Here is a 141,823-nt window from a genome sequence, read left to right on the forward strand (position 1 = left end):
AAATTAACCTTCACGAAATGGACACGGGGTTTAAAAAGATTCCTGCAAAGGAGCTGCAGGTTAAAGATCACACTAATTCAGCAAAGCACTGCACTGGCACACAAGAAAGTGTCACCACTGGCGCTTGTCACACGAGCTCTTTGTCAGCCCCATCAGGAGGTTAACACGGGGACAACCCGATCAGGTCTGACACGATGACAGCCACAAAACTTTTTTTTGTAATTTGTAATTATCAAGGTCACTATTTGATATGTGAATTATACTTTCCACCATGGTTAAAAACAAACCTCACCCAAGTATATACTGTGCCCTGAGATATAAGGATATTAGGCTGTGTGTACACTTTGTAAGTAATTGAACTTATATGAAGGGCGCATGCTCGAATTTTATAATTGATGAGATGTAACTTCTCAGTATGAGAGTTAACATCTCACTCAGGATTTGATTTGGGGGAAACTTCTTAAGTCATAGGTTTCGGGTCCCAGGGCACGAACTGCTTTCCTACTTTATCAGTTCCACACATCTGAAGTGCTACGTATTGTATTTACCTCTTAGAACAAAGGATGCTTGTACTCAAAGTGTGGCCGCAATGGCTCACTTCTCTTTCATTGCCACGGTCCTTCTCTTCTTTCTGGGGATGAGGGAAAGATTAGTTGAGCTCCCTGGAGAAAAGCATTAAGTAAATACAAGGCGTTGCCGAAGTTATTCTTACTGTTATTAACAACACTAACAGGCAGCAGCAGGGAACACTGCTCCAAGGTGTTCTCATAGGATCCAGGTGAGAGGCTTCGAAACACATCCAACCTCTCATCTCTTAACAACACTTGAATCCAGGGGTCCTGCTGGCATATGAGTCCCACGGCACATGGAGGCTGATGGGGCTTAGAAAAACGGAAGCCCCCAAGGGATGGGATTGCCATTCTCTGAGGAAGGGAAGAGCTCACCTCCTGCTAGGCAGCGTCTAAGTTCAGACTGGACCAGCGACTGGTTGAGAAAAGCCTTCCGCATGTCGGTCCAATGCTAGGGAGCTAATACCTTCACCGGATACTTGGGTACCTGCGTTCCACTACCCCGAGGAAACTGGGGAGAACACACATGCGTACAATTTTATATTAAAATAATTACTTTTACTTTTTCAAAGCACATTTGTGTGGGGAAGTTAATAGGGTGGGGATGATTATTTGCCACAATTTATGCCCGACACTTATTTATTGAGCATGTGTCGTGTATGCAGGATGCTGTACTAGGCGCTATGAGGACACAGAGATGGAGACCTCAGCACACTGACGACCCCAGTGGGCAAGCTGAGATATGCACATAACCAGGGCAGAGGGTGGACCCAGGGACTTGAGGTTCAGACAAAGAAGAACCAGCATTCCAAGGTGGGAAGAGAGTCAGGCAGTCATGGAAGCAATGATCTCTGGCCTGGACCTCAAAGGCTAGGAAGGTCTGGCCAGGTAGAAATGAAGAAAATGACATTCCCAAAGAAGGATGGCAACCCCAGAATGGGAAAGCATGGGATATGCATGACCAACAGCAGGGAGTCACTTGTGGCTGGCATCTGGAGGGTGAAGAAGAGTGGGGTTGGAAAGGTGAATTAGAACCAGATCTTTGGGACTTCCCTGGTGGTCCAGTGGTTAAGACGCCACGCTTCCATTGGAGGGGGCCGTGGTTCGATCCCTGGTCAGGGAACTAAGATCCTGCAGGCTGCACGGCACGGCCAAGAAAACAAAGAACCGGATCTTCAACAGCCATATGCTGGACTACGGGATTCAGAATTTATCTTCAGTGAACAAGGGGGAACCTTGGAAGTTTTGGGGCACGTGAGACAGTGAACCCAAAGAAGTTAAAAACAAAACGAAACTTGCTCAAGGTCCTACCGCGAGTTAATGTGTGGCCCAGCCAGGACTTGAATTCTGATTTGTATTGACACAGGCAAAGCTCCTGGACCTCAAGCTGACCAGACAAAAATGGGTCTGTGGGAAAGCGCTCCAGGCCAGGGATGGCCAGAGTGCTTCTCTGGGAAACCCAGGAGCCCAAGCCTCCAGGGAGCCTGGCGTCCTACCCTCGACCCTCTAGTCGAGCTCACTCTTCCCATGGGGAACCTGGGGGCTGGATGAGCCAGGAGCTGGACTGCAGTCCTTGGGAACCCAAATGGATTGGGCTGGGAATGGCTAAGTGTGGGATCACTGCAGTAAAATCAAGGGAAAGGAGCCCTCGGAGTGTCTCGGGGTGTGGGGAGCGCAGGGCGTGGGCCTCGCATTCCTGGACGGTTAAGACGCCACAGCCGATGATTATCATTATTATTCCTGCTCTGGCGTCTCCGAGCTTTCATCCTGCAGGACCCTGCCTTGCTGGCCGGGCTTCACCAACTAGCAGTCCTCCTGGGGTGGGGCAGGGCAGGGCGGGCGGCTCCTGGCTGCAAGGGAACACAACACCATTGTGGGTTTCTTCCCCAGTGAGACCAGGGAACTTCCGAACCCTGGAAGCAGGGGCAGACTTTCTCAAGGGGGAAACTGAGGCACAGAGCCAGGGTATGATGTGACCGAGATCATGGGGGCCTCCCTCTCCTGCTGCTCCTCATTAGACCATACTACTTATCCTTCCCCAACTGGAGCAGATCTTGTCGGCCTGGAGGGGAGCCAGGGAAGGCGTGGATGCTGGAAGAGAGAATTGGGTCTGGGCCAGGACAGCAGAACTGGTACCTTCCTTGCCAGGTGCTGTGGGCATCACGAGGTCAGGCTCCCGGTTTCTTGTCTCTCTGGAAGTTCCTTCCTTATGGGTGGATCTTCCCCAAGCCCCTGAGGGAGGCCAACGCTGCAGACACGGATGTGCAAAGTGCCTGGCTCTCTCGCCTCAGATGCTGCCTTCAGCACCTGGAGAGGAAGAGCCCCGGCCTCATAAAGATGGGTCAGGCCGGGGCAGAGGCCCAGACGACGGCTCCGAGACAGGGAAAGGGTCGTGTGTGCCTGCACGCACACATCTGCTCATGCCAGGCTTCCAGCAGTGACACGTCCCTGCCTGCCCAGATGAGATCAAAGAGAGAAAGACTAGGAGGAAACAACACCTGATGACTGGGTGGGGGGCTGGGTGGGATCCTATCGGCAGTGGGAACCCCAAGGAGAAGGGAGGGAGTGACCTGACCAGCTGAGGCTGAGACCCAGTTGGCAGGTGCTAGGGTCACCTTTCCTACTCTCTGCTGTCCACCTAGAGAGCCGCGATCTTTGGGAACATCTTCTGGCTTAAAGCAGAGGTGGGACGACACAGAAGAGTGGGCTGAGGAGCTTGGAGGAGAGAAGACAGTAAACAGGGCTTCAGGGGCCCGCACAAGCTCTCACATCCTCAGTGCCTCCCAGAGCCAGCCAACCAGCATTCATTTATCTAGCATTTACTAAGCAGCTACTGTGTGCAAGGCGCTCACTCTGCTTGGAGCTGTGGGTGTAGATGCTTAAGACACGGCCTCTGCCCTCAGGAGAAAGACACATCTTCCTATTTGGTTTCACCCCCACTCCACACAGTGCAACGCCAGGATCCCGGGCTGGGTCCCAAGGCGTCTTCCTCTTTGGCCATTTTTGGCTATTACTGCACTGGCTCTTCTGTTTCCACCGTCAGCTCTGAGTTCACACAGCAGCAAGGCTCCCTAGAGCTCTTACCGCATTCTTGACACTCACCCGGCTGAAACATTCACCCTTCAGCCACAAAAGTCATCTCTGGAGCTCGCCACTGCGATTAGGTGGCTCCCAGAAGACGCACTGTTCTTCGGGTAACCCTACCCTCTTCCAGATCAAATACAGCCTGTAAAACCCGCGCCCGCTTGCCTTCTCCTGTCGGCGACCCGAAGAACCTGCAGGGGTTCCCTGTTACTCAGCAGATACAAATGGAACTTTGGGGCTATTTTCCAGAGCCCTTCCATGCATTTCTTACCCAATGGTGTCCCTACGCACCCCCAACACACCCATCTTGTAATGTAACTCAACATCAAGCAAGAGCGAAGAGCTCTTTAAGGGAATCACTTCCACATTTATAGTTGATTTATTCAACAAATATTTAATAACAGCCGCTCTGTACCCGGCACTATGATACACACTGAAATGGCTCTATTGGTGTCTAGGGCACACATGCCTCCTGTCCTGGGGGAGCCCATGGACTAGCAGTCAGGACAGACACTAATAATGAAAACAGAATGGTATGTGTGGTCAGACTGGATGACCATCCGGGGTTCCTGAGAGTCTGGGCATTTCCACTGTGGCCGCAGAGATCTCCTTTACTTCCTGCCTGGATTCTTCACAGAGCAGAGTGTGCCTTGCTGGGGAGGAGTGAAGAATGTTCCAACAGGATGTCCACATGGTAAGACCCCAAGGGCATCAGCCCCCATTCTGTTCTCTCCATGGGGGCGGGGGTGCCTAGGTCCCGCCCTTCATGAATTCAGTCTCCTAGGGAAGTGACACAGGAAGCAGGGACAGAATTAAGAGCTTAAGAATTCCACGTCCATATATGTATACATATAGCTGATTCACTTTGTTATAAAGCAGAAACTAACACACCATTGGAAAGCAATTATACTCCAATAAAGATGTTTAAAAAAAAGAAAAAAGAATTCCACGTCCAAACAAACCATTTGGGCCATGAAACTGACAAGGGCTGCAAAAGGCACTTCCCGATTTCACCATGCTGGGAAATACCAGGTCCCGCCACCTCTCCAGAAAGCAGCCACCTTGTTGAGGGTGAAATCCACTCTCCTCTGTTCTCTGACTACATCGCCCATGAGAGGTAGTACCCCTGTTTCATTTGGAAACTTGTCCATGAATGAAGGCTCTAACCTCTCATGCAGATGTTGGATGTTGAGTCAGTGTTTAACCACTGTAATTGGCAGAAAAAGTCCTCCAACTATCTAACCAAGAAGAGACACTGCAAATTCCACCCTCTTGCTCATCTGCTGCTCTCTGTGGGATGCAGAAAATAAGGAAAAGTTATAAAGCATTCCCTACTCCTGATGTTCCCAGAAAACTTCTGTAAAACTGACATACGGGGCTTCCCTGGTGGCGCAGTGGTTGCGAGTCCGCCTGCCGATGCAGGGGACACGGGTTCGTGCCCCGGTCCGGGAAGATCCCACATGCCGCGGAGCGGCTGGGCCCGTGAGCCATGGCCGCTGAGCCTGTGCGTCTGGAGCCTGTGCTCCGCAACGGGAGAGGCCACAACAGTGAGAGGGCCGCGTACCGCAAGAAAACAAAACAACACCTGACATATTTTAAAGGGCTTCAGATCTGATGACCCTCATTCTCTCTAAGTGTCAGCATCCCATATGGAAATTTTTTTAGAGGTAGTGACGGTGGGTGTAGGTGGGGGGGACACATTCTTGAATACAAGCCTCCTGGGTGCTTTCCTGGGCCCCTCTCCTGGTGGGGGTCTCTCCCTGTTTGGTGCCTCTGACACCTGGTTGTGAAACTGGAATGGGCCCCAAGAATGCTGTGGAGGTGGCAGGCGAGGCGTGGCTGGCATGTGCAGGGCAGCAGCAGAGCACTGCTTCTGAGGGGTGCCTGGTAGAAGTGAAAGGGGCTTGAGCTCTAAAACAAGAAAAGCGTCAGAGAAAGAAAATGTTCAAAGGCTGCTGCCCTACGTTTGTGGGAGTTTCCTGAATCAACGGGCAAATCCCTACATTAGAAAGAGTTTCTTTCCCTCCTTCCTCCCTCCCTCCCTCCCTCCCTTCTTTTCTTCCTTCCTTTCTTTTCTCTCTTTTTCAAGGGAAACACCTTTCTCCTCTCTTCCAGCCTCAATTCTACCATCCTTTCAGGTCAAGCTAACGGCCAACCTCTTTCATACAACTTTCCCATCTAGTCAGTCTCTGGTGGTCCGCTCCTTTCTCTGAATTCCCATTGAATTCTATTACACTCCGGGGTTTGGTATGACTCCACAGTGTCTCGTGTTCCCCAGCTGTTTTATGTACATGAGTCTTGTCTCCCCAACCAGGCTGTAGATGTCTAGAGGGCAGAGGCCATTCCTTACATTTGGGAGTCCCTCAGCCCAGGGCTGGGTATGTAATAGGCCTTTATTGAGACCTTCATTTGCCTTTTGCTTCTCATTAAACATCAGATAATTCACACAGGAAAAAAAATTCATAAATGTGAATAAGCCTTCATTTGGGGAGAGTCACCAACCGCCTTATACAACATCAGAGAATTCTTACTGGAGAGAAACCTGTATCTGCTGTGTCCGTGCGAGAGCCCTCGGGTGAGTCTGGAGGCTTGGACGGCACATCTGACTCAGTGTCCAGGAATTTAATTACATAGAATGTGATGTGCGGAAACCTTCGCTCAAGATGAGACCAACATCGGCGTGGACATTAGAGAGAAACCATGAATCCGAAGAATGTGGAAAAACCTCCCTCGAGATCTTCACCAACCAGCATCAGAGGATTCACCTGAGAATCAAGAGCAGTGTAGATGCAGGGGATACAATAGGCCGCGAAGTGGCCACAGCTCCTGTCTCCGTACAGCTCGTCTCTAGACCCATTTCCCAGCTGAAAAAATTGAGACTTGGAGAGGAAGCATTGTCTACCGTGGGTACAGCTGGAATATCACAAAACTTCGATTAGCACTTCTTCTTTTTTAACTTGAAACACTCCCGTGTCTCACTTTCTTTGTCATTATCTCTCACTAGGGAAGGGAAGGGATGATTTCCCCCCTAACGCTTGTTATCAACGGAGAAACGGGGCTGGAGGGGCTGCATCACTGGTCCAGTGCACAGGTCAGGATAAGAGCTCTATTCTCTGGGGACCTTAATTTGATGTGCTGGGGACCACGCTAGGTACTAAGGGAGACCAAAGGTGAGAAGAGAGGTCCTGTGCCCTCAAATAGCTTTTAACCCAGGGAGGGAAGTGACCGGTCCTTAATATCTGCTTTAACAGAAGTGCACATGAATTGCAGCAGAGGCATGAAATGCAGGAAAGGAGCCCTACGTTCCTTTGGGGGAAGTAGGAAAAGCCTCACAGAGGAGGTATTGTTTTAGCTGAGACATAAAGGATGAGGAGTTTGCCAGACAAACAAGGGAGGATAGGGTGTTCCAGGCAAAGGCGTTGACGTAAGAAAGGGCACGGCTGTCGAGGATCCTGAAGAAGTTCCGTATGTAAAGCATGGGGTGGGGGGCATAAGCTAGCCAGGCACTCAGACAGGGGGAAGATAACGTGAGGTCCTTGAACGCCTTGCAAAGCAGTTCAGATTTCCCTTTAAGCAATGGAAGCTGTATTAGTTTCCTACTGCTGCTGTAACACATCACCAAACACTGAGTGGCATGAAACAAGACAGACGTATTATCTGACAGTTCTGGAGGTCAGAAGCTTCACCTGGCCAGAATCAGGGCGGCAGCGGGCTGTGTTCCTCCTGGAGGCTTTAGGGAAGGGTCCGCTCTTTGCCTATCCCTGTTTCTAGAAGCTGCCCACATTCCTTGGTGCTTGTCCCTCTCCCATCTTAAAGCCAGCAATCACACCGTTCTGACCACCGCTTCCTGGTCACATCTCCTTCTCTGACTCGCATGTTCTTGCCTCCCTCGTCTAAGGACCTTTGTGATTAGATTGGACCCACTGGATAATCCAGGCTAAGGTCTGCATTTCAAGATCCTTAACTTTAATCCCATTTGCGAAGTCCCTCCCACCAATGTAAGGTAACATAGTCACAGGTTCCAGGTTTAGGGAGCCACTATTCTGCTTATCACAGGAGCCGTTCAAGAATTCTGAGCAGGAGAGTGGTGTGACTGAATTGGGGTGTCGGGCAGTACAGCATTGTGGTTCAAAGGAGTCTGACCCCCTGGGTTCAATCCTGAGGCTGTCACCTAAGGCTTGTGTGACCTTAAGTTATTTCCTACTTTACTTCCCTCTGCCTTGGTTTCCTCATCTGTGAAATGCGGATACCTACCTCAAAAGGAAGTTGGAAGGATTCTATGGGATAACAGAGGCGCAACATTTAGGACAGTGGAAAGCACTCAATAAGTTGGGGACATCTAGGTGCTTAGTAGGTGCTAAGAACAGCAACCTGGTCAGGAAAAAGACATGCACAGTCAATGCCACGCAGAGCAGAACCAAGCTTCCTATGGGGCCCATTTCCACAGGACCATCAACACGACAGGAAGGAGGTCTCCAAGCACCAGGGGATTCTTAGGCACAGAGGAAATACGCAGGTCCTCCGAATGGCAACACGTTGCTCGGGGGAACACGCACCTTCTTCGTCTCTGTTGGCAAAATGAAATGAGGGATGTAAGTTGCCCCTGTCTGTTCCCATTCTTAGGTGAGGCTCCGTCTGTGTTGGATAATATTAGAGAGTAGGTGATGTTTTGTCTTAAGCTCTTCCCTGAGATCTCTGAAACAACTGTTTGGTTTGACACAGGGCCAGTTAAAGACCTGGTGACATCTTATCTATGCACCCAGTGTGATGGTAAGTGTGCTTCTCAGTCGATGGGCACCTGGTTTAGGGCCTCTTGCTTCCCTATCTTCTCTGTCCCCATTTTTCTGTCACCAGTGAACCTGAAGCTATAAAAGAATATCTCTTTCCTGTTGCTTTTTTCTCTAAGGAACTCCAAAGGAGTGGCTTTGGATCTCCTAGAAGTTTACCTGCAAGTGGATAAAACACAGGACACCCAGTTAAATCTGAACTTTTGGATAAACAATGAATAATCTTAGTAGGTCCCAAATGTTACTATGTGTTTAGTACTACTTTAAAACCAGATTATTTGATTAACCAGAATACTCCGTTCCCTAAGTCCACCATATAACACTTTACTCTATGTTCTGTGATGTAATCTGCAAGGGAGATTGGTATTCAAGCCCTGAAAGTTCTAGTACCTTCTAGAAGGTGGCTTTCTCTGGACTAATACAGGGAAGGGAGGGAAGGCTGTGTTTCTAGAGGGATGGCAAGGGTCAGAATAGTAAGGACTGGTCCCTCTTATTTCCCTGATATGAATGGTGATAGCACTTCAGCTGTGACACACTTTCTTCTTCTGCCCAACTCTGAGATTCAGAGAAGCTCAGATCCTGCTCTGTATCTCACCTGCCCTCGCCATTAATGGGGAGCATCATTCCCACTGCTCCATGACCTAAGGATGACCAGGATACCCATTCTGTTAGGCATACTGAGATTTTTTTGTCTATATTGCTGTCTTTGATGTTGAATAGGTTAACGAGGATGACTCTCACCATCTATGGCATGTAAGTGAAAGTCTGTCTTCGGATTGAGTGTGTGTCATTGGTAGTCACTGTTACGTGAAACACATAAATAAAAGAACGGTTGAAATCTGCAAGGGTAGTCACTATTGGCACTAGGTTTGCTCAGGGTTTGGCTCCCAGGCTGCATCCCATATGACTCTGCAATCTCGAATGATCCTCCTTTTTTTACTCACCTCTAGCTCTCACTCTGAACTTCCGTCCTTGGTCTGTGGGGGGTAAACACCTGAAATCCTCCAATTTACCTTGTTTGCAGGCCAAGGCTCAGCCTTGCCACCAGTGAGGGCTTCAAGCAGATGGTCAGTTCCTGGTCACTCCCTGGTCATCTGCAGGCCACTCTCCACTGCAGCATATTTTCCAGCCTGGTGCCGTCAGGTGGGACTTGAGTTTTCGCATCAAAGGTGTTTAGACGTGTTGTGATGGCTGATTTCTACATTTCTATACTCACCCCATTTAAGTATCATTTCAGAGACCCTATAAGTAAACGCAAAAGATTATAACAGTTTATGAAATGGGAGGTGAAGCCTGGATTTTACCCCTCTGGATGTGAACGAACCCACCCAGCCCATGGCAGGAGGCTGGGCCCCACAGGATTAACTGTGTCCTCTAGCGCCTCCATCACTTCTAGAAAAAGGTGGCCCTGAGGGGCCAGGGGAATTAATGACTTAATGCCTACAAAGCTCTAGGAACAACTTGCTGCAGGTAAGGTCTCATTATCGTTAATTGTTGTTATTATTGTTGTTATTGTTGTTCTTAACCCAACTCCTGTGAAAAGCTGCCACAGCTTAGTTAACGCCCTCAGGTCAGGGGTTTAATGAATACCTCTGAATGCCAGAGGCCCCAGGCACTGGGTTCCCGCCCCCCACATCCAGGCTCCACCTCCTCTGAGCTCCGCCTTCAGGGTCCTCTCCACCCCCAGATCGTCCCAGGCGCTACCTGAGGGGCTCCATCATTCTTCAGTCCTGCTAACAACTCCAGGTCCCACTGCAGCCCCCAGTTTCAGACACCCTCATCCCCTTTGCCACCCCTCCCCCATAATCTCACACACCTCCTTTGGCCATGCCTTCCCTTCTCTGCAGTTTTCTGGCCCCCCCAACACGATTATTGGGGCTCCCAAACTGTTCTCCTGAGACGAGCCTTTTGAGGGTCACAAAAGCTAAGAGGGGGTTCCCTGAGCCCTGTCCTTCCCCCTTGCAGCCCCCATGTCCTGCACTGCATCCCAGGTCTCCCATCCCACCTCTGCGAGAATTTGGGGATTGTTCCTCAGGTAGCGAGGCCGGTTGGGTGGATTGCCAGGTTTAGGGTTGCGGAGTTTGGCATGAACTCACAGCCCCGTGCAGCCGCCTTCTTTAATTAATTAATTCCAATTTTTAAAAACCATGTCTTCCATTGGACCTCAGTGCATGCCTCTGGGGCATATGTCACATCAATTACTGACAACAATTAAGCATGCTGCCTAAAAGAATCCCAGAACCTCTTTAAAGACTCAAACACATTTCGGGCCTAACTGCCTTAGATCACTCCCCTGTAGATGGACCTTGAGGCAGAACCCCCCCAGGGGAGGAATTGGGCTGCAACAGTCCATTTAGAGATGGGAGATGTTCTCCTGCTGTGGGTCCCTGCCCTGGGCTGCCCACACTCCCTAACCCCAGGATTCCTCTTGGCCTTTGCTTAGATATCCAGGAAGCTAAGCTATTGCAGGTAGTGTGGTAGCCTGTTTTCTCTGGGGTAGTACCAGCGTCCCTCAGATCCCAAAGCCCACCTCTCTACTGTCCTAACTGGCCATCTTGCACGGATAAAGATGAATCTCAGACCCTCACACAACAGGACAGAGACTAAGTTAATCTGTCCTTCCATCCGTAGAGATGGTAGACGCAGGGTTAACTAATGCTTTCGCAAGTGGTTTGAATGAGGAAGATGGTTAGAGAGGCTGCTTGAGGGTAGAGATGATTTCTTCATGGTCCTTGATTCCCACCTTGCATGACAGACACTTAGTAGTTATTTCAGGAAGGTTGATAGAATGTTGAAGACAAGAAGGGGAAAGAGCAGCAGTGCAGCTACAAATAGTTTTTCCGCGTGCGAAGCAAGTAGGCAGAATGGGATTGGCCTAAAACCTTAGCCTCATTAACACTGTCCTTTCTACCCAACTGGAATTTAAAAAATCATTAATAGGCCAGCTAAACATGGCTTTCCTTATCTATTTAACTCATTTCTTTATTGGCGTATGTGAGTCGACCGTGAATCACTTTGTCCTTTTATGTTGGCCAGAATCGTGGCTGGCCATCTGAGTCCAAACTTCCAGACAGCAGAGACCACATCTGTTCCATGTGCTTTGTATGGTGTCCAGCAAAGGGCTGCAGTACCGTGTCACAGACAAGTCCTGGACTTGGACCCTGGAGACCCAGGATTTCATTCTGGCCATGTTACCCTTAAAATCCGGACGTTGTTTTTAATTTGCTGTGAAAAATAAAGAGCAGAAATGTTTTCTGCCCTTCCTACCTCCCAGGGTTGAGGGAAGGATTAAATGAAATACTGTAAAAGAAAGATTTGTAGAAATTGTCACATATGTGTTTTCTGTTTGTTTTTGGGGTTTTTTGTTCGGTTTTGGTTTGGGGTTTTTTTGGCTGCATTGGGTCTTTGTTGCTGCGCGTGGGCTTTCTCTAGTTGCAGTGAGCGGGGGCTACTCTTGGCTGTGGTGCGCGGGCTTCTCATTGCGGTGGCTGGTCTTTGCTGTGGAGCATGGGCTCTAGGCGCGCAGGCTTCCGTAGTTGTGGCACGTGGGCTCAGTAGTTGTGGCTCGTGGGCTCTAGAGCACAGGCTCAGTAGTTGTGGCACACGGGCTTAGTTGCCCCGCAGCATGTGGGATCTTCCCAGACTAGGGATCGAACCCGTGTCCCCCACATTAGCAGGCGGATTCTTAATCACTGCGCCAACAGGAAAGTCCCCATATGTGTGTTTTTTTTTAAATTATGAAATGCATTTTGATGATAAGGACACCAGAGGAATCATGATCCAAACTCTGAGATGTTTCAAATGGAGAAGCTGATGTATAGAGACCACAGCTGTAGGGAACTATGAACCAAATGATGGTCCCAGGCCATGCTACGGCTAAAACCAGCCGAGACTGAAGTGACACTGGCTATCTCAATGGCCTCCCTCATCTCCATCCCCAAAGCAAAACAGCTCCACTCACATACCTGGCCTTGTGGTGCATTCTGGCATTTGTTTTAACTTTTCTCTGGAATTTTAGTGGGGGTGGTGGGAGCTGAGGGGGCACAGAATGAAAGTGCCCATGGACCACATATACACATGTCCACAAGTGCACGCACACGTACAAGCCCCATGGCAGACAAGCCAAAAGTCCAGCTTTCTGAGCTGTCTTTAAACGTTATTGCTTAGAGATCTAAGAAAAAAGAAGTGAATACAAAAGGGGAGTCCAGGACAGCTTTATCCATTCTGTAAAAGGGGCAGTTTCCAATAGGAAGGGCTTAAAGATGAGAATTGGATAGTAACTCTTAGGAAAGGAATGGAATTCCAAGGTATTAACGAACACAGTCAACTTTCTAAAGCAGAATCCTAGGTATTGGATCTGGAAGGCACTAAGAGCCATATAATCCCCTCTTTTTACAAAGCCTCAAAGGTGGAGTGACTGTACAAAGGTCACAGCACTACAAGTATTAGGGCCTAGGAGACCACGACCAGGGCTCTGGCCCCAAGTCTGGTGCAGTAGGACGGGGTTACATTAGTTAATGGGTGGGCAGGGAGCCACAACCACTGCCCCTCTATAAGTACAGGTGGCAAGAACTATTATTGACTATAATTGACTGGGGGTACACCCCTGGAAACTTGGGGAACAAAGAAACGCAGTGAATAGGGAGCTTGTACCAGCCTGTCCAGCTCACCTTACAGACACAAGATAACTCTGCTGCTGTTTAAATTAAATTTGTGAAGGTTTCCAGAGCTGTCAAAATATAAAGAATTTTCACTAAAATTTTTAAATCAAAAAAAACAGTGGGCCTAGTGGTTAGGATTCCAGGCTTTCACTGCCATGGCCCAGGTTCATTCCCCGGTCAGGGAACTGAGATCCCGCAAGCCACGTGGCGTGACCAAAAGAAAAAGGCGGGGGGCAGGGGGTTCTGTTGGTTTCTGCCCACGGCCTTAATGAGAAAGTTAGTGAAGAACTATCCAGGGCCAGGAAACCAGGAAGACAGAAGCCTCGTCTTCCAATAAGGCCAGATGTGGGTGCTAAATGTTGCCTATAATGACTGCTAAGACGAAGAAGGGAGGCACTGGGACTAGCAAAGTGATGACAGCCCTTCTTCCTGTAGCTTCTCAAGGGGGAAGAGTTAAGGGAGAGCAGAGGGACTGGGCTCGCCTTGCCAGGCCCCGGGCCTTCCAGAGTACCAGTTGCCAAGGCTTCCGATACACAGGGCAAGTGCCAGGGTCCTGGAGAGAGCAAGGATGAAAAAAACCACGAACTAAAGGAGATGCAGATGTAGAACTGAATATTAGAATTATCGTCCCTCACATGGCCAGGCTACCTGTTTTAAAGCCAGAGGAATATGTAGCTGTTTTTCCGAGAAGGCCTGTTAAACCCTTTGACAGGACAGTACATTGGGAGTCCTGCTTTGCCTCCATTGTTGACTGGGCTGGGTGACATGGGCTGAGCCAGTAAACATACCTTGGCCTGGATTTCCTTCACTGGGAATAATACCTGTTCTGCCTGCTTCATGGGGTTGTTGCAAGATCTGATAATGGACATAACCTTTCTGCAAAAACCGTAAAGCATGCTTCAGATGGAAGGTGACAATATTACTATTCCAATGACTAGGAGCCCTTCAGAGGTTTGGCCTGTGGGTAGAAACTCCTAGAGACTTGGTTCTTTAGCCGTCACTCTGCATACCCCTCTTCCAAGCAGGATAGCCCTGACAGGCAGAGGGTGGGGGATGGATCAAATGTCCAAGAAGGCAAAGCTGGACACCTCAGTCAGATATTCTAGGCTCACCAGCCTCCACGGATGCCAAGTTATTTCTCACACTGAATCTAAGTCTTTTCTTTTACTACTTATGCTTGCTTCCTCCTGTTCTGCCTGAAGATTTTCTCTACTTGCTAAAATATGATATCATTTTTAGTGTTTACCTACTGAAGACATTCACTATTGAAGAACATGACCCAAAGTTGCTAAATTGCAATCCCTAGAGTATGGAGTCCAAGTGTAATAAAAACCAAGCATAGGTTTTTGGAAGTAGCTAAGGACGGAGTTAACCCTCAAACCCCTTTATAAAGTTTCCATCTCTTCCCTAACCTTTTCCCAGACTCAGGTCATTTTACTCTCCACAGGAATTTTTGGGGGGTGCTATTTTGGGGAGAAATACCTGCATGTGTCTTCAAAATGTTGAGAGCTCAGCCTCAGTGCAAGAACATTTGTTAAGTGTGCTTTTAATAATGGAAGGATAGGGCTTCCCTGGTGGCACAGAGGTTGAGAGTCTGCCTGCCGATGCAGGGGACACAGGTTCGTGCCCCAGTCCGGGAAGATCCCACATGCCTCGGAGCGGCTGGGCCCGTGAGCCATGGCCGCTGAGCCTGCACGTCCGGAGACTGTGCTCCGGAAGGATAATAAGGAATTCCAAGTAAGATAAAATTTGGAGGGACTTCCCTGGTAGTGCAGTGATACCGGTTCGCTACCTGGTCCGGGAAGATCCCACATGCCACAGAGCAACTAAGCCCATGCGCTACAACTACTGAGCCTGCTCTCTAGAGTCCACAAGCCACAACTACTGAAGCCTGCGCGCCTAGAGCCCGAGCTCCACAGCAAGAGAAGCAACCGCAATGAGAAGCCCCCGCAATAAGCCCATGCACCGTAACAGAGTAGCCCCTGCTCGCCGCAACTAGAGAAAAGCCCGTGAGCAGCAACGAAGACCCAACACAGACAAAAATGAAAAAATAAATTTATTTAAAAAAAAAAAGGGGGTTTCCCTGGTGGCGCAGTGGTTGAGAGTCCGCTTGCCGATGCAGGGGACACGGGTTCATGCCCCGGTCTGGGAAGATCCCACATGCCGCAGAGCGGCTGGGCCCGTGAGCCATGGCCGCTGAGCCTGCGCATCCGGAGCCTGTGCTCCGCAACGGGAGAGGCCACAACAGTGAGAGGCCCGCGTACCGCATTAAAAAAAAAAAAAAGTTAAACTTTGGAAATCATCAAGGAAGTTTGGTTTATGGTGGGAAAGGTCATGCCTTGGTTCTACTCCATCTAAGGCCTTTACCTTGCTGGGTTCATTTCCCCTCTCTGTACTCCAAGCACTTTCAATTATGGACTACTTCTCTTGGCTATGAACTTGGATAAATGCTACCTTGTTAGCTAATAGTACCCTTAATTATATTAATGATTAATAGCTAATTAGTCATAATGCTATAATACTTAAATGGAGGCTTCCTTTCTTTCAGCAGCTCCCTGTCTCAAGCGCACACGCGTGCGCGCAACACACACACATATCCCCTTCCCTATTTCTGGCCACAGAACAAGCACGGCTCTAAATATGTTCTTCTGACCACCCTGGGTGATCTCTAAATTTCTCGTTTTATTAGCTGTCCCATTACTCTAGCGAATGACCACTACTGCTTATATTTTGCCTCTTTTATTTCTGTCTTCTGTCACTCACACTGCTCTTCAGTAACAAGGAGGGCAGAGTCAAGTTGTTTGTTTTCTTACCTTATTTCATAAACCAAAGAAGTTCTTTTACTTCTAAATCTCACTCGGGCCTACTTTTCTTCACTTCACCTTTCCCTAATCTTAACCCGCCCCCCACTTGGTGGAATCCCACCCCCCAGAACCCAAAGCTCCCTCCCACTCTACATTTTGGCTTCCTTTCAGCAGCCACGCCCCCAAACCCAAGAAGAGCGGTGCGCACGCGCACTCCGCGCCTTTACCTGGGTGCCCGGGAGTGGGTGGAGTGGGGGAGGCGGGGGTGGAGCGGGAATCGGCAGTTTTGTGGGCGGCGGAGCGCTCACAATGTGAGCAGGAGGGAGAAAAGGTGCGCCGGGGCCGGCCCCGAGGGCTGCGCATGCGCGCCGCCGCGCCCAGCGGCCGGGATGCCAGGGGGGCGGGCGGAGGGAGGTGTCGGGCTCCCCGTAGGGCGGGGGGGCCGGAGAGGGAAGGGGCCGCGGGCGCGCGCGCGCTCTCGCCGGCGCTCGCCCTCCCTCCCTCCCTCCCTGCCCTCCTCTCCGCACACACAAGCACACACGCACACCCCCTCCCCTGCCTCCCTCCCCGCGCGCCGCCCGCCCCGCCGGCCCCGCTCGCCCTCGCGCGCTCGGAAGGGAGTCGCGAGACGTCGGAGCGGCGGCCACGTAGCGCTGCGGCGGCGGCGGCGGCGGCGGCGGCGGCGGCCGAGGCCGGGACTGCGGAGCGGCCCTGAGGACAGACGTTGGGCAGGGGGGAGGGGCCGGCCCAGCCGGCGGTTGTTACTCGAGCGCCGCGGCTACAGGCCCCCCGCCGCAGGGATGGACCGCCGAGGCGGTGGTCGGGGCGGCGGAGGCGGAGGCGGCCGGCCCGGGTGAGTAGGGGCCCCTGCCCCCAACGCACACGCCACAGTCGCGGCTGCGCCCCTGGCAGCAGCCCTTCCTCTCCGCCGCCCGCTGAGCCGACTGGGGCTCTGGGCGCCGGGTGAGCCCTTCGCCAAGGCAGCTGCGTCCAGTAGGCCGGAGCAGCCCCCATCCGGCGGGGAGGCCCGGGGCGCTGCGCTCTTCTGGCCCCGAGCCTGGGCCGGGGGCGCCCGCTTCTGCACCTTCGCCCCTTCCTTCCCGGACCCGGGCCGGACTCCAGTTTTGCAGAGTCCGCTCGCCCCGCGGCCCGAGGAGAGGCTGGTGTTGCACGGGTTAGCGGGCCGAGGGGGAGGTTTGCACCGGTCCTCCTCCGAGGATTCGCCTGCCCTGAAGCTGGTGGCTTGCACCCCCTTCCTCCCCTTCCCTGCGGCTGCGCCCAAACCCCCAACCCCCGGGAGTATTGTGCCGCCTGAGATAAAATGTATCTAGTGTACAACCGCCCAACACTCACCCGGAGGGTAATGCAGACCTTTCTCCACCCCCACCACCTCCTCCCCTCCAATCAGGCTCTGCTTGAGATTCTTAGATGGGAGCCACTAAAGGTAGTGACACCCGCGTTACATCTGCACAGAACATGTTCATTGTCGAGGAATGTCTCCTGTAGAAATGATAAATGCCCCTGCCTCACCCTCGAAGACTGTCTTCACGATTTAAGATCCCATATGCTCTTCTTGAAGAGAGCCAGTCTTTGATCACATCTAGCATATCCCTCCCCCACAAAACACACACGCACACTTCCTGATTGCGGAACAGTCCCTGTCATCGCGGATCCATTGTCAGGAATGGCTTGTGCCAATCAAAGGAATGTGCTTTGCCTTTGGAGAAGGGTGCCTTCCACAACCATGTTCTCAGGATGGTGCTGCGTGAGTCTGGCTTTGATTGTCCCGTGTTCAAGCATCATTATTACAGTGTTTCCCCTATATGCATCTCCCATGGACCCTCAGTAATACCTGAGTGATGCTTTTTTCCCAGTTAATTACATACATATGGTGTGTGGGAATTTCATTGTATTTTAAATTTCATTTATTTTTGTTGTAATTTTTAACATCTATGGTCAAGGCATAGTAAATATATAGGGTAATATTTTAGGAAGAACGTGTATTTTTTTCCCAGAGATGGTCAGATCCATATTGTTCTGGGAATGGCAACTAGCACATGCTTTGTTGACACATGTATATGCTTAGGGAATGAAGAGCTGCTGTGGCTGGCATGTGAGAGTGTGTGCAGGTGATGTTCCCATGTAGGGCTGATTTGAGAGTGGTGAGCTGTACTGTGATAGGGCTGGCAGGCATCTTGGATGTTTGTATCAGGACTGTGCACATGTATTCAGATAGATACTACCTTTAGTATAATTTTGTTTAAAATGTTCACTGCTGAGTTTTAGGGATTCTGGAAAAGTCTACTTCAGTGGTTCTTAACCTTTCTTTGGAGTCACGGAAGCCTTTAGGACCCTCTTCTCGGTGAAATAGACACACATAATTTTGTATGCAATTACAGTCATCTTGAGCCTGGTCCTGGGACCTCAGGTTAAGATCTATATTATGCAAAAGTGAAAGGAATTTGAGTTTTGTGTTTTGCTTTGTTTTGTTTGTCTCTGGAGGATTGGCATTACTTTGATCCTGAGCAGTAAGCAACAAAGATTAAATATGTATCCTTGCGTTCTGTTCTTTGATTACAGTGAGTTAGGTATTTGTAAGGTATCATTTGCCTGTCTTCCTGTAAAGAGATGTATGTGAGAGTTTAAGAAACAGTTAAAACTGAACTCAAAATAACTTGCCTAAATTTGACCAGTTGATAATGTATATCCCTTGCACTATCTTCTAAATGTAGTAAATTTCAACAACAGTCAGTGGTCTGTTTTGTGATGCGTATCTGGAATTGTTTTGTGTTCTTTGAGGTTGATCCCATCTCTTAAAAGAAGGCCTTATCATTCCCCTAATAGAGCACCTGCTCTGTGAAGGTTTTTCAACTTTATTAAATATGATTTCATGTCTTTTTTCAGGGTGATGTTGCCATCAGAATCATCCATTTTTAAATGTTTTAATGGAAGGATTTTCAATAAACGTGATTGAAGTGGCTTATATTACAGGTTATATATTTTTTTCATGTCATGCCTAAAGTTTTACTGTCAGAAATTATTTGCCTATCCTAAACTCAAAAGTATTTCAAAGTTGCAAATACGTTGCTTTTCTTTGTCAGTGTAGTATAGTGACAAATCATTAAAATCTCAGGGGACAGTGTGTGCTTCCTTGATTTAATATTGCAGAACCTCTTCTAACCAGTCACTTACTTAAACACCCACACACCACAAAGCAGCTGATCATGTAACTCATATGGCTGTGAGAACAGCATTCTCTCTGCCAGATTCAGAGCTTGGAAGCTGGAAAACAATTGCATAGCAGTGAAACACTTACGGAGTAGTGGTGCCAGCAGCTCACTCTCATTAATACGAACAGCTTTTGCTTTAGTTTTTTCAATGCTCTTTGTCAGACACCCTTCTTCAGACACCCTTCCCTTGGGAGGTTTCAGATCAGCAGCTCCTACTCAAGGGAAACAGCACCTACTTTCTGCAACTGTGGCCTCAAGATCTGATTCGTGACACCCAGAGCTGTTTCCATTTCTGCTCTAAGTATGGGAAGTAATCTTGTAGTGTGGTAAGAAGGTACTTTTCAAGTCTGTAGAAAAAAGTTGATTAGTAATGCTGCGGATGTGATTTTGTTTTGGAATGTCTGAAGCCTATCAAAGAAGTAAACTGTAAAAGTGAATTGCTTCAAGAAATCACCTTTTTCTCAAGAGTTTTAGAAAATTTCACCAAAAATGTGAATACACTCTTGAGTTTCATTTCCCTTGTTCCAAAAAGTCAGTTGATTTTGAATCATAGCCTTTGGAACTAGTTATTCTGAAGGAGGTGACTGACTTTCCTCGCTGGGAATTCCTGGGTCTTGTGCCATGGTTTTAGGTATGATATTTTTCTCATCTTTGTCATCATTTCAGACAGTTGGCCCTTGAATTTACTTTGATAAAGGACAGCTGCTGTTGGAGTTAGTGACTTTAGCTGAGGGAGGATCACAGAGGTGGCTCTTTGGAGCCAGGGAGAACGGAGTTTGAATAAAGCGCCACTGGCTTTATGGCATTAGACAAGTCACCTTGACCTCTCTAGCCTCAGTTTCCTCATCAGAACAGGATTTGTTATAGGTATTAGAGATAATGTATGCAAACTTCTAGAACAGTTCCTGGTACATATGCACATTAAGGACTCAATAAATGGTAGGACACAAGTGATGTGGGAGTGAAACTGCAGATCATTTTGGCTTCCAGGATTTCGAGGGCTGGTTCTGCGATCTGCATACTTTCATCTGTGCTGATTTGGGATGAAAAAATTGCAAATATTTGACTTGGAGCATACCTAAGACTTGCAGGTGCACTGTGCTTATTGGAACTTTGATTTGTTGCTCTATGGCTGGCTGAACTTCGTGGAGACAATAAAACTTGGCTCCAAATTCTACAGTGTTACCCACAGGCTGTGCTTGTTTTAAGCCTTTACAGAGCTTATGCGGTGAAAGGGGTGTTTTAGGACATTAATGTAGCTCAATAAGTTCTGTGTCCAGAGTTGAATCACGTGCAAAGCCTTGTGTAAATTTTCATGGTTAATGCAAGCCATAAAGTGCTTGGTAGAATCAGTGAAGACATCAGATGCTTTAGTTAATCTGTTTGTTTATATAGCAGTTACCTTTGATTTTTGAAGACGCTTATGAACATTTTTTCTTAAAGAATCCCCATTGCTCTTCTGAGGTTTTTAGTCAGAAAGGCAGTTTTATGGTAAAATATGACATTATCTTTTTCCTTTTTTAAATATAGTTTAAGAGACTGGTTACTCTGAAAAGTAGATGCAAGAGCATGTATACAGCTTTATTCAGTGCATAGAGCTTTTAAAATAGGATTTCTTGGGTTCTATAGAATTAAATTATTCTGTCATTTTTGCAGAATATCACTGTGTTAAGTCTGTGAACCCACCAAAGTTAGCTAGAGACTTTTCAGATAAGGTAGACACATCAGTAATGCATTAGAATTTACCTCAAGGGAATCTGCTAAGCCTTATTTTCTTTTATTATTGAGCCACCTAGGGGCTTGCCCATCAGTGGAATCAGTCACTGGTATTGGGTTGCTGATAAAGAGGGATTGGCAAATAATGGTCTTAGACTCTCCTTAGACTTTGCAGAACACTTGAAAGAACTTAACTTCGGCCAGAATGTATAATATTAATAACACCATCATTAATGCTGTGTGAGCCCAGACTGACTAAACAAATGAAATTTAGATGATTGAGTTACATATTTTTTTCTCAACTATAATACATTTTGCTAAGTAAAATTTTTCTTGGAAAGGGGTGCTATTTTTTTAATTATTATTTTTTCTAGTTTACCAGAGTCAAATGGCTTAGCAGATAGCTAGTTGCTTTTGTCAGTTTCTTGATAGATGAATCAGTGTGTGGTGAGAAGGGTTTGTTGGAAGAGAGTAAGAATGGAAATGATGCAAAGAATGGCTCCTTAGCCTGATTCTTTGGTCTTTACTCTGCATGTGGCATCAGAGGGTTGTGACTCTACCTGGATTTCACCAAGACATGCAGTGGTAGGTGATTCGTTTTGTCTTTAATGCTAGTGTAGAACATAGTCTTTTACACATTTATACTTTTCAGCTTTGGAATGTTGATTCAGTTTGGGGAATTCAATGGAATATAACTTCTTAATTACACTGCGTGAGCTATAAAATGAGTTCTCTAACTAGGTCCTTATGAATTGTTTTCACCCTTCTGAATGTGTCATTTTAATAGATCTAGAGTAGTATCAGTGGCCTAGAAACATTGAAATACATGGGAAGTGTTTCATTTTTTGAGGAGGTGGCAAGGAGAGTGTTTATGATCTCAATTTTGTGCATAAATAAATATGTATTTTTTCCCAGTTCCTCTTAAAACTGTGACCCGGATGCCCAGGGACTTTTCCTGTATTAATATACTAGGAGCTAGAGTTTGAAGTTACCTTGTCTGAAAGATCCTGAGCCCTTCAGTTTTCTTTTTAGCATACCAAGCATGCAAAGTCATTTAAATTAACTCATCAAAAGTTTGGAAAAAACCTAAATGCCCATCAGTAAGAATTGGATAAATAAATTAACATATATTCATGCAATTGAATAAATTTTATATGGCTACAAAAACAAATGAAGAAACTGTATATTACTGTGGAAAATCTCTCAGCCATAGGTAAGTGTAATACCGTGTGTACTCGTTTGAGTATGGCTTATAAGATGCACCCATATCATTATATGTAAGAATAATTAGTTTATTCTCGTATAATATTCCATTGTATGCGTATATTATAATTTATTTCTCCATTCTACCATTAATGGACATTTGGATTGTTTCTGGTATAGCTGTCATGAGTAATGCTCTATTCACTGTATTCTCTTCTGTATTTAAAATTTTTGATCCATGCAAGTGTATACTACGTAATTTTTTTTTAATTTAAAAATTACCTCATTTCAAATGGCTAGTTTCCTCCTGTCAGGTTGCGGTAAAGAAAGTATACACTTCTGCATCCATTCCAACTTGTCGGGGATTGTAACAATAACCAAAGGACAGTTTGTTCTGCCTTTCAGTATCTCCTCAACCTTTTCATCACCTCAAATGGAAAGTTAGATTTTTTTTCTTTAAGATGACTTGTGTCTCTAAGGTCAGGTGGTGCAGTGAGTACCAAAAAACATGTCCAGAGAAGCCAACTGTTGCAGGGTTGTACTGTTCTAAATCTAGAGCTGATGTTTATTTAATCCCTGTAACACTGTTTCTCGAACTTTTGGACCACGATCCACAGTAAGAGCAGTATATGCATGCCTACGTTATTCACTCGCATACATGTCCCCACCCACAACTGAAACAAAAGCTTCATGAAACAGTATTTACCCTTACCATCTGTGAGGCAGTCTGTTATTTTATTCTATTTCATTTGTAAAAATTGGGTTGGGACAGACAGTTTGAAAATCACTGCCCAAAATAGAGCTTAACAAAAAGTATTTTCTTGAAGTAGGTGCTAAGCAAATGCTTACTGGATTAAATGGGGGTGGGAGAGTGATAAAACAAAAAGCTGGGCTTAAAGGTATGAGTTTGAAAGTAGAAAGCTAAGAAATGTGGCATGAAGAAAATCATCATGTTTATGACCTTACTCCATATAGAGGGGTAATTCTTAAAGACCTGAAACTCTGGAAAGGTTAAGGTTAGATTCTCATTTTGCCTAGCATTTAAACTGTGTTCTTCTGAGAGGTAGGAAACCTACTATTACTTAATACACACACACACACACACACACACACACACACACACACACACACACACGAGAGCACTGGCTACCTGTTTATTCATTAAGTTAGGTAGAATTAAGAGGACTACGAAATACATACAAACAAATATATACAAATATATACAGTGTAATCTTCTTTAACACAGAGTCTGGTTTAAACAACAATTTATTTGTGTAGAGTGGTTACAGAATAAAAATACATCAAGGACTCAGTAGTGAATTTTTACTTCTATGGGAAAATCAGACGCCGGGCTTGGACTGTATTTCAGAGACAGCGCTATCAGAAAAGCAATCATCAGAACCTGGTTCTCTGGAAGGACAAAACTTAAAAGTTACTTGGTTGGAGTTGTCTTCCATTTCCATACCCAAAGTTATGTATACTGTGAATATGTCTGTATTTTTATTTATTTATTTATTTATTTATCTACCATTTAATTCTCATATAACCCTTTGAGGTAGGTATTATTATCCCCATTTTGCCAACGGAGAAATTAAGACAAAATGAGGCTGTGTAACTTGCCAAGTTGAATGTGTTCTTTTCTTGGCATTGAGATTTTATAGGAAGAGACCCATCAAATCATTTTATTTTGCTAATTGAAAAATTAATTTTAAAATTGAATTTAAAAATCCATAAATATTTCTGGCTTTTAGAAGCCAGAGACTGAGTAAGTAATTTGTTTTAATTTTTTTATTTTTTATTTTATGTATTTTTTTTTTTTTTTTGGCCACACCATACAGCATACGGGATCCTAGTTCCCCGACCAGGGATTGAACCCATGCCCCCTGCAGTGGAAGCGCAGAGTCCTAACCACCGGACCACCAGGGAAGTCCCTGGGGCTTTTGTTGTTTTGGGGGGTTTTTTGGCTGCATTGGGTCTTCGTTGCTGCACGCGGGGTTTCTCTAGCTGCAGCGAGTGGGGGCTACTCTTTGTTGTGGTGCACGGGCTTCTCATTGCAGTGGCTTCTCTTGTTGCAGAGCACAGGCTCTAGGCGTGCAGGCTTCAGTAGTTGCAGCATGTGGGCTCAGTAGTTGCAGCACACAGACCCCTAGAGTGCACGGGCTTCAGTAGTTGCAGTGCGTGGAAGGAAGTCCCTATTTTAATTTTTAAATTAATGTACAGTAAAATTGACATTTTGACATGTGTACAGTTCTTTGAGTATCAATACCTGTATAGATGCGTGTAACCACCACCACAATCAGGATACAGAACAAGTCCATCACCCAAAGACTCCTTCTGTAATCCCTTTTCATTCATACTCTCCCCCACCCTCCACTCTGACAACCATTGATCTGTTGTCCATCTCTATAGCTTTGTCTTTTGGAGAATGCTATGTAAGTGGGATCATTCAGTAGGTAACCTTTTGAGACTGGCTTCCTTCACTCAGCATGATGCCTATGAGATTCATCCAAGTTTTTGTGTGGATCAACAGTGTGTTCCTTTTTATCACCAAGTAATGTTCCACTGTGTGGATGTACCACAGGTGGTTTATTCATTAACCGGTTGAAGGACATTTGGATTGTTTCTAGTTTGGAGTGAATGTAAGTTCTCATTCCTCTAGAGTAAATACCTAGGAGTGGGACTGCTTGATGCTATGGTGTGTGTATGTTTCACTTTATAAGAGACTGCCAAACTCTTTTCCAGAGAGAGTGTGCCCTTTTGCATCTCCACCAGTAACACATGAAAGTCCCATTTGTTCTGCACCTTGGCAACACTTGAAATTGTCAGTGTTTTTAATTTTAGCCATCCTGATGGGTATGTAGGAATAATTCATTTTGAGCCTTATGACCAGAATCTGGGTGATAGGCCCAGCTCTGCCATCAACTAGCTGTTGACCTTACAGGAACCATTTAACATTTTAAAGCCTCCTCTTCCCTCATCTCTCATATAATGGAGAATACTGAATGTGTTATAAGTTCTCTTGCAGCTCCCCAATTCATTGGTACGGAAAGGTAAACCCTTGGCAAGAGGACAGATTTCTGTTGCTTGTGCAAAAAAAAAAATCTATTGACTGATCTCAGCTAAGGTACATATTTATAAATAGAATCTATGTGAAATAACGTGATATTTATAACTATAGTGTAGCTCTAGCTAAGCATAATAATACTGTGACGTGTCATGTCTGTTAGCTATTATATAGCTAATGTTGCAGTTAACATTGACAACCTAGAGTCTTTGGCTAATGTCTGATGTTTTTATAGTAGAACTATTCTCAGCTTTCTACGTTTATAGTTTACAGTAAGTTTAATAACAAATATTTTGCCTTTTTCAGTTGTGAACAGGGGATCACTTTTTAAAAATTACATATTTGGGTACTTAATGTCTTATTTGAGTGTGACACAAATTGCTTCTATAGCATTATGAAGAATAGCTTTATTATTTTTCTAAAAAATTGTACAGGTTTATCCAAAATTATTTAAGGGGCTTTCCTGGTGGCGCAGTGGTTGAGAGTCCGCCTGCCGATGCAGGGGACGGGGGTTCGTGCCCCGGTCCGGGAAGATCCCACATGCCGCGGAGCGGCTGGGCCCGTGGGCCATGGCCGCTGGGCCTGCACGTCCGGAGCCGTTGCTCTGCAACGGGAGAGGCCACAGCAGTGAGAGGCCCGCGTACCGAAAAAAAAAAAAAAAAAATTTAAGGATTACAGAAAATATAAAGAAAGAAATAAAATATCTCCTTCCCCATCTTTACCCCTGTCCTGAGATATCTCTCAATATGAGCATATATATGCATGATTGTATATGCATAGTTTTACATAGTGAGATTGCATGATTCCATTCCCACACGTTCTTTAGTCTTTTTTTTTTCCATGTGGACATATTTCTGTGTCTTTTAATATAAACCTATGTCATAATTTGGTTATGTAGTATGCCAGTGTCTGTGTATATCATTATTTATGTTTCAAATTTTTGTTATATTAAATAGTGCTATAACGAATGCCCTTGTGTACACATCTTTGTATACCTGTCGTATTATCTACTAATGAGGAATTCTCGATGGCTGGGTCCAAAAATATGCACACTTCACAATTAGGAAAATAGTGCTAAGCTGTTCTAAGGAAGGTTATTCCATATTCACATAGCATTCTGAGCTGTAGTCGGCCATACCAGCTGATGTCAGAAGTCAGTCAGGTTATCTTGGCATTAGCCATTTTGGGATTTAAGCCATAAAACATACCTATACGTGTTTGTAGGTGAATCCGGCTGAAAAAACCCAGCCCGTTTCATAATTGATAGTCTTTACCAAGTAAACCTGAAAAAGTTTAAAAACATCAAAGTTTAAAAAAACAGTTTTTTAGAGAATTCCCTGGTTGTCCAGTGGTTAAGACTCTGAAGGCCCCAGTTCAGTCCTTGGTGGGGGAACTGAAATCCTGCAAGCCTAGCGGCACAGCTCGCACCCCCCAAAAAAAAGTTTAAAAAAAACTCACTTTTGAGAAAAACTAATAAACCAACTTGCTTTTTTAATTCAAAGAAAATCTTTTAATTAATGTGATTATGTCAATTTGTGTTATCCCAGTAAGTTATGTGGCCTCTCCCGTTGCAGAGCACAGGCTCCGGACGCGCAGGCTCAGCGGCCATGGCTCACAGGCGCAGCCGCTCCGCGGCATGTGGGATCTTCCCGGACCGGGGCACGAACCCGTGTCCCCTGCATTAGCAGGCGGACTCTCAACCGCTGCGCCACCACGGAAGCCCAAGTTCTCTTTTTTAAAATAAAAAATTTAAAATTTTGGAATAATTTTAGATTTACAGAAAAGTTACAAAGAGAGTACCTATATATCACCTCATCCAGTTCTCTTCTTTTTTCTTCCTCAAAATGAACACATATACATTTATTTCTTGGTTATAAAAAAAAAACCTTGGATTAAAATCTACACTTAAAAATATTATAATAACAGAGTACAACTAACTATATAGAAATATTATAAATGGTGATTGATAATCTTTAATAACTGTGTGGTCTTTTTGTGGTTTATGGAATAATGGTAGAGTTTAAGGTCCAGTGCTCTTAAAAGTCTATTTCCCTTTTTTCTATAACTATGCTTCCATTTCCTAACCTATTACTGATACTTAGAGTTTTACCTAACAGCCATTTAAGATAAAATAATTTAGTCTTCCACATTACTCTGAAACCTAAATTGAAAACAAATATTTCTTTAAAAGCAATTACATATTTCCGTGCTTATTACTTGCTCCACATATATTATAAAAGTTGAGTGCTTTATATTAGAGAAGTTAATCTGAAATCATTCTTAGCTAAATTCATTGTTATAATTGTTAGAACAGGTAAAATAAAATGGTAGGAACATTAAAGTTGGAACATTTTTATTGTATGTTTGGCAAACTATGAAAATTAACATTTGAAAATTACTTCACTGTGTTGACATTTTGTTGTTTAGTTATAAAAGTAGAAATATGAAAATATTGCAGATGGTTATATCTTATGAATAAAGTAGAAAACCATATAAACACAAAGCATAATAATGAGTATAACGTTTGTATAGGATTTTGAGATATTTTTCACATATATTACTCTTTAAAAACTTTTTCATTTAATTTAATTTTTTATTGAAGTATAGTTGATTTACAATGTCATCTTAGTTTTAGGTGTACAGCAAAGTGATTCAGATATATATACATTTTTTCTTTTTCAGATTCTTTCCCTTATAAGTTATTACAAAATATTGAGTGTAGTTCCCCTCATCTAGTTCTGTTATTGTTTACAGTCTTACATACACTAAGAAACCAACACTGGTACATTACTATCAACGTAACTCCAAACTTAATTCAGATTTCACTAGTTTTTCAACTAACATCAGTTTTCTATTTGGAAACATCCTAAATCAAGCTTTTAAACTCTATACTTGAATAAGCTTGAATATCTGTTCATAGATTAATTTTAGTCATACAGTGTACCTATGTATATACCATATATAATGTATCTGGATGTCTATATTTGTTTAGACAAATTTAAGTTTTCTTTGACATTATTATCTTTGAAAGTTATCTTTTGATGTTCACAGTCATTCTCTCCAAGGCTATTTTAGGGTAAGTTTGAAGGTCTTTTTCCCCATCCTTCTTGTGTCCATGCAGAAAAATGGTTTATAACATGGATGAGTCTAGCTCTTGCATAGTGATAACCCTTTTCAGTCGAGTTACAGGTCCCTGTCTCCAGGAGCACACGGAAAATAGCCACCTTTTGTTTACTAGAAAATTAACTTGTGCCAGATGGTTACACTGTCTGCAGTGTCTGGCTCTGAGAGAATATAAGTATTAAGCAGTTCTTGAAGGAGAAGAAGGTGCTGGTCTTGAGGCAGAATACCATTACAGATGGGGTACCACTTGAGTATCTTTCACTCTGCGCTTGCTAATGCAGAAAATCCCTCCTGAGGCAAACCATGACATCCAGACTCTACATTAATTTAAATCATTCCCTGAAACAGTTTATTTTATGGAAGAGGAGGAAGAAATTGACAATATCACATGGATATGGATTGTTAAAAATCACTTTCCTCCCAGCCTAAACAGAACTGTTGAGTATTCTTTCCATTAGCTTACACGTCCTTTTAAAAGAAAATGAAAATCCTCCTGAGCATTCTACGAAACAAAAATGGTGGTCAAGGAAAGCTTCATGAAGAAGGTGCATTTGAGCTAGGTCTTGACAGGCGGCTAGGATGTTATGGTCATGTGGATGGCAGGGGGAAGGATGTTCTAGGTAGAAGGAAAGAATGACATAGTCAAAGGTTTAGAAGTGGAAAAAGTCAAGGTTCATTTGAAAAATAGCATGAGGATGTTAGGTGGGCGGGGAGGACTTTGGGAGCCAAGACTGAAAAAGTCAGCTGGGCGCAGATGGTGGAGGGCTTCTGAATGCTTTGCTAAGGAACTGAACTTTACTCCAAGGCTCTAGAGACCAGTAAAGGTTTGTAGCTGGGGAGTGACATGATCCAAATTCTTTAGGAAAATGGAGTTAAAATCTCTGTGTAAGGTGGTTTGAAAGAGGGAGGCAGACAGACTGTTGTAATCTGTGTATGAGGTGATGAGGGCCTGAACTCAGAGGTTACGTTAGCAATTGGAACAGGGAGGACAGGGCAGTTTTTAAAAACAGGACTTGTTGGTTCCTTGGATATTGGGGTAAGGTAGAAGGAACAAGCCCCAAATGAATATGAGGTTTGGATCCTCAGTCAGAGACTGTAGCTGCTTCATTTGGATCTTCCACAAACTTGACCGTAAAATAAGAACTTAACATCAGTAGCATCCAAGGGCTTCCCTGGTGGCGCAGTGGTTGAGAGTCCGCCTGCCGATGCAGGGGACACGGGTTCGTGCCCCGGTCCGGGAAGATCCCACATGCCGTGGAGCGGCTGGGCCCGTGAGCCATGGCCGCTGAGCCTGCGCGTCCGGAGCCTGTGCTCCGCAGCGGGAGAGGCCACGGCAGTGAGAGGCCCGCGTACCACAAAAAAAAAAAAAAAAAAAAAAAAAATCAATAGCATCCTAGAACTGAGGAAAAGTATGTAGCATCCTTGTTTTAGAAACAATAAAATGGAGCTTAGAACTGAGAATACATGATATTTGCTGGCTCATGATGGAGGGAGAAAACCAAGGAAGGAAGAAGGTAGTTTTTCATTGAATGGTGAGAACCGTGGCTATGGCCTGTGCTTACATCTGACTTTTATACAGTGAAATGCTTACGGCCATTGCACTTACGGTGATAGCAACACCACAACACTGACTGAATAAGAAGAGAATCCTGGTCACCTCATAGTACAGCAGATTTAGAAAATCATCTAAAATGGTCTTCTGCACACCCACAAGTCTCTCTGTATAAGCATACATGTATTTTGTTTGGATAATGGTTTCTTAGTTCGACCTGTAAGTATGAAGGTGGCAGAATGTACTGTGTAGCATATCAGCTGGAGAACACACATAAAGCAGCTTTAATGGCAGTTCTTACTAAAATATTGGCTATGTACTTAAGCAATATAGATCTAAAACCTTACCTGTAGCCAGGTCTACATAGTAAGTTCCACATGAAGACAGAAGTTTGTGGTTCGGTTTTATTGTCCTGTCACTGAAACATTAAAAGCTAACTTAGTATCTGGGATACAGTAATGTCTACTCTCTAAAGGCTGGATTCTGATCTTGACTGAGTGATGACCTTACTAGGCAAATTGTTTTACTTCTAACATGTTTAATTTTTCTTTTATACTTTTGATCATTCTGTGTTAGCGTATTTGGGATTAAAGTTTTATTAAATCAGAAATATACCATAAGACCTGTATGCAGAAAAGTATAAGACACTGATGAAAGAAATTAAAGATGGTACAAACAGATGGAGAGGTACACCATGTTCTCGGATTGGAAGAATCAGTATTGTGAAAATGACTATACTACCCAAAGCAATCTACAGATTCAATGCAATCCCTATCAAATTACCAATGGCATTTTTCACAGAACTAGAACAAAAAATCTTAAAATTTGTATAGAGACACAAGAGACCCCGAATAGCCAAAGTGGTCTTGAGGGGAAAAAACAGAGCTGGAAGAATCAGACTCCCTGACTTCAGACTATACTACAAAGCTACAGTGATCAAGACAATACGGTACTGGCATAAGAACAGAAATATAGATCAATGGAACAGGATAGAAAGCCCAGAGATAAACCCACGCACCTATGGTCAACTAATCTATGACAAAGTAGGCAAGGATATACACTGGAGAAAAGACAGTCTCTTCAGTAAGTGGTGCTGGGAAAACTGGACAGCTACATGTAAAAGAATGAAATTAGAACACTCCCTAATACCATACACAAAAATAAACTCAAAATGGACTAGAGGGGCTTCCCTGGTGGCGCAGTGATTGAGAGTCCGCCTGCCGATGCGGGGGACACGGGTTCGCGCGCCAGTCCGGGAGGATCCCACGTGCCGCAGAGCGGCTAAAAAAAAAAAAAAAAAAAATGGATTAGAGACCTAAATGTAACACCGGACACTATAAAACTCTTAGAGGAAAACATAGGAAGAACACTCTTTGACATAAATCACAGCAAGATCTTTTTTGATCCACCTAGAGTAATGGAAATAAAAACAAAAATGAACAAATGGGACCTAACGAGACTTCAAAGCTTTTGCAAAGCAAAGGAGACTACAAACAAGATGAAAAGACAGTCCTCAGAATGGGAAAAAATATTTGCAAACGAGTCAGCGGACAAAGGATTAATCCCCAAAATATATGAACAGCTCATGCGGCTCAATATTAAAAAAACAAACAACCCAATCCAAAAATGGGCAGAAGACCTAAATAGACATTTCTCCATGGAAGAATACAGATGGCCAAGAAGCACATGAAAAGCTGCTCAACATCACTAATTATTAGAGAAATGCAAATCAAAACTACAATGAGGTATCACCTCACACCAGTTAGAATGGGCTTCATCAGAAAATCTACAAACAACAAATGCTGGAGAGGGTGTGGAGAAAAGGGAACCCTCTTGCACTGTTGGTGGGAATGTAAATTGATACAGCCATTATGGAGAACAGTATGGGGGTTCCTTAAAAAACTAAAAATAGAATTACCATATGACCCAGCCACTACTGGGCATATACCCAGAGAAAACCATAATTCAAAAAGACACATGGGGCTTCCCTGGTGGCGCAGTGGTTGAGAGGCTGCCTGCCGATGCAGGGGACACAGGTTCGTGCCCCAGTCCGGGAAGATCCCACATGCCGTGGAGCAGCTGCGCCCATGAGCCATGGCTGCTGAGCCTGCGTATCCGGAGCCTGTGCTCCGCAACGGGAGAGGCCACAACAGTGAGAGGCCTGCGTACCGCAAAAAAAAAAAAAAAGACACATGTACCCCAGTGTTCATTGCAGCACTATTTACAATAGCCAGGACATGGAAGCAACCTAAATGCCCATTGACAGACGAATAGATAAAGAAGATGTGGTACATATATACAATGCAATATTACTCAGCCATAAAAAGGAACAAAATTGAGTCATTTGTAGAGGCGTGGATGGATCTAGGGACTGTCATACAGAGTGAAGTAGTCAGAAAGAGAAAAACAAATATCGTATATTAATGCATATATGTGGAACCTGGAACAATGGTACAGATGAACCGGTTTGCAGGGCAGAAATTGAGACACAGATGTAGAGAACAAACGTATGGACACCAAGGGGGGAAACTGGTGTGGAGTGAGGGTGGTGGTGGGATGAATTGGGCAATTGGGATTGACATATATACACTACTATGTATAAAATGGATAACTAATAAGAACCTGTTGTTTAAAAAAGTAAATAAAATTAAATTAAAAAAAAAAGTACACACAAAGTACTCTACACTTACCATAATGTATAGCTGGGTTTATTTCTATTTAATAATAAATATTTTTTCTCCCACAAAAAAAAAATATACCATACTGCTTACATTATAGTTTTTAGAGATATAAAATTTAAGTTGTATAAAAGAATATTAAATGTAGTCATAATACAGAGGGATTTTCACACTATATTTTACTTCTGTAATTCCTTAGTCAAAAGATTAATTTAGAGTTAATTGTACTTGTCATAAAATATATTTTCTCCATTGTTGTCAGGTTAACAGTGTCCTGTATGTTTCTAAATTATGATATTATTTTTGGTCTTTCAAAACCCTTTTTATATTATAGAAATTCTCAAATATAAAAACAGGGAAAATATAATGAGCCGAAATATACCCATATCCCAGCTTCAACAATTATTGTACATGGCTAATCTTGTTTCATATATATCCACCCTCACTATAATTCCCTCCCTCCAATTACTTTGAAGCAATTCTAAATGTCATATCATATTATTTTTATATACAAAAATTCTTTTTTTAAAAAAAGACAGGGCTTCCCTGGTGGCGCAGTGGTTGAGAGTCCGCCTGCCGATGCAGGGGAATGGGTTCATGCCCCGGTCCGGGAAAATCCCACATGCCGCGGAGCGGCTAGGCCCGTGAGCCGTGGCCGCTGAGCCTGCCCTTCCGGAGCCTGTGCTCCGTAACGGGAGAGGCCACGATAGTGAGAGGCCCGTGTACCGCAAAAAAAAAAAAAAAAAAAAAAAAAGACAATACCATGATTATACTAAAAGACTTCCTGACCATCATTAAGTGTTCAGTGTTTTTTTAAGTCTTTTGTCATTTACAGACAGTTCTGGGTGTACTCTGATGCTTTTGCAAAAATGTTCCTATAAAAGGGTTTCATTTTCAAGGAATTCATGGAAAAGGCTCTGACAAGTACAGGTTTCTGGTAACTGACTATACTGCTGAACTGAATGAATAAGCATTTTCAGAACTCTAATGGAAAACTGATGATTTCATAAAAGTGCTAACAAAAGATCAAAATGAAAAAAAATTAATTACGTGGGACTGAGTGAACTGATGAGGATGATTATAATTTTTGTGACTTTCTGTTTGAATAAAAAAAAAATCCCGCAACGACTCAGAGGCAAAAAATATACACATCAATTTTCACTGCAAAGTAAAGGAGCTGTTACGGTGGAGGATTACTGGACTGAATGGCAATATTATGACGTAGTATGAGAGTGTTTCGTGTTTGGTAATTGCAATCATTGTTGCTTTTGTTGTGGTCATCCATTTACAATGCTTGGTGTCAGTTTATCTCCTGTAAAAATAAAATACAGTGTGTGTGTGTGTGTGTGGAAAAAAAAAAAAAGACAACTTAATACTATGATTATACTAAAAGACTTCCTGACCATCATTAAGTGTTCAGTCAGTGTCTGTACTTCCCAAATGACTCATAATTGTTTTTTCAGTTAGTGTTTTCAACATTTAGACACAGGCTAGAATGTTGAATTAAGTTCAAAAGAAGTGATTGGCTAATATGTCTGTTAAGTCTCTTTATAAGTTCTCCTTCCTTTCTTTCTCTTTTTCCTTGGAATTTTTGTTGAAGAATCCCTATCATTTGTTGTATAGTCTCCCATAGTCTGGATTGTGCTGCTTGTACCCGCGTGGTATCGGTTAACATGTTCCTCGGTGCCTTCCTGTAAATTGGCTTTTAGATCTACAGGCTTGATCAGATTAAGGTTCAATTTTTCTTGTGGGTGCGGGGCAAGACTAATAGCTGGTGGTGTGTAATTCTACCAGGAGACGTACAGTGCTGGTTGTTTCTTCTTCGGTACTGTTACCAGCCACTGATGATCTTTGCCTATATCTATTAATTCATCATGGGTTGCAAAATAATACCAAACACTATAACTTCTTCTTCAATTATTAGCTGGAATGCTTCTATAAAAAGAAATTTCCCCTCGGGCTTCCCTGGTGGCGCAGTGGTTGAGAGTCCGCCTGCCGATGCAGGGGACACGGGTTCGTGCCCCGGTCCGGGAAGATCCCACATGCTGCGGAGCGCCTGGGACCGTGAGCCATGGCCGCTGAGTCTGCGCGTCCAGAGCCTGTGCTCCGCAACGGGAGAGGCCACAACAGTGAGAGGCCCGCGTACCGCAAAAAAAAAAAACAAAAAACAAAAAACTTTCCCCTCAACAAATATTTAGTTTCCTTGAGGTACAGATCTCATAGGAATGGCAGACTAAATGCTTGATTCTTGCCCTTCACTTACCAGTTTTCAGAAGAATGAGTTGGTTCTCTTAGCATCCTCTAAAGGTGACCAATGGATTAAGCACATTTGAAGTGTTGCAGTGCATTACTGTTATTCATCCTTGTTGATACTCAGTTGTCCTGTTTTTGTCCATTAGGAGCTTATCAGGCTGGCTCCTGAGTCTTTTTTTAAATATATAAATTTATTTATTTATTTATTTATTATTTTTGGCCGCGTTGGGTCTTCGTTGCTGCGTGCAGGCTTTGTCTAGTTGCGGTGAGTGGGGACTACTCTTCATTGCAGTGCGCGGGCTTATTGTGGTGACTTCTCTTGTTGCGGAGCATAGGCTCAGGGCATGCGGGCTTCAGTAGTTGTGGCACGTGGGCTCAGTAATTGTGGCTCGCAGGCTCTAGAGCACGGGCTCAGTAGTTGTGGCGCACAGGCTTAGTTGCTCTGGGGCATGTGGGATCTTCCCGGACCAGGGCTCAATCCCGTATCCCCTGCATTGGCAGGCGGATTCTTAACCACTGCGCCACAGAGAAGTCCCTCCTGAGTGTTTTTTTTTTTAATTTTTTTTTATAGATTTATGTTTATTTATTTATTTTTGCCTGAGTTGGGTCTTCGTTGCTACAATACAGGCTTTCTCTAGTTGTGGCGATCGGGGGCTACTCTTCGTTGCAGTGCGCGGGCTTCTCATTGCAGCGGTTTCTCTTGTTGTGGAGCACAGGCTCTAGGCGCACAGGCTTCGGTAGTTGTGGTACATGGGCTCAGTAGTTGTGACTCACAGGCTCTAGAGCACAGGCCTCAATCTGGACCTCATTATGTTCTCAGTACTGAGCTAGACACAGGCTAGAATGTTGAAGTAGTATTTTTAAAAGAACTATCTCTCCTCAAGGGGCTTATAGTCTTTAAAGTTTCTTTTTTATTCATTTGATTTATTTACTCTGTATACATTTTTTTAAAATAAATTTATTTATTTTTGGCTGTACTGGGTCTTTGTTGCTGTGCGCGGGCTTCTCATCGCGGTGGCTTCTCTTGTTGCAGAGCATGGGCTCTAGGCGCACAGGCTTCAATAGCTGTGGCTCGTGGGCTCTGGAGCACAGGCTCAGTAGTTGTGGCTCACGGGCTTAGCTGCTCCGCGGCATTTGGGATCTTCCCGGACCAGGGCTCGAACCTGTGTCCCCTGCACTGGCAGGCAGATTCTTAACCACTGCGCCACCAGGGAAGTCCCTCTGTATACATTTTGATGTGGTAAAATCAGATTTTGATTTTCCCTTATTTGATTAAAGCAAATCTTTGATTTTATTGTATGACAGGTATATATCAGAATGAGACGAAGGTCTAAAATAAGTTACCTTGCATAATTTAAGAAAATCTAATGTGTAATAAAAATGAATAAAATGAATTTAAAGAGATAAAATCTGGATATGATACACATTTTACAAACCTATTGCCATATAGGAACAGTAGTATATTTGTTTTTTGCATAAATGGTAACCATTTATTATCCAGACTGTGGATATGTGAGAGGGGCATTATTAACAATTAATCTGGGCTTCCCTGGGAGAGAAGGGAGTCTTGGTCATATGTCCCCTCTTTTCTGGGAGAAACAGGTATAAACCAGGACTTTGCTCATTAAAATAGGATATGGGGCCACCCTGTCTAATTGGCAATATTGTAAGCTTCTGAAACCAGGGGTCGTATTATCATGTTCGTAGTTATGTCTGTGGCACCTCATACATGGTAGGTACTCAATAAATGTTTGTTGAGTGTTACTGAAAGTCTGCTGGTGTTTTGAGGCTTGGTGTAGATGTAAGTGTTTTTTATGCTTAGTTAACTTACGTTTGCACTTTCATCAACACTTGCATCTAAATGATCTTATATGTTGAATCTGAATAGGTTTGATGAATTCATTTAGTTTTTAAGTTTAGGATCAGTTGTTTGGTTTATTATAGAAATAATAGGGACTTCCCTGGTGGCACAGTGGGTAAGAATCAGCCTGCCAATTCAGGGGACACGGGTTCGAGCCCTGGTCCGGCAAGATCCCACATGCCATGGAGCAGTGAACTACCCCGTGCACCACAACTACTGAACCCCGCCCCCCGAGAGCCCACGCTCCACAATGAGAGCAGCCACCACAATGAGAAGCCCGCGCACCACAACAAAAGAATAGCCTCCTCTTCCCGCAACTAGAGAAAGCCTGTGCACAGCAACGAAGACTCAACGCAGCCAAAAATAAATAAATAAATAAGTAAATTTATTAAAAAAAAAAAAAAAAGGAATACATGTCCATTGTAAAAATATTAGAAAACCTAGATTACATTACCTCTTTACCAGAAACCCTCACCTCCACTTCCAAAAAAAGTCATCTGTCCTCCAATTGGGTTTTATTTTAAGGGAGAAAAGAGCATAGCAGTTATATACTCAACTAGTTCTTACTCTCTCAGAGCCCCTCTCACCTTTTAGTCAGCAGGCCTTAATTTCCTCTATTTATGAAAGAGACTAATACTTACTTGACAGGGACTTTGTGATCATAGATAGTTGTGGGGTTTTGGGGGGGAGGAGCTGGGGAAGGAGGGAGCAGTTACTAGAACAATGGTTCTGTGATCAGAACTCTGATTGCTCTAGCCACATTTCTTAAAGGTGTTGCCAAAAGTAGTTGGTAGAAATTTTACATTGATGTGAACCAGTGTGAAAACTCTTTGATTTTGGTGAGGGAAGTATATTTAAAGATATTACAAGAAAAACCCACATTACTAATTAAAATATTTTCTTCAGCATAAACAGGTGCAGGGGAATTAGTCTTGGTCCTGTGTCCCCAGGCCTTTAACTGGGCAACCTGCTTGGTCACGTTGGCTTGGTTATCTTGATCACGCATTGGATTTGGGTTGTGACAAAAGTTATTTGAAAACAAAACAAGTAGGCAAACAAGTATTTATTCAGGTTTTTGACTGATTACATCTATTTATAGCACCTATATTGCGAAGAGCTGTGGTTTTCTTTAGATTAAGAAAAGCATCGTGTAAAAATCATCCTCCCCACATAAATATTTCCTCCACCCACTCATTTGTCTGCAAGCCAGGAGTCTGTTCACTTCCTCTTGGGCTCAGTGCCTTTGCTGTTCATAGGCTCATTTTTTAGACATTCCAGTGCAGTTAAAATATAAATGTCTAAAGTGTGTATTGTTACTAATTAATTTATTTTATACCCTCCAAGTAACGTCTCTGGGGCGTATAGGGAGAGAGTGTCTTGGAACAGGTTGTTCACTCAGAAATGTGGGTGTTTGAGATTTTTGTCTTTCTGAAACACGCATAGTATTCACAGCTCAATATAGAGAACCATGTTTTGGGAAGAAGTAACTAAGAATTCTATGTGGAAAAACTTTTGTCTATTTGAACATCTTCCACCAGCTTTCTCTGCTCAGGTTATTACTGACCAATTATTGACCCAGGGAGCAAATAGTCAAGCGGAATTTTGTGTGATGCTGGGGATCTTCGCGCCTCACAAGCAGATTGTTAAGTTGCCACATGTTCTATAGGTTAGCCTTGAGTTAACATTTTAGTTTTATCTCACCAGTAGCTAACAGAAGCTTATCAATGTGATACGTGTATATGTGTGCGTGTTTGTATATGTATGTGTTCGTAAGTACTGTGCTTTTCTTCCCTTAAACTGAACAGTTGAGATGTGTTGTAGCATGAAGATGTATTGACTTTTTTCCTCCTCTGCTTTACCTGTTATATGGCATTTAATGAAAAAATCTTGCTCGAAAGTTGCAGATCCCTTGAGGGCAACAAACACTACACTCAAAGTGAAACTAGGTTACTGCTTCTGCAACATGCAGTGGTTTGTATCAAAAGCTGTTTTTGTCTTAACTTTGAAATTATCCCCTTTTCTTTGAAGTGGTCATATTTTAGTTTGGAGTGGTTTTAAATTTTAGAATTTCCTGAAGTGAACATTAAAATGTTTTAATATTTTCTTATGTGGCTGTGTACACAAGCTTATAGAAATCTTATCTCCGGACAGCGTATTTCTTCAATAAGACCAAAGGGAAAAAATACTTAAGATTTGAGAATGTATTAAAGACTGATACAATGACGTATCACCTCACACCAGTTAGAATGGGCATCATCAGAAAATCTACAAACAACAAATGCTGGAGAGGGTGTGGAGAAAAGGGAACCTTTCCTCTTGCACTGTTGGTGGGAATGTAAATTGATACAGCCACTATGGAGAGCAGTATGGAGATTCCTTAAAAAACTAAAAATAGAATTAACATATGATCCAGGAATCCCACTACTGGGCATATACCCAGAGAAAACCATAATTCAAAAAGACACATGCACCCCAGTGTTCATTGCAGCACTATTTACAACATCCAGGTCGTGGAAGCAACCTAAATGCCCATCGACAGACAAATGGATAAAGAAGATGTGGTACATATATACAATGGGATATTACTCAGCCATAAAAAGGAATGAAATTGGGTCATTTGTAGAGACGTGGATGGATCTAGAGACTCATGCAGAGTGAAGTAAGTCAGAAAGAGAAAAATATCATATATTAACGCATATATGTGGAATCTAGAAAAATGGTAGAGGTGAACTGGTTTGCAGGGCAGAAATTGAGACACAGATGCAGAGGACAAACGTATGGACACCAAGGGGGGAAAGTGGTGGTGGGGAGGGTGATGTGATGAATTGGGAGACCGAGATTGACATGTATACACTGATGTGTATAAAACTGATGACTAATAAGAACCTGCTGTATAAATATATATATATATAAAAGACAAAGTGTGTTAGGAGGGTATTCCAAACAGTTTTAGGTAGCTATGTTATAGATTTCCTTAGCTTTTAAAATATCTGAGCTTTTATGATTTAGTACTTTGTGTTTTAATATTGGAATCATCTTTAGTATAACCAAGAGAAGATTAGGCACTTTTTATTGACTATTTACTATTACTACTTATTGTGATAGATAATCTTTTTTCTTTTGGTTGATAGGTTCTGAAATGAGGTAGAGATTAAGCTTGTGGCTTTATTATACTTTTTCATCTGTATTTTTTTTTTTTTTTTTCTGTACGCGGGCCTCTCACTGTTGTGGCCTCTCCCGTTGCAGAGCACAGGCTCCGGACACGCAGGCTCAGCGGCCACGGCTCACGGGCCCAGCGGCTCTGTGGCATGTGGGATCTTCCCGGACCGGGGCACGAACCCGTGTCCCCTGCATCGGCAGGCGGACTCTCAACCACCGCGCCGCCAGGGAAGCCCTGTATATAATTTTTTAAAGCTTAATAAACTAACCTACTCTAATAAATTCCAAAATGTTTTCTTGTAGTGGGTTCCTTGTGGTAAAAGGTGTTCCTTCCCATCAGCATTTAAACACGCTTAAGTCTCTCCCATCTTTAAAAACCGAATGCAAACTTTTTGTCTATTTGGAGTCCAGTTCCGGCTGCCATTCCTCAGCTGCCATTCCCTCCTCCTCACAGGGTAGGCCCCACAGCTAGGAGTGGTAGCTCCACAACTCAGCCCAAGTCTGAGCCCTTAACCATTATACTAATTAACTCAAGACGGCTGTTTCTCCAGGGGGAAGGAGGCTGTGGAAGGACAAGGTGGCCTTTATGTTAAGGAATTATCCAGCCACTACATTCAGTGGTCATTTTTCTCTTACTCAGTGTTTTAGCAGCATTTGATGCAGCTGAACAGCTCTTCTTTCTTGAAGCTGAATCTCTTGGCTTCTGCGCTTTGCAGTTTAGTGTTTTCATTTTACCTCAGTGTTAATTTCTTCTTTCTTCCTTGTTGGCTTTTTCTCCTCTGCCCATAGGGTGCCCTAAAGCTTTCTTGTCTCTATCTGTCCTGTCTTCCCAGCCCTGAAATGTAAATTCTTTCTGTATGCTGCTGTCTCCCAAATATATGGGTCCAGTCCTGACTTCTCCCCTGATCTTCTATCCAATTGACTACTTGATGTCTCTGCATAGATGTCTAATTTGCATCTCAAACATGACTCTATAAATTAGGATGCCTTGGGCTTCAAATGATAGAAAATCCAATTCAAAATAATTTGAAAATAAGGAAAATTGATCATAACAAGTAACAAGATGCCTCAGTCTAGGACTGGCTTAAATCTGTGGTTCAGTGACATCATCAAGGACCCACATTCTTTCCGCCTTTCTGCTCTGCCATCTTGGACTTGTCTGCTTTGTCCTTTAGCCAGTTCTCATCATGGATGCAAGTTGGGTACCACAGTTCCAGGCATCATATCCAGACAAGATGACATCCAGCAGAGGATGGTGGTTAGTGCTTTCTTATGCTTTTTTAAGAGTTTGGAAATCTTTCTCAGAAGCCTTCCATGATTTCCCTTAAATCTCTCTGTCCAAAACTTAATCATGGACCCGCCTCTAAATCAATCGCTGGCAATGGGAATGTGGTCATATAAACAAATTTTATACAATACGGGATGAAATAAGTATAATAAAGCCAGGAGTAGTAGAGTAGAAATACACACAGGAAAAGTGATAGGGGCTGGGGATTTTTAGAAAGAGTTAGTGGTGTTTGAACTGAATATTGAGAGATTAGTGAGATTCAGTTGATAGGGAGAGAAATAAGGGCATTCTTGGCTGATGGGGCAGGATACACAAGTGACTGGCATGAGAAGTCGTATGGCATGCTCAGGGAACGTTGAGTAGACAGACCTTAATAGAGTTTGTGGAGGGATGTGGAGGGAAATGAGGTTAGAAAGGTAAAGTGAGGGGTCTAATCTTTTTTTTTTTTTTTTTTTTTTTGGCTGCGTTGGGTCTTCGTTGCTGCACGCAGGCTTTCTCTGGTTGTGGCGAGTGGGGGCTACTCTTCGTTGCGGTGCTACTCTTCGTTGCTTCTCATTGTGGCTTCTCTTCTTGTGGAGCACGAGCTCTAGGGCACGCAGGCTTCAATAGTTGTGGCGCGTGGGGTCTAATCTTGAAGGAGGTTTGGACTTAATTTTTTTGGTAGTGGTTGTCATTGCAAAGGAATGTTAGGAATATTTAGCAAAAAACTTGTCTAGTCACTCTGCAAAAGATAGAACTAGATCTCTGGATTGAGGCTGACTGTCTTAACAGTAATAAAAAAGATGTGCTCTCCCACCTGTATTTTCCTGTTAGATATGGGTATGGAAATTCAAGTTGTCTAAATCATCTTTGATATCTTTCTTTATCCTTCACATCTAATGAGAAAGCTCTGTTGATTTCCCCCCCCTTTTTTTTTTTGACTCTCTCTGCCACTGTTCGTGATGCCCACATCTCTCAGCTCTACAGTCAAACCCTTCCATTTTCTGTCCCTACATTGACTACGTTTATAACCTTATCACCAGCTAACCCCTGGTAAAGTCCCTTTGACTGGGCCTAAGTATACTGTGCTTCTTCATGGTAACAGCCTTACTCTCCTCATCCTGTCTTCTCATTTCCTGTCTGCTTCTTCAGATCCCTCCATCATTCAGGACCTAGCTCAGATCTCATGCTCTTCACAAGGCTTTCCATAGCCTGTCCATTCTACATCTTTCTTGCCCTTTTAAATAGTTATGTGGCACCTTTTTTAAAAATACCATTTGTTTTATTTGGCAGTTGTGACTTTTTTAATAAATTTATTTATAATTTTTTTTTTTTGGCTGCATTGTGTCTTCGTTGCTGCACGCAGGCTTTCTCTAGTCGCAGTGAGCAGGGGCTACTCTTCGTTGCGGTGCGCGTGCTTCTCATTGCGGTAGCTTCCCTAGTTGCGGAGCACAGGCTGTAGGCGCACGGGCTATGGTAGTTGTGGTGCGTAGGCTCTAGAGCGCAGGCTCAGTAGTTGTGGCGCACAGGCTTAGTTGCTCCGTGGCATGTGGGATATTCCCAGACCAGGGCTCAAACCCCTGTCCCCTGCATTGGCAGGTGGATTCTTAACCACTGAGCCACCAGGGAAGACCCAGTTGTGACTTATTTTTTGTGTATAGTTCTTGCTCCCCAAACAAAGTTAAGCTTGTGAAGGTTGGGGTCAATACAATAATTATTTGAAGGAATGAATAAATAAATATCTTCTTATATTAGACTCTTGGTACTTTGCGTGTAGATGATAGTTAAGGCTTGTGAATGAAGAGTGGAGTGTGGTAATTGGACAGAAAACACAGTGCATAAACCCGTTTGACCTATAAACTTTGCCTTTATAATCAGAAAAACAAAAGTTAAAAGCTGTATCTCTCTTTAGAGGAAAAAAGGAGATCTGGGCATTCACAAATAGACCCTATGTTTGAGAAGTAGCAATTTTAGTAAAGAGTCCTATCACTTCCAAGACTGTGACACACTGGATATCTCGTGAGGATTCATTAACCATAACTCAGCGTGGTTAGGGTTACAACCCAGACCCCAGTATCAACCTCTTCTCTATGTTCAGCTGTACTTCCCAAAAGGGAGGGAGGATCCATTGGCTCCGTTTGCCACCATCCAGCATAGAACACCTCTGTTGGGTAGAGTTGTGCTCTACACCACCTACAGAGTGATTGGGCACTTTTGCCTTTAATTTTGACACAGTTGTGGCATTGCTACCTGGCTTTGTTTTACTCAGCCTACAACTTATGTTTCAAAAAGAAAGGACTATTAACAGTAAGGAAGCAGTGGATATGGCACGTTATCTGAGGCTTCATAGGTTGCTTCTACATCCCATTTGGCATGTTGCCTTAAACGCCTTCTGATCAAGGCAGAGGATGGAATAGAATCATCAAGGAATGGTGTTATACGGGGTCATACCTCTCTCTACTCTGAGAAAGTGTGGTAGACCTAGTGTTGTTTTTGGAAAAAGTTACCTATACCATGGTTAAGGCTATGGGCCAGTCCCATTTAGTGTCATACTTATTTCAAGATTGTAGATAGCATATTCCCTTAGCTCAGGCATCCCCAATCCTGAGATTAATAAACTAATTTTAGTATTCAGAAAGTCAGATAGAAATTATGGTAAAAGCTGGAGAGTCTAACCAAAAAGTTAGGCTACTTTTTTATATTTGGTCAGCAAAAAATAAAAAAGTATGACCTAAATGCAATTTCTTAGACGCAACTTTTTTTTTTTTTTTTTTGGCTGTGCCACGCAGCATGTGGGATCCTAGTTCCCGGACCAGGGATCAAACCCGCACCCCCTGCGTTGTAAGTATGGAGTGTTAACCACTGGACCACTAGGGAAGTCCCTCTGAGACATAACTTTTAAAAACAGTGCTCCAGGGCTTCCCTGGTGGCACAGTGGTTGAGAGTCCGCCTGCCGATGCAGGGAACACGGGTTCGTGCCCCGGTCCGGGAAGATCCCACATGCCGCGGAGTGGCTGGGCCCGTGAGCCATGGCCGCTGAGTCTGCGCGTCCGGAGCCTGTGCTCCGCAACGGGAGAGGCCACAACAGTGAGAGGCCGGTGTACCGCAAAAAAACAAAAACAAAAAAAACAGTGCTCCATGGGAACATGGGAGGGGCGTATGAAGAGTGGCGAGCCCTTAATTAAAGGGCTCAACATTAAAGCCCTTAATGTTGAAAAGGTTGGGAATACTGTGTGGCAGTAGGTGACCAGATGAGCTAGGCAAGAAAATGGAAAGAAACAATCAGGACAAACAGTAAGTGTCACGGGTGGGAGGGAATCCCTTAAGTGTGTAGCTGAGAAAACTGAGGGTTCGAAAAGTAAAGTCACCTGCCCAGAGCAGTATGGAAAAGCCCCAAATAGAGCCAGTCCAAATTCTGTGACGCTCAGCACTGTGGGTGGTTTTGAATTTTCCACTCAATCTCATTGCATCACTGCTGTTAGAGCCCAGTTCATCACTTATGACCTATCCAGTAAATCAATAATGTCATTTTTATATAAAATACCTAATTTTCAGATGATCTTTTATTTCAGACCATCTTTGGACTACTAGTGTCCAGATAGCCTATTTCATCTCATTTCATTTATTTATTTATATTGAGATATAATTTATATACCATATAATTCACCATTTTAAAGTGTACAAGTCAGTGTTTTTTAGTGTATTCAGAAAGCTGTGCAACCATCACGAATATCTATTTCCAAAATATTTTCAGTACCCCAAAAGGAAACCTGGAATCCATTATAGCAGTCACTCGCTGCTCCTCCCTAACCCCAGCTCCTCTCAGTCACTAATTTACTTTCTGTCTTCATGGATTTGCTTATTCTGACAATTTCATGTAAATGCAATCATACAATGTGTTGTCTCTTGTGTCTGGCTTCTTTGCTTAGCATAATGTTTTCAGGATTCATCCATGCTGTACAACGTCTCAGTACTTCATTCCTTTTTATGACTGATAGTATTCCATTGTGTGGATATAGGTTTTATGTATGCATTCATCATCAGTTGGTGTATAATTGGATTGTTTCCACTTTGGGGCTATTATGAACAATGCTGCTATGAACATTTACATACAAGTTTTTGTATGAACGTATATTTTCAGTTCTCTTGAGTACATACCTAGGAGTGGAATGACAGGTCATGTGGTAACTCTATGTTTGACATTTTGAGGAACTGTCAAACTGTTTTCAAAAGTGACTGTACCAGTTTATATTCCCATCAGTAATGTATGAAGCTTCCAATTTCTCCACATCCTAGCCAACCCTTGCTTCTTTCCAGTTTTTTATCATAGCCACCGTAGGAGGTATGAAGTGGTATCTTATTGTGGTTTTGATTTGCATTTTTTTAATGACTAAAGATATTAAACATCTTTCCCTGTACAAATTGACCATTTGTATATCTTCTTTGGAGAAATGTTTATTCAAGTGTTTTGCCCATTTAAAAATTGGGTTATCTTTTTATTGTTGAGTTGTAAGAGTTCTTTATATATTGTGGATACTAGACCCTTATCAGACCTATGATTTGCAAATATTTTTTCCCATTCTCTGGGTTATCTCTTTACTTTTCTGATAGTGACCTTTGACACCCCAAAGGTTTCTATTTTTTCTTTGGTTGCTTATGGCCTACTTCAGTTTTTAAACTTTCCGTTCCCCATCTTTTCTTTTCTTTCATCTCCTGCATCATGTTCACTGTGGGAAAATGCATGCAACAAACTCTAAAATTACATAAATCTCTGCTCTGCTATCCATAATCTATAACTTCTTTAGGAATGATCCTCTCAAGTAGGAAGGAGAAAGGAGCCAACACTGAAAGCCCCCTATGTACTGGGAACTTTGCCTGTGTTATCAGATTAAATAGGTGTGGGTACTATTATTCTTCTTTTACGGGGGAACACACTGAGATCAAGTGAGATTAGTTGGCTTGTCTGAGGTTATACATCTGGTTAATTAGCATATTGGGGTTTATACTAAGATCTTTTATTCCACATTTAATGATGTTACTCAACACAGTTCTTTCATTCAACTGTTAATTCTTTTATGACCATAGGTATGCTGGAGAGATTCAGAGAAAAAGATGTAGGAAAGAAGAGCAAAGGAGGTAGAGGAAATTTTAACTTACAAGCCTAATCTAGGTGTATATTACAAATACAGAAAAGTAAAAGCTGCTGTGCGACAGGAGTTCTTAGACGGGGGTTTGGAGATCCTTAGGGGGATCCATGGATGGGTTTCTCAAAATGGGCAGACTCCTTGAAATTGCATGTAAATGTTTGTGTGTTCATTTTTGTGGGGAGAGAGGATTTGTGGTTTTCCAAAGATTCTTAAAAGTTTAAGAATTACAGCCAAGGAGAGGAAAATACAGACTTAGGAAGGAAAAGGCAAGTTGTATGTTAGCAATTCATCTTTTTCCGTTGGACATGTTTTGGGTATGTCATGGTTTGGGTTAAACCTTCCCATAGGGTTTCAAATAATTTGTTTTAGATTAGTTGTTTATACCTGGTTTAAGACTAGTTCAGTTAAACTTTTTTCCAAATGTTAATTTTTGAAGTGTCAAAAATTTTTTGTTAATGAGAAAATGGTAACAATCCTTTGTCTTTCGGTAGGTCAAATATATAAATTAAATTCCAACATCTCCTGGTGGTGTTCACACATTGTAAAATATAACATATGAGTGTAATGAGGGCATTTCTCAGTTCTTTTCATTTTCTAAATGAGTTTTTAATTCAAATTCACAATGATCTAGTCAACTTGATGTATACATAGGCCTCTCGCAATGGCTTACATTATAGGTAGCCACAATGTGAACATCTGAACCTGCTAAACAGGTCTCAGTTCTAACTTAAAGTGTTACTTTTAAGGAGTTTAAGAAAAGTAAGATTCACAAGGCCTTTTAAGTCTCTGATTTTTCTTAATAAAGCTAATAGGCAGGATATCAACTACTAATGATCAAGGTACTCACATTGATAGCCATTTTGAAAATGGACTAGTGCATTAAATGTGATAATTGCGTTCCATAAAACAACCTTTGGTTAAAGCTAGACTGAGACTTTCTAAGTAATACAAAACTCTACTCTTCTTTTAAAAATAACTCCTTTGTTTAAATTACATTCTCCTGTCTGTAGATGACTTTTGTGAATTGAATTGAATAATGGAAAGATGTTGTAAAAATATGTTGTAATCATCCAGGTCCTGCAGTGTAACCTACTTAGTATTAGGTTTCGTCTTTGGCCCTAGGGGTTATTGGTGAAAGTTAAGGTTGCTTAAGCCACTGTGTGATGAGTAATGCACATTAGTTTTTATTATCTTGTAAGGAAATGTGGAGACTGTTGATGCTTGAAGGTAATTCGATAGTGCTTAGGAAAAGTACCTCTCCTTTGTACTCTTCTACTAGCTTCACTTGCATACTACTGAGGAAACGCAACGACAGTCCCATTTAAATGCATATGTGGGGCTTCCCTGATGGCGCAGTGGTTAAGAATCCCCCGCCAATGCAGGGGACACGGGTTTGATCCCTGGTCTGGGAAGATCCCACATGCCACGGAGCAACTAAGCCCGTGCGCCACAACTACTGAATCCCACGCACCTAGAGCCCCTGCTCCGCAACAAGAGAAGCCACCGCAATGAGATGCCCGCGCACCGTGAAGAAGAGTAGCACCCGCTCTCCACAACTAGAGGAAGCCCGCGCACAGCAACGAAGACCCAACACAGCCAAAAATAAATAAATTTATAATAAATAAATGCATATGTGAAAAACTGCAGTGAAATTTTATTTTTACAAAAGGTTTGTCCAAAGTTGGAGGTGACAGGCATTTCTCAGTTTCATTTCTTACAGATAACGGATTAAATGGACTGCTTAAAAATAATTATTTGACGCTAAATTTTGTTAGATGAGATTGCATTAAAACTAGTTATATTTTTCAACTGTATAAAATATAGGCATCTGAGAACACTTTATGATGTTTATCTAAAATATGGTCCAATGATATATGTCATTTGAGGTTTTGTTTATTGTAAAGTTGACTTTTACATGTTGGTGTTGGTAGCTTTTCTAGTGCATCCCAGGTCGATTTTGTGAGCACCTTTAGAAAGTAAGCATTTAATAAATGTTTAACAAATGTATGATAAATGTGCTTTATGTAATTTAAAGTATCATATAAATGCATATAACTGTCACCACTACCGTATGTGTTTCGTAGATCAGAGGGTAGAATTTACCAAGTTTTTCAGTTTTGCAGTTTGTTTTCTTGGCTCCCGCTTTTCAGGTTGGCAGACGGAGGCATAGGTTGGTAAAATTTAAGGGTTGACAGTACCAAAATTTAGGTTAAAAATGAACCCCGGGACTTTGCTGTTGGTGCAGTGGTTAAGGATCCGCCTACCAATGCAGGGGACGTGGGTTCGATCCCTAGTCTGGGAAGATCCCGCATGCCTCAGAGCCGCTAAGCCCGTGCGCCACAACTACTGAAGCCTGCACTTTAGGACCTGCGTGCCACAGCTACTGAAGCTGCCGCGCCTAGAGCCCATGCTCCGCAACAAGAGAAGCCACCACAATGAGAAGCCCGCGCACCACAAAGAAGAGTAGTCCCCGCTCCCGCATCTAGGAAAAGACCGCGCGCAACAACAAAGACCCAACACAGCCAAAAAAAAAATGAACCCTAATTATCGATCCCATCATTAAGCCTGTATGGTCACACATTCTTTACCATAATAATATGGCTTTTTTAATATAAAATAACAAGATCTTCATTTCCCTCACTTATTTCTCTCCTCCCCCTCCCCCCCTCCGGCTCCCCACCCCTCTGGTAACCACCTGTTTGTTCTCTGTATCTGTGGCTCTGTTTCTGGTTTGTTGTTTGCTTACTTGTTTTGTTTTTTAGATTCCACATATAAGTGAAATCATACAGTATCTGACTTATTTTACTTAGCATAATACCCTCTAGATCCCTCCATATTGTCGCAAATGGCAAGATCTCATTCTTTTTCACGGCTGAGTAATATTCGTGTGTGTGTGTGTGTGTGTGTGTGTGTAAATATATATGTATGCATACACACTGTATCTTCTTTATCTATTCATCTTTTTTTTTTTGGCCGCACCGCACGGCATGCGGGATCTTAGTTCCCTGAGAAGGGATTGGACCTGTGCCCCCCTGCCATGGAAGCGCAGAGTCTTAACCAGTGGACCGCCAGGGAAGTCCCTCCATTCAACTGTTGATGGACACTTAGGTTGCTTACATTTCTTGGCTATTGTAAATAATGCTACGTTGAACATAGGAGTTTTCTTTGGATATATACCCAGGAGTGGAATTGCTGGATCGAATGGTAGTTCTATTTTTAATTATTTGAGGAATCTCCATATTGTTTTCCATAGTGGCTGCTCTTACAGATTGTTTTTAAGGAAAAGACAGGACATGGTGAGGTTTCATTTATTTTAGGCCTACTGAAAGTAGAACCTACTGTATTATCAAAAAAACAAAATTAAGGTTTTAGTGTGGACATGAGTCTTAAACTCAGTTTAATTACTAGGTGGGGAAATTAATTATTTCATAAGGAATGCATTCTTGTAGAGAACTTTTTAGAATTACAATTTGGATATTTTAAATTTTATTTTAGTCAGTACTAATATAGGATTTAGTGTAAAATCGTTTGTGCTTTTATTTTGTTTTTATCCTAATTCCTGGTATTATTTTCCTACTCCTTTTCTACTTCAATTTCTTTACTTATTTTAAGTTTATTCCATTTTGCTTAATTGTATATCTGTTTTATCATATATATGTTTCAAAGATATACTTACATATAGGTCTACAATTGTTTGCCGTCATGTAATTTGACCCCTAAAACACAACTCTAATTATATTAGTTCCTTCCTTAAAAACCTTTGATGCTCTATCTTGTCATCCATATTAACTACAAACTCTTCAGTCCAGCCTTCAAGGTTGGCCACGATATGGCAATAACTCACCTATTGGGACTTCCCTGGTGGCTCAGTGGTTGGGAGTCCACCTGCCAATGCAGGGGACACAGGTTCGAGCCCTGGTCTGGGAAGATCCCACATGCCACGGAGCAACTAAGCCCGTGCGCCACAACTGCTGAGCCTGCGCTCTAGAGCCCGTGAGCCACAGCTACTGAGCTCGCGTGCTGCATCTACTGAAGCCCGCGCGCCTAGAGCCTATGCTTCGCGATAGGAGAGACCACCACAATGAGAAGCCCGCGCACCACAACAAAGAGTAGACCCCGCTTGCCGCAACTAGAGAAAGCCCGTGCGCAGCAATGAAGATCCCCAACACAGCCAAAAATAAATAAATAAATAAATTTATTTTAAAAATAAAATAAATAACTCACCTATCTTGCCACCTGTCCCTTCCTCAAGCCCTATATGCTAGCAAAACTAAACAGCTTACACGGTCTCTTGTTTAAGAATATACCTCACTATTACCCCATTCGAATTTCACTTTACTAGAAGTGACCTTTTCTGCCTTCATTTCTGCCAGTCTAAAACCTGCCTGCCCTTGAAGTTTTCCTGAAATGTACTATCCTTCACAAAACTTCTACTGATTTTCCCACCTGCATGCAGTGCCTCTTCCAAACTTTCAGATTTCTAGTTTTTGGTTTTTTTTTTTACTCATAGTAAGCACACAGTAGTTGTTAAATAATTACCTGACCATCCAAAGACTTTGAGATTAGTTGTTATTTGACAAATGTATCACTGACATAGTTTCCTAATGAGAAAAAAGTGAGTAGCCTTCAGCAAAAGCAGGAAAGCTTTGACTAAAGTATCAGACCAGTGCATTGCTGTCACAGACCCAAGTGTCATCCTGTCCGTTCTTCCTAGTGGATCTTTTTTTCTTTCTGAAAGAACTTTGCTGATAGGCATTTATCTTTCCCTCCTTGATTCTTTCCATTTCTTGGTGGTTTTAGTTCTGGCCTGATCCTCATAGGTAGTTGTATGCTTTAGAAACCTCTCCATTCAGCAGGACCAGGGTCTGGCAGTACATGGGTGGTTTGAGCTTTGGAAAGAGGTCAGGGGCCATGGCTCTGAAGGAGTGGAATAAGCAGAGGTATCAGACTGATATACCTTACCAGGCTGCCTTTTCAACTTGCAAAGACTCGTCCAAAGTAGTGTCTTTTTAACATACAAGGAGGATGCATAGGTACATATTTTAATAGAAAAAAACTAAATTTTTTGAAAGTAACTATTAAAACTTCTCAGGGAACAAAATTGTTTTCCTTTTAAAACTAATAAACACTCTTGAAGACTGCGTAAACTTATTTTGTGGTCCACGTGGGGAAAAAATGGCATTGAAAAAAAGCACATTCTGGAAGCTGTACTTTACTATCTGTATATATGCTGTCATATGTTCTAACTTTTTTTAAAAAACTGTATTTTCTTCCCAGTAGCTGGTCCAGCTTTTACAGTACTAGGACTGACTGCTTCTCAGCTGGTGAACCCCTGACATACACACCACGTTTTCTCCCAAGTTGTGTACACTAATTGTAGCAAGACACTAAGGAATGACCCACTTCGTTTTGGAATTTATTTTATGACACTTCAGACAATTATCTTTAAGAACAGATGAACTTGTGTTGTTTTAATACCATAGAGAGATGCATTTAAACAGCTTTAAATATCACTGAGGGTTATTTCTTATTTGCCTCTTCTGTCTACCTTCAGGTTCTTAGAGCTCAATACATTCACTTAGAGAGTCTTCTAAAAAACTAAGATGATTTGTAATAAGTAAGTTAGAACTGAGGATACGCATGAAGAGTTGGATAATGGAACATGGAAGGTTCTAATTTCCCTAATGCGGTTTTGGTATTGTAAAGGTTACTCTGTTGTGCCCTTAGGAGATATTTTAAGTTTTCTGGAAAGAGACTAAAGAAAGATTATTACCAAAACTCAGACAAGGGAAAAGGTGCCAAAACCAAATGAAGAAAGTAAAATGTGGGCAGAATGCCCATATGTGTCTCAAAGTGAACAGTTAGATTGTGTCTTCTGTTGTGACAGTGTGATTTACTGGTGTTTCTATGAGCCTTCCTGATTTTAATAGTGGTGAGATGTCACTTTCAGGTTCATATGGGTGGACTTCCCTGGTGGTCCAGTGCTTAAGACTCAGCTCTTCCACTGCAGGTTCATATGGTAATCCTATATATGTGTACATCATTTAAAATCATATAAAGCAAAAAAGGGCAGCTTTCCAAGTGGTCCAGTGGTTAGGACTCAGCGCTCTCACTGCCGGGGCCCGGGTTCAGTCCCTGGTCGGAAAACTAAGATCCCACAAGCCACGCAGGGCGGCGCGCCCCTCCCCCCCCAAAAAATAGAATACAGCACTTTAATTGTCATTTTTTAAATAAGGAAAAGTCTTATTTTCAAACTTGTTAAGTAGAGAATTCCCATGTGAATTGATCCCTTCATCTGTCTGATTTTTAAACTTTTCACCTAGCAATTCTGTCTCTGCTGTCTAGCTTAAGACTGAGACCATTGATATATGTAATACGTATACATATTCATAAAGAACTGCATTAGCTAGGTTATGCTGCAGCAACAAACCACCTCCCAGTCTAGGTGGCTTAAACAGTGAAGGATTTGTTTCTCACTACATGGCCATGATAGATGAGCAGGGGAGCTCTGCCCGTGTTACTCAGTGATCCAGGCTGATGGAACCACCACCTTCTTGTACACTATTGGTCACCGTGCTAAGAGGGAAACGAAGTCTGGAGGGTCTCTCACTAGCTCAGAAGTGATTCACGTTGCTTATTTCGCAACATGATGGCCAGATCTAGTCATGTAGTCCCATGTAACTAGGCAGGGCCAGGAAGCACAACACTGCCGGTACCAGGGAGACAGCTGAAAATATATAATAAACAGCACTGTTCTTTTGGTCACCAGATAGTCGATCTACCCTCTCTCACAGGCAAAATACACTCACTTTCTCCCCAAGTAGGGAACCCCAAGGTCCTATCAAATCATGGCATCAAGCTTGAAGTCCAGGATCTCTGAGTGATGCAAGGATGTGATGACTGGTGGTCTGTCCGTGAGGAGATGATGCACATAATAGTCTCTACATCAGGCCCAGATGTTGCTCTTTCTGATCCATAGATTTGTGAAAGAAATTGGCAAATGATTGGCTGCCGTCACATACAATATACAGTGGTGACTAGCGACAGGATGATAAAAAGAAACACTCCCATTTGAAAGGGGGAAGAACAGGAGACATATAGCAGTCAGTGGACTGCAGCAAATTCTGCAGTTCCTCTGAGCAGTCATTGAGAGGACCCCTCCAGGGATGGGGAATGTTCTCGAAGAGACCCAGACTTGGCTCCTTAGCTCACTTGTCTGTTCTTTCTTTGCTCCCGTAGCTCCATCTTATTGGACCTCCTCCTCCTCTTTTTCCTATTATGTTCCTTGGCTGTATCCCAAATGGACAATGAGGAATATACCCCTTTAAGGGGACGAACAGCTTTCTTAGTCCACTTCCTGCCGTAGATGCCTGGGACCCCAAAGATCATTTTAAGAAGGCTTGAATAGTCATAGGCTCTCAAGCCCAGGCTGGTGGTCGTTTTGGCAGTATAACTCTCAAAAACTTAGTTGGATTTTTACTTATTTGTTTCCAGTCAGCTCCATGTGCCCTAGCCACGTCCACCAGTCTTTTCTAGCCATACTTCATAGATTTGCTGCATAACTCTGCCTTGTTGGTCTCATACTTCTTCCTTGACTTAATTTTGAATACAGGTATTTCTGCCATAATGCCGTATATGCTTTCCTGAATTCTGCAAAATTGCACACTAAAATAAACAGGGCTTATGGGAAAAACAGGATTGGGCAGACCACTCAAAAGCTGTGGAACACTGTAACCAGTGCACTAATAAAAGCAAAATTAATTAAAATAAAAACAGTAGCATATTAAATCTCCAGCGGCGTGTGCACTCAGCATCAGTTGGTTGGAGCTTTACAGACTCAGTCCCCTGGGTGCTTGTTTCCTCCTCTGAGATTTTGGGGTGTTGAAGATATTTACGTATAATAGGACTAATTTCATTACAGTAAAAATTTGATCTATGGTATGGTGTATGCTTCAGCAATCAAAAACTTTCTTTCTTTTTTAAACACAGGAGGAAAAACATATACCCTCAACTTCACCAGATATAAAGTGGAAAGTGCAGTGGTTCATGAAGCAGCTGAACCAGCCACAACGTGCATTAAAGGAAGGTACAGAAGTGGGATGCTTAGCATTTTTCTTAGTGTTTTCATATATTGCTAAAGCTTTCTTTTTAATTTGGGAAAGCTTTCTCCTGATCACTTCGAACAGGAAAATTTCGTATAAACCAACATGACTTCTGTGTTATATTGACATCATTTCCCTGTTTACTAATAGCATTTGAACTAATTCACATCAAAGAAACATGCTTTGTAGCAAAACAGACTAAGAGACTGCTTTGGTGAGAGAACCTCTCTTTAGTCTCTTTTTAGAAAAGCTATTTTATTCAGCGCTACCTTAATCAGTTGGGAGGTTTTATCAGTGGTTGTGAAGGCCAAAACTTTCGCTTGATCCTTGCCTCAAGACTGAATTCTGATCGGCATTTGTAGCTCAGAGACCTTCTCAGTTGTGTGTTAAGCACCTGCTTCTTCTAACCCTACAAATCACTGACCTTCTGGACTCCTTTTTTTAGGATTGGAAACTGACTGATTCTTTTCTGAATTCATCCTTTTCAAATAATAATTTGTCAAATACAGCCAAGAGTAACCAACACACTCTTTTAATAGTCCATTTTCCCACTAGAGCTATAAGTTTTTATGGCATATTAACTCTCGTCAACACCGTGCAATATGAGCTGCTCTCCTTTTAGCCTCTGATAACTTTTTCCTTGCCTCCTTCTACCCAGCTCCTAAGCCTTCACCATATATTTTAGGTTTTTTGGTGAGGCAGCACCACACTTCTGGATTCCACCTGTATCAGCTAGGAGAGGCCAGGTTATGCTGCAGTAGTAAACAACACAAGATCTCAGTGGCTTTGTAGTGGGAAGCAGCAGCATAGCACAGGGAGATCAGCTCAGTGCTTTTCGACCACCTAGAGGGGTGGGATAAGGAGGGTGGGAGGGAGGCTCAAGAGGGAGGAGATACAGGGATATATGTATGCATATGGCTGATTCACTTTGTTGTACAACAGAAACTAACACCTAACAGCATTGTGAAGCAATTATACTCCAGTAAAGATGTATTTAAAAAAAAAAAAAATCTCAGTGGCTTTGAAAACATGCTCTCCTTCAAATTAAATAAAAAACAAAAAAATTTAAAGATCCACAGCCTTATGCATATCCTGTGGGTCATTTTGTTACTTGGTGTCCCAGGTTGATAGCAGTCAGAGCAGTCATCACCTTAAGGATCGCTGGTCCCTGTCTCAGAGGGAAGAGAGGTCTGGAGGGTCTCATATTGCTCTTCCATGTATCACTTCTACTCAGCTGTACTGGCTGGAAATAGTCACACAGCCCCACCCAACTACAGGGGAGGGGGCAGGGTCAGAAAGTGCAGGTCTGTCATGTGCCCAGAAGGGCTAGGGTCAGGGGTATTTCAGAAAAACAAATTGACCACTACCACAGAGGATATCCTTTCATTTATTTTTCTTTGTCTTCATGATTTTGTTTTATTCCTCTCTTTTTCTGGTTAATTGAATTTTACTGTCTCTCCTCCCTTGCTTAATTTGAGATAATTAATGTGGTTAAGTTTATTTACTGGTACTTGTAGTAGTTTACATTATTTCCACGGGTCAGAAGTTTGGGCAATACAAAATAAAGCTACTATGATTTTCCTACTTAAAATGCAAGGTACAAAACTGATGCAAAAAGGTATGTGGTTACAGGAATAATTGAGTTTTAATTATTTTGGAATGTCATTTGTCATAGTAGAAATAGACCATGAGCTTTGGAGTCAGGCAGGCCTGAAGTCAAACATTGCTTCTGTCATTTAATAGTTAGGTGATCTTAGACAAATAACTTGACCTCTCAGAGGCATAATTTCCTCTTTTATAAATACAAAAAAGTATAAATATATCTATTCAGATGTCAAGTAAAACATGGTGGCACTTATCACCGTTTCTTTCTGAAATTCTACTAAAATGAAAGTAAAATAATTTTTTATAATTAATTAATTGATTGATTTGGCCACACCACGCGGCTTGTGTGATCTTAGTTCCCCGACCAGAGATTGAAGCTAGGCCCTCGGCAGTGAAAGCACAGAGTCCTAACCATCGGACTGCCAAGGAATTCCCTAAATAATTTTTTTAAAAGAATAAATCCATAAGGAGAGAAAATGGAAGAGAGACAATAGCAGAGGAATGATAGAAATAGTTGTGAATTACGTATTATAGTCATAATAGTGTAAGCAATAAATCACTTAACAAAAAAGTGATACAACTATATGGGGAGGATGAAGGAAGAGTTGGGAGCAATAAGGTAAGAAAACTATAGTGGGAGACAAGTGGTACTATCTAAAATTGAAAAAAAAAAAGTCAAGAAATAGAAATACAATCACAGGGACTTCCACGGTGGTCCAGTGGTTAAGACTCGGTGCTTTCACTGCTGAGGGCCCAGGTTCAGTCCCTGGTTGGAGAACTAAGATCCCACATGCCATGCGGCATGGCCAAAAAAAAAGGAAATATAATCAAATTGTTTAGAAATATGAAACTACATACAAGGGGAAGGGGTTTAGGAACCGAGATGGTGGAATAGAAGGACGTGCTCTCACTCCCTCTTGCGAGAACACCAGAATCACAACTAGCTGCTGGACAAACATTGACAGGAAGACACTGGAACTCACCAAAAAAGATACCCCACATCCAAAGACAAAGGAGAAGCCACAATGAGACGGTAGGAGGGGTGCAATCACAGTTAAATCAAATCCCATAATTGCTGGGTGGGTGACTCACAGACTGGAGAACACTTATACCACAGACGTCCACCCACTGGAGTGAAGGTTCTGAGCCCCACGTCAGAGTTCCCAACCAGGGGATCCAGCAATGGGAGGAGGAATTCCTAGAGAATCAGACTTTGAAGGCTAGTGGGATTTGATTGCAGGACTTTGACAGGACTGGGAGAAACAGAGACTCCACTCTTGGAGGGCACACACAAAGTAGTGTGCACATTGGGACCCAGGGGAAGGAGCAGTGACCCCAGGGGGGACTGAACCAGACCTACCTGCTAGTGTTGGAGGGTCTCCTGCAGAGGCGGGGAGTAGCTGTGGCTCACCGTGGGGACAAGGACACTGGCAGCAGAACTTCTGGGAAGTACTCCTTGGCGTGAGCCCTCCCCGAGTCCACCATTAGCCCCACCAAAGAGCCCAGGTAGGCTCCAGTGTTGGGTTGCCTCAGGCCAAACAACCAACAGGGAGGGAACCCAGCCCCACCCATCAGCAGTCAAGCGGATTAAAGTTTTACTGAGCTCTGCCCACCAGAGCAACAGCCAGCTCTACCCACCACCAGCCCCTCCCATCAGGAAACCTGCACAAGCCTCTTAGATAGCCTCATCGAGGAGAGTGCAGGCAGCAGAAGCAAAAAGAACTACAATCCTGCAGCCTGAGGAACAAAAACCACATTCACAGAATGATAGACAAGATGAAAAGGCAAAGGGCTATGTACCAGATGAAGGAACAAGGTAAAACCCCAGAAAAACAACTAAATGAAGTGGAGATAGGCAACCTTCCAGAAAAAGAATTCAGAATAATGATAGTGAAGATGTTCCAGGACCTCAGAAAAAGAATGGAGGCAAAGAACGAGAAGATGCAAGAAACGTTTAACAATGACCTAGAAGAATTAAAGAACAAACAAACAGAGATGAACAATACAATAACTGAAATGAAAAATACACTAGAAGGAATCAATAGCGGAGTAACTGAGGCAGAAGAACAGATAAGTGACCTGGAAGACAGAACGGTGGAATTCACTGCTGTGGAACACAATAAACAAAAAAGAATAAAAAGAAATGAAGACAGCCTAAGAGACCTCTGGGACAACATTAAAAGCAACAACATTCGCATTAAAGGGGTCCCAGAAGGAGAAGAGAGAGAGAAAGGACCCGAGAAAATATTTGAAGAGATTATAGTCGAAAACTTCCCTAACATGGGAAAGGAAATAGCCATCCAAGTCTGGGAAGCGTAGAGAGTCCCATACAGGATAAACCCTGGGAGAAACACGCCGAGACACATAGTAATCAAACTGGCAAAAATTAAAAACAAAGAAAAATTATTGAAAGCAGCAAGGGAAAAATGACAAATAACATACAAGGGAACTCCCATAAGGTTAGCAGCTGATTTCTCTGCAGAAACTCTACAAGCCAGAAGGAAGTGGCATGGCATATTTAAAGTGATGAAAGGGAAGAACCTACAACCAAGATTACTCTACCCAGCAAGGATCTCATTCAGATTCAATGGAGAAATCAAAAGCTTTACAGACACGCAAAAGTTAAGAGAATTCAGCACCACCAAACCAGCTCTACAACATATGCTAAAGGAACTTCTCTAAGTGGGAAACACAAGAGAAGAAAAGGACCTACAAAAACAAACGCAAAACAATTAAGAAAATGGTCATAGGAACATACATACTGATAATTACCTTAAACGTGAATGGATTAAATGCTCCAACCAAAAAACACAGGCTTGCTGAATGGATACAAAAACAAGACCCATCTGTATGCTATCTACAGGAGACCCACTTCAGACCTAGGGACACATACAGACTGAAAATGAGGGGATGAAAAAAGATATTCCATGCAAACGGAAATCTAACGAAAGCTGGAGTAGCAATACTCATATCAGATAAAATAGACTTTAAAATAAAGGATGTTACAAGAGACAAGGAAGGACACTACATAATGGTCAAGGGATCAATCCAAGAAGAAGATGTAACAATTATAAATATATATGCACCCAACATAGGAGCACCTCAATACATAAGGCAACTGCTAACAGCTATAAAAGAGGAAGTCGACAGTAAGTGGGGGACTTTAACACCTCACTTACACCAATGGACAGATCATCCAAAATGAAAATAAATAAGGACACAGAAGCTTTAAATGACACAATTGACCAGATAGATTTAATTGCTATTTATAGGACATTCCATCCAAAAATGGCAGATTACACTTTCTTCTCAAGTGCGCATGGAACATTCTCCAGGATAGATCACATCTTGGGTCACAAATCAAGCCACAGTAAATTTAAGAAAATTGAAATCATATCAAGCATCTTTTCTGACCACAATGCTATGAGATTAGGAATGAATTACAGGACTTCCCTGGTGGCACAGTGGTTAGGAATCCACCTGCCAGTGCAGGGGACACGGGTTCAAGCCCTGGTTCGGGAAGATCCCACATGCCGCGGAGCAACTAAACCCGTGTGCCACAATGATGGAGCCTGTGCTCTAGAGCCTGCGAGCCAAAACTGCTGAGCCCAAATGCCACAACTACTGAAGGCCATGTGCCTAAAGCCCATGCTCTGCAACAGAGAAGCCACCCAATGAGAAGCCCGCGAAGTGCAACGAAGAGTAGCCCCCACTTGCCACAACTAGAGAAAGCCCGCGCGCAGCAACAAAGACCCAAGGCAGCCAAAAAAATTAGTTAATTAAAAAAAAAGATGAATTACAGAGGAAAAAAACGTAAAACACACAAACACATGGAGGCTAAACAATATGTTACTAAATAACCAAGAGATCACTGAAGAAATCAAAGAGGAAATCAGAAAATACCTAGAGACAAATGACAACGAAAACACGATGATCCAAAACCCATGGGATGCAGCAAAAGCAGTTCTAAGAGGGAAGTTTATAGCTATACAAGCCTACCTCACGAAACAAGAAACATCTCAAATAAACAATCTAACCTTACACCTAAAGGAAGTAGAGAAAGAAGAACAAACAAAACCCAAAGTTAGCAGAAAGAAAGAAATCATAAAGGTCAGAGCAGAAATAAATGAAATAGAAACAAAGAAAACAATAGCAAAGGTCAATAAAACTAAAAGCTGGTTCTTTGAGAAGATAAACAAAATTGATACACCATTAGCCAGACTCATCAAGAAAAAGAGGGAGAGGACTCAAATCAATAAAATTAGAAATGAAAAAGGAGAAGTTACAACAGACACCGCAGAAATACAAAGCATCCTAAGAGACTGCTACAAGCAACTGTATGCCAATAAAATGGACCACCTGGAAGAAATGGACAAATTCTTAGAAAGGTATAACCTTCCAAGACTGAACCAGGAAGAAATAGAAAATATGAAACAGACCAATCACAAGCAATGAAATTGAAACTGTGATTAAAAATCTTCCAACAAACAAAAGTCCAGGACCAGATGGCTTCACAGGTGAATTCTATCAAACATTTAGAGAAGAGCTAACACCCATCCTTCTCAAACTCTTTCAAAAAATTGCAGAGGAATGGACACTCCCAAACTCATTCTGTGAGACCACCATCACCCTGATACCAAAGCCAGACAAAGATACTACAAAAAAAGAAAATTACAGACCAATACCACTGATGAATATAGATGCAAAAATCCTCAACAAAATACTAGCAAACAGAATCCAACAACACATTAAAAGGATAATACACCATGATCAAGTGGGATTTATCCCAGGGATGCAAGGATTCTTTAATATATGCAAATCAATCAATGTGATAAACCATATTAACAAATTGAAGAATAAAAACCATATGATCATCTCAGTAGATGCAGAAAAACCTTTTGACAAAATTCAACACCCATTTATGATAAAAACTCTCCAGAAAGTGGGCATAGAGGGAACCTACCTGAACATAATAAAGGCCATATACGACAAACCCACAGCAAACATCATTCTCAATGGTGAAAAGCTGAAAGCATTTCCTCTAAGATCAAGAGCAAGACAAGGATGTCCACTCTCACCACTATTGTTCAACATAGTTTTGGAAGTCCTAGCCACAGCAATCAGAGAAGAAAAAGAAATAAAAGGAAGCCAAATTGGAAAAGAAGAAGTAAAACTGTCACTGTTTGCAGATGACATGATACTATACATAGAGAATCCTAAAGATGCCACCAGAAAACTACTAGAGCTAATCAATGAATTTGGTAAAGTTGCAGAATACAAAATTAATACGCAGAAGTCTCTTGCATTCCTATACACTAATGATGAAAAATCTGAAAGAGAAATTAAGGAAACACTCCCATTTACCATTGCAACAAAAAGAACAAAATACCTAAGAATAAACCTACCGAGGCTTCCCTGGTGGCGTAGTGGTTAAGAATCCGCCTGCTTATGCAGGGGCACGGGTTCGAGCCCTGGCCCAGGAAGATCCCACATGCCACGGAGCAACTAAGTCTGTGTGCCACAACTACTGAGCTTGTGCGCTAGAGCTCGTGGGCCACAACTGCTGAGCCTGCGTGTCACAACTACTGAAGCCCACGCACCTAGAGCCTGTGCTCCTCAACAAGAGAAGCCACTGCAGTGAGAAGCCTGCACACAACAACAAAGACCCAACACAGCCAAAAATAAAAATAAATAACAAATAAATTTAGAAAAAAAAGAAAAGAATAAACCTACCTAGGGAGACAAAAGACCTGTATGCAGAAGACTATAAGACACTGATGGAAGAAATTAAAAATGATACCAACAGATGGAGAGATATACCATGTTCTTGGATTGGAAGCATCAATATTGTGAAAATGACTATACTACCCAAAGCAATCTGCAGATTCAATGCAATCCCTATCAAATTACCAATGGCATTTTTTACAGAACTAGAACAAAAAATCTTAAAATTTGTATGGAGACACAAAAGACCCCGAATAGCCAAAGCGGTCTTGAGGGAAAAAGATGGAGCTGGAGGAGTCAGACTCCCTGACTTCAGACTATACTACAAAGCTACAGTAATCAAGACAGTATGGTCCTGGCACAAAAGCAGAAACATAAATCAATGGAACAAGATAGAAAGCCCAGAGATAAACCCATGCATCTACGGTCAACTAATCTATGACAAAGTAGGCAAGGATATACAATGGAGAAAAGACAGTCTCTTCAGTAAGTGGTGCTGGGAAAAGTGGACAGCTACATGTAAAAGAATGAAATTAGAACACTCCCTGACACCATACACAAAAATAAACTCAAAATGGATTAGAGACCTAAATGTAAGACGAGACACGATAAAACTCTTAGAGGAAAACATAGGAAGAACACTCTTTGACATAAATCACAGCAAGATCTTTTTTGATCCACCTCCTAGAGTAATGGAAATAAAAACAAAAATAAACAAATAGGACATAATGAAACTTAAAAGCTTTTGCACAGCAAAGGAAACCATAAACAAGACGAAAAGACAACCCTCAGAATGGGAGAAAATATTTGCAAACAAATCAACGGACAAAGGATTAATCTCCAAAATATATAAACAGCTCATGCAGCTCAATATTAAAAAAAAAAAAACCCAATCCAAAAATGGGCTGAAGACCTAAATAGACATTTCTCCAAAGAAGACATACAGATGGCCAAGAAGCACATGAAAAGCTGCTCAACATCACTAATTATTAGAGAAATGCAAATCAAAACTACAATGAGGTATCACTTCACACCAGTTAGAATGGGCATCATCAAAAAATCTACAAACAATAAATGCTGGAGAGGGTGTGGAGAAAAGGGAGCCCTCTTGCACTGTTGGTGGGAATATAAATTGATACAGCCACTATGGAGAACAGTATGGAGGTTCCTTAAAAAACTAAAAATAGAATTACCATGCAACCCAGCAATCCCACTACTGGGCATATACCCTGAGAAAACCATAATTCAAAAAGAGTCATGTATCACAATGTTCATTGCAGCTCTATTTACAATAACCAGGACATGGAAGCAACCTAAATGCCCATTGACAGACGAATGGATAAAGAAGATGTGGTACATATATACAATGGAATATTACTCAACCATAAAAAGGAACGAAATTGGGTCATTTGTAGAGACGTGGATGGGTCTAGAGACTGTCATACAGAGTGAAGTAAGTCAGAAAGATAAAAACAAATATTGTATATTAATGCATATATGTGGAACCTAGAAAAATGGTACAGATGAACCGGTTTGCAGGGCAGAAATTGAGACACAGATGCAGAGAACAAACGTATGGACACCAAGGGGGGAAAGCGGCGGGGGGTGAGGGTGGTGCTGTGATGAACTGGGAGATTGGGATTGACATTATACACTGATGTGTAGAAAATGGATGACTAATAACAACCTGCTGTATAAAAAATAAATTAAAATTTTTTTAAAAATAATAAATTTTTAAAAAAGAAGAAGAATACAAGGGGAAGGGGAAGAGGAACAGCTAAAAGGAACACTTTTGTCTCAGGTATGGGACTCAGATGGGATGGAGCAGGCAGAGGATGGCTGCTTTTTTATAAACCTTGCAGTATATTTAACTTGTAAAACTATGTTATGATTTTTTTGAGTGATTACTTTGATAAAAATTTTAAAATAAGTTTAAAAATCAACCCCAGGGCTTCCCTGGTGGCGCAGTGGTTGAGAGTCCGCCTGCCGATGCAGGGGACATGGGTTTTTGCCCCGGTCCGGGAAGATCCCACATGCCGCGGAGCGGCTGGGCCCGTGAGCCATGGCCGCTGAGCCTGCGCGTCCAGAGCCTGTGCTCCACAACGGGAGAGGGCACAGCAGTGAGAGGCCCGCTTACTGCAAAAAAAAAAAAAAAAAAAAATCAACCCCAAAGTTTTGTAGTGAATATTAACTAAAAATAATAAATAATGAGCACCTTTGCAATTCTGTGCACATAGCAGGTATTCAGTAAATACTAGTTTCCTTCCTTTTGTCAATTAGATAGGGTATGTGCTTGCAGTGATATTCATATGACTAAGAGGTTAGGTGGTTGGCTAAGCAGCAATGTGAGGTATGTCACAAAGCAAATTATGTGCCTTTCTCATCTTTTTTTTTTTTAATGGATGGTTTTATTTTTCTTGGAGCCATGTCAACCTTATGGTTACTGTTTCTTAGAATTTAGACTTCTGTGCAGCTGACACTTCAAAAATCACCTGGTCATTGAGTGGATCTAGAGAGCTATGCATAGAACAAATTTAAAAGTACTTAGCCACTCTGAAATTACTCTAAGAAACCTGAAAACAATGATATCTATACCTAGATTATAAATTATTTAAGGCCAGTGACGTTTCTCTCTCTTCTGTAGTTGTCAGTTCGCTGCTTTATTTTCGTGGTCCACAGTGCCTAGCCCATTACTCCCTTTGTTCCATGAGCTCTCACTGTGGTGGATGGTGGTGACTGATATTGAAAAGAAAACCAGCCAGCATAAGGTCCTTACATGTTTCATGGACAACACATATTGTGTAACTGGACTGTAAACTCCTTGGGGACACAGACCATATACTCTGCCACGTCAGTACGTCCAGGATAATGAATGCCATGCAAAAACAGATATTCACTTAGTCATCAAATATACACTGAACACCTACTAAGTGCTGGTAGTCACTGTGCTAAGCTCTAAGAATACCTCAGTGAACTGGACAGGTAAACTCCTGCTGTCTTAGAATTTACATTCTAACAGAATGTTTGCTGAGTTCATGTAACCCAGTAAAATGATGGCCCACAATGAACCATTTAAGCAGGATAAAGAATTGTATATATAAAGAGTTTAATCATTTTAAGATATGTTTGTTGTATGATGTCAGTGCATGCTATAAGAAGGAAATAAGAGATATCTGATCTTTTTTGTCTTTGCTTTTCTTTGCAGATAAGATGCTCCACGTCATTTGCAGCTTTCTTCAAAAGAAAAATCACTAGTGCTCTGCTCTTGCCATAATACCAAACCTTTTGACTTATGCTTTGGTGCTGCAACACTGGAAGAATTGCACACAGGTTCCAGGAATACCTTTTTTTTCATCTGAGTGATCCTTTGTGGATGGAAAAGGATTTGAGTCTTAATAATTGCCCTGTTTTAAAGCTATTTCTCTATAGTCTGAACTGCTTCATAAATTAGACCACTTACCAATGAGCCACACAGTCAGTTCTTGTCAGGAGCTGGTTGAAAACTGTGCTGTGCATGTAGCAGGGATGGCACAAGAAGACAGCCGTCGTGGTCAAGTGCCACCTACCTTTTATCATGGTGCCAACCAGGAGCTTGACCTGTCCACCAAAGTGTACAAAAGGGAATCAGGAAGTCCTTATTCTGTGTTAGTGGACACCAAGATGAGCAAACCACATCTCCATGAAACAGAGGAGCAGCCGTATTTCAGGGAGACAAGAGCAGTGTCTGACGTGCATGCTGTGAAAGAAGACCGGGAGAATTCTGATGACACAGAAGAGGAGGAGGAGGAGGAAGTCTCCTACAAAAGGGAGCAGATCATAGTGGAGGTAAACCTTAATAATCAAACATTAAATGTATCTAAAGGGGAAAAGGGTGTCTCTTCTCAGTCCAAAGAGACTCCTGTTCTTAAGACAAGCAGTGAGGAGGAAGAGGAAGAGAGTGAGGAAGAGGCCACGGATGACAGTAATGACTATGGAGAAAACGAAAGGCAGAAGAAAAAGGAGAAGATAGTGGAGAAGGTCAGCGTTACACAAAGGAGAACGAGGAGAGCTGCCTCTGTTGCCGCAGCTGCCACTTCCCCTACTCCCAGAGCTACAAGAGGTCGTAGGAAGAGTGTAGAGCCACCTAAGCGTAAGAAGCGGGCCGCAAAGGAGCCCAAAGCGCCAGTCCAGAAAGCTAAGTGTGAAGAGAAAGAGACTCTGACCTGTGAGAAGTGCCCCAGGGTGTTTAATACTCGCTGGTACCTGGAGAAGCACATGAACGTTACTCATAGGCGCATGCAGATTTGTGATAAGTGTGGCAAGAAGTTTGTCCTGGAAAGTGAGCTGTCCCTTCACCAGCAAACAGACTGTGAAAAAAATATTCAGGTAGGTTTCATCACCAAGAGGGCAAACTTTCCAGGATAGAACCTGGCTGTTCACACTCACCTGGTATCTGCCCAAGAGAATAAATACAATAGAGGCCGAAGGGACAGTTTTCACCAATTTATCTTTTTAAAAGCCCCTGCTTTGGTCTTTTCAAAAGCAGCCTTAACATTTTCTTTCAAAAGCATTAAATTTAACTGACGCTGGACTAGTGGGAACCCAGGTACATTGGAAGGGGGATCTGTTATAGGTGATTGACAAGGAGGTAAAGTCAACACCGACTTTGCACTGAGATTTACTCTTGTAAGACATGTAATATAATTCATTCTGGCATCTTCTGTGTCAAGGTGGGAGATATCAAGTAAAGGTCAGGAGTAGAGAGAGGTCCTTTTCTAAGGTTTGAAAGGATGCCAGATGCTAGTGCAGCTGATGGGGACAAAAACCATAATGAATCAGACTGGTGGAAATGGAAGATCTCCAGGAGTGAGTTTGCTTTTACCAGTGGAGAGATGACAACACTAAATTTGTCAAGAGGCTGAGCCCATGGGAATATGCAGACTTTAAACGAGGCTGAGCTGGTTGAAAATGTTGCCCACCTGGCAGTAGGGTTATATAATGCTACTGTGCAGTATTGTTAAGGTAACAAAACATGGTATCCAAACCAGGCTAGTCCTTGAAAGGACTATATTGTGATAGGTTAAGAAGTGTGCTAATTATATCATGTTGAGTGAATTATATTATGTTGAGCTATGTTGGTTTGCACATGTGAATGCATATTAATGAATATTCATAAAAGGTAAGTCTATTAATGTCTCCAAAAGATATGTAAAATAGAAATTTCTTGTACCATATTTAAGCTAAGCTTCTTTCAGAAGATGAAATTGTTTTGTTTCAGTGTGTTTCTTGGAATACTCCTGATTTGGAGTGCTCCTTATTTTTCACGTTTCTTTCTTGCTTTTAATCGACAACCAAGATCATTGCTTTACTTTAAAGAGGTTTTTTTAAAAATATATATTATATTTGCTAAAAATTCACTGCTTTTTGATTCGTCAGTTGTGACTTGATCTCTGACACGCTTGGTAAATAAAAGAAGACTGAATCATGGTGCCTACCCTCCAATAACTACTGGTGCCCAGGGCCTGGTTCTGAATTGGTTGCTGTTGCAACTGTTGTTCAGGCCAAAAGGAGTGCAATGCTGTGCTGCACCCTAGGGGTCAGACTTAGTTCTGTGATGATTCGTGGCTGAAAAAGGTATATCTTGATCTTGATGTTATATAGTTGTTTTTTTTTTTTTTACTCAAATTTGCTTCATTAAGTACAGAAAACATTTAATAAATCCTTTTTTTGTGTGACTTTCTTCACTATTCCTCACCATAATTTCATTTAAACTTGTATTTAGGTTTTGTGGATTCTGCTAAAGGAACTCTTTTTGCATTTCTAATCCTGATGACCTGGTAACAAGTAAACATTAAAACTGTGCCCTACACAATAGCTTATAGGAGTTGTCTGTCCTTCTCTCGAACAGTATCCAACCGGAGGCTTATCTTTGTGACTCTCCTCAGAGTCCTTGTTTCCTGAAGGGATAATGTGTTCAGAGATCTTTATTTACAGTGAATAACAACTTGCTCCCTTCAGCATCCCAGAGTCTGATGGTTACCTAGAACTTCCTAATATTGCTTTTAACCATTTTATTTTGATACATGTTATGATAGCCTAGACTAGTGATGATCCATCGTACAGGGAACCAGGCAGGACCGCCTGTGTCTCCTGCAGATGCCTATGTGAGAGATCTGGAGCTGGGCTCCCCGGGAAAGGCGAGGATGAGGCCAACAGCCGAGGGGTCATATTAAATTCTGCCAGGGGGGAATGTTTAATAGAGAAAATTAGATTTGGGAAAATATAATAAAATCTCAATAATTTGTGTCAATGAAGGCTCCAAATGCATTCTCTAAGCTACAAAAACATTGTTGTATTTCTACAGATATATAACCATTAACGTACGCTTTATCTTGTTTTTATTTATGTTAATTTAAAATTAGTTTGTATTCTCTGGAAAACACGTATTAACTGCATAGTAACCCACGTGTAGGAAACAGCTGCTCTTGGTAATCCATGTATTAAAAAAAAAAAACTTGAAGGTTCTTTTCAAAGGTATAACGCTAATTCGGTCAGTTCTTTGACATTAGTGGGACTTCCTTTTTGCCTTATGTTTTGCCATTGTCTTCATACTCCCAAAGTGTCTCTAAAAAAATTCATCTTGGAAAATAGAACATAAGGACGTTGGTGTTGGAATCTGGACTCCGTGGATTTGTTTTGGATTCTGGCCTGTGCCACGAATCTAAAGCACACCCGTTTCGTGGGACTTCCCTGGTGGTCCAGTAGTTAGGACTCGGCGCTTTCACTGCCGTATCCCAGGTTCAATCCATCCCTGGTCAGGAGAACTAAGATCCTGCAAGCTGTGCAGCTTGGCCAAATAATAATAATAATAAGGCACACCCATTTCAGCTGCCAGTCAGCAGGCGTGGCTTTCTGGAAGCTCCTATAAATAAAGATTATTTCTATTTATCCTGCTCAGTGTGTTTCCTGTAATAAATCATTCAAGAAACTCTGGTCCCTTCACGAACATATCAAGATCGTCCATGGATATGCAGAAAAGAAATTTTCCTGTGAAATTTGTGAGAAGAAATTCTATACCATGGCTCACGTACGGAAACACATGGTTGGTAAGTCTTTTCTGTTGCTTTTCTCGTACACCTATAATTTTCCCTTGTTTTTTGGTGTGTTTTATACTTTGGATTGGGCAGGATATGAGGAACTGCCGTATTTGAATCAGTTTTGACTTGTTGAAACTAACTACAACATGTCTTCGGTGAGCATCACCAAATTGGATGGTAGAGTCTTCCACACCCAGGTTTCTTTGCAACGTTGTTATTTTTTCCTTCAGAACTTTGCCATTAAAGCTTCACAGAATAGAGAACAATCAATTAAGATGGCAGGACCACCTTACAGTAGGACATATCTCTTTTCCCATTTGAGCCCTTTGGTGGACTGTTTTTGAGTATAAGTGCATTCTGTGTTGCAGCACACACGAAAGACATGCCATTTACCTGTGAAACCTGTGGAAAGTCATTCAAACGCAGTATGTCACTCAAGGTGCACTCCTTGCAGCACTCTGGAGAGAAGCCCTTCAGATGCGAGGTAAGGCATGTGCTGCCCACCAGGCCCAGGCATGGGGGCTGGCTTATGTTTACGTGGTGAGCCGTGGGAGAGAGGTGTGCCTCGTGCAAGGCACGAGGCTGCGTTTCCCCAGAGCCGTCAGACCCGTGCTCTGAGCGTTGCGTTATCTCACTGCTGGATAGAGAGCGGTCATTTTTAACACAGAGTTAACTCACTTAGATTAGGTTAAGTTTGGGAATAACACGTGACGAGTCATTTTACTTGTCTCAGTAATTCAGAGAAGTCAGATATACTTCAGGGATAATTATTTGGGACATTTCCCCTTTTGTTATAACTCAGCTACGGAAATATAGCAGAGCCAAATAGTTGACACAAGCAGGTTCTATTTTGAGTATGAAAAATATACCTAATCTCAGGCTATGTAGGGTGGGCGCAGGTAGAGCTGCTATGCTTGGCATTCAAAAATCTCCACTGTGTCCAATGCAGAACTGTGACGAAAGGTTTCAGTACAAGTACCAGCTACGCTCCCACATGAGCATCCACATTGGGCACAAACAGTTCATGTGCCAGTGGTGTGGCAAGGATTTCAACATGAAGCAGTACTTCGACGAACACATGAAAACACACACTGGTAAGAATTTCTTGGGAAAGGTACAGATATGTCTCAAGCACTTGTTAATGATCACCTGTGAGTCTGTTTACTTAAAGTCCTAAGCCACGAGTCTGCATTCTAAGTGCAAATTCCGCACTGATATATAAAAATACAAATTTATAATACCGAAAAGTTAGGCTTTCATAATTTTATTTATTTAAAAAAGGATTGTTAGTGCCTTTTAACTGTGGGTTCCTTCAAGATGATGGACTCTTTATTTGGGACACAGGATCTCCTGAAATTGTATGAAACTTGTTTTGCATATGTGTCTATGTTATTTTTCTAAGGAAAGGGTTCTGGGTCTTTAAAAAATGGAGGCCAGTTTTTTTTGGTTTTATTTATTTATTTTATTTTTGGCTGCGTTAAGGTCTTCATTGCTGCGTGAGGGCTTTCTCTAGTTGCCGTGAGCGGGGGCTACTCTTGCGGTGTGCGGGCTTCTCATTGCCGTGGCTTCTCTTGTTGCGGAGCACGGGCTTTAGGCGCGCGGGCTTCTCATTTCAGTGGCTTCTCTTGTTGCGGAGCACGGGCTCTAGGCACACGGGCTTCAGTAGTTGTGGCACGCGGGCTCGGTAGTTGTGGCTTGTGGGCTCTAGAGCGCAGGCTCAGTAGTTGTGGCGCACGGGCTGAGTTGCCCCGAGGCGTGTGGGATCTTCCTAGACCAGGGCTCAAACCTGTGTCCCCTGCATTGGCAGATGGATTCTTATCCACTGCACCACCAGGGAAGTCCCTGAGGACATTGTTTTTAATAGGATACCCTCTCAATATTCTTAAAGTTTGATTGGATTTTATTTACCAAAATTCTACTACTTTTTACGAACGCATCCATCAAATGAGTTTAAGTAGTATTTTAACTACATTGTGTTTTCAGAGGTATATGCTTCATAGCGTCGATTTGAGTCTTGAAAGCATTGGGTCACACAGCCTCCAGGAAGCTAGTTAGAATAATAGCCCCCTGTAAACACTGGGGCATTGTACGTCTGTCTTATCTTGACGCTCTGGAATTAGCTGTCTTGGCACAAATTGAACAGTGTGAAACATATTTCAAGTTTCTAAATAAAATCTAATCACAGGATTCTAGGTTCTATTAGTCTACAGAGTAGCAGAGCCAGAAAGAACCACAAGACATTATCTTCCTTACCCTGCTTAACTAGTGGTGAGGAAGTTCTGCCCGTAGCTGCGCCTCTGTAGTTCCCATCTCTATTAAGTCCAAAGAAAAACACCTGCCTGGTGGGCTTCTTTCCCATTCAGAGCAGGACCTCTGATTTCAAGGAATAAGCTAGAGGAAGAGCCATGAGAGGAGTTTACGTAAATTACATCTCAAAAGGTAGTGATAACTTTGAAGCCTAAGTGGATAGCAGGATATGTCAGAGTATTTTAACAAATTCTCCTCTTAAAATCTGGTGGCTCTTGGATAGGCTCTTAGTTCTGAGTAGCTTTTAGGGTGCAGTTTTCTGTTAACTCAGCAGGAAACTATGGAACTAGACAGAAAATAAGTTTTTTTGAAGGCAGAAGCTGTGTCATATTTACACACGGTGCTTGGCACATAGTAGATGCCCAGTAAATGTTTGTCGCAAGATTGGAAGGAACCTCCACCACTTAAGCCTCTGCGCTCACCTTCTCTTTTCTGCCCGTCTCCCTGCGCTTCTTCCTCCCGGGTCCCCCCTCTCTCCTTCTCCTTCTGCGTTTCTTACTCTTTCTTCTTTCCCCTTTGTCCTTCTTTCTTTCTTCAGGCCCTTGAATGTCCATAATATGAAACTGAAGTGTACATTTTGTGATTAATGTATAAGTTGAATAAAACTTTATGTTAAGTATTCTTCTTTGACCAAATACGCAAGCTGAACATTCCCTGTTTCTTCTAAAGGAGTACAGCCACCTAAATTCACTTAAGTTTTTATTTTTCTCATTAAAAGTAGTAGTACATACTTAATTAAAGTATATTAGAAAATATGAAAATTGAAATGATCTATAATCTTATCAATGAGAGATGACTACTGTTAACATTTTAGCACATATTTTTTTAATTCTATAGTTTCTTAATATACATATAGATACTATGCATAAGTGTTTATACGTTCATGTATATAGTAAAAAAACAAAAGTTGGGTCTTTACGCTCTGTTACAACCTGCTTTTTATTTTACTGTATTATGTCATTAACAGTAATATCATTTTAATGGTTGTATAATAGTCCTTCTTATAAATTTGCTGTAATAATAGCCATCATTTATTCTGCACATGTATGCTGAGTACTATCTTAAATACTTTACATACATTATCTCATTTAATCAGTATAACCTTTACAGTGGTCCTGTTAAGGATGTTATCTCTATTTTATTTAGCCAGTTCCCTTTTGGACATTTAGATGATTTCTATTTCCAATTTTTCTACTGTTATAAATAATACTGTGACAAACAACTTTGTGGCTAACACAGCCATGATTATTTACTTAGGATAAATTCCTAGAAATGGGATTATTAGGGCAAAGGGATGTGTATAGTTTTAAGACTTGGTGGTATGTATTGCAAAATAGCCATCCACATACACTCTTACCAGCTGCGCGTGAAAATACCCATTTTCCCAACCCTATCCAATGCTAAGTAAAATCATTGTTGAATTAATAGGTGAAAAATGGTTTCTTACTGTGTTAATTTGCACTTAATTGCTAAGTAAGATTGAACATTTTTTTTCATATGCTTGTTGGGTATCAGTATATTTTCTTTTCTGAATTGCTTGTGCCTTTTCTGTATTCATCTTGCCATTGCAGTGTTTGGCTTTTTCTTATTGTTTATGATAGCTCTTTATATGTATAGCTCTTTGTATATATTTATATATATGGGACCTTGTCTAACACCGATGTTAAAATCCCTTTCCCTGGTTTGCATCTGCCTTTTAGTATTGTTTGTAATGCTCACACTGGGAAAGCGCTGGATGGTGGAGTTGGACACACCTGGCTCTGCCGCTCACTAGCAGTGTGACCTTAAGTGAATTATGCAACCCCTGTAGGCCTCTGGTTCCTTGGTACTAAATAAGGATTACAATAGTACCTGAAGGATCCGAGAAGGGTTAGCTTTTAAAGAAGAAAAGGGATAGGTCTTTTAAGGCTGGATGAAACCACATTTAGAGTATGTTTTGGTGGGGGTTAAGGCCATTGCAGGAACTGACACTGATTGGGCTGTTTCTTTGCAGTTAAAGAGAAGTGAGGTAGATCTTATCTAGGGAAGCCGACCAGCCCTCAGGCAGGGTTTCCTGGGATGGTGTGGACATGGGGTGAGTTCAACATAGAATAATTGTTGATTCTCTTTGTACCAGGCACAGTGCTAAGTGCCGAGGGATACAGGATGAATTAAGACCTGTTTTTTGCCCTCAAGGAGCTTACAGTCCAGTCGTAGTGATGATGATGATGATGATAATAGCAGCACTAAAATGCACTGAATGTCTGCCATGTACCAAATACTGTTCTAAGCACTTTCCTCGAATTTCTAACTTATCGCAATAACCTATTATTATTATCTTCATTTTTCAGATGAGGCTCAGAGAGTAAAGAACTTGTCCAAGGCAGTCTGACTCCAGAAACACATACTTAGTTACTCTGATACAAATTTAATGAAGCAAGTAATAAAATGGAGGGATACACAGGACATCATGAGGGCAAAAAGCACCACCCCAGAGTCTGGTTCTCAGCTTCCAGAACTTGTCAGTGTACCCAAGCAGATGAGGGTCAGAGGGATTGATCTGTGCTAAACAATCTTAATAATATATAAATAAAGTTGCTAATTTACAGTGAAAAGCCTGAGTGACAAGTGCTTCCGAACTCTTATGTTCTTTGGTCTGAATATTCTTTGCCTAAAATAAATTTATATGAGAAGCTAAATTATAATCACAAGATCATCAGGGACAGAAAATTACAGCAAAGGAAGGTAATTGAGTGATCTTAATTGTGAGTACCATCCTTCATGGAATCCAAGAAGCCATCAGTTTTAAGACAAACCTCATTTATGTATCACTAAGAAAATGCTGCAAATTAAAGAATGACACGTCACCGATGGTTATGGTGTATGTCAGTTTCACAGATGTAAATATTTGGGGGGAAAGGCATGTCTTAGAATTAACTAATATTTATTTATAAATATTCATCAAGAATCTACTAAATGGGGCTACTGTAGCGAACAAGACTGAAATAGTCCCTAGATTCACAGAGTTTATATGAGTGATCTTAATTGTGAGTACCATCCTTCATGGAATCCAAGAAGCCATCAGTTTTAAGACAAACCTCATTTATGTATCACTAAGAAAATGCTGCAAATTAAAGAATGACACGTCACCGATGGTTATGGTGTATGTCAGTTTCACAGATGTAAATATTTGGGGGGAAAGGCATGTCTTAGAATTAACTAATATTTATTTATAAATATTCATCAAGAATCTACTAAATGGGGCTACTGTAGCGAACAAGACTGAAATAGTCCCTAGATTCACAGAGTTTATAGTCACGTTGGGGTGATAGACAGGCAAGGCATAACAGTGGTTTGGTGATGAGAGCACAGTAAGTACAACTAAATGAAGTTGGTTAGAGTTTGATGGATGGGGGGAGGAGGGGAGGCAGGGAGTATAGTAAGACACGATACTGGAGAGCAGTAAGCAAGTACCGCATCACAGAATAAGCCATGTAAAAAAGTTTGAGCTTTATTCTGAGGACAGTGGGACGTTCTTCAGTGGCTTTAAGCAGAACGTGACACATCTGAAAGGTCGCTCTGGCTACAGTGTGGAGAGTGGATTGGAGGATGGGGAGCAAGAATAGAGATGGTGAAACCAGTCGGGTGGATATTGCAGTAATCCAGGTGAACGACTGTAACGTGATGGTAGGCCAGATATATAGATGCACAGATTTCTGATGCTGCTCCAGGATATTCATAAGCAGACTGGGGTGCTTGTGTTCATTGGCCAGATCACTTTTTCCTTTGAAAGTTCAAAAGACAGCTAAGTAGCCGAATTCCTGCTCTTTCTATCTTCCCTGCAGATTCTGTCTTCATTTGTTATGTGCGTTCTTCAGACTCATTACAGTACCGTTTCTTATCATTAGGTTAGCTTTATCTGTATGTAACAGTTAGGTTACATCATAAGATGTATTGACATACGTGCTTTCTAGTTACCTTGATGGACTTAGCTGTTAGTACCTCCTCCAGCCACCCATTTACTAGCACTTCCTTAAAGTGGGACATGGTGCAGGTGGTTGATTTCAAATGTTACATTTTGATTTCTCCTTGTTTCGGCCTCATTGTAATCTTACTTTGAGGTTTCAGGGAAACCTTATCATCAGTCATCAGCACAGTTAGGAGATGGGGCCTCATGAATAATGAGAGTTAGAGTTGGGTGGGTTTATGTCTGGAGTAACAAATGTGGAAAATTTGGTAGGACATCAAGAAATGGATAAAAGATTACTAAGTAGTTAAAAGGACCCATTTAAATTTGAATACATGGATTTATGGTAGGCCAGTTCTAATAGTTTTTAGTCTTTCTGCGGCAAATCATTATAGCCTAGAAGACTACAAATGAGAGATGGACGATGAGAGAGATCCAGGACTGGATCCAGGTTTGGGCACATAACAGAAAGTTACATGTCCATACATTAAGTAAACTGTCAATGAATAAAGTGTCTAGTGAACCTAGGAAGTGATTAGTGAATTAAGTGGAGAATGTTTGCTTGTATTAGACTAATAATTCAAACATTAGGTCCTTAGGCTCTGGTTCCGCATGGCTGTTAACAATGAAGACTGTTAACTCTGGAGAGTCAAGGAGGAAGGGGTCAAGGGGATTGATAGGTTATCAAACAGGTGTGCTTTTAAAACATTTTATTATACAAGTAAATCATGTTTATTTTAGAAAACAGGAAGTACATATAAGCATCAAAAATAGAGTAAAATGTCACTCATAATCCCATTATCTAGAGACGATCACTGGTAACATTTGTTGTATTTCTTTCCATGTGTTCCTACACGTATTTTTCATTAAAAATGGATAATACCATGTGTACGTGGTCATAACTTGCTTGTTTTACTTAATAGACTATAGATAATAGATTATAGATTTTCATGTCAGTAACTACATTTCTATACTTCTTTAATACTGTTTTTAGTGGTACTCTCCATTAGATGGGCATACCACAGCTGATTTAATCAATTCCATTTAACATAGAATTTGAAGTTTTTAATTGGAGGAAATGGATTAAAAGGAAGGAACACAAGCCAGGACAGAAATTATCTAGAAAGATGTGTATGAATCACAGTGAAGAGCCTAGCAGTGGCAGTGATTGAATAATGAAAGGTAGGAAGATAAAAGAAATATTATAGTCAGCAAATAGTACCGGTAACTATGGAGAAAACTGATCCCCCCTGACGGTTCGATTCAGTCTCTCATGGGAAGTGAGGAAAAGTCTGGCTTCCATGGAAGGAAGCCACAGGAGATGTCAGTTTTCAAAGGCAGAGAGAAGAAATAAGGACTACAATATGGATAAAGGGGAGTTTGCTCGTAGTGTTAGAAGGAGTCCCAAAGTGGAGGAAAACAGTAAGAAAATAACATTCCTTTGTGTGTTCAGGAATGCACAGAACGTTGAGGTGTGAAGCGCCGTTGTTTTACGTGTCTGGCGCCAGACTGCAGAGTTTTAAATCCTGCCTCTCCACTGACTGTAGAACTTCCAGCAAGTTTCTTAATTTCCTCATCAGTAAAATAGGGATAATAGCGTACCTACCTCATAAGGCTGTGAGGATCACCAGAGGTTAATAAGGTGTCAAGGGATTAGAACAGTGCCAAGCACACACTAAGACTCCATACACAACAGCCCTTATTTATACGGAGTAGAATAAGGACACCTGTTAGAAACAAAGGGAGTAATAATTGAAGTGAGAGGAAGCTCTTGTAGCAGGAGCTACAGTAGAGATACAAGCGACATTCACTGAGCATTGGTGAAGGAATTGCTAAATACAAGCACATGGTCGCTGAAGCACACGTGGACATGTATTCCGCACCGCACCACAGCATTCTGGATGCAGTGACCATGGACGTGTATGTCCAAACATCATTTTGTTTCTCCCTATGGCCTGGGGAGAGAGGCAGGCAGACATAGCATAGAACTAAGCAGTAAGCCCAAAGGAAAGTTAGGAAGTTTAAAAATTAAGCCCTTAGAACCCAAACCTAATTTCCTCCCTAAGTGCCCTTAGAACTAGGGGGGTTTGTTTCCTTTTTGGCTCATTTTCCCAGGGGTTCTCCACCAAGAACGGTAGCCTGCTGCTCAACCCTCCCCACACCCGTGGGCATTTGGAAATGGTGTGGGGACATTCTTGATGGTCAGAATTTCTTGGGGGCATATAAGTAGTCTGGCGCCAGGACCACTGAGCGCTCTTCAGGTGTGCAGACAGCCCCACGTAATGGAGAGCCGCCTGCAGAGAAACACTGTGGTGCGAAATCTGTGTTGTAGGGTGAGTCAGTCCAGAATTTCCCCAGATAGCAAAGCGTAAGCCGCATTCTAAGGATTGTGTTCGAGTTGATGTGCGGAGACTTACGTCCTCCCCAAGACATTTTCAGCAAAGTCCTACTCTGGGTTGGAATGTCAGAAATTGCTCACAGATCAGCTCGCCTATGCTTAGAAGCAGAGATTCATCTGTGGGCTTGGTTCCCTGGAACACAGGAAAGCCGTTTGAACACTTCGTCCTGTAGGATGTGGAAGATCACTACTGTAGAAGCCCTTTTTGTTCTTTTAACCAAGCCCAGATGGTAGGTTGTAAGTAAGTTTTCGTTGTATCTGCTCCTTTTTGTGAAGTCCCAACTTTGGGGAACTCTGTTATGACTACTAGAATATAATATGCCATAGGGGAGAGGAGTGGTAACCTCCTTTTTTAGTATGAGGAATAGCTGGGGCACATACTTGCCGCCTAGTGTGTTAATCCTGTTTTTGTGTCTGTGTTCGTCTCAGGAGAGAAACCCTTTATCTGTGAAATCTGTGGCAAAAGCTTCACCAGCCGCCCCAACATGAAGAGGCACCGCAGAACTCATACAGGCGAGAAGCCCTATCCGTGTGATGTGTGCGGCCAGCGGTTCCGCTTCTCCAACATGCTTAAGGCCCACAAGGAGAAGTGCTTTCGGGTGACCAGCCCCGTGAACGTGCCGCCTGCTGTCCAGATCCCACTCACAACCTCCCCGGCCACCCCAGTTCCTTCTGTGGGGAGCACCCCCACGACCCCCGCCCCTCCCATCAGCATGAACCCCGTCAGCACGCTAACCCCTCGGCCCATGCCCCACCCCTTCTCGCACCTTCACATCCACGCACACCCTCACCACCCACACCACCTTCCTATCCCCCCAGTCCCTCACCTCCCCCCACCTCCAGCTCTCTTTAAGAGTGAGCCTTTAAATAACAGGGGCCAGGGTGAGGACACCTTTCTGCGGCACCTGGCAGAGAAGAACAGTTCAGCCCAGCATCACTAACATCCATCTCCTTAAACGTGTTCTCCGCGAGTTCCGTGCCCCGGTGTGAGTTTGCAGAGTGGGGGTTGGTGAGCGTTTCTGTAGCTGTCAGACTCTCCTCAGCCTCCACCCAGAGCTTTGTCATTGTCTTGGTGAATCGGCACATCCGAGGGAGTGGACGAGAAGACCCTGAGCTCACGGAGGGAACTGTCGAACCAGGGAACCACCGAACTAAAGCCCAATTTGCTTGCATTTTCTGGTGACTTTTATAAATTTCAAATACTCAGACTTGTGGAATTTTATAATTTCATATCAGCTGATGAGGTATGCTTGCTTTTATATCCTGGACTTCTCCTCAAAGAGGGGACAGGCCTGGTTTCCTTTGTACTAATCGGGAAGGCTGTGACATTAATCCAGAGCATTAATTGTATCACTGTGTATCGTAACATTCTTTTCAGCTTTCGGTGCTGGCTTCGGAGTCGAGCTAGCCATGTTTCACAGTATATCAAGCATTATAGAGAAAGACAGAAATTTTCTTCTTTGTGTAGCTCTCCTAATGCACTCTTTATTTTACTACAGAAATTATTTTAGAGTTTTTGTATAGACTTCTTTAGTAGTCTGTTTCTAAAATGAAATGTATTTCAATAAGCAGTGTAATTTTTTCAGTGTAGCTGGACCTATGTTGTAAAATAGAAAAAATTTTTATAATCATCAAAATGTGATTCTTAAAGATGCATATAACTTCTATAGTTCAAAGTTATTCTTACATCCGTACAACTCAAAGGTGCTTCAGAGACTAGATGTATCTGAAAGGGTCTCCAGACCAGGTTACTGCGAAAATGAGGTTTTGCTTTCGGAATCTGGCATAAGTCCTTGGTAGTTTTTTAATCTCTGCTTAACACTCGGGGGCCTGTTAGGCTCACGGACATGCTGTGTCCTCTATGTTTCGTTCGGTTCAGTTAGTACGTTGAATGGAATGATTTGCAGAGGGCTGAGCCTTTTCCAGGGAGGTCACCTGAAGCTGGCCTGTTTTGAAAATCTGAGTAAAGCTGCTCGCCGTCAAGAGGAGGAGGTGGCGGAGGCTGTTTCCTCTCAGTCACGTCTCGCTTCCCCCAGAAATGTGTTCAGGTTCAGCCTCTGTGGGACGACCAACTGAAGTCTCCTAATACACTGCTCACTTTAAGGTTGCTTTATTTTTCTAATTGTCACAAAAAGATAAAATAGTACACTAAAATCACAAACATGATGTTGCCTGATAGCGGCTGAGAAATTTGGATAAGAACACAAATTGGTTATGACTTTTAAAATGTCTCTTCTATCCATGGATGTAGTCACAACTTCGAGCTATTCTAACACAGTTTAAATTGTGGTGAGAGGGAGAAAACGACGTTTTGCTGCCCTGTCCTCTGCAAGCGATGATGTGATAGCGGCCTTCTTGGTGATAAGGAGAGCCGCAAATGGGGCAGGTTTGAAAGAGTTTGGGTAACTTCTAAAGAGCATGGTCAGTCAGGAGCTCATTATAAGAAAGGCTGAACAGAAGGGCTGACGGATTGGTTATATTTAACTGATCACATTTATCCAGACTCAGTGTAGATAAAAATTTTGTAATTTTTCATCTCAGCGAACTGAGTTTCAAAGCGAGGTCTTTCTTTCTCCCTCTCTCTCTCTCTCTCTCTCCCCCTCATTTTTTTAATCTTGAAATTTCTTCATTTTTCTTTCCTCAAGGTTTTAAATCTTTGCCTGAATCAGAACCCTGACTTTTATTTATTTTTTTATTTTTAATATTAAGTGTGCAGATAGACTTACAGCACTTTTTCTGGCTGATTAGCTCTGTGGTAGGAAAACTGGAACTCTTTCCATTGAGGTTAAGTCCCTATTTTTAAAATATCGCATTCTCTGTTAGCTTTTTGGTTTAATATTTCCAGATTTTTTCCTTCTGATTACTGCCTTTGTCTTCTATAATGAGCATAGGAGAATTTGGGAATGAGGTGGAAAAGTATCTCAAGACATACTTTTCCTGTTTCTGGATTAACTTCTAAGGAATGTGGTTTTAAATATTTGTATACATTCTTGGAACACTCAAGTACCCAAACCAATAAGAAAAGTTAATTCCTTATTTATGACTGTTACATCTTTAGTGGCTGCCTCCCCTTATTCACACGGTCTCCTTGGCGTTCCATGACAAGTTTGTGGATATACCATGTGTGGTATATGTGTGGACATACCATTATTTCATGTCCAAGCTTGTAATATTAAAATGATGTTTAAGATGTAAATTACAGCTTAGTTAATTGGTTATACCTTATTTTGTTCTAAATAAATTTACAATATTGGGCAGCAGTTCTGAATTCTAGACTTGAGACCATTGAATCAACCATTTTATGAGGTGTACTATAATTACACACTGGAAAATTCAGGTAGTCATATTTGATTTTCCATTCAAGTGAATATAGCCATAAAAAAATATCTACTACATAGGAAAACCAATATTAAGCAAATAATCACCACCACCCTTAACAGAAGCAAAGAAAGGATTATCTTTTTTTAAAAATCAGCATTGTCAAACAGTACATTTCTTAGTGAAATGTATTGTGGAACAATCTGGAAACTTCCAATTTTTTTTCCCTAGATAAGCATACCCTCCCTGATTTGGGGTTTGTGGTCTTCGGGAAAACTGCTCAGAATATAATGACTCCTCACCAGTGTCATATTACATATGCCTAATGAAATGCATTAAGAATATTCATACCATTAATGCTTCTGAATAGAAGAACTGAAGAATTAAGCCTTAAACATATACGTGCATCAGGTTTAACACGCTTAAGACTCAAACTCAGGGTTAAAATTTTGATTGGGGTCCTTTACTAAAATAAAAGTTGCATTTATATATGGTGTGTTCCCTCCCACCTATAGTACAGCACCCTGTGACTTATTCAAAACTTATTAACTACTTGTTATCTGTTTATGAAAAAAAGAACTGGGGAGGAGTTTGAGTTCTCAGCCCTTATCTGTACTTAAATTTTAAAGACAACAAAGGCCACATTTCAGCATTATATAGATACCAAATTGAGGCTGTTTCTCCTGACTTAATTCTACTGTCTTCAAAGGCTTGTATCATTGCTAGAGTTAAGACTTACTTGAAAATTCCCAGCTTGAGTTGCTATTGCTTTTTAAATTTTTTTTGCACTTTTCTATTCTTTTCTCATAGATTTATCATTCAAATATGAACTCTTCCTTAGCCTGAATGAAAGGCTGCTCGTTGCTTTCTCAAATTGAGTGGGGCGGGCTCATACTGAGTCAGACTTTACATCTGAATGAAGAAAATAAGATGAACGGTTTAAAAGCACGTGGCTTCCTTTCCGTGTATATTTGTGATTTGATCCTTGTTTTTAGCAAGCAGCGAAGTCTCCACATAAAACTTTACTACAGTAGTTCAAAGTAACCTTTGCAAATCAGTTATGTATACTTTTACAGTCTGCCGTTTTTCCATTAACCGTTCTAAATTAATGACTGAGCGTGGATATTACCACAGTTGTACCATCTTTTGTAAAACTACATTGGTTGAAAGTACCTTTTCATCGTGGTTAGAATGCTCCCTATAATTTTTTTTTTTTAACATCTTTATTGGGGTATAATTGCTTTACAATGGTGTGTTAGTTTCTGCTTTATAACAAAGTGAATCAGGTATACATATACATATGTTCCCATATCTCGCTCCCTATAATTTGACTGTCCCTTATATACTAACTGGAGGCAAAATACTCTGAAGAGATACTTGTACACTTTTTCTACTTCTTGAAATTTTTTTCACTTTTTATGTTTTTTGAATGGATATGCTTGTTTAGCTTAATTTTTATTTCACTGGAAGTTTTAAATCTTAAGAAAATCAAGCAGAAATAGAACTCCATTGCAGACGTGTATTATATTTACCACATCTTGAAGATTTCCGTTAGTGAAACACAGAATGGTAGGTGGGGTTTTAATTTTAAAAAGAGAGAGAGAGAAGAAAACTAAAGTTAGAGAAACCCATCTGTTTGAGCTACTGCATAGAAGAGACAACTTTTATTACATCGCTGATCCACATATGAACATTTCGATGCTGTTGCAGACTGTATGGGAAGTATTTGATGAAAAAGGGATGAGTTACACCTAAGAATTTTATCAACTATCTCCCATTACAAAAATCAACTCACTTGGAATTCTTCAGACTATAAAATTGAGCAAGTGAATATTGGGTTTTAATTTTCATTTACCTAAACCAAGATAGGAAATTTCCCAAAAGATCATTTTTTTCAGGAATGAAAGGTCATTAGCCACTAGAGATACTGGCATTATTATGTACTAGCGACACCCTAGCTTACCTGCTTCTGTCATCTGTAGTGTTTATAACACATAACAATGACCTTCCAACCCTGGACGCTACCTCGATAAAGCAAACCAGAGATCCTCTCTACACTTTCTATGGAAGCCATAAAAGTTGCCATCGATATATCTACTTTCATAGTTCTGTACTTTTATACTCTCTAGACTTTTTATAGACTTTGTGATCAGATCTTTTTGTCTTAGAGGATAGGTTTTGCAAGATTCAAAGGAAAATCAAACTCCTTGGTTGTCCCAGCTCTGAAACCTTAGCCTCAGTAAATTTGTTTAAAGAACTAGATAATGTACCACTTATCAACTTTTTCATTAAGCTATTTTGCAGAATTGCATATCGGGAAAACAAACTTCTCTTTCTCATTCCCTAAGTAGAAGCTATATTGTTGTAAGAAGCTACTTACAAAGCGGATTTCTACCTTGTTAGACTCTGTGTATAACTTGATAATGTATGTCTCGTCATAGTGTTCCTGGAGTTGTTTTTATTTCCTTATGACAGATTAGTGCGTGTACATCTCTCACTCATCCTGTATTATCTCACTGCAGCTTCAGTCTCTCTCACTCTGTTCTTGAGTGCCTTCAAAAAGCCAGCATCATGGAACATTCTTTTCCTGATCTAAATCCTACCTCTGATTATTCATCCTCCATGAGTATTGGAACTCACTCTTATTCCAATTGATTTGTCTCTACAAACTAGCTCTAAAACCTTGGATGTGAATTTTTTATGTATTTCTGTTTTGTTCCCCCATGTCACTTTTAGATTACATTTTAAACTTTTATTTATATCTTATTTCTTCACGTATTACATCTCTAGTGATGAAAGGCTTTATCCTTATCTTAACTGCTCATGTTCCTTTCTTTCACCAGAAAGTAGATGTTCCTTTCAAATTAAAGGTCATTGAGTATCTCTTTTGAACATCTTTTTCTCGTCTTAGTCTTCCTGAAATGCCTCCCCTTTCTGAGTAAGGGATCTAGATTGCTGCTCTTGCTATGCCCTGTTCTGATACGCTCTCTCTCTTCGAGAAACATTTGGCCAGGTTGTACCCATAATGTTACTTTAGTCAAATCAATTTAAAATTGCTCTCTGGGTTTATCAGAAGTCCTTTACTGATGTTTGATCTGCCTCTCTCATCCTTCTGTCCCTCAAAAACTTCCGGTTACTCTCTTCTACTTGTTCACATCTAATTAATTTTTAAAATATCGTTGATACGTAGTATATGAAGGATGTCATAAAAAGGAGGTTTCAGTGTGTTCTCCATGTGATATGAGCACCTTATTGATAAAACATTGTAGCGATTGGCTCATCTTTCACGGTCAGAACTGCAGTTCGTGCTGCGTACAGGTGTCTTGCTCCCTTTCAGTTCTCCTCCCAGACTGAAAACAAATAGACCTCATTAAAATGAGGAAATTAGATTGCTTTTTTTTAAGTGAATGAAAGCTATTGAGTTGAGTATTTTGGCCTTAGTCGAAATTTTTCCTTTCTGACTTAAAACGTCATGCCTCTTTCCTTAAAGTGGATGATACTAATACTCAGGTTTTCAAGGCTAACTAACAACCACGTGAAGTGGGAGTCTAAGAAGGCAGCTGTTAATAAATTCTTGTTCCTTTTATCTGGCGACAGTATGTTATGGTGGGATGGTGTGATATTGTGAGAATGCTTATGTTTGATAATGAATAAATTCAAGACATTTGAAGATGTCACTGGTTGTTTGGAATGGGAATACTCGTTTACAAAATGCAAAAAGTAGATTTCTACAGAAATAAGTGACAAGAGTTTCTTGTTGTTTGAAATCTTCTTGCTTTAGTATGCCTTGATAGTCCCCAAACCTAGAAGTTTGCCTCTTTTAGGTGGTAACTGGCTACCTAAAGTAACCACTTTGAATCTGTGGCTTTTCTCCTGGGACTCTCAGGCAGCACAGCAGTGGGAGCCGTGCGGGGAGTGGGGGAGGGGGGCGCTCACACCTGAGGAGCCACATCCCTGAGACAGACTGTTGGCTTGTTTCATGTCTTTGTACGTAGGAGACGTTTGGCACAAGTATCAAAGGGCCTTTGCCTCTAAGAAGTATCTCCTCCACCTTCTAGTTTCACACCATTTGAGCTTCCCTGGTGAGATCAGGGACGTTACAAATTACTTGAAAATGATTTTGGGGATGGGGAAGAAGGGGTAGGAGCTGAATTTTGCTTAACTTTGGAAGGAAATCTGGAACTTGCATTGTTGGTTTTGATCAACCAAAGAGCCTGTCTCTAGAGCGGATGTGCCAAAGAATCAAGTTGTTTCTAAATATCCAGCTCCTCTGAGCACACACAGCTTCCTTCTTACCTGACTTCTACAGGTGAAAAGGGACCGTGTGATCACAAGGCCAGAGACACCAACTCACATTCTGCGTAGGACCTGAGGCTGCGTTTAATCGCATTCAGAAGCTGGTGGGAAATATTTTGTTCTTTTAGAAGCTGCGGCCTATGCTAGAAATATCTTTTCTGTGCTTCGTTATTCAACTCATTAGACTTGTTCCAAAAGTAAAAAAGGAAGAAACCGTGTGGCGTAGTTTTGGTGTTTACTGCTGAAGTTGTATCCCCAACCATATCTATGCAGCCTCTGAAAATCAGATGAATTCTTCTCAATCTTCCATACGTTTGAATATGCATCTTCCTCTTGACATGGGCAGCATGATTCTGCTCCACCAGCACTACTGGCTTTGTCCACAAGGGAGCAACAAAATACCTTAGCTTCTTTATTCTTGCCTTCTAAAGAAAGATCCCGCTTTTAAGTCTCTTATAGAATATTCTCTCTAGGCTCAATATTTATTTATAGATCTTGGTTTTTAAGACATTTTCCCTTATTACTAAGTGCTCAGCCTTCATGATGGAAACAAAGGTTGATATGTGGGTCAGAGGTCCTTGTGGGTCAGGCATCTGAATTAGCCTTTTTACATATTGGTGCCAGAGATTGAAAGCCAGAACCTTCCCATGGGGGATCCGTCGTGTGCTAAGTGCAGAGCAGGAAGGCCACCCTCCTTACTTCTTTTCTCCCAAGTCCCACCGCCAGCGCAGGGCCATTACATCTCTGAGAAGGACACGAGCGGCAGGGGTAGCTCTGGAGTATGAATGAGGAAGTGCTTCTTACCTTCTCTGCTCCAAGCAGATGTCTGTTACAGCAGGGACCAAGTCAGCGGGGTCAGCCCTGTGTCCTGACCTGTAGGGAGTCCCCTGCAGCAGCCGCTCCTCCCGGGTAGGATTCAGTGTGTGTTCCCTCTGTGTCAGTTACTTGTCTTAGCGCTCCTAACTCTCATCAGCTCTCTGACCACAAGTTTCGTTTGTGCTCATAGCAGCACCTTCCTCACAAGAAGCAGGTCAGTGGTCAACTAAGAGGAAACACCAGACCCTAACTGTTCAGCCCGTAGAGCCAGGAGGCATTTGCACCTGGAATGGCCTTGCGAACAGATACCTGCCTGGCCCTTTTTCCCCAGCCAAGTCTGACCCTGAGCAATACAGACAGATAGAGGCATCCACTTGTAACCCCAGCACTTGGCAAAAACCAAAACTGAAGCTGTGATTGGTTTAGGTAACAAGGGGGCCAGGTGTAACTTGTCTGTCTGTATTTTTGTTTTCCCCAACAGTACTGAAATCACTTGCACTTTTCCTCTTTTCTTAAAGAAAAAAAATCCAGTTTGCTTGCCAGGAGTTGTTCAGCGTTAGGTTTACAAAGCTTGTTGTTGAATGTTGAACATTTGTCCAAAGGAGTTTGACAAAACAGAAGCTGCTTGGTCCCTGTTCTGCCTGCTAGGTCATAAGGATTAAGGCCATGTAGCTGGGGTACTTGTGTCAAGTCCAGAAGAGGGCAGTGTCCCTCTCCTACCTCTGTGAGGACGCAATTGAAGGTGAAGGTGGACTCATGTAGGACAGGTACCTCTTGTGCTGCAAAGAAGTTTAGAGGAGTCTTTCAGTTGGGGAGGTGACAGGTAATAGGACAGGATCTCGTAAGATGGGAAAGATACTGGGGAGAGGAGAGCTGCTTGGCCCCAGGGAACCGTAGGGAGGGGGAACCAAGCTTCCCTCCTGAGTCCCCAAACTTGCCCAGCTTCCCTGAGTCCTCTGTATTCCAGCATCCTGTCAGATCCCTCAATGTACTGATTTTCCCCCCTTGTGTTAACTATACCAATATTATTTTTTTAGCAATTGAAATGCACTTTTTAATTTCAACTCAATCATGATTTTAAGTATAAAAAATTTATAGACTGTTAAAACTACTTTTTTGTGTATTTTTAACCACTTGATGTAGCATTGTTTATTTTATTCTTATGAGACTCTGGTACAAGGTGTGCCACTTCATGATATTTCTGAGATGCTGGGCCTTTGGATGTGTACAGTAACCAACTTAATGCTAATGTTCACAGTAAAAAAAAAAAAAAAAAGTAGTCATATCCATTGTGTGTATTTCTTCACTTCATTTCTTCCTTCCTTGTCCTCATGTGACAGTCCTCATAATAGGCTGGCCAGCCCACAAATCCTGCTGACCTCTTCATGAAGGGTAACGTGTTTTCAAGGCTGCTGGCCAAAGTTAGAGCGATTAGTTCTCTTTTATTCTGTGCCGCCTGGCTCAGTGCTGATTGGTTTCAGTAACACTACTCTGTCTAGCTGAACGATAATCTGAACATATCCTAGAAAACAGTATTTGAAAAAAAGGATCATGATTGGGTTCCGAATCAGTTTGAAGAAAAAGAAGACAGATGGAAAGCGCTTACAAAGTACACTCAGTGAAAAGCAGGGATTATAAAATGTGGTACCTGGATGAGGCTCCTTTTCCTTCCCCTATTCCCATTAATTCGTGCACTCGTTTGTTTACTCCACAAATGTTTATGGAGTGGCTAACATGTATTGGGCCCTGACCTGGCCACCGGGGGTTCAGCCGTGAACAAGACACAGTCCCTGCTCTCATGGAGCCCATGTTCCAGTGGAGGAAACCTGACAACAAACAAGTAAATAACTCCAACAGTGAGGCTTGCCCTCAGAGCTGTTACTGTAGCCACTGGAGGATCAACTATTTTCTACCGCGCCTTTCAAGCTCAGGATTACCGTTTCTTTCTGTCTAAGGATTCCAGTGAGGGAGTTAAGCACAGAGAAAGGAAATCTTGTTCAAGGTTCCTTTTGTTTCAAACCTCTTAGAACGGAACAAAACTGCCCAAATCATAGAATTACCATTCTTATTCTTTATCATCTTGTAACTCTGACTAGATGCTGATGTTAACACACTTTTTTCATGAATATAAAGTAGATATTCCCCCTACCCCAGCGTATAGTAAATCAGTGGCTTTCAAACTTCGGCTGTGACCCACAGTAAGAAATGTATTTTCTCATTACTTGGCTATCCAATATACATATCTATGCATTTATTTATAAAAGTGAATTAAAAATCCAAGAAAAATATCTTTGTGCTGCACTTTGATATTTTCTATTCTTTTTTTTTTTTTTTTTTTTTGCGGTACGTGGGCCTCTCAGTGTTGTGGCCTCTCCAGTTGCGGAGCACAGGCTCCAGATGTGCAGGCTCAGCGGCCATGGCTCACGGGCCCAGCCGCTCCGCGGCATGTGGGATCTTCCCGGACCGGGGCACGAACCCGTGTCCCCTGCATCGGCAGGAGGACTCTCAACCACTGCGCCACCAGGGAAGCCCTCTATTCTATTTTTTAAATGCTGATCATGAACTACTAAATTAATTTTAAGACCCACTAAGCCCTACCTGCAGTTTGAAGAATCTTTTCCTAAAGCAGTGTATATGTGTATTATTTTATTCCAGCAGCAGCTTGAATTCAATTTCCTACAGAACCGGGTTGTTTTAACTGGATCTTCTAACATTTTAAGTCTCACGTGTTTCTATTTCTGCCTGGGTCCAAACTCTGAAGCTCCCTGCAGAGATTAGCCATCTCTCATTCCGGTGCCCTGCAGCGGAGACAGGTCAAATCTTGGGCACACTGCAGTCAGTCCTGTCTCATGGGGCCTCTAACCCACCGCCGGTACAATGATCCTCGATGAGTCACGCCTCCTTGTGTCCACACCCTTCTGTAGTCTGTCCTTGCCCCTCCTTCCATTAAACTCCCAGTAAGAAGTGTGGCCATTCTCAGCTCCCTTGAATCTGCGCCGGTCTTAGGAATTCTTTGACCAATAGAATGTGGGGAAATGATGTTGCAAGTCCTGGAGCCTGTGCAGCTTCTGCCTTTAATTCTCTTGGAACGTGACTGAGGAAGCTCAGGTGAGACCCCTGACTGATGAGAAACTGCGTGGAGAGAAGAGGTCCCAGCTGTCCCTGTCAAGGTTCCAGGCACGTGGTTGAGGCCATAGCAGGCCCTTCAGGTCAGCCGACACTCCAACTAAACGCACGCTTAAGAGCCCAGGTAACGCCAGAAGAGTAACTCCCCCACCAACCCAAAGAATCACCAGAAATAAATGATTTTTGTTAGAAACCACTAAGATTCGGGGTGGTTTGTTACACAGCAATAAGATAACCTGGAAACGCCCTCAGATTTAGGTCTAACAGTTACTAAGAGCTTATAATTCTGTACAGTCCGTTATGCAAGAACTTTGGGGGGCATGACGAAGTAACAGTTTTAGCTCATGTGTAACCCTGCTACTTCTATTTCCAATCCCTATTCAGCAACTGTGGACTTGGAGAGGAAGGAGGGTTTCCTCATGTCCACAGCTGATTTCATCAAGAACGCCACCATTTCAGAATTGCCCTCCACCCAGATTTCTGGCCTGCTCTTCTGTGTTCCCAGAACTTCCTGGGTTAGGTACTGCCTGGGTTTAGAGCCCTCTGACTGGTACATCTCACCCCCAGTCCCTGCACCTAAAGCATGGTAGCCCCTTACTTAGCTTCAATCTTTGCAACGACATCGACCTTCCCAAGATGTTATCAGGGGAGACAGTATAAGGGTTAGAAACACACAGGCTTGTTCACAGACAAACTTGGGCTCGACCTTTTCTCCCCTAACGGTCACTTCTGTGGCTGTAAGTTATCTAACCACTCTGCGCCTGTTTCCACATCTGCAGGGTAGGATATTAATAGCAACTCCCTTAAGGTCACCGTGAGGATTGAATAAAGCCGTGCAGGTAAAATGCTCAGCTTGGTGTTTGCTGGGTAGTATTTGTGACAGGCCGCGCCAGGGCGGCCCCCACCTCCAGTCACACCCTGTGCAATCCTCTCGCCTTTGGTTGGGCTGGTTTCGCAACTTGCTTCTCAGGAATGGAATATGACAGAAGTGATGCAGTGTCACTTCCAAGATTAGTTACAAAAAGACTCCTGGTCATGGTCTCTACCTCTCCAATCACCAGCTGCCATGTCATGAAAATACTTAAGGCAGCCTATGGAGGACTTGTCCAGGAACGGAAGCCTGCCAGCAACCCCATGAGTGAGCTTGGAAGTGGGCTCTCCAGCACAGTAGAGTCTAGAAGTGACTTAGCCCAAGCCAGTAGCTTGGTGACCCTGAGCCAGAGACACCTAAGCTGAGGTCAGATTCATGACCAACAAACTATGGAATAATACATGTTTGTTGTTTTAAGCTACTAAGTTTGGGGGTAATTTGTGCAGCAATAGAAAATTAATACGAAGTACAAATGTTATCTATTAGCAGATGGAGAAAACAATGATTGCAGCGGATGCTGTGGTGTGCTTCCCAGATTCTCCCCTCTTCAGGGTCGAGGCACTCATTCTCCCAGCTGCTCCAGAGCGTTTGTGCTGACAGCTCTCAGCTGAGTCTCTCTCCAGGAATGGCTCTCAGCTGAAGAAAGCCACCTGCCCCAAAGTCACACCTCCTCTCCTCCCCAAGGGCAGCCTACATCCAATGACTAGCTGGCACACAGGTGTAATGACCCGGACCTGTTGCCTCAAGGGGGAAATTTTGAAGAGCTGCCCTCTCCTGAGCTCCTGTGAGATCAGCCGAGGCCTTTATTGTGAATTCATCACGGTTCAACTCGGCCCAACTTGACCTCTGTCCAATCCTTCTTTGAAGACTTTCCAAGTTTTGATTCTCGGGAACCTGACCTAATACAGTTGGTGCCAGGACTGTCTAGGGGAAGCAGAGCCAAAAACGGTATTTTGTACCCTTGGCGGGCAGCTGGTGGAGACACTATCACTAGTGATAGGTGGGACGACTGTTCAAACTGTCATCGGTGGTGACCCTGTAAAAGGGAATGCACTTCCGGGGTGGCAGGGGGTGGGGGGGCGGCGATATCACAGGCTTTTGAGAGGCGGGGGAGGTACTAATTCTAAAGACCGTGGAATCTGAAGGCTGTCCTGAGCACCACTGACGCATTAGGGAAAGATAATGAGTGGCCAAGGGTGTCTAACCACCAACTGAAGGCAAGTGTGAAAGCCGGAGGGCCTTGTGTTGTTGAAAGTCCCCCTCATTTGTGATATTTGTTATGTAGCAATAGAAAACTAAAACATTTGTGGGTACCTGGAAGCAGGCTGCCATAACAAATACCTAAAAAGGTAGATTGCCTTGAACTGACTTTTAGTAGAAATATGTACATTAAAGACAGTGCAGGTCAAAAGAACGTGAGGACAATGTAGAGATCCTAAATTGCCTTAGAGAAAGCCTCTGTCTCCATGAACAGATCGTTAATAGAAAGATGAACTTAAGACGCTGACGGTAAGGGCTCAGATGGAAGTGAGGAATATGTTATTGGAACTGAAGGGCAGGTAACCCTCGTTCCGTAGTGGCAGAAAGCTTAGCAGAGTCGTGTCTAGCAGTTACGTGGAAAACAGAACTTGTAAGCAAGGCATGTGGATATTTAGCAGAGATTTTCTAGGTTTCTGGTTTCTTTTTGCTGCTGAGAGTAAAATACAAGAGGAGAGAAATAAATTATGGGAAGAACCGTTCAGAGGAACTGGGACTTGATGATTGGAGAAATTCTCAGCCTATCCAGGTTGCAAATGATACTAAAATGCAGAAATGGCTGCCACACCCTGGCGTAGAGAAAAGCCCTGGCGTGTGGCTGTACCACCTTTCGCCGAGGCTTCAGAGAGATCTAAAAGCCAGTCACAAGAGATCAAGGAATGTATCGGTTTGCCAGGGCTGCCACCATGGAGTACCACCAACTTGGTGGCTTAAACAACGGAAATGTGTGGTCTCACGGTTCCCGAGGCTACAAGACCAAGACCAAGGTGTCAACAGGGTTGGTTCCTTCTGAAGACTGCGCATCTGTTCCATGCCTCTCTCCTAGCTTCTGCAGGGTTACTGGCAAGCTCTGGAGTTCCGTGTCTCGTAGAAGCATCACCCTGATCTCTACCTCCATCTTCTCACGGCATCTCCGTGTGTGTGTGTGTGTGTGTGTGTGTGTGTGTGTGTGTGTGTGTGTGTGTGTTTACCCTTGTTATAAGGACACCAGTCATATCGGATTAAGGGTCCACCCTATTCCAGGGTGACTTCATCTTAATTGCCTCTGCAACAACCCTATTTCCAAATAAGATCACATTCCGAGGTACTGGGGGTTAGGATTTCAAGGTACGAATTTTGGGAGGACACGATTCAATCTGTATCAAGGTATTTGACATAGATCTCAATCAATCCAGGGGTCCTCTAGGAAGCTCAGGGGTTATTGCCCCTTAGCCTTCTCAGCAGAAGCCAAATATAGAAGAGGGATTATTCCAGAAAGACATGTGGGAGAGACTTCTGTCTAATGGAGTGATTCCCTGTGCCACGAATGCAAAGCCCACAAGGTTCTTGAGAAATTTATACCCACAGGAAAAGAAAGACAGAGTAGAAAATGAAAGAAGGCTTTTGGGTCCCCCAAATTTCACTGACAGGAAGCACTTTGATAAAAAGGTCTCAGTTACAAACATGGCCTGTCTTTCATGAAAAACAAAGAGGGGGGATCCAGGAGCCCAGAGGGCAGAGTCAAGAGCCATGAAGAGTTGTTCCCAGGCCTTGAAACCTAATAGAGTTTGCTTGACTAGATTTAACAGCTGCTTTGGACTGGTGACATTTCCTGCTTTCTGAACCAGAACACGACCATTGTCCTAAGCCTGTCCCACCGCTGTGTGCTGGGGGCATATAACTTACTTCTTTAGCGTCACAGGTCCCTAGATGGAGAGGAACTGTGCCCAGGAGCTGTACTTAGTGGCTAATACTCAGCAGATTCATCTGCACCTGACTTACATGATGAAACTTCATACTTTTGAGCTGATGATACTTAGATGAGATTTTGGATTTTGAATTGATGCTATAGTAGGACGAGTCCCTTGGGAACATTGGAAGGGGATGAGTGTATTTTGCGTTTAGGAGGGATGCGAATCTTCGGGGGCCACAGGGTAGACTGTAGAAGGCAGAATTCTAAAACTGGCCCTCCAAGATTCTGTGCCCTAATCCATGAACCTGTTAATTCGATGGGACTCTACTCCTATGATTATGTTATGAGCTGCCACAGCTGACCTGACACCCTGAGCAGAAACCAGTCCAGCCTGCCCAGACTCCTCACCTACATAATTGCACGATACTAAGTGGATGTAGTTTAGAACAGCTGTTTGTGGCCCCTTGTTATGCAGCAATAGAAAACGAACTGCCTTGGCAGCATATAAGGAGAAACTCTCATCTCCTGCAGTCAGAAAGCAGAAAAGCTTATCAGGTCCAGGACTTAAATATAAGAGTAGCAGAGCTCCAGATACAGTTGAATTCTTGTCCACTGCAAGTCTACTATGACAAGTTCAGGGGCCTGGCTGGGAAGGGGTGGAACCCTGAGATCTGTAATGGGGACACTTCTGAGTCCAAGGAATCCCAGGTCTCCCTGAACCCTCTGGTACTGCAGAAGTGGTTCACTCCTTCCTGGAAGAGACTAATTTCCCCCTCTTGCTTAAAGAGGATGCAGAGACCTCTGCCTCGCACACCTTGCTGAGTCTACTCCATCTCTCCTCCTGGCTACCAAACCAATAACTAGGGCCAAGCCACAACATAACCTAGCCAGGGAAGTGCCGGCCTTGCCAAAGGAAGACAAGGACTGTGCCCGTTGTCAATTTTTGCCTCTTCGCTCCAAATATACCCTTCACTGCCTGCTCTGGAAGAATGGATCTGAGCCCTTGAAATATTTCTCCTTTGCCAGTTGGCAAAATGCTAAGCTTCATCACTAGAGGGCCATGGAGGACCTTTGCAGGAGGAAGGGGTTTTCCTTCCTAATTCTAGTGTATCACTGCTGGCAGCCAGCCTCCTGCAGCTCCTCCAGCTCCTGGCTTCTGCAGCATGGGCAGCTTCCCAACTGTCCAGTTCTGGTGCCTGACAGTCAGCAGCACCTGGCGGCCAGCAGCATTTCCCAGCACTCCCCTCAGTATGTTACATAGTGGACTGTCTCCAGTGACACAGCTCCCCGTGCATGGCTTCCCCAGGCATCCTGGAGGGCAGATTTTGGTGAGTTTGCAGGGCAAACTTCCAGCAAGTGCACCTGCTCGTCACCACAGTGACTTTTCTGCCGTCCTTCGAGCCACGACCATATCCTCTCAACAAGATCCGGATCTTGGCCGGGGGGTGGATGGCCTCTTCCTTGGGGACTCCATCCCAGCATTAGGGGTAGTGGCTGTTCCTTAGATCTGCTACTCCTATACTCTTGAGTTCTCTTTGTTTCTTACTAGCCAATCCTTTATTACTCCAATCCCCTATTACGCTTCATTATTCTACATATTGAACTTTTCCTGTCCAAATTACAATGTGGTTTCTGTCTCCTCCTTGGACTCTGACTGATTCAGCCTCCATATTCTGAAGTTGCAGGACCTAGCCAGCATGTACTAACAGAAGCCAGGACAGTATTATGGGACTAGATCAAGGGATATAGGGTGGCGTAAGGTTGGATAGGTGACAGTTTATTGATATGGGAGCATTCTGATAATGGACCCTAGCAAAGATCCCAGGAGATGGTGCTAATACACTGCTAAGACGGCTGTTGGAAATTGGGAGAAAAGACATGGCCTACACTAAGAGAAGTAGAAAAGTTAAAAGTGCTATGGAAGGCCCAGAGAAGTGAGAGTGCTGGAGTGGATATACTATGAAGAGCTAGAAAATTCAACAGCTGACTATATTCCACAGGAGGGCCTGAAGGACACCCCTTTTACCAAAAGGATTAGAAATCTCTGGTAAGGGACACCATCATCACTGAGAAGCTCCATGTGTCTGTCCTCTGCATAGCAGAGCTGATGGTACAGAGCTAGACTCCCTAATAGCAATAAGGATGGTAGCATCCGTACATGACGGAGGCAGATGGTAGCACTTAAACATCAGAGGCAAGGTGGATTCAAGTATAATGAGTGGCTGTGTCAGAATTTGGGGGCGTGGTGTAGCTGATCTACAGAGAGCTACGGAGGTGATTAATAGAACATGACAGGAAGGACAGTCTTCATTATATCCTTGCTAAATTCACCAATCTGGCCTTTGCAAAACACAGACAGGACCTAGGGGATTAAAATGGACCACTGCGGACTTCCCTGGCGGTCCAGTGGTTAAGACTCCACGCTCCCAGTGCAGGGGGCTCGGTTCAATCCCTGGCTGGGGCAGATCCCACATGCTGCGTGGCACGGCGGAAAAGGAAAAAAAAAAGGACCACTGCAAACTCAACAAATGGTAGCCCCATTGAAACTGCTGTGCCAGATGTAGTATCTTTGCTAAAGGTAATTAACCCAGCCTCAGGTCCATGGTTTACAGCCACTGATCTAGTGAATACTTTCTTTTCCATCCCTGTCAAGGAGAAGCAGAAAAAATTTACATTCACTTTAAATGGATAAATGTACATACTATGGCCTTATTCCCGCTACCCTCCACCTGTGTTCTCTCTCCTGCCCTCTGATATAATATAGTCCGAAGAGACCTGACTGTCTGGACATCCTGAATAGCATCACATTGATACACTGCATTGATGGCATTATATTAATCAGACTGGAGGGGCAAGAAGTGGCAAGTGTTTTGGAGGCTTTGCTAAGACATGTTTACTCTAGAGGGTAGAAAATAATCCCTCAGAAGATTCTAGGGCCTGCCACATCAGTGAAATGTTTAGGGGTCCAGTGATCTAGGGCATCCATAAGAAAGGACAAATGATTTCATCCCGCACCTCCCAACTCAAAGAAAAAAATACAATGCCCTGTGGGCCTCTATGGGTTCTGGAGACATCTTTCCATACTTGGCAATGCTGCTTCAACTCATGTAAAGGATGGCACGAAGGGATGCCAACTTTGAGCAGAGTCCAGAGTTGAAAAGAGTTCTTCAGCAGGTCCAGGCCATGGTGCAAGCTGGCCTACCACCTCGCAGATAAGGGCCATACAACGGTGGCATTAGACGCAGCCGTGAAGAAATTATGTGGAGTTTATAGCAAGCCCAAATAGGAGAATTATGTAGACACATGGGGTCTGGAGCAGGTCTATTCTATTTGCATAAGATCATTATAAACTTTTTGCAGAACAGCTTCTGGAATGCCACTGAACCCTGGTATAAACAGAACACCTGACCACAGCCATCAGTGTTCATGCAGCCAGAACTTCCTATCACGAGGTCGATTCTGTCAGACTCATCAGTTGAACTTGAGCAAAGACAGAGGGCACAAGTAAGACGTACAAGTAAGCTACACAAGCACGTGGCCCAGACCCCCATGTCTCCCGCTACACAGGTACCTCTCCACTAGTTATCCATGTTTGGTGGATACATGGGAGTGGGGGGGCACTTTATGATCATCTGAAGGAAGAGGGGGGAAAAAGTAGAGCTTGGTTCACAGACGGGTTGGCTTGCTGGACGCACGCTGGGAACAGACTCGTGCTGCACTGCCACCCTCTCTGGGTCTTCCCGAGGAACAGCAGTGAGGGAGGATCCTCCCGTGGGCAGAGCCTCAGCGGCACACCCAGACATCCACTGCATGTGGATAGAGAAGCAGCCTGAGGTAAGAACATACCAGAAACACGCACAGGGGCAAATGGTCTGACTAGCTGTCCAGGGACTTGAGAAATAAAGTTTGGAAGATCACGACAAGGAAGCATGGTAAAGAGATATGCAGAATGACCTATGGGAATGGGCATGAAGTGTGAAGATTTTCGCAATACACGTTGAAGGCCATCTGAAACATCTACCATGTCTACACTATACATGCCAAGTGGACCAAATAACTGGGCCAGTTGACATTAGCCAGTCTCCATCATTGGTCAACCCAGTGCTCACTCAATGGGTGCATGAATGGAGATCCAAGAGAGCAGGGAATGAAAGTTATAACTGGTCCAACTAGCATGGACTCCCACTCACCAAGATTCGCCTAGCTACTGCCAACCAACCTGCCACTAAGCGGCCAATGCCACGGCCCTGATTTGGCACCACCACTCCTCAAAGAAATCACCTAGCCACTTGGTGACAAGTTGGCCACATTGGATCCCTTCCACTCTGGATGAAGCAAGACAAGACTGGAATCAACACATATTCTGGGTACGGGTTTGCCTTTCCTGCCACAGGGACGGTGAGGGTTAGTTCTCTATCAACTTGACTAGGCTATAACACCCTTATTCAATCAAACACCAATTCAATCTAGGTTTTGCTGTGAAGGCAGTTAACATCTACAGTCTGCTGACTTTAAGTAAAGGATATTATCCTCAATAATTTGGGTGGGCCTCATCTAATCAGTTGAAAGGCCTTAAGCTCAACAGTGAGATTTCCCTGAGGAGGAAGAAATTCCACTGTGGACTGCAGTATCAGCCCCTGCCTGAGCGTTTCAGCCTTCTGGCCTGCCTAATAAATTTGGGACATGTCTAGCTAGCCCCCCACAATTGTATAAGCCAGTTCCTTGCAATAAGTCTCTATAGCTGTAGATAGATACAGATATATCTCCTACTGGTTCTGTCTCTCTGGTCGAGCCCTGGCTGATATAGGGCCTGTGGCAGCATCACTATCTGAGGGCTTACTTTTAAGAAAAACAGAAGCATGGGAGTGGACAGGAAGCCTCCGGCTCCCAAATCACCAATTTCCCAACTTGAGGGAACCCAGCTTAAGGCCACAGCTCACCTGTCCCAAGCACCTGTTGTGTGGTAGCCATTAATGTGGACTTGATGTTAAATACACGACCAGGGAGGAAGAGAACTATTCAGGATCACAACTCTCCAGGCTAATAATCATAGATGGTGGCAAATCACATTTTGTAATGTTGTCAGTGGATGACAGGAATGGTAACCAGGGAGTGTGGCCAGCCTGAGTGGGTGGGCACAGATTCATCCAAAGAAGACTTTCATCGAAAAGTCTCCCCCTTGAGAAATGGGCAGGTGCTGATGTTGGGGTGAAGTCGGGGTCTCTGCAGGATGAATGCAGCACGGCCCCCTGCAGTCCCTCACGTGTGAAGTGACCGGATCAAGCCCTGAAAGGGGTCACAAGCAGAGGAATGAGAGGTTGACCAGTCAGAGGAATGAGAGGTGCTCCGCTGGAGTCAGGAATATTGAACTGAAAAATGAGAAGAGTCAGCATTCAGCGTTTGGAAGTTACTTTTCTCGCTTTCTGGTTGTGACTTTGTAAAAATCCGTTTAGGAAGCCACTGAGCTGCCGTGACTGATGCACTGATTTCCCAGCTGGCTTTGTCTTCGTCTCAGGCTGGGCCCAGGTGAGAGGACATTCATTTCCGTAGGTCGGCCCAGCGGAGGATTGAAATCAGGGAACTCATTGGGGGAAATGCCAGCCCAACGCGGGCCTAGAACCACAGAACTTTTAAACAACGGGAATGCAGGCGGGCCGAGGTAAATGACGGTGGCTTCGGTTAGCAAATAATATCCCAGACAATCTCAGACCACAAAACGGTGCTCACCCTGGAGAGCTATAAAATTAGAACTTCAAACATTAGCTAGTTACCAAATTAAGACTCTTTTATTTACCTTCCTCACCCTCAGCGAGCCACATCTCTCTGCCCAGGTCAGCGCCACAAGGAGAATGACTAGAATGATGTACTGGGGGATGATGTGACATGTTTGGCTTGGGGCTATGAAGACCCACACCCGCTGTCTTGAGTGAAAGAACAGGGCCCTTTTCAGAGGATTTGGTTTTTTCCACCTCTTTGTGATCCAAGTTACCAGACCGTACGGAAGGGTCAAGGAGAGAGCTGGGGACTTCAGCTCAGGAGACCAAGGGTGGAGCATCTGAAACCTCCACTGTACTCGGGGACCCATTCTAGTGGATCCAGAGAGCGGCGCCATCAGTTGAATGTGGGTCTGACAGGAGAGCAGGATCTGTTAAGGCCACCTGACCAGCAACTGGCAGCACTGTCTATAGCCCCTCTGCCTCTTCCACCTTCCTTCCTCCAGACCAGCCCTCTCACCGCCACACGGCCCCTCCGCCTGGCCCTGATCTCACCCTCCACGTGCTCACGCAGGCCTGGGCCCCAGGCGCAGGCTCTCCTCCTCCAATTTCACTCCTGTGTTCGAGACTGACGGGCAGGACACACACCAGGAGACACTGTTATCCACGTGACAGGGGATAAAGTTAGCCTGGTGGGCTTCAGTTTCAAGAGTCTCAGTTCCCTAGGTCTAAACTCCACGTTCCACAGTGCTTGGAGTCTCAGCCCTCATTTTACAGGTGAGGAAACTGACTCCTGGAGAGTAGTGACCAATCAAGGCCACACTGCAAGCTCATGGCAGAGCTGAGGCTGCATCCTTCGGAAAGTCAGTCCCAGGACCTCCGTGTAGCACTCCTTTCTCATCCTTACACTTGCATGTGGGTATTTCTCTTATATCAATCTTTCAAAATAATATAAAAGTTCTAATTCATTCATATTTTAAAGCAGGGGAAGCAATATATTCAACCCCCAAAACAGCTGTAGGTTCCAGCTTCATTTTTACTGGATATTCATTCTATAGTCGCGTGTTTAAAGCAGCACTTTGCCATTCTGAGTTGGCTTTGTCTTGTGCTGAGACATTTGCATCCTCTGAGCACCCCATGCCAGACAGCAGGGACCAAGGAGACTGGGAAATAGTTTCTTCACTAGTGGATAAGCCACACTCAGATCATCGAGAATCAAATGCTCAGATTCACCAGGCTATCCTTGTGGTGTCTACGAGTGGAGAGAGAAATGGAAAACTACCTCTCCTCTCCCGGACTAGGATAAAGGGAACGCTAGACCCTGGTTTCCGTCCAGGCGATGCCAAGATTTTAAAGGGTTCAGATCCCTACTGCTGCTGCCAGCTCGGTCTGTGTGTCTTCGAGGCTGTCTCTCGTTTCCTCCCTCAATGGCCCAGGCAGCTCTGGTCTTGCTGATGGATGCTGGGTCAAGGCCGAACATAATGATGGCCTTTTCCAGACTGCTGCATCGGTGCCCCATTTCAGGCAGCTGGGAATTCAGGTCTCCAGCTTCCCCAGCAAGTCATCTCAAGATGACAGAAACACTGACCATGTACGCAAAGAGCACCAGCCTAGAAAACACGTGTCTAGTTCTAACTCCAGCCTCTATCACAACCCACCTTTCCGGGCCAACCATCCACCCTTCAAAACCCAGCTCAAGCACCACTTCCTCTGTGTATCGTCCTACTGTGAGCTCCTGAGGGAGGAGAACTGTCTTGATCATCTCATCTTTCAAGATACTCAACATACAAATAAGTAATTATGGAATTTCTCCAGAATGAGACGGTGGTCTTGAAGATGGGTTCCTTATTTAAGAGTCTGTGATGGGGCTTCCCTGGTGGTGCAGTCATTAAGGATCCGCCTGCCAATGCAGGGCACACGGGTTCGAGCCCTGGTCCGGGAAGATCCCACATGCCATGGAGCAACTAAGCCTGTGTGCCACAACTATTGAGCCTGGACTCTAGAGCCCGCGAGCCACAGCTACTGAAGTCCATGCACTTAGAGCCCGTGATCCACAACCATAGAAGCCACCGCCATGAGAAGTCCGAGCACCACGACGAAGAGTAGCCCCCGCTTGCCGCAACTAGAGAAAGCCCGCCCGCAGCAACAAAGACCCAACGCAGCCAAAAATAAATAAATAAGTAAATAAAATATATATTAAAAAAAAAAAAAAGAGTCTGTGATGACCCCAATCTGACTTCCAGGATCGGGACCTAATGCCTGAGAGGCACAGAGAGGTGAAAGACCTAGGATTCCTAAACCCTCAGACCACGTGTTCCAACCTAGTCTCTGAGAAGTTACAATGGATACATCATGTACACAGGCATGACGAAGATCTGGAGTTTAGACGTGCCTCTCTTATTTCTGTGGGCACAGATCAGTCATCTGTGGGCATGAGGTCTGTCATCACAGTGTGAGACGACATGGTGTTTCTCCAACAGGTGAGAAAATGGAGTGGTTCCCCAAGGGAATGGGGATGGAAAGAGAAATATCTAGAGGGGTTGAGTGATTTGCTGAACCACACACATGTTGAGGGGTGATCCAGATTCTCAGCTGACATTCTCAGTTTCCCCTCTGGGTTTTCCTGACCAAAGAAAGTCTTGACCAGGCTAAGGTTTGCAATCAACGCAGCGGCCATTTCCTCGCTGAACTGTTTGGGGACAGGGCAGGGATCCAGGAAGAGCTATTTTTTTTTTTTTTTTTTTTTTTTTGCGGTACGCAGGGCCTCTCACTATTGTGGCCTCTCCCGTTGCGGAGCACAGGCTCCGGATGCGCAGGCTCAGCGGCCATGGCTCACGGGCCCAGCTGCTCCGCGGCACGTGAGATCTTCCCGGACCGGGGCACGAACCCGTGTCCCCTGCATCGGCAGGCGGACTCTCAACCACTGCGCCACCAGGGAAGCCCTAGAAAGAGTTACTTTTGAAGTGGGACTTATATGCCGAGGGTCTTCCTTGATGTGGTTTGAAACACTGCCATGGTATGTCTGGATAATGGCTAAATTAGCCCTCCATAAAGACTGAGAATGAAGGGATGTCTAAATATTACTCTGGGACACAGTTTGAGAATCGCCTGTGGGTAGAATGGAAGAACCCCATCAAGAGGTACAAGATAGCAGAATAATCAAATCCACCTCCCATCCCCACTTTCCCAGTTCTGGGCATTTTTTAAAGGTAGAGAAAAAACAGGCATTCAGAGGTCAAATCAGGTCTCTGGGCATCTCCGCCCCTTCCAGGTGCCAGAGAAGAAAATGCCATTGTGCGTGTGTGCTGGGGGAAGAGGGGGCCTGGGGCTGTTGGAAGGCCCACTGCTGCCAGGCGGCAAACGGCCAGCAAGGTTGTGCAGGTCATTTGTGGAGCCAGTGGGTGAGACCTTATAACACTCTGGGCCCCTGGAGGCAGGCTTTTATTAGAAACCTTCCATTTTCTGGCATTTCACTAATTTAGCCAAACCACTCCTGGCAAAAAGTCTGACTGTCCTTAGCCCCAGGGTGGGTTTGATTTAATTGAACGTAGGTAGGAGAGTGTTGGAGAAAGGGCCCTGGGATGGGCGACGAAAACGTAGGCCCCAATCCCGGCTGGGCAGTAACTTACCTTGGGACCTGGACCTTGAACAAATCAACCCCCTTCTCTGGGCCGTTGTTTCCCCAGCAGTAAAACGCACAGGGTAAACCTTAGGCTCGCTCCACCATGGGACGCCATCCTACAGTTAGTTCTACGATTGGCTCGTGACTCGACTCCGGGCATCGGAGGCGGGGGCCCAGCGTAAGTTGTTTGAGCCCCCAAGTTGCCAACTCAAGTTGAGCAAGTGTCCTGAGGTGACCAAGGGGGCCAGCGAGGTTGCCGTTGCCCTGCAACCGCGAGCTGCCGCCCCGCGCCCCGGGAGCGCCACGTGTGGCCGGGAAGGGCGTCGGCTACCCGGCCAGAGAAGCGACGCTCCCGGCGGCCGCACCCGTCCCGGAACGTGGCGCCAACGGAGGCGTGGCGGGGGCCAGGGGGCCGCTGCCCGTCCGAGCCCGCCGCCTGCCCCGCCGCCGGCCCTGCCGCGGGTCAACTCGTCCTTCCTGGACGTGACACGCTCCGCATTCCCGCGACCGCGAGCCGGGAAGCGCAAGGGAAGCCCGGCAGGCGCGGGGCGGGGCAGGATGGGGGAGGAGCTGGGAGCAGGAGGGGGCGGCCATGGCAACGGGTGGGGGCCGGGAGGGGACGTGTGTGCAAAGCTGCTCTCTCCAAGTGTCGCTGCGCGGCCTCCGTTCACCGCCCCCACCGTCTGAATAGCTGTTCTGTCTCCGCGGATCCCCTCGTCGGCTGATTGTTTAACTCCCAGACTGGCTGGCTCTGTTGAATTTCCAGACGCCTCTCTGGGACAGGTCCTGGAGGAGGGGGGGCGGAATTTTTTCGGGAAAAGCCGGGCACAAATAATCTTACCTCTGCTCGCCTCTCTTTTGATCCTCATGCCATCTGGACCTGCGACTCGGCGGGGCCAGTAACCTCCTTTTACAGATGGAAAAACTGAGGGGCGAAGCCACTTAGCCAAAAGCGCATCGCGAGATACAACTAACGGAAACGAGAGAATTCCTATCCCTCCATTGTCAGCGCCCACAGTGAAGCTCTGGAAAACCCTCTGTTGCAGGGCTCAGAATTAGACAGGCCAATCTCCCTCTTTTTCTGCCTGCATCCCCTGGTGAGGGAATGGCAGGCTTCAAGGATGTAAGCCAGAAGGGAGGCAGGACCTAGGTCCTGGACCCTGTTTTGGGCTCCCGGGCTTCCTTTTACTGGATGGCTCCACTTGCCCCCTCCCGTCTCCCCCTTTCCTGTCTTCACTCCATCAGGGTGGGAGGCTGAGGACCACTCTTATTTTCTCATTAATAAATCTGATTAAAGACCACTTGAGTGTTCTAACTTGTGGAACTTGAGCAAACTCATTCCCCATTATGGGCCTCAGTTTTCCAATCTATATAAGGACTCTATTAACCCCTAAGAAATTTTCCAGCACTAATATTCCAGGATTCTAATTCAGATACTTTCTCTGCAGGCAATAGCCTGCTGTAAGGAGTTAACTTTTCTTCCTTTTCTCCATATCATAATTATACTTACCTCCCCAGCACCTGTGCCCATAGTAGCACTCAATAAAAGGCTATTAAGTAAGTATAAAGGTATATCTTTGCCTGTCCACTCTCTCCTAACAAATTCCTAATGATGACCAAAGAAAAAAATAAGTGGGTTTATCAACTCTTTCCAAATATCTCTGCATCACCTTGCATGATGGGATGCTGACAGCCACCTCCTGAGGCTGGTGGGGCAGCAGAAATATTTCAGTTCAGAATCTGGGTTTGAATTTGATCTCTGCCCCTCCCTTACTGCCGCTGGCACATAGCCTCTTTGAACCCTTGGAGTCTTAGGTGTTCCCTGGCCTGTGGGTTTATCAGAAACAACGGCTCCCATTTTACAGGTGGCAAAACCAAAGAAGTGAAGTGACTTGGCCAAGAGCATACCACAAAATACAAGATGGCAGATACAAGATCATTTCCTCATTTGTTCAGTGAAGACAATAATAATGCCTGTGTTACAGGATTGAAGGAAGCTCAGCTGGACTAGAAGGGAAGGCTGTCTATAAGCTGTTAAACTGCTAGTTGTTGGACGCTGCGGTGGGAGCAGTAACACTGTGACCTGGCGTGGGGCTATGAGAAGCTTTCTTACCTTAGACATTTGCATCTGGTCCATAAATAGGGCTGGGCATAGGCACTGGACTCAGGATGAGCAAGACAAGTGCTGGAGGTAGAAGACAGCCAAGTACGAGCACAGAACCTCAAGGCGGTTTTCAAGAAGTACACAGCCCCACGGGGCACGTAAGCAGCACCTCCCCTCCCTGTATCGGGTTGGTTGATTCTGTTCTGTTTGTTTGTGTTGTTTTACCATCTCTGCCATCATGAGCAGCTCCCTTAAGGGAAATATGCACAGTTCAGGACCTGCCACCCTCCACCCAGCTTGGGTGCCACACCTAATGGAGAGGTCAGTTGGGTGACTCTCTGTCATCTTTTCTTGAGGTCTCCAAAAACCTTTCCCCCAAAACCCCAGGGACAAGTTTGCTGGCTTTCCTTGTGGTTCAGCTTCAACCTGCAGTGGAAACACAGCAGGCGGTCATATTTGGGATGTCTGGTTTGTTACCTTGTACCTGAACAATGCTCTAAACATTTTACATTTATTTTTCAAATAAATTTACATTTACCCATACATGTATATGGTTCAAATACTCATGCATGTGGTAAAAAATTGAAAAGGTACAAAAGAGAATATAGTAAAATGTAAGTCTTCCTCACTCCCCTGCCCTCAAGCCTTGAGTTCCCCTCCCCAGAGATAACCACTCTTATTCATTTCTTTTATGTCCTTCTCGAAATCAAATATTCTCTTTTAGGAATTTTTTTTGGGGGGGGGAGGAGGATTGTTGTTTGCTTTATTTTATGGTACTTTTTTTTTTTTGGCTGCACCTCACAGCATGTGGGATCTTCCCCAGCCAAGGATTGGACCCATGCGCCTTGCAGTGGAAGTGCGGAGTCTTAACTGGACCCCAAGGAAGTCCTGTGGCACATTTTAGATAGATGATTTTAATTGTTAAAGTGAAAACATTCACTTTGAAATGAAATTGAAAAATGAATTTAATCTTTTTTGTCTTTTTCTTGACCTTTTTTTTTTTGGCTGTACGCGGGCCTGTCACTGCTGTGGCCTCTCCCGTTGCGGATCACTCCGGACGCGCAGGCTCAGCAGCCATGGCTCACGGGCCCAGCCGCTCCGCGGCATGTGGGATCTTCCCGGACCGGGGCACGAACCCGCGTCCCCTTCATCGGCAGGCGGACTCTCAACCACTGCGCCACCAGGGAAGCCCTCTTGATCTTTTTTTTAAACTTCTTTATTTTTATTGAAGTGTAGTTGATTTACAATGTTGTGTTAGTTTCAGGTGTACAGCAAAGTGATTCAGTTATACATACATATGTATCTATTTTTTTTCAGGTTCTTTTCCCTTATAGGTTATTACAAAATATTGAGTATAGTTCCCTGTGCTGTACAGTAGGTCCTTGTTGGTTACATAATTTTATATATAGTAGTGTGTATATGTTAATCCCAAGCTCCTAATTTATCCCTCCCCTCTCTTTTAGCAATTTTTTTTAAGCCATGTTTGTCAGGACATGCACTATAGACCACCTGAGTCAGAATCACCAGAGTGTCTGCTCCCTGAGCTGCAGTCATTAGAGTTGGAGAACACTTGATTTGAAGAATTTGACAGCTTATCATCCTGTGGTTGGAAAGATATTTCCATATGTTCCTATTTCTAGATGAGGAGACTGTGGCCAAACCTGGTCAGCTTCATGCCAGACCTAGAACCAGAGTCTCCAACACTTTCAGCTACCCCAGTGTTTTATAGACTCTGTGTGTGTGTGATTTGTAGCAAATCTTTTTTTCGAAAGGAAAATGTACCTGTACACATGTAAAATAAAAGTAGAGCTCCTCCTCCTGTTGAAGTGGGTTGGGGCAGGGTAGGGGGCACTCAGCAAGCCTCCTCTGCCTTATGGCAGCCCCTGTGGCACCTGCTTGGAACCCAGGGGTTGAAAGACCACAGTCTCAGCTGACATCCTCGAGGTGACAGGAACTTGGTATTCAGATGGTCAAATCCAAGGTGGGAGAATCCTAGATACCCCCGGTGCCTGGTAAACCCCACCAGGCTTTCTCGAATCCCTCAAGCCCATGAAGGCCGTTTACAGAGAAAGTTGCTCGAAGCCCCAACGTCCCCAAGAAGAGAGGTGGCCTCCTTTGAGCATCTCCATCCCGATCAATTCAAGTACATTTATGGAGACCTCCCATGTGCCCAGTGCAATAAACTCCAAGCAGTTTAAAATTAGTCCCTGCCCTCCCATTGCCCTCAATGTACCTGGAGAGAGAAGACATAAATAGAAGTGATGACATGAGGCAGGTGTGTGCTGGGTGAGGGGTGAAGGTGGGCCAGCAGGCAGGTAAGTCATCTTCTCTCCGGATTTGGGGGAGCTGGAGAAGGCTTTGGGTGGAAAGGCAGGAGGAACAGCAGGACACCCTTCCTGTGGGGCAGAAGCTGGGCCACTGTCCCTCCAGACACGGTCAGAGTCGAAGAAGCAGCAGATCGGGACCTGAAACCTTAACTCCAGCTGAATTAAACTAACTGGCTTGAGGGACTTGGGTTTAGATCTTCACAGCCAAAACGTCCATCCTTCAAACCTGCTTCTCCATAAATAGCAGCTCTGTCCTTCCCGTGGCCCCTTCCAGCTCACTCGACTCTCTCATAAGCACTGGCCTCCTGCTGCCTGTTCTGTCTGCCGGAAGCCTCCTCCCCAAACATCTGCACAGCTGGATCCCTCACTGCATCCCACACCTTATCAGCTGGGCTTCGTCCAGCTGTCTTTGAATAAATATCGCCCTTCTCCCCACTCTCAATACCCTTCCCTGCCTTATGTTCTCCATAGCACATATAGCTATACATTTACTTATTGGTTGCCTCTCCCATTAGATGTGAGCTCCATGAGGGCAAAAAGGGCTGTGCCCCTGGTGCCTGGAATAGCCCCAGACACAGAGTACGTATGTAATAAGCATTCGTTGAACGGATGAGTGCGTGAATGACTCCCCTTAAGGATTCTCCGTAGAACCCTCCCTAGGATGGAGAGGGCTCCTCATGGTGGCAGGAGCTCTGGTTTGGGGACAGCGTAGGAGCCAGCTACGTCCTGGGGCAATTTCACCACGAGCAGTCATAAGAGCAGATCGTAAATCTCAGCAGAAGGTGCAGGTGACGAGTTGAACCAGTTCCTCACAGTGAATGATGAGATCCCGGGGAGAGGAGGGAGAGCCGGCCTTGGGAAGGACCACCACAGGGCTTGGGCAGAGCAGGTAGAAGGCTCGGTTCCCTGTTCCCTGCACATGCTCAGTCACCACAGACCCTGAGCCAGGGACCGAGAGAGAGAGAGGAGCCAGTCATGTGTGATGGGAGTGGCTGAGGCTGTGGCCAGGTGTCCCCTCCTATCCCCTGACTCAGTGCCCTTAACCTGACCTTGGCTCCCTGGATGAATCAGCAAGTTCCAGCCTCTGGGGTTTGTGGCCGCACTTCCGCTGGGGCCAGAGGATCTTGCGCGACATTAAGTAATACACCTGGGCGGGCAGGAGGCTCAGGAAGCCAGCAGCAGCCTGGAGTCAAGGGTCATCCAGGGCCAAGGCTGTGTCTCCGTGTAGAGACCCCAGCACAAAGAACAGCTGATGCTGGGAACTTGGGGGTGGGGAGGGGTTCCCAGCCTCAGCTGAAAATCAGCACCTGGGGTACAAGTAGTTGAAGAAATACAGTTTGACAAAGTGAGAGAGCGGCATGGACATATATACACTACCAAACGTAAAATAGAGAGCTAGTGGGAAGCAGCCGCATAGCACAGGGAGATCAGCTCGGTGCTTTGTGACCACCTACAGGGGTGGGATAGGGAGGGCGAGAGGGAGGGAGACGCAAGAGGGAAGAGATATGGGAACATATGTATATGTATAACTGATTCACTTTGTTATAAAGCAGAAACTAACACACCATTGTAAAGCAATTATGCTCCAATAAAGATGTTAAAAAAAAAAGAAGAAGAAACACAGTTTGGAGGCAGCAAATCCTCACAGAAAGTGAATATGAGTGTGCCTTGCTTTAAGCCACCACTTATAGGAAAACTGCATAGCTCCTGAGGATAGACCAAGGAGCAAGTCCATATTTTAAAGAAGGACTCTCTTTGGGGATAGTGGGCATGGGTGAGCTCCCCTGGTGAACTGGAAATTGTTGCCTTTATGAATATTCCACTTCCACATAATAATCATTTGAAATGTGGCACTCTCTGATTTATAACATGCCTTCAAAGATGTAAATACTTTTCCACATATATATTCTCATCAGATTATCAGAGGGTCCTATGAGATCCCCATTTTACAGATGAGAAAACAGAGGCCTAGAGTGGGTAAGTCGTACAGTTCAGCCAGGTTTTTGGACTTGAAGATCTTTCCAGCCCAGCATGCTGTCCCCATGTGATTCCTACAACATCTCTACAGAGCAGGAGACTATGATCCCTATGACAGAAGAGAAAACCGAAACCCAGTGGGTAAAGGCTCCAACCAGATTCCCAACTCTGAGCCCAGGCTTTGGAGTCAGACAAAGTTTACAGCTCACTAGCTCTACTTAGCACTTACTTGACCTCTATGGGCCTCGGTTTCCTCATCTATAAAATGGGGGTAATAATACCCATGTCACGCAAGCTGTGAGGGTGAACGATGTACGTTATTGCTTAGAGCAGTGACTGACACGTAGCTGCTGTTTTTATGCCTGTCATTCTTGTTATTTTTACAGTTTCTCACACTTCTATGTGAAATATCCACAGAGACATGTTATGGAGTCTCCTCTGGGGTGAGCAAGACGTCAGCCCCTCCCTCATCCCAGGCTTTCACTCCCTTCCTGCTCTCGCCCCTTCCAGAAGGTCACACCAGGCTGATTCTCTCCCAACCCCCAGGAGCCACCCTGCCACCGGGCCTCGGCCCCACCTCACAGCTGCCTTGGCCAAGGATGAAGGGCAATCCCCACAGCCCCTGCCAGCGTGTGGTCACCCCACCTCTGCCTGCTGCAGGGCCCGGAGCCCGGACGGGCCTGGCAGGCTACCAGTACTTCCTTGGTAGGATGCCCCAGCGCTCCCTCCGGGTCCCTCTATTCTGGGAGCTGTAATTTAGACGGCCTTCCCCGCCCCAATTGCTATCTGTGGTAGCAGTTACCCTTCCCTCAGGCCCTGCCCACCCCCACTAGGCTGCCTTTTCATAAACAGCTCCTAGGCTGCCCTGTTATCTTAGGCGCCCGTGGCTCTGGGGAGGAGGCCCTGCCAACCTGGAGATACAAATGACCCCTCAATCCCAGCAGAAGCCAGCCCAAGGCAGGCAAAGTAAGGATGGAACCCTCACCCACCAGAGCCCAATATAGCAGCCCTCAGAACCTGACCCTGCAGTCTGCCAGGGCGGGTGGGGCGCAGAAAAGAGGAGAGCCTGTCATTATGCCCCCAACACCCTGAGGACTGGGTCAGCTTAGGCTGTGGTCTCCCCAGAGGCCCCTGCCTCAGCTCAGCCTGCTCAGCCACAGGGGTGGGGTGGGGGGCATGGGGGGGCATGTGGCAGTCAGTAACAGCAGCAAAAGTGATGTCTCTAAAATGCAGCTGTGACTGTGTCAACCCCTAGCTCCACATCTTCAGCGGCTCCCCATGGCCCTTAGGGATGAGGCTTATAACACCCTCTGCCCTCTGCCCTTTCTACCGCCTCTCTCGCTTTAGGACCTTTGCACAAGCAAAGAGTTCTTCTCTTCATCTAGCTCCTACTCATACTGCAGGTCCTAGCTTAGAAGTCACTTCTCATGGACCCTTCCCCCGACATCACCACACATCACGCTCCTCCCAGGTCCTCCCTTAGACTGGAATGAGTGTCCCTCCCAGGCTCCCCTGAAGCACCAGGCCGTTGCCTATACACTTGTCTCTCTCGCTTGCTGGCTTTAAGTGCTCCCAGGGCAGGAACTCTGTCTTGCTCAGATTGTTTCTAACACCTAGCCCAGTCCTGGTATACAGTAGGTGTTCAAGAAAAGTTTGTTGAAAGGCAATTTCCTGGTGGTCCTGTGCTTAGAACTCTGCGCTTCCACTGCAGGGGGCCCGGGTTCAATCCCTGCTCAGGGAACTAGGATCCCACAAGCTGCACAGCACGGCCAAAAAAAAAACGCTTGTTGAAAGAACTCATTGATGAATAAAGGGATGGCTCCTCTGCCCTCCAGGATGAGTGGGTCTCTTAGGGGCAGGGGTATTTGCTGCTTTGGGCCCTTCATTTTCCCAGAAAGCCCCATCTTCAGTGTTCTGCCCCTTTGTCCTCTAAGTATAACTTCAGGCTTGCTGCACTGTCTGTCCTTTCTGATCTGGAATATACAGTTGCTATCGTCATGGGCCTGCCATTGCGGAGCCCTGAGGGGCTCTGAGGACACACTGTAGGACAAGGCAGACATCCCTGTGTTGAGAGGGTGGAAGGCACAGAAAGAGGGAGTCCCCAGGCCATGGGTCACTTACAAGCAACAATTCTGTTACTAGGAGGCAGATGCGCGTTCTTATTTCGGCACTTTTTGCCGTGATACATCCGTATCACACACTTTGTATTCTGCTTGCTCCAGAGACAGACATTGCAAAGAAGAGCCTACAACTACAGAAATGAAGCTGGAGTTAAATTGTTCTACCTGTTATCCCCCTAAATTATTGGAGGATCTCTGAAATTTGATCTCTGCATCCAAATTGCATTTCCTCCATCGTTTCTCTCATCCCGAAGTTTCACTTGAGTTTCTCCCAGACCGCCTGCCTGGGAGACTGGGAAAATACGGGCACTGCAGCTGCTTCTACCTCCCAAGAGCCTGAGACCCACTCCCAGGAATACAGCCACAGAGCCAAGGTCTAGGGCCCAGGCCTTTTAGGGGTAGAAGAGAGGGGGCTCAACACACCACCTCCCTGCTCCTGGAGGCTGCCTGATGATGTGGCCAAAGCCAGGCCTGGTTAGGACAATCAATCTAGAGGCAAAATATATTACAAAGTGCGAGCTCTGGTAGGTCCCATGATCCAGACATGCTCCCACCTCAGGGCCTTTGCACTTGCTGTTCCCTCTGCCTGATGCTCTTCCCCTCAGGTTTCTCTAAGGCTCACACCCATGGGTCTTTGTTTAACTGACCCCTTCGCAGTCAGACCTTCCCTGGTCGCCCTATTTAAATGGAACCTCCCTCACTCCCACTCCATTTCCCTGCTTTATTTTTCTCCATAGCACTTACTGCTTATCTAACATATAGGGTTCCTTTTCTCCCTCCCTCCCTCCTTTCCTCCCTCCCTCCCTCCATCCTTTCCTTCCTTCCACTGTCTCCTTTCTACAGAATGTAAGAAATACGTGTACAGATGTATCACTCATTTAGTTCTCTATGGCTGTGTAACAGATGACCCTAAATTTTTAGCAACTTAAAACTAGCATGTATTATCTCCCACAGTTTCTGAGAGCCAGAGGTGAAGTTGCAGTCACCTCAAGGCCTGACCCAGGCTGAGGGTCTGCGTCCACACTGGCTTGTGTAGTTGCTGACAGGCCTTAGGTCTGCGCTGGCTGCTGGCCAGAGGCTTCAGTTCCTTGCCTTGTGTGCCTCCCTATAGGACTATCCATGACAGGGTACCTTGCTGCCACGAGAGCAAGTAATCCAAAAAGGGGAAGAGCAAGAGAGTGAGAGAGCCCCAGGAGGGAAGCCACACTCTTATAACCTATATTGGAAGAGATGTCCCTTCGTTTTTGCCCAATGCCACAGGTCACTCAGACTAACCCTGGGTGTGGCCACCGGGAGGTAGGCATCACTGAGGCCATCTTGGAAGCTGGCTAACAATCTCCAACACATCTTCCACACAGAGAAGATGCTCAAGAAACAGTTGTAGAATGAAAGAAGGAAGATAGGAATGATTTCAGCAGAAATCAGTTCTCATGGGGAGCTAATAGCTGTGACCACTGCCCCATCCCTGAAGGATCTGGACCACATTCAGCTTCCCTCCCCCTCCCCCCCCCACCTCTGTCCCTGCGATGCTGTCTTATAATTCACCTCCACCTCTTCCCAGCCATGTGACCTCGGGCAAGCTGCTAAACTCACGGGCCTGTTGTGGGGATGAAAAGAGATGAGGGTGTAAGCATCATAGTGTCTGACCCACACAGCCCTCAAGAAATGTAGCCATCGTGGGCCGTACTGTGTGTTACTAATACCAGAGGGAAAAACCAAAGTATTTCCCTGGCGTCAGGAGCAGTTTTAGAGCTGCGTGTGGCATGTGTGTGTTTCTATATGTTTACTCCTCCAGAAGTGGCTGAGAGGAGCTGTCCAGGGTCTCAGTGCCGAGGATGGGTCATGTGGGCCAGAGACGGTCACGTGCTGGGGCCTTAGTCACCCAAACAAGCAGGACAGACTGTTGAGCACATGGGCTGCTGTCCATTTACAATAAGTAGCATGTGTTACCCCAGTGGTGCTTAACATTTTTGCAGGAAGGGGAGAGGAGGGCAGGTGGTGTCACGAAACTTTTTGAAAGCTTACATAAAAAATGCACGTTGGTACATAAACACACAAAAATGTATGTACTAAATTCAGGCCATTCCCAGATGGACCACAGATTCAAAATGCTAGCACTGGACTGTGACCTTCTTGAAGGCAATGAGGAGCTTATGTCTCTTGGACAAATTAATGCATGAATGAATAAAAAAAGAACAAAAGAGTCAACTGCCAAAAAGGCCAGAATCTTGGACTCTTTGCTGGTTAGCAGCACGTCACCTCCCCTGGTATAATCACCTCTGGAAAACTAGCTGGTTTCATAAGACCTGGGTTCAAGTTTTGCCTTATCCACTCTACTGACTGTATGACCTTGGACTTGTCACCTAACCTCTCTCAGCCTCATTTTCCTCATCAGGAAAATAATGTGAATTACAGAGAGTGTTTTTTTTGTTTTAAGTTTTTTTTTTTTTTTTGGCCATGCAGCGCGGCTTGCGGGATCTTAGTTCCCCAAGCAGGGATCGAACCCGTGCCCCCTTCCGCGGAAACGTGAGCACCAGGGAAGTCCCCAGAGTGTTTTGTAAGCTCCAAAGTCTACTGAAAACATGAGGGACTCTTATTGTTGGTGCACCTGGACCTAGGCAAAAGGAACCCAAAATATTGTTCCTATCAACCTGCCCTCAAGGCCTCCAGCTCCCAGCAGCACAGGCCTGCCTTGGGATAGGAGATTCCTGGGTGGGTCAGCTTGCTCAGAGGAAGGTGTAAAGACATGCTGAGCTGCCAGCACCATCTATTGTTAGCAGATCCACAGTCAGACGGCCAGGTTGCAACACAACTGAGGCTGAGACAGCTTGCTTTGGTCTCATTCCAGGCCTAAGGCCACACCCTATACCAGTAGATGAGGTAGCAACTCCTGCAATCCTTCAGGCAACAAGTATTTATGGTGCGGCTGGCTGCTCTAGATAAAGGCCTGTGCAGCTGCTGCGGATATCCTGGGAGCAAACGCACTACGGCCCTATCCTCGTGGAGGTGACAGTCTGATGGGAGGCAGACATTAATCCATCACCCAGGACAAGTACAGAGTGCCGTGGAGATGTGGAATGGGAGGTCCCGACATCAAGGTGGGAGGAGGGGTTGTGGGCATAACAAATTTCCTTTTAGAAGTGACATACAGAGCTGAGCCCTGAACTCAGTGAGAGGCCATGGATGGTGTGGGAAGAGGCTACAGCATGTGCAAAGGGCCTGTGGTAGCACATGTGAAAGTCTGAAATAAGGCTGGTACGTTTAGAGCACACAATACGAGGAGGAGAGGGATGCAAGAAGTAACCATGGACACGAGGCAGGCAGAAACTAAATCGCCCTGTTCTCTCTAATGTGACATTTGCAAAAATGAAGAGACTAGAGTGGCGGATTTCAAGCCTCTGTACGTCGTTTCACAGAAGGAGGGTGCTTAGAAGCCAAATGAGAGGACAGCAGACAGCTCAGTCCGGGTGAGCCCGTTGTATGGAGAAGGGGCCGGGGCTGGAGAAGGCAGGGAGGGAAATGTTACCCGAAAAACCTGGAAAGGGATTTATCCAGCCCTGATCCCTAAACCCCAACACAGTGCCTTAGACCCAGAGGACCTAAAACAGATCTTGCAGAACTGCCTGAGCGGGGTCACTCCCAGTGGCCTCTTCCACTAAGCCCACCTGCATCAGTTACCAGATCCCCAAGGAAACCTCTACCTTCTGCAGACAGAGAAGTGCTGACCTGAACATCGGGACCGACCACCGCTTGCTACACAGTGTCTTTGGGCAAGGTGCTTTCTTAATGTCCCCAAGCTTCTGCTTTCTTATTTGTAAAATGGAAATACTAAAACCCATCTGCCAGGGTTGATGTGGGGATTACGTTCTTGGCACCCCGTTGGTGCCCAGTGCCTGAATGCAATCGTCCCGGCGGCGATCTGCTCCTCCCTCTGGCCAGCGCCCCTCTCACCACCGGGCAGATTGGAGAGTCAGAGGCCACATTCCTGGCCTCCCGGCCTCCCAGGCCTTACAACCAAAACCTCGGGCAAGAGTTACATCCTCTTTGTGAAGACCAGCTGGAGAGCTCCATTCCTGGCCACCTGAGTCAGGGCTCACCAGGGACTCCTGTCCCTGTCACCTCAGATGACTCCCATCTCCACAAGCTCTCTGCCAGATGGACTGAGCTGAGTTCTAAGGTGAACCCCACGGGAGGGGAGGAAGTTCTGCAGCCAGAGAGCTGGGCAGAGGCCTCAACCTGCTGGGGGGTGGGGATGGGGTGTGGTAGCAGGTGAGAATTCCCATTCCTTCTGTCCCCATCTTTAGACACATGGCTGAGCATCCAACTTGCTTACTCATTGGCACAATGAGAGGGGAAAGTTTAAAGAGAAATACAGGGCTTCCCTGGTGGTACAGTGGTTGAGAGTCTGCCTGCCGATGCAGGGGACACGGGTTCGTGCCCCGGTCCAGGAAGATCCCACGTGCTGCGGAGTGGCTGGGCCCATGAGCCATGGCCGCTGAGCCTGAGTGTCCGGAGCCTGTGCTCTGCAACGGGAGAGGCCACAGCAGTGAGAGGCCGTGTACTGCAAAAAAAGAAAGAGAGAAATAGGTTTGCGTCCTGAAAATTTTAGTGCAGGGAGAGCTAGGAGTTTCTACATTTATTCCATAAAGGTGCTTTGCACGAAGCCCCTGTTGAACTTTGGTATTCCCGTGGCTGGAAGGCGAAACCAGGCAGTAAGAACTCACTACAGGCGGCTACAGGAAGCTCTCTGCCCACCCCTCCTTCAGCCCCAGGGGTGAATTTGGAAACAAGGTTAAAAGGGCTAATTGCATCAAAGGGATTAGAATCTAGTGCCTCCTGAGAGCATGTGACCCTGGACAAGTCATTTGATCTCAATTTTCCTGTTGTAAAATGGGAATAAATCCGAAGTGACTGTTGGTGTGAAGATTTAACAGGGAACACAAGTGGAGGACTAACGTTGAGGAGACTAATGTTGAGGTGAACACAGCAGGGGACTTGTTTCATCCAACAACAAATATCTAAGGCCTACTATGTGCCAGGGTCTATATGCTAGGGACTAGGGGGACTCTAATAAATAAGACAAGCATGGTCTCTGCCCTCACGTTGCCTACTGGAGAAGCAGCGAGGCAGACACTGAATGAGAGAGTGTGGCGTGATGATTAAGGTAGCCAGGTTGGAAGCCCAGCTCTACCATTCACCAGCTGAGTGACCCTAGTCTAGCTCAACTCTTTGTGCCTTGATTTCCCAACAGTAAAACGAGCCATGCACCCACTTCATAGGGTGGTGAGGATTTCATGAACTGACATATGGAAAAATATTTATGTTACCTGAAAACTAGGTTCGCCCCTTGGTGGGTGCCAAAAGACACAACCAAACCAAAGAGCAGGAGAAGGAAGAACTTATTATTTAAAGCACACTTTCACTGCTGTGGCCCGGGTTCAACCCCTGGTCAGGGAACTAAGATCCTGCAAGCCAGGCGGACGGCAAAAAACAAAACAAAACAAAAGTCAATAAGGAGAACACCAGGCATCTTTCCCAAAGGAGATTCAGCATAGAACTGGGGCAAAGGTCAACAAAGTTCAAGCTTTACTTGACTGAAGTCCGGAGGGTCAACATCTTCATCCCATCCTCCACCTGGGCAGGGGCCTTAGTTCCTACAGAACTCAAAGATATGTATCAGATTGTCATGCAGATCCCTTGAGGAGGATCCAGGACTCTGTTTTATAGCTGAGCTATTGGTTCTTGACGGCTTTTCCCTTTTTCCTGCATTCCCTCACTTTCCTTAAACTCATGAATTACTGAGACCTGTTAACGATAAGCACCGTGGCCTGGATCAGATCACGACATGGCTTAGGTCAAAACGGCCTCTCTCATGTCAAGAAAGCCATGCCTGATCGCTTTCTCCAGGGACCCCCTACATTTACAGCACCTACTACGCACTCTGTTAGCACACACGTGATCAGTATAATAAAAGGAAGTGCAGGATGTGTAACAGGGCAAGAGATGATGTCCAGGCTGAACTTGCTCAGCAAATGGGGTGGGTGTGGTCCTGAGAAGGAAAGGGCCCCCTGCAGGGGAGCAGGAGGAAAGGGTGAGGCGTGAAGACTGGGCTGTGAGATGAAGTGGAGCAGCAAACCAGTTGAAGGAGCTGGGACACTGGGAGTTACTGGCAAGGGTTTTAAGGGTCAGGTTTGCAGATTTAAAGCCTTGCTTCCCCTTTGTATATATGGAAACATGGCACACGTTTGTCCTATTCATCAATGTACCCCTAGCCCCTGGCACAGAGATTAGGGTACTCCCTGGCTGACCCTCGCTCCCTCTGGTTTCCAGTCCCACTGGCCTCCAGATCACTCAGGGCCTTTGCATTTGCGCCCTCTCTTCTCCTGGGAGTGGAGCCAGGGAGACTAGCCCCAGGCCTGGGGCTGCCCACCTTCTCCCCACCCACACAGCCCCTTTGTGACCCCCATGAGTTAGGTGTGCCTGGGTTTGAACTCAATTTTTCCTGCTGTCAACATTCAACCATAAGTGCTGCGATCTAGTACGATACCCGGTTCATAGTATGTTCTCAATAAATAAGTTTCTTTCCTCTCTAAACATAATCTTCTCTCCTCCTCACCACCAGGGTGGGAGGGCATAAGGGTGGGGCGGGTGTGGCTAGGAAAGGACTCAGCGAGCGAGGAGAAAGTGGGTTTTTTATTTACCACACTACTTGCAAAGGGGCAGAGAGTTTGGTCCCCAACTTAGTGTTTACAGGGTAGGGGAGTGGGAAAGTCGGCAACCCCCTGTGACCTGTAACGGGAGCAAGGGTCCCAAGGAGCGGGGCGCAGTGACTCTGCCTGGAGGGCAGAGGGCACCTAGCTATGCGCACGTGGGAGAGGAATTGCTTTTCCTCGGCGGGGTCAACCGATCCCTGCTCTTGGGCTTAGGAGAGCAGAACGGAATAAGGGCTGGAGATGAGGGTGCATTTCTGCAAATCTCCGGGATCAGAGCTCTGGAGGCGGCGGTGGAGAAAGTCCACAGCCCGAGCACCTCCAGGTGTGTGCTCGGGACTTACGTAGAGGCCCGCAGCCGCTCTAATGAGGGTGCCCCCCACCCACGCCCCTCTGAAGGGACGCGTTCCACCTCCACTCTCCTACCCTTTCCCGCAGCTCCCAATCCCACCTTCGCTTGCGCTCCGGGAGCCTCCGGGGCAGCCGGGAGGCGTGGCCTGCGGAGGCCCGCCCCTTAGTGTTCTCCGGCGCCACTGTGATTGGACAGCCGCTTGTGACGTGCGGGGACTGCGGTGGGCCCGGGTGCTGCGGCAGCCGCAGCGCCAACCGCGGCTTGGGCTCCGGCTCAGGCTCCCGGGTATTTAAAGGGGAAGCGGCGGCGGCCCGGGGTGGGGATGGGGGGCAAGTGGAGAGAGCGGTCCAGATGCACATCATCCACGGCCCCTCGGGAGTGGAGGGACTCGTGAGAGCCGGAGCCCAAGAAATCCGGGGGCGGATAAGACACCGCGTCCCCTTCAATTCCCGTAAGCACCCCTTGCTCCATCCTGCGCCCAAATACCTCAGCTAGCCCCTCTCCCCACTCTTTACACTCCAAACTCAGCCGGGACAGACGTCTGCAGCCACCGCTCCCCACGTGAGTCCTGGGTTTCCCGAGGTGGGGAGTGCTGGGGTCCCAGTGTGGGGTGGCGGCTGCGCTGAGTCTGAGAGCGCTCTTTCACGCGCGTGTCATTGGGGGAGTCTCCGGGGCGGAGGAATGAGTCCCCCTTCTCCTACCCCAGGAACGGGCTGTCGGGGTTTAGGTCCGTCCCCGACTCGGACAAGGCTTAGGAATCCGTGCTCCCTTGCTCCCTGCCACCCACGAGTCCCCTCGACTCCCGAGCTGCCCGCCCGCCGCCCCTCACTGGAGCGAAGCACCCGCCAGCTGGGGGTGTGCCAGAGTGCCTGCTTTCCAGCCACCTCTAAAAATATCTCTCCCCCCACTCCACCGTCAGCTGCCACCTCCTTGCCCATTGAGGATCCCCTCCGAGCTTGTCCACCCAGGCAGGGCGAGACCAGAGGTGACTCAGGGTCTCAGCTTCCTCACTGGCACGAGAGCTCCAGGACTTCAACCCAGCTAGTCAGGACTGCAAGCTCACAACCCAGGGGGGCAATAGGGAAAGTTCTGGCTGCAGTTTTCCCAAGAGGCAGTAGAGACCCCTGAGTTCTAATCTTGATTCTGATGCTGTGTGACCCAGGATGTTAGCTTGACCCCTCTGGGCCTTTCCTATTCACTGCTGGTGGTGGTGAGCGAGGAATAGACCATGACGAAGTTGGGAGTGCTGTCTGGGGGAGGGAGAGAACTCCAGCCTAGTGGTGGAATCTGGTTTCTAGTGGTTGATACTAAGAGGATGCGTTACTATAGTATCTCTGGGGTCCTTGCCCCCACCACATCCTTATCCTGCACGTTTCTCGTAGAAAACCGTTAAAGCTGCTAAAACTCCATCCATCCATTAAGAGGGGCCTTTCAAACTTAGGGCCTATTCTTGTTTCCCTCCCTCATCCCCAGGTGTCCTCGCACCCTATTCCCATAGATGTAATGTAGCAGCACTTGTGTAAAAAGGTGAACGGGGTGGGTGGGGAGGGTGGAGGGGGGAGGAGAGAAGCAGTGCTTTTAGGTAGGACTAGAACGTGGACTCCCTGCCAGCCTGATGAAACCCTTCTCTCTCTACTCTAGCCTGCAGGAAAAGCTCAGAGGTCCTGTTCCCCTTTCCTCTGAGGGACCCTTTTTGGTGACCACAAAAGGTTTTGATCACTCAGGACAAAGCTAGCAGAGGTGAGTACCTTTTTGAATGTCACAGGAGGCAGATCCAAGCGGGGCCTGGGGTCCCTCTGACTACTCTGGGGTAGGGGTGGGTATCACAGCATGGCCTTCTCAGTTTCGAGGGGAGAAACCCAGGATGCCTGGCTTTCTGCTGTGGGGACTAAAACAAGGGCAACTCACCAAATAAATGTTTAACTGATTTCCCTAAATACTAGTATTAGATGAAAAAAATGTAACTATTTCTTTTGCTATGAGAAGTTTTGAACATGATTAAAACCCAGTAGACTATTCCACCAAATTTAAAAAAGAAAAGAAAAGAAAAAGCACCAAGGGCAGTGAAAGTTGGCTTCTGGGTGGCTCCTGGAGACCCTTTTTTATCTTTGTATCTGCCCGGCACATGTCTGTCCATGTTTGCTTTTACAAGGGGAGTGGCATCCCTTGACCTTTTCTCTTTGGATTTGCCTGGCCCCTGGGGAACATGTGATATCAGCCAGGATTCTGGAAGGCTGAAACTCCCTCTAGAGGGGCCTGGGGACAGCCCTCCCACCTCTAACCCCCTAAACGTGCCCTTCCTTCACCTCACGTGCCTCCCTCCCCTTCTCTCCCATTTTCTTTTTCTTTTTTTTTTTTTGCGGTACACGGGCCTCTCACTGTTGTGGCCTCTCCTGTTGCGGAGCACAGGCTCCGGATGCACAGGCTCAGCGGCCATGGCTCACGGGCCTAGCCGCTCTGTGGCATGTGGGATCTTCCCAGACCGGGGCACGAACCCATGTCCCCTGCATAAGCAGGCAGACTCTCAACCACTGCGCCACCAGGGAAGCCCTCTCCCATCTTCTTGAACTGTGTCTCTTCAATTCCTAGATTACAAGTTCTTAGGGAAAAGGCTGAAACCCACATCCCATCCCTAGCAAAAGGGTTTAACGCATGTGTGGTCAGGGAGTGGGGAGGGATGGGGTACCTCAAGATGGAGAGCGAGAGAGCCCCTCCCTCCTGGGATATCCCAGTCTCTGTCTTGAGGGCTACAGCTTCTCCATGCTGTCCTGGGATGCTCTGGGGAGAGTCAACTTGACAAAGTCAGAGGGGTACCCAGTGTCACCCACTCTCACCACCAGAGGGAAGCAGCCAGCCAGACCTTTGCTCCTTTGCTCCTTAGCCTGTCTAGTCTCCTGGCTCACAGTAGCTTTCCACACCTGTCCCAGCTGCATCTAGTCTCTCATTTAACCCCAGGATGGAGGGGAGGCACTGGAGTTGTGGGTTTGTAGCTGCACTGGTGAAGCCCCCCACGAAGCCAAACCCTGTCCCCAAAGTTACATAGCAAAGTCCGGCAGAAATTTCAACCCGACTCCTGCTGACTGCCAGCCTCTAGAAGCACCAGGGAGGAAGACAGTCCCAGATCACCTGTGGTGCCCAGGGGTCCCGGCCTTCCAGCTGTGGTGCAGTGAGCCTGGTCATCTGCCCCTTCCCCTTTGAGGGCAGAGGGCAGGCAAGGCTGTGGCCAGGTTTTCATGAACCAGGCTCTGTGCCATGGAACCATCATAGCCTTGGGCAAGTTATTTAATCTCTGAGCCCTTCTCATCTGCTGAATTCATGGGATTGTGATGAGCAGGGAGAGAATGTGAGCGAAGATGCTTTGTAAACTATGATGTGCCGTACACAAGAATGGGGCAATGACCATACAGAGAAAAAAGCACTGGTCTCAGACTCTGAGATCTGGTTTTGAGATCTCTGCCACATACAGTGGGTGATGTCTGCACAAGTTGGTTAAACTTTCTAGGTCTCCAATAATATCATCTGTAACCTTTCCAGCATCGTAGGGGATTGTTAAGAGGGTGCCCAGCAAGGGCTTTGTGGTCCTTGGCCTATCTGAGGGGCTGTTTTTACTGAGTGGTTCCTGGGGCTCAGGAGAGGGGTTAGGACAAGGAAACAAAGCCACCTGACTGGGACCCTCAAACGGACCTTGTGTGGTTGTTAGGAGCTCTGGACGACAGCTGGAGGCCAACAGTCCCTACAGGTGGTGCCCAGGGTGATGTACTGACCATGAGCGGGTGTTTTCCAGTTGCTGGCCTCCGATGCCTATCTAGGGTAAGTGGGTCCCTCCAGGGGTCTCTTAGGATGAGGCCTCAGCTCCCATGTTCCCATCATGGGGAGGGAGGAGCCCTATCCAGCCCCTTTTAAGCCTGCCCTCACCTCTACTGCGCCTCCACTAATCCCTGGAAGCTTCCATCCCAGGGGTGGGGCCCTGATGCTTTACATCCTCCACTCCAGGGATCGTGGGCCACTGAAACTCACAGATAGATGTTGGTGAGACCAGAGAGTGACTCTAGGGATGGAAGTCAAAGGGACAATTCTCTTAGGGAGGCAGATAGCAGGTTCAAATCCCAGTTTGGAAATCAGGAGCTTGGCCTTCTGTTTACAGGATGTACCAGGCCATAAACATCACAGGAATATTGGAAAGGGAGTTAGGAAGAAACCAGAAAGAGGAGTGGCTCTGTCTCAACTAACTGGGGTGGGGGGTTGAGAGGCAGAAAGGCAGCATGGTGGATATTCTGAAGCTGTACGTAATCTGCTCGCTGCCCCTCTGTCACATAAAGCTGCTGGCAGGCAGAGAGGCAGGGCCAGGCTGCAGAGGGCTTCTGCTCTCCATTTGCTTGCCTTCGCGCCCTCACACTTGCCCTGTTACCTCCCATCCTCTCCCTTGTGTTTCCCACCCGCCCCCCGCAACATGGTTAACCCAGGGTCTTGACTTCATGTTCCTTCCTCCCCGTGGCCCCGGCACGACTTCCTCCTCTAGCCCTCTTCTTCCCCACTCCTGCCTCATCCCCCCCCCCACCCATGTCCCCACTACCTGCTGCCTCCTCTGCCTTTTCAGCCACTGCTGCTCTCTTTCCTCTCCCTTACCTGTCTCCCAGGTATGTCGTGGCCTGGTGTGGGAGGCTCCGACTTCCCCAAGCCCCACTGCTTCTCCTGCTGCCCGCTTGCTTCGGACTCTCGCAGAAACCCCACCTGCTGACAAGTTCCTCCCAGGGAATTGGCAAGTGATTAGTGATGAGCTGTCAGCACAGGGCCCTAAAACTCCCCCGAGAAGTTGTGTCCCATCTTCGGACCCCTGCCCAGTGCCACTGGCTGGAGGCAGCTCACAGAGAGCCTGCCTGGATTTGGGATAGTCAATCCACCTACCTGGCTCTTCCAAGAGCTAAAATCCAATTCTCTGGCCAGTGCAGAAGCCCAGGCCCCTACCTCTCCAGGCCTGGCACTGATCGCCCACATGCTTTGGGTGGTGCTAGCAAGTCTTCCCTGGCTCCTCCTGTCCACCAGCCCCACAAGCCGTCGGCTGTGCATGGCCAAAAAGGGGAACGAGGAGGCTGCTGCATTTGGGTGAACGGGTGGTTTTCCTTAACTATGTTAGGGAAGAGGGAGTAGAGAGTCCCTCCCACCCTCCCTGTATCCAATGGACAGCTGGGGTCACTGGAAGTCTCCAGAATAGTCCAGAAACCTCCCCAAAGGAGCGCCCCCTTGGAAGCCACTCTGCCACTCTTTTAAGCTGACCCTCGTTAAGCCCCCATAGCCCCGGATGAGAGTAGAAGAAGCAGGTGCCAAAGAAGCCCTTCTGGGTTCACGAGGAGGATGGTCCCCTGAGGATAAACCCCAGCGCAGTTAACCGAGAGGTGCAAGGGGGTGGGCGGGGAAGGCTGGGGGTGGGGACGGCGTTGCTTAACCAGCCTTGGGTCCTCCTCAGGTCTTGGATGTGCCAGCGCCTCTGGCCGAGACCCGCTAACCAGCCTCTCCCTGGCCGGCTCCCGCCGCGCCCCCTCTCGCTTGCTCCTTCCTCTCTCCCCTGCTCCCAGGACGGCGGGATGGCTGCGCAGGGCGCACCGCGCTTCCTCCTGACCTTCGACTTTGACGAGACTATCGTGGATGAAAACAGCGATGACTCCATCGTGCGCGCCGCGCCGGGCCAGCGGCTGCCTGAGAGCCTGCGTGCCACCTACCGCGAGGGCTTCTACAACGAGTACATGCAGCGCGTCTTCCAGTACCTGGGCGAGCAGGGCGTGCGGCCCCGGGACCTGCGCGCCATCTACGAGGCCATCCCCCTGTCGCCCGGCATGGGCGAGCTTCTGCAGTTTGTGGCCAAGCAGGGGGCCTGCTTTGAGGTTATTCTTATCTCAGACGCCAACACCTTTGGCGTGGAGAGTGCGCTGCGCGCCGCCGGCCACCACGGCCTGTTCCGCCGCATCTTCAGCAACCCGTCGGGGCCCGACGCTCGGGGGCTGCTGGCGCTGCGGCCCTTCCACGCGCACAGCTGCGCTCGCTGCCCCGCCAACATGTGCAAGCACAAGGTGCTCAGCGACTACCTGCGCGAGCGGGCCCACGACGGCGTGCACTTCGAGCGCCTTTTCTACGTGGGCGACGGCGCCAACGACTTTTGCCCCATGGGGGTGCTGGCAGGAGGCGACGTGGCCTTCCCGCGCCGGGGCTACCCCATGCACCGCCTTATCCAGGAGGCGCAGAAGGCCGAGCCCAGCTCCTTCTGCGCCAGGGTGGTGCCCTGGGAAACCGCCACCGAAGTGCGTCTCCATCTGCAACAGGTGCTGAAGACGTGCTGAGGACGTGGCCTGCAGGGGGCACCCGGGCGGGGAGGGGGTGAGGGGTGGGGGTCGGGAAAGACACACCTAGCTTTATTACCCCCTTTCCCTTTCGCTTTGTTATGATCCTCCGGGAATTTCCGGAATCCTAGGTTCGTCCATTTGGGGACTGAAAGAGAGAGTTCGGAGCTGTCCCCGTCTATGCAGTTAACCCAGCTCTGCTGCCTCCCCCAGTTCCACTGCAAGCAAATTCCGGAGTCTGCCCCATCCGGGCGGTGCGCATACCTGAGCAGGCAGCAGCGTTTCCAAAACCCTGGTCCTCCCAGCTGGGAGGAAGGGGTTCCCTGGCGGGGTAGAACATCTCCCGCTGCGTTGGTTTAGTTAAACCAACTAAGCCTTTAACTAAAGGTTTAGTTAAACCTTGGGCTGCATGACCTCCCACCCCCAGTCTTCTGTCAAGGGGACCCAGGCCCTGCACTCTCCACCACCCCCTCCCCCGCACCGGACTCCCCGCGGAGAGGAGTGGCGCTCTCTGCCGAAGGTCCCAGGCCTAGATCTTGTTTTACCTACTGTGACCCTACACTGTACTCCTGGCCTCCCTCCCCCCACCCCCCAACCCTGTCAGCATCCCCACAGGAAAAAAAGCCAGAGGGCACAGACACCTCCTTGTGGTCGAATGAGGTAGCACACTGTCCGGGGCTCGGGTCTGGCCAGCCAGGGACCTCACAGACCCCGAAGATACCTCCTCGCACCCCAGCCTCGCCTATGCAGCAAGAAACCAGGGACTTAACCAAAGTTGCCCCGCCGACTGGGCCCTCTGAGTCCCCCTTCTCCCGTATGGAACAGAAAGCCATGATGTTTTAAAGCAGAGCCAGCGGAAACCCAAGGCCCTCCTCCCTCTTTTGGTGTTTCAGAGCTATAAAGGAGGTGAAGGGGCTTCCCTGGTGGTGCAGTGGTTGAGAGTCCGCCTGCCGATGCAGGGAACGTGGGTTCGTGCCCCGGTCCGGGAAGATCCCCCATGCCGTGGAGCGGCTGGGCCCGTGAGCCATGGCCGCTGAGCCTGCGCGTCCGGAGCCTGTGCTCCACAACGGGAGAGGCCACAGCAGTGAGAGGCCCGCGTACAGAAAAAAAAAGAAAAAGAGAAAGGAGGTGAAGGTGGCTGAGATCTCTTGCGCCGCAGCCTGAGGGATGAGGGCGAGGTGATCTCTGCTCTCAGAGAGCCCCACTTAAGTGAGGGAGCTGGTCCCCACTCTTGGGAGGAGTGCCCAGCTTGGGGAACCAAAACTAAATACATAACAAAGCAAGCAACAGGCAAAAGAGCAGGGTGCAGCCCGTCTCTGCAGAGGGGCACAGGGGTCGAGCGCAGAGGGCTCAGTGAGCACCGAGGAGATGGGGGATACCGCTGCTCAGGGCAGGCGGGGGCGCTCAATTAGCGGGAGCCTTACAAGTGGGCTGCCTTTCAGTCCCTCGGTTCCCCAGCCCTGCAGGGCAATCAGGGCATCAGAGTTTTATTCAAAGTTGGCGCTTGCAGCTGGAGACCCTGTCATGCATGGCGTAAGGGTCCCCTGTGGATAAGGTCACCAAACTCCTTGGTTTCCAGTTCTTTCCTGTCTCCAGCAGGCCTCTGGAGAAGGAACAGACACAGCTCACAGCCCAGGAGGTGTGCAGGCCTGGTCCAGTCTTGACTGTGGAGCTGGCTTCGGTGTGGGACTCAGAAAAAGAGGCTCACTCAAGGCTGTGCTTGGGTCAGCATCCCAGAGAGCCCGGACTGTCAGCAGCTGGGTTCCACATAGTTCCCGGGGAAGAATCCAGACCCCTCTGAGCAGACACCCTCACACCAGCCATCGGAGTAGCGGCGGGTGATGCAGATAACGGTGCCCTCAGAGAAGGAGAGTTCGTTGTCCTTCTGGCGGGTGTACGGGTACAGTGTCACCACTGCAGGGCGGGAGGAGAAGGTGCCGTGAGATGTGCCTCCTGCCCCGCCACAGGGATGCTGGAGCCCACATACTGGACCCTAGGGAGCAACGTGGGGGGTGGAGCAGGAGACGCCTTCTCCAAAGCCCCGGGACTCCTCCCCAGCTGAGATAATATTCAATATCAGGCCGGCTGCTTCTCTTCTCTATGGGGGTGTGGGGAACAACAGCCTCACCCCTTTGCAGCTGGAGGGGAGAATGGCTCTGGGCTAGAAGAGCGGAGAATCCTGACCCCAGGATCTGGTGCCTTTCAATCCCAGGTGTCAAGTACCTTTCTCCAAGTATGCATCAGGGACCCAGCTGGGTTCTTCAGGCCCAAAGCCTGGTGGTGGCGGAGGTGGTAGCCCCAAATCATCTACATCCAAGGGTGGAGGAGGGGGCAGGTCCAGGGGCATGGGCAGCTCTGGGGCTGGGAGGGAAAGCAGAAAGGCTGCAAGTGTCACACAGGCAACCGCCTCCAGGCCAAGAAACTTCAGTGTTGGAGAGCAGGGCCCCAGGATCTACCCATTTTTTGCAATCTGCTTTCAGCCCCTGTTCATCCTGGTCCTCCCACAATGCCTCTAGCAGGTAGTAGGTGCTCAGTAAATACGGTAACATTGAACAGTTGTAGGGCTGTCAGACTCTGCCACTTGACTGAGTGAGCCAATGCACTTAGTTTAACCTCTCAGGCTCAGCTTCATCTATTAAATGGGAGTGTGAAGATCCTAGGAGGTTAAGTAAAAGGGAGAAAATGGATGAGAAAGCGGGGGCTAAATTATGTTAGTTCATTCCCTCCGCTGCCTTTCTTCCCGGTACTCCTGCCTTGGACAAAGTGGTCACTGACATAGACCCAGTTGGACCCAACAAGGGTGAGGGTGGGGAGAAGTATTGGGAGGTGAGAACGACCCCAAAGTTGAGCTAGGAGGAGAGGGCAGAGCTCCTTACCCGTTGGGGGCAGGTACAGTTCCCCCAGCGGAGGGGGCGGCAGGAAACCTTCGGAGGCAGCAGGTGGAGGGGGTGGAGGTGGGGGTACTGCCTGCTCCTGGGTCGTGGAGACCCCACCGACACCTTCGGCGCTGCTGAAGACCAGAGAAAGCGGGCGCTCGGCTAGATTGGGGGCGGGGGGGGGGGACACCTTCCTAACTCAGCAACCAACTGGCTCCGCCCCCTTCCGTCATAAGCTCCGCCCCCGTGACCCTGAGTCCTCTTAAGCCCCCGCCCTTCACGACCACCCCCAACCTGGACCTGTGCGGCTCACCAGGCCGAGGCCAGGGAGGAGGCAGAGGAGGCGGCGGAGAGTTTGCCGTCCGGCACCATGGGGAGCTGCACTGGCTCGGGGATCCGGGGCGCTCTCCTGGGGGTGGGCAGAGAGAAGGGGTGTCGTCAAGGGGAAGGCATCAGGCGAGTAGGCGGTCGGTGCGGGGAGGAGGTGGCAACTGGCGGAGGAGGAAGTTTGGCGCCCGGCTTGAAGGGGGCTATGGAGGAGTAGGGTTTCTGGATGGAGCGGCGCAGGTGTGAATTGCGGGGAGGCCTCACCCCAGGGTGGTGGAGCCGGGTGTGGCAGGCGCCTTGATGCTCTTTCGAGACAGGGTCCCGGTCCGCGACAGCTGTGTGCTCAGATCCTGCGGGGGAACAGGGGGCGGGGCTGACACCGGGCGGGGGGGGGGCCTGCAATAGCCCCCTCATCCCAGAGAGGAAATGCGGGAGGGGCAGACGAGAACTGGGAGGGAGAGCGCGGACACAGCAAGTTCCCGGTTCCACTTCCCAGCCCCCCTCTCCCACCCCCGCCCCACCCACTCTTGCTCGCTGCCTGGATCCCAGGCCTCAAGTCTGCCTAGGCTCAGACAGGCACGGTCAGAAGGCCACTTCCTCTGCAGAGCCTCAGCGGCTGAGCCCCACCCGCTCGCAAAAGCGTCTCAGCGCTCAGCTTGGTGGTCCCTGACTCTGAGAAACCCCAACGCCAGTGCGCGGCTGAGGAGGTAGCGGTTGACTTAGAAATGTCCCACCTGTCATTTTCGCAGGCCTGGGGAACTGGCTTTGGGGAGTTTGGGGCAGAGAGGAGCAGAACGTTTAGTGTACCCGTGACAAGGTGCAAACCCACATGCAAGAGAGCACCTCTGTTAGTGACAGGGTTTCCCCTACCTAGAGGGGGTGCATGGGGGCTGATGTCCTCTGCTATCCTTCACAAGGGACAAGACAAAAAGGGACTCGAGCCCACGCATAAAGAATTGAAGTTGGACAGAAGGAAGAACTTACTGGTGAGGAGGCCTGGTGACTGAAGGAGGGCGTGTGCTTTCTCTTTCTGGGGGGAGATGGCGTGTTAAGGATAGCAAGGGGCCATTTAGATGCAGGGGAACGTCCAATCTAGTCTGGAATGTTGGAGTGTGGGGACAAGTAATCAGCAAAATGTGATGGGGGTGTGTGTCCTCTCCCACCTCTCAGAAGGACATGGGTTGTCAAGAAAATGCCAGAGTCATTCACCGTGTCCTCCTGTGAGTGGCTGCGTCCCAGCCCCTTCCCACCCAACAGCAGCTCTGGGGTGACTGTTCAGTGCAGTGACCTCAAACCTCCAGACAGAGGAAGTTGCCGATCTCATGTGGCTGGCCCGCCATTCTCATACACACCCTGACATTCTCCCTCCCCCCTCTTCCCTTTCACACACACCCGCCACCCACAAGGAGGGGTGGAGTGCCCAGATGTCACTCACAGCAGATCGTGTGATACAGAGTAAAGGTCAGTTATGAAGAGAGGGGTCATGAAGAATTTTTAAGGAGGAAGGGGGTGAAGGGACTCCTCTAAGGAGGCCTTGTGGAGTAAGGTAGCCACTTAGGGTGGTGGCTTTAGGGAGTGAGGACGGAAAGGGACTGCAGCTTGGGACAAGAACATGGTTGTGGAAGAAAACTGAGGGTCTAGAGAGAAGAGAGCCATGAGGCAGAAGAGGGTGGGGGGACTTCCCTGGTGGTCCAGTGGTTAAGACTCCGCACTTCCACTGCAAGGGGCACAGGTTCGATCCCTGGTCAGGGAACTAAAATCTCGCATGCTGCGTGACACAGCCAAAAAAAAAAAAGAGAAGAGGGTGGGCTCTGGAGAAAGAGGAGGAGCCCCTCTCTCTACCTTGACCCCGTGACCAATGTCATCCAGGCAACCGAAGTTGAGGGGTCTCCTGTAGTAGGGCGTGAGGGGAGGCAGGCTCTCAGGGGCGATAATTTTCTGGCTGGGGGGCAGCCGCTGGACGGTGGCTAAGGTGCCGATCTCCCTTCGGGCCACCTTCTCCATATGCATGTTCACCATCTGCAAAGACAGGGTTGGAGATGACAGTGGGGCAGCCTCTGCACAGCACCCTTCCCCTTAAGGCTTTGGGGTGGGAGGAGGGACCATCGGAGGCAGGGAAGTCCAGAGAAAGAGTGAGTTTTGTCCCCAAGGGCAGACAGCATTTGGGGAAAGGGTTGCCAGTTGAGAATGGAACCACTCTGGAGCAACTTCCTGGTGGAAGAGAGCAAGGGTTATTATTAGCTGAGCAGGAACCGAGGAAGAGAAAACACAACATCCCTGGGGATGCTGGGAAGAGACGGGGCTGGCTTGGGAGCAGAGGGAGATAAAGTGGAGGTGGCTGAGAATTGTGGCTGGATCAGCTCTTCCTTTGGGGGGACAATAATATAAGTGAATTAACTTCCTCTTGGAATGTACTGTGGAGAAACCTACAGCACTGAGAGGGTGGGAACTCCAATCTGCTGGGGTGAGAGGAAAAGACACACCCACACTGAACATGGGAGAGATGCACAGGCCAGACCCATGTGTAACTGGATCTGTGCGTGTGGTTTATGGGGCAATTCCTTGGCCAAGGATCCAGGAAGGAAGGAGGAGGGTGCGTATGCTAGATGGGCTGGGGTTGCTGTGTGGTGGTGGCAGTGCTTCCAGGGCTGAGGATGACCTTGCCAAGCAAGCACTCTGAGTCTGGGATATTTATAAAATCACCACCCGTGTTTATATGGAAACAGGGTCCATTTTCCTCTTTCCTGTCCTATGCAGCCACCGTGATAGGGAGAGCCTGCTTTCTACCATGTAGGATAGAATTCAGAGAAAGATAAAGTTCTGCCATCGGGGAGTTCCTGGTCCGATGGGGCAGCAAGGCTCACCCCTGAGACACAGCCACAAAGACTAGAAGGCTCAAAAAGTTTGGGGAGTGCCAGCCTTCTGTGATACAGGTGGGCATTTGGACATGGAGGGAGGCAAGAAAGAAATTTTGCTGCAGAAGATGTCCAGGTGGGGCTGAAGAGTTGGGGTGTGAGGCGAGCAGCCTTCCCACAGCCCTTACCTGGCCCAGCGTGCTCACACGGGCTTCCACCTGCCTCAGGGCGGACGCCTGAAGGTCCAACATACGCAGAGTGTGTCCAGCCAGGTTGCCCACCTGGTAGGCCACACTGGCCAGGGCCTGGGTGGTGAAGGCCATGGTCTCCTCCAGCGCCTTCCGTTTGTCTGTGGCCTGAAATACACACAGCCCTGGCCTGAGGCCAGCATATTCCACTGGGGCCGCGGCTGGGTGGGCTGGGCTGGGATGGGGTATAGGAAATGTGGGGGCTGAGTTGGGAGGAAGTGGCAACCCTCAGCTGTTTGAGGAGGTTTCTGTAAGAATGATGTGGTAAGAAGGACTCAGGGGACATCAGGAGAGTGAATCTGCAGCCCTGAGGACTGGGTGCAAGGGAAGGAAAAGGCACCCTCCTCAAATAGTCACACAGGATTGGCTCCACCATCCTCCTGAAGATATTTTTTGAGGGGGGTGGGGGCGGGAGCTAAAGGGTGAATGGTAGAAAGGAAAGAGGAAGTCAATACTGGCTGGAAGAGATATTCTCAGACTTGAAAACCAAACAGCCAACCTCATGCCCCCATCCCAGACCTTCTAACCAGAATCCCCTGGGCGCGGGACCAATGAATCTGTACCTCTAAAAGTTCCTCAGGCGACTCCTGTGCTCCTGGTTTATCTCCAGTCTTCAAGCTGGTGTTTGGGAAGCGATAATCTGATCCATTTTATAGATAAGAAACTGAGGCCCAGGAAGGGTGATTTCAATCACTCATTCCCTCCAACAGCTTCCCAACACACCGAGAATAAAGCTACTTCTAACCGTGGCCTACATAGGGCCTCACAAGGCTGGCTCCTGCTTTCTTTCTCACCCTCATTGCCTTCCACTCTCCCTCACTCACGCCCCTCAAGCCACACTGGCCATTTGGTCTCTCTTCCTGATCAAGCTAAGATCGTTTCTACCTTAGGCCTTTTTTTTTTTTGGCTGCGTTGGATCTTTGTTGCTGCATGCGGGCTTTCTCTAGTTGCAGCGAGCGGGGGCTACTCTTCATTGCGGTGCACGGACTTCTAGTTGCGGTGGCTTCTCTTGTTGCGGAGCACGGGCTCTAGGTGTGCAGGCGTCAGTAGTTGTGGCACACGGCCTCAGTAGTCGTGGCACACGGCCTCAGTAGTCACGGCACGTAGGCTCTAGAGCACAGGTTCAGTAGTTGTGGTGCACGGGCTTAGCTGCTCCGTGGCATATGGGATCCTCCCGGATCAGGGATCGAACCTATCTCCCCCTGCATTGGCAGGCGGGCTCTTAACCACTGTGCCACCAGGGGAGTTCCTCTACTTCAGGACTTTGCACTGGCTGTGTTTCTTTCTAGAATCCTTATTAAATCTCAGCGCTTCAGAGACACCTTCCCTCACCACCCTAAGATCTCCCCCAGCCCACTTCTGTATTGACTCACTATCAGATTTACTCCGTTCTCTTTTCTTCATAGCACTTAGCACTATCAGAAATTATTTATCTATGTACTTTATTATCTATACACACACATACACACACACACACACACACACACACACAAATGTAAGCATTGTGAGGGCAGGGAGCGCATCTGTCATATTCTGTATCCTGTCCTGGAATAGTGCCCAATACACAGACGGTACTTAATGAATACGTGTCTGTGAGTTACTCAGCGGATTGAATGTAAACCCAGACACTTGCTGGGCATCTTCCTGCTGCGTGCCCGGCACTGTGCCAGGTGCTGGCCAGGGCCACACTTCCAGTCAGTGGCGGTGGGGTGGGCAGGGAGTGGCTGAAGACAGAAGAGGGTTTTTTTTCCGTCCCAGATCGGACTGTGCGGGTTGGGACAAAGCTTCTCCGGTCATTTGCTTCCCCAGACAGCTTCCTCATCTCAGGTCAGGGACATGGAGGGTAGCGGGCCAATCCATGGCAAGTCTGGGGAGAGGCCAGCGGAGTGACCAGCAAGGCTGCACGCTGAGGTCTCCTTGCTAAGGGCTCTCAGGTACTCCTCTGGGCCTGCAGTGGAGAACAGACCTAGAACCTGTCCGAGAAGGGTGCTGAGAGAGACCTGGGTGCCTCCAGTGTAGCCCAAGCCAGGCTTGAGCCAAAGGGCAGGCCTAGAACCTTCTGGACAGCACACATACACACACACACACACACCCCGCCCCACACACCCCCTCCATGCTTTTCCCCTCAGGTGCTCCTCCCTGCCTTTCTGTTCCAACTGAGGGAAAGAGCTTCTCGTTTGCATCTAATTTACATCTCATCAACATATGTCCCCAAGTGCCTTGAAAAGGCAAAGAAATCAAACCGGAAATCATAGCAGGTCTTATTCTAGTCCAAGACCTTCCTTTAGTAGGCAAGGAGATGGACGAAGGCCCAGAATGGAGCAGTGACTACTTCTCCGGTCTTAGCTGGCCTCTCCTGCACTGTCCCCTCCCTGGACTGGCATATGGAATTCATCACTGGATTTTTCCTGTCAGTCCAAACAGGAAAAATGTCTGCTTGGGCCCAGCTCTGGGAGGCTAGAGCCTGGATGCCTACTGACCCCTGGCTTTGGTCTTAATCGAAAGTGAGGTCTGGAGAGACAAAGGTCTGGGATCCAACTTCATGGCTGATTGCTTATTCATCATGCAAATCACCCTGTCTACAAATCCAATGGACCCTGACGGAGAACTCTGCCGTTCACCCCAGCCTGCCCTCCCCCATTCCCCATGGGTTTCCTGACACCTGGTTGGGGTGGAGGGAGGGGTGAGGGAGGGAGGGTGTGGGAACCAGGCTTTGTTTAAGACCAGTTCTGAGAAGTCATCCAAACCCTTCCTTAGCATTTGCTCCCCAGACAAAGATCGTCAGAGAAGTCAGGAAAGGTACCTGGTTGTGTGGTCTAGTAGTTAGTGTTCTGCATGAAGGAAGCATGAACCTACAGATTCTGACCTGGGTCAGGGCTTCCGATGCCCTGAGTGTCTGTGCAAGGGCTGCTTCACCTCACTAGAATTGACTTTTTATATCTGTATGTGTCTTCCATCCTTCTGATGAAAGATGATGATGATGGTGATAACGGTAACAGCTGCCATTTATCCTGCCCTTCTTAAGGAGGAGGCGCTGGGCTAAATGCTTTAATACATTATTACATTAAACCCATATGACCACTGAGAAGGAGGGTATAAGAATCAGAGAGGAGGGCTTCCCTGGTGGCGCAGTGGTCGAGAGTCCGCCTGCCGATGCAGGGGACACGGGTTCGTGCCCTGGTCTGGGAAGATCCCACATGCCTCGGAGTGGCTGGGCCCGTGAGTCGTGGCCGCTGAGCCTGCGCATCCGGAGCCTGTGCTCCACAACGGGAGAGGCCACAACAGTGAGAGGCCCGCGTACCGCAAAAAAAAAAAAAAAAAAAAAGAATCAGAGGGGAAACTTGTCTCAGGTCCAGGAGTTGGAAATTGGACTCAGCTCTTTGCGACCTCAAATTCTGTGTGCACACTGTGTGCAAACGAGAACCCATCTGGAAGTGCTTTGAGATGCGCAGAAGATACTGAAGGAATGGGAAGGCCAGCCTCCATCCTAGTCCATAGAAGGAGCATGCCTTCCAGGGCTTGGAGAATAGAGCTGGTTCACAAGCCACATTCCGGCTCATCTGCAGTAGCTACAATCAGCAACTCAATATCTACACGCGGGGTAACATTTTCAACTAGAGGTTTGGGGGTGCTGCTCTGGAGTCAGAGTTGCCGGTTCGAATTCAGATTCTACCGCTAGCTTAGAGACCTTGGGAAAGTGAGTTAAATTCTCCAAAGCTCAGCCTCCTGGTTGTGAAGTAGGAGTGGTCCTCAGCTCACAGACTGGGGTGAGGACTGAAGGAGGCAATGAGAGCAGTTTGGGTGCAGAGCAAAGTGGCTTAACTTTTGTTACCATTGACTCTCTTTAATCTGCCATTTTCCCATAAGCACTTGCTCCTTATATTATTATTTTTTCCCACACGCCTACTGAGCCGGGAGGTCCCAGTGCAAATAACTGTCTTAAAGTCATACAGCATGTCAGGGAGGGGAAGGCAGGGAGGAGAGGGCTCATCGTCAGAAGTCAGGAGTCCTGGGCTGATGCCCGCTCTACCATTGCCAAGCTGTATGACTTGGACAAGTCACCTCACCTCCCTGAACTGTTGTTTCCTCATCTATGAAATTGGAATAATGATGCTGTCTCACAAGGTGGTTAAGAAGGTTAATGAGGGCTTCCCTGGTGGCGCAGTGGTTGAGAGTCCGCCTGCCGATGCAGGGGACACGGGTTTGTGCCCCAGTCTGGGAAGATCCCACATGCCGCGGAGCGGCTGGGCCCGTGAGCCATGGCTGCTGGGCCTGCGCGTCCGGAGCCTGTGCTCCGCAACGGGAGAGGCCACAACAGTGAGAGGCCCGCGTACCGCAAAAAAAAAAAAAGGTTAATGAAATAACAGAGGTGCTCGATCGTTGTTAAGTTTCCCGTGCTCCAGACTTGCGGTCCTGGGACAACCCCACAATTTAGAAAACTATTCTAAAATGCCACCATCCTTATCTTTTGCTGGTAGCCTGTTCCCGGCAGTCTTATTGTCCATCTCCCTGCCTCTGAGTCAGACCCCATCTCTTTAACCTAGCGTAGTCTGACGTCTCTCGGCTCTCCCTCAGATCTCAGGAGCAGAACTTTCCCTCGTCCATCTCAAGCTCACGACAATGGGAAGTTCTTCTGAAGTCTCACCCAGAGCCAGCCTGAACATGGAATGATGGCATCAACAGGTGTGTGAGGACAAGTCTTTGGGCCTCTGGAACTGAGTGAAAGGCTAGGAGGGAGATGAGCCTAGGATGAGGCCTGTAGCAGGACGGGGTAGCGCTGCCTGCCGGGCATGTCTGAGGCTCCGGGAGAGAGAAGGGGCACAGTGGGGGCTTGGAGAGCACGAGTCAGCGTTAGAGTTTGCGGGACTGGGATGAAGCCGCCCTGGAGTGGGAGGATAGATTAGCCAAGGCCCAGGCCGAGCACCTGTCAGGAGGGGGTCCGGGCCCCTGGAGGGGCTGGGCCACCGGGGCTGCGCCTGCTCTGCTTACCTGCACGTAGTTGTCCTCGCAGTAGTCTGCGACTCGCAGCAGGGAGCTGTAGTTGCCCTGCAGGGCCTCCCGGCCCGTGGGGATCTCAAACTCCTGCAGCTGCTGCAGCTCCGCCATGGCCCCCCGCCTCTGCCTGGCTCCCCGGGGAGCCGCTGGTTTTGCGCCTCACCCTGCCCTTGATTGGTCGCTCCGCCTTCCCTCCCTCTCACTGCTTTTGGTTTCCTCTGCTTGAGAGACCCAAACCCACTTGCAAAGGGCAGACATGCTCATTCCGGCACAAGAGGAAGTTAGTCCTCGCTCCCTGGGCCTGTGCTTCTCTGTCCCCTGCCCAGGGGAAGGGGGAAGCTGGGGGCCCCTTGCAGGGGCCCAGCCCCCCAATCCCTCCCAGCAGAGGAAGCCAAGGTCGGGGCGGCTGTGATTGCTCCCTGGGCCTGGAGAGGAAACTGCAGCGGGGGCTGGGATGGGAGACAGGAGGAAGGGGGCTGGCCTGCTCTGGGGGTGGAGATGGATTTTCCACTCATGGAAGGGGAGGAAAGGGCAGAGGGTGGGGGCTTCCTTGGGAAGCTCGGGGATGAGTCACCAAGAGACAGGGGACTGGAGGGTGGAGAGGATACGGAGACCGGTTGTGCTGGGGGCCCTAGGGCAGTGGTGCCGCGACAGTGGAAAACAACCGATGCAGCAGCCAGGGAAACCATGCTGGACACCGGGAAGATACAGCCAGAGGCCCCCTGAGAATCATTATCAAGTCTCTGAAGGGTTACCTGCAATGAAGATCTGGTGTACATACATGTTCTGTGCCTGATAGCGGCAGGACAAGATGAAATTGACTAAGCGTAGAACAAGGGACTCGGGACAACAGGAAGGACTTGGCTTTGAGAAGCACTAAGTTTAAATTCCAGATTAACAGGTCAGTCTTAGGAGGCAGCGGTGGCTGGAGCACTGAGCCCGCCTCAGGAGGTCTGTGCTCCAGTTCCTGCATTCACAGGAGGAGACTCAGACCAGATGACCTCCGGGGTCCTGTCCTGATCTCAATTTCTTAGTGCTCAGAGCTGTGAGTGGGACTTGGATCCTGGAGCAGGGGAAGTTAGGATGGACTCCGGGCCTCCTCCCGGCCCCTCCCACTGGGGAGTCTGTCATTCATTCTAGAGTCAGGAGAAAGAAGAGGATCCCTCACTGACCACATCGGTCCCTTAACATCTGCTCCTTGAGAGGGTTTCCTGTCATTGGACGGGCGTCAGCCTGAGCAGGAGCTCAGTGACTATTAAATGGCACAGCCCTTGGGTGGTCCTGGGAGGAGACCAAGAGAGAGATCAGGACGTGGGCCCTGAGCTCGGGGACTGCTGAGGGAGACCCACACATGGGGCTCAAGGGAGGCATGGAGGCAAAAACGTGGGGACACAGGTGTTAGAGGTGTGGCCATGGGCCCAAGTGCTGAGAGGCACAGCGTCCTAAGTGAGTACATTTTTACTGAATGAGTGAATGAAGATTGAGCTGGGAGAACCTTGCAAGGTGAAATGGTGGGGCTCGAAATGGGGACACAAGGTTTCTCGGGTGAGGGAAGTTAGGAGCTGGTCTAGGAATTGCCTCATTGGGAAGAACAGCCTCAGAGCAGGCTCAGAGGTGGGGAGGAGAGGGCTTGGGAGAGAAGGCCGGGGAAGGGGAGCAATCAGGGCTGGAGGGTGAGAACAGGGAAGCGGGCTGTAAGCCAGAGGGGTCACTACAGGAGGGGGGCCGACGCAGGGGGCAGGGGGCCTGCAGTGGTGGCAGTCTTGGAGGCTCAGGCTGCTGGATGGGCTTAGAACCTTGAGCCTATGATCAGCTTAGGCATCAGAGATTTGGGCTTCCAAACCATCTGCTTTATCCAAAGACTTTCAGCTGCTGAGGAGCTAGGAGGCTCAAACTCCATCTTGTCTGGGCTGGGGACAAGACTTGAAGCGCACGTTCTTTCTTGGCAGGTAAGAGGGGCTAAGGTTGCACTGGGCTGGGAGCTAGCCTTAGAGGTATTGGGTTAGGCACTGGGCAGGCCTTCCTGATAACCCTGTAGTAGTGATGATGAGGATGATGATGGTGATAAATGTATTGTGTTCATTATGTGCCAGGCAGTGTGTTAAAATATTTTACATGCATTATTTTCTTAGCACTCACGATAATCATATAAGGTAGGTAGCATTATTATACCCATTTTGCAGATGGGCAAACTAAGGCTCAAGGAGGATGAGCAAATTGCCTAAGGCCACACAACTTGGAAGCAGCAGAGTCACGATCAGAGTTGGAGGCTGGCAGATTCCAGAGTCTTTCTCTTAGTCACTAAACTACTCTCTCTTCTGACAGGACCTGGAGTTTCCTGAAAACTTCTACCTGTGTCATTAGGTGGAACAATAACTTTGCTTCCCAAATCTGCCTCACTGAAAGAAACTCTTCTCTCCCTTCTCCATGCTCTGATTCCCTTTTCCTCCATAGACAGGTCTTATCTAAAGGGCAAAGATTGTGTGTGCCTCCCCCATGAGGCTGGGAGCATCCTCTCCTCTGGAGGCTAGACTCATAATGGGATGGGGGTGGGGGCGGGGGTGCAGTGAATCTACGGTGAGTGATGAGAATATACGGTGAGCAGGGAGGAGGGTAGAAGTTGAGGTGTGGGGAGTACAGAGGAGGGAGCTGGGGGAGCCCAGGGGATTTGCAATCCCAGCTGTGGAATCCTTTCCAGGACCTGGTCTCTCCAGGGCAGGATGGCCCAGGAGCTCAGTGAGAAGGAGCTTTTAAAGATGGAGGTGGAGCAGCTGAAGAAGGAAGTGAAGAACCCAAGAGCTCCGGTGAGCCTCCTATTCCCTTCCCTGCTTCCTATTCTCCATCCCCTTCTGGTCCTCATGGAGCCGGGACACGAAGGAGGAAGTGATGGACAGCCTGGTGGTGGGCCTTCTCCAGGACAGTAGAAAGAGCAGGAGGTGCCTCTGGAATGGGATGGGAAGTGGAAGGAGGCCAGGGTTTGATCCCACAAAGGTGTGTAAGAGATAACCTCAGAGCCTCGAGGGCTCAATGTGTCCGGCCCTGTCCCTGGGCTGGGCCTGGCCAAAAAGTCCCTCAGGGTAAGAGTCAGGCTTTGCGGTTCTGGTCAAGGTACTCACACCTGCCTGTGCCTCTCATCTTTCTCCTCTCCGGCCTCTATCCCCACCCTGCCCAGAAGCCTGCTTTCTTGGGACTGAACAAATCATGAATCCCGAGCCACAGACAGGGGCTAGACGCACACTTTACTTTCCCGCAGATTTCCAAGACAGGAAAGGAAATCAAGGATTACGTGGAGGCCGAAGCGGGAAACGACCCTCTTCTCAAAGGCATCCCTGAGGACAAGAATCCCTTCAAGGAAAAAGGCGGTTGTATGATAAGCTGATGGCACTGGAGCCCCTCATCCTGAATGCCTGCCCCTCCTCAGCCCCCTCCTTATCCAGAGTCAAGTATCCTGGGACGCCCAGGGAACCAGGGATGTTCACCTTCTCTTAGTCACAGAATGAGTAAAGATGCCTGGTTGCATACATCATGAATCCATTCCCCAGTCCTGCTTTGAACTCTTCTCTCCCACTACCACCTGCCTGGTCACTGCTGACCCCACTTGGAAACACTCCCAGGAAAGCTTCCCTGGCTCAGCAGTGGACATCTAAACTCGTGGGGTCTGAAAAGACTGCAGTTGCCTGAGACCTGGGACGGTCCTTGGGAAACAGTTACTCCTCCCATTTCCCCCCTCCACTGTCTGCCTAGGAGCCAGAATTCCCATTCAGAGCTTTCGGGTTGAGGACTGGAGTTGGGGGCGTCCTTTCCCCCCACCTCATGGCCGGTCCTGTGGAAGTCCCCCTGGTCATTTGGATCACCCCAGATGGCCTGGTGACAAAAAGAGCTCGTAAAGTCGTGATGTCACGATTTATTGAATGTTATTGAGTGCCTGTTCCATGCTGGGCTAGGATAGAAAAGTGAGCTAAATTCAAATGGCTCTTATTTTCATGGAATTTAGCATAGAAGGCGTGAAACAGGGATACAGTTTAATCAGTAAGTGCTGCTGTGGGGAAAAGAAAGTCAAGGGTGGTGCAGGAACACACAGCAGGTGGACAATCAGGGCAATGTAAACTGTCAAAGTGAACTGTTGCAGGCAAGTGGGGGCGTGGGGGGTGAGGACAGACCTGGGAGGGGTGAAACATGGGGCTGGAGAGGAAGATGAGCTCAAGTCTAAAGGATCTTGTTGTGAGCTCAGGTAAGAAGTTTCTTTTTGACCCTCATTGCAATAGGAAGCTGCTGAGGGTATTTAAGCCGCAGAAGGCTAGGTTTTGATTAGCATGAGGGAGGCTGGATCCTGCGAAGGTCGGGAAGACTAATTCCTAGGCCTTGTTAGCAAGAAGATTACTGTCTAAAGGGGCCACAGACAGACGTTCATGATGCAGTGCATTCAGTGCAATGTCAGGGACGTCTGCGTGAAGCATGAGGGGGACACACAGAAGGGCTATCAAATCCAGCTGAGTGGCTGCGTTGCATCCCGGGAGGGAGGACAGGAAAGACCTCGAAAAGTAGGTGATACTTGGAGCTGAGTCCTAAGGGGTTAAGTTGTAAAGGGTGGATGGGTGGCAAATCTGGTTGAAGGGACAGTATGAACAGAGGAATAGATAAAAGAAGAAGAAAAAAAGAACATGGGTTTGTATGCAAACACTCATCAGATCAGTTGTTGGAATGTCAAGAGAAAGGCCTAGATTTTTAGGATCTGCTGCTAGAGAGGTGGGGTTGGAGACCATCCGAGGGTCTTGTCTGCAATACTAAACCACTGACTCTGCTGGGAGTGGGTTGGTAATGTTTGCATTTAGAAGGGAATAGCTTTTGACAAGATGGAAAGGAGAAAGAGTGGAGGCAGAGAGGGAGTTAAGGAGATGATGAGCTCAGGGGAGAGGTGGGTTAGGGCAGTGGCTATAAGTCTAGAGGGGGAGTTCTTTGCGAAATGAAGTTTTCAGATCTTGACATCTCATTGAGAGATAGGCGAGGGACAGGGGGTGGTCAAGGATGCTGACGAGTTTCTGGCTTGGGGGGTGAGAGAGAGAATTGAAAGCAAGTATCTGAAAACAAACCTAACATAATGCATTGAGCTGCAAACTCCCTCAGCCCCTCCCCAGTGGGCCACAGCCCTACGGTGTGTCCTGCTCCTACAGGTGAGGTCATGGGCCACTGGTCAGAATCCAGGATCTCCCAGGAAACATCCACTCCTTTCCCAATTCCATAGTAACCCCACTATGCCATTCTGTGACCTCAATAATAAATTCAGGGGCTTCCCTGGTGGCGCAGTGGTTGACGGTCCGCCTGCCGATGCAGGGGACGCGGGTTCGTGCCCCGGTCCGGGAGGATCCCACGTGCCGCGGAGCGGCTGTGCCCGTGAGCCATGGCCGCTGAGCCTGTGCGTCCGGAGCCTGTGCTCCGCAATGGGAGAGGCCACAGCAGTGAGAGGCCCGCGTACCGCAAAAAAAATAAAAAATAAAAATAATAATAAATTCAGCCACCCCAATATACTCTGCTTAAGAGCAGGAAAAGAAGAGGAAACATTTAAATATAATACTTTTTTTTTTTTAATGGGGAAGTGTTAATATTTCATACGGCTCCATCAGTAAGAGAGGAAAAGCAGATGGGGGCTACAGTCACACGGGTGTAGGTCATGGGCTGTGTCTTCCTTCTTGGCTGGAGTTCTTGGTCCAGGGGTGGACTCCCACCTTCATTCCTCAGGACTCTGAACCCTTATCAGGGCTCCAGGTAGAGCAGTGGTTTCTTCTGCTCACCTTTGTTACCTGAAAAACCCAGTCTGCCTCCTGGTGGGTTTCAAGCTAAAAGACACAACCAAGCCAAAGAGCGGGAGAAGGATTTATTACTTACAACAAGTAAGGAGAACACCAGGGATCTTTCCCAAAACAATAACATTGGGAAAGTTTTAAGCTAAGGATACGTGCATATTCATGAAGGGTCCACAGGAGTCCAAGCTTGAGTTGACTGAAGTCATGAGGGTCAGAAAAGGTCCACATCATCATCCCTTAGGGTCCAGCTGATCTGGTGGTTGAGTGCTTCAGGCTAATCTTTACCAGTGAGGCAAAACTGGGAGTCTTTGCAACTGATATATTATCTTTGATATAGTACAATAACTTCTCTCGCCTGATAACAGTTGTTTGCTTTTGCATTCTTTTGTTCCCTTAAAATCTTTAATTACTGAGACCTGTTCAAGGGCAAGCATTGTGGCCAGGCTTACATCACCAAATGGCTTAGGCCAAAAATGGCCTCTCTTATGTCAAGAAAGTCATGCCTGGTTCTCTTTCTCCAGGGACCCCTTACCTTATCTGCAGTAGTGTCTCCATGTCCCCCTGGCCGCTCTGACTTTTCTCTACCAGACCACGGAAATGGGTGAAGGGGGTGACATCACCTGCAGCATCGGAGCTGAGGAAACAAACCAGTGGGGCCAGGAAAGGAGAAAAAGGCCAAGAAGAGACGAGGACTCTGCCCACTGCCCCATGCCGTCTGATCAGATGCAAATTCCTCAAGACTCTATCTTCTACCCTGCTCACACATTCATCTGTCTATCCCTTTGTTCCAA

General features: G+C 46.1%; 4 protein-coding genes and 1 long non-coding RNA gene across 21 annotated transcripts; 3 read left to right on the forward strand and 2 right to left on the reverse strand.

Annotated features, from left to right (window-relative positions):
* Window positions 1–3,065: 3,065 nt before the first annotated feature.
* On the reverse strand, window positions 3,066–16,258 carry LOC137212080 (uncharacterized). 4 transcript variants are annotated; one of them, XR_010937353.1, is made up of 4 exons: window positions 16,133–16,258; window positions 9,454–9,682; window positions 6,185–8,220; window positions 3,066–4,433 (listed from the first exon to the last, which is right to left on the reverse strand). It is a non-coding gene; the product is annotated as an uncharacterized lncRNA (long non-coding RNA). The 4 variants fall into 4 exon arrangements; XR_010937351.1 differs by lacking the exon at window positions 3,066–4,433 and having other exon boundaries at window positions 5,725–8,220; XR_010937352.1 differs by lacking the exons at window positions 3,066–4,433; window positions 6,185–8,220 and adding an exon at window positions 8,227–8,599.
* A 194-nt stretch (window positions 16,259–16,452) lies between these two features.
* Window positions 16,453–88,034, forward strand: ZNF652 (zinc finger protein 652). 4 transcript variants are annotated; one of them, XM_067715012.1, is made up of 8 exons: window positions 16,453–16,758; window positions 54,148–54,244; window positions 64,795–65,954; window positions 68,527–68,674; window positions 69,034–69,149; window positions 69,615–69,759; window positions 77,746–77,829; window positions 78,191–88,034. In XM_067715012.1, the coding sequence occupies exons 3-8, from the start codon at window positions 65,052–65,054 to the stop codon at window positions 78,304–78,306; spliced, it is 1,512 nt and encodes a 503-aa protein (XP_067571113.1). In that variant the 5' UTR covers window positions 16,453–16,758; window positions 54,148–54,244; window positions 64,795–65,051; the 3' UTR covers window positions 78,307–88,034. The 4 variants fall into 4 exon arrangements, with proteins under 4 accessions (XP_067571113.1, XP_067571111.1, XP_067571110.1 ...); XM_067715010.1 differs by adding an exon at window positions 63,874–63,939 and having other exon boundaries at window positions 16,454–16,758; window positions 77,746–88,034; XM_067715009.1 differs by having other exon boundaries at window positions 16,454–16,758; window positions 77,746–88,034.
* Window positions 88,035–117,814: 29,780 nt separating this feature from the next.
* On the forward strand, window positions 117,815–124,845 carry PHOSPHO1 (phosphoethanolamine/phosphocholine phosphatase 1). Of its 7 annotated transcripts, XM_067717572.1 has the most exons (5): window positions 117,815–118,159; window positions 119,240–119,338; window positions 121,299–121,408; window positions 122,236–122,357; window positions 123,063–124,845. In XM_067717572.1, exons 3-5 carry the CDS (start codon window positions 121,364–121,366, stop codon window positions 123,928–123,930), a joined length of 1,035 nt encoding a protein of 344 aa, XP_067573673.1. In that variant the 5' UTR covers window positions 117,815–118,159; window positions 119,240–119,338; window positions 121,299–121,363; the 3' UTR covers window positions 123,931–124,845. The 7 variants fall into 7 exon arrangements, with proteins under 7 accessions (XP_067573673.1, XP_067573671.1, XP_067573672.1 ...); XM_067717569.1 differs by lacking the exon at window positions 122,236–122,357 and having other exon boundaries at window positions 117,824–118,159; window positions 123,172–124,845; XM_067717567.1 differs by lacking the exon at window positions 122,236–122,357 and having other exon boundaries at window positions 117,826–118,180.
* A 214-nt stretch (window positions 124,846–125,059) lies between these two features.
* On the reverse strand, window positions 125,060–135,674 carry ABI3 (ABI family member 3). Of its 2 annotated transcripts, XM_067717563.1 has the most exons (8): window positions 135,226–135,673; window positions 130,177–130,344; window positions 128,976–129,152; window positions 127,398–127,483; window positions 127,120–127,215; window positions 126,807–126,940; window positions 126,154–126,291; window positions 125,060–125,844 (listed from the first exon to the last, which is right to left on the reverse strand). In XM_067717563.1, exons 1-8 carry the CDS (start codon window positions 135,340–135,342, stop codon window positions 125,681–125,683), a joined length of 1,080 nt encoding a protein of 359 aa, XP_067573664.1. In that variant the 5' UTR covers window positions 135,343–135,673; the 3' UTR covers window positions 125,060–125,680. The 2 variants fall into 2 exon arrangements, with proteins under 2 accessions (XP_067573664.1, XP_067573665.1); XM_067717564.1 differs by lacking the exon at window positions 130,177–130,344 and having other exon boundaries at window positions 135,226–135,674.
* On the forward strand, window positions 134,766–139,134 carry GNGT2 (G protein subunit gamma transducin 2). 4 transcript variants are annotated; one of them, XM_067717574.1, is made up of 4 exons: window positions 134,769–134,919; window positions 137,093–137,180; window positions 137,930–138,035; window positions 138,485–139,134. In XM_067717574.1, the coding sequence occupies exons 3-4, from the start codon at window positions 137,952–137,954 to the stop codon at window positions 138,608–138,610; spliced, it is 210 nt and encodes a 69-aa protein (XP_067573675.1). In that variant the 5' UTR covers window positions 134,769–134,919; window positions 137,093–137,180; window positions 137,930–137,951; the 3' UTR covers window positions 138,611–139,134. The 4 variants fall into 4 exon arrangements, with proteins under 4 accessions (XP_067573678.1, XP_067573675.1, XP_067573676.1 ...); XM_067717575.1 differs by lacking the exon at window positions 134,769–134,919 and adding an exon at window positions 135,770–136,132; XM_067717577.1 differs by lacking the exon at window positions 137,093–137,180 and having other exon boundaries at window positions 134,766–134,919.
* The last annotated feature ends 2,689 nt before the right edge of the window (window positions 139,135–141,823 follow it).

This window comes from Pseudorca crassidens, chromosome 19 (genome assembly GCF_039906515.1).
Source record: "Pseudorca crassidens isolate mPseCra1 chromosome 19, mPseCra1.hap1, whole genome shotgun sequence".
Classification (NCBI taxonomy): Eukaryota; Metazoa; Chordata; class Mammalia; order Artiodactyla; family Delphinidae; genus Pseudorca; species Pseudorca crassidens.

Bases quoted from the DNA above. Each gene is read 5' to 3' on its own strand.
- ZNF652 (XM_067715010.1), top strand. From the start codon at position 65,052: ATGAGCCACACAGTCAGTTCTTGTCAGGAGCTGGTTGAAAACTGTGCT. The intron at 65,955-68,526 runs GTAGGTTTCATC...TATCCTGCTCAG, and splicing joins ACTGTGAAAAAAATATTCAG to TGTGTTTCCTGTAATAAATC. The intron at 69,760-77,745 runs GTAAGAATTTCT...TGTTCGTCTCAG, and splicing joins ACACATGAAAACACACACTG to GAGAGAAACCCTTTATCTGT.
- PHOSPHO1 (XM_067717572.1), top strand. From the start codon at position 121,364: ATGAGCGGGTGTTTTCCAGTTGCTGGCCTCCGATGCCTATCTAGG. The intron at 121,409-122,235 runs GTAAGTGGGTCC...CCTGTCTCCCAG, and splicing joins GCCTCCGATGCCTATCTAGG to GTATGTCGTGGCCTGGTGTG. The intron at 122,358-123,062 runs GCAAGTGATTAG...GGTCCTCCTCAG, and splicing joins AAGTTCCTCCCAGGGAATTG to GTCTTGGATGTGCCAGCGCC.
- ABI3 (XM_067717563.1), bottom strand. From the start codon at position 135,342: ATGGCGGAGCTGCAGCAGCTGCAGGAGTTTGAGATCCCCACGGGCCGG. The intron at 129,153-130,176 runs GTAAGGGCTGTG...CTGTCTTTGCAG, and splicing joins GTGTGAGCACGCTGGGCCAG to ATGGTGAACATGCATATGGA. The intron at 125,845-126,153 runs GTACTTGACACC...CCCGCCCTGCAG, and splicing joins TGATGCATACTTGGAGAAAG to TGGTGACACTGTACCCGTAC.
- GNGT2 (XM_067717577.1), top strand. From the start codon at position 137,952: ATGGCCCAGGAGCTCAGTGAGAAGGAGCTTTTAAAGATGGAGGTGGAG. The intron at 138,036-138,484 runs GTGAGCCTCCTA...ACTTTCCCGCAG, and splicing joins TGAAGAACCCAAGAGCTCCG to ATTTCCAAGACAGGAAAGGA.